The following is a 121,896-nucleotide window of genomic DNA, read 5'->3' as shown; positions in this document are numbered from 1 at the left end:
AATTTACTGTAAGACTTATCTTTTCCTACTTTTGCTGGCTTAAAACTTGGGTGCTCTTATACAAAAGATTCTGTATTTTATGTTGTTTAACATATATAGACATAAATACCAGGAAATAAAAGCTGAAAACCTAAACTCTCATCTCATATTTGTCTTTTGATTTCAAAGACATATATCTTTGGTGTATGGCAAATAATTGAATTGGCTTTTCTGTTCCAATAGTTTCAGAGGGGACTATAATCTAGCAGCTAGTTTGTCATAGTTTGTCAACAAAACCAAGATTTGTTGGTAGGCAGGAAACGTTCTTTTGAAAACAGCAGCATATTCCTAATACATAAAAAATATAGTGTCTTCTTTGCAGATGTAAGTGCAACAACCAGGATTTCCCATGATGTAAATGAGGGCGGCAATAAGCAGATGCCATTATGGGGGAAGCCATGAGGCATCAGTGATAAGTGAAAAAGTATCCATCCAAAACCTTCACTAAGTCATACTGAATGTTTAATTAATGTTAATGGTGCAATTCTATACACAGTTGATATGCTATGGCAAAAAAGTAACTTGGCTATCCAGCAGCTCTTACATTTATTCATCAGGCTTATTACCTGATAAGAATAGGGATTAGGGATACTACAACACTGAATGTTGACTAAATGAAACATAAGAACACCTCCAGAGAAGCATGGTTTTGGTAGCACCATATTGTGGAATGCTTTTCATCAACAGGGATTGGGAAACTGGTCAGCGTTCCGGGGAATATGGATGGAGCCAAATACAGGGCAGATGCTAGAAGAAAAACAAAGCCAAAGTACATCTAAACATGAGGGTTGGAATAGGTGCCAGGACTAGATGCTCTCAATTTTTATGTGTATAATTTAGCAACTCATATATCACTCCTTACCAAATATGGATTCAGGAGACTCCATTGGATCTTCCTTGGATGGACTGACCGACAGGATATATCAATTATGGACCTGCTTAAATTAAAAACGTAGTTGTTGATTGCCTCAGCTCTGCCAGTCTAGTGGAATATCAACAAAACTATTACACACCAAGTGCGCGCACACACACACACACACACACACACACACACACACACACACACACACACACACACACACACCTATCTGGCATAATTGGAAGATGGAAAGAAAAGGGAATTGTACATCTGTGTCATCTCTTCAAAAATAACACTTTCCTGTCAAGAAATAATCCAGATATAAATTAGTAGTGCCTAGTACAAGTTTAAACTCCACATAGTTTTACAAGCTTCAACTGAAATTGACTTAACTGGTATTATATGTCATGAATCTACACAAAATATCCAATAATACTGAAGTACAAAGGTTGTGATTACATTTACCATTGTTGCTGTGAAATTTCTAAATTAGGTCTGGTGCAACCAGTTGCCATCAGAAGTGACATAATTAGTTGAATGGAGTCCACATATGTAGTGTAACATGACCTCAATATACCTGTTTCAGGAAGACTAAAATAAGTCCAGGACAAAATTATGGAAAGGTATTTAAAGTATCAAGTTTGGAAAGGACTTGGTTATAAAAATATACTGAACTTTGAATTTGATATCCATTCAATTCATTACTAAAAACTGGAAAAAATGTTATGTTTTAGCCTTGGAAGTAATTACTATATTTGGAAGCCCTACACAGCTCATCACCCTGTGAGCCTCATACACACAGTGAAGAATGTTGGTGGTAGCATAGTGTTGTGCATCACACTTAGTCTTTTGGTTGCTTCTCTGACTAGTCTGCTCTTGTCATGGTTGTGCCATATGGTTTAATGCTGCTCTATGGAATGTTTAGTGTTTGGGATAAAGAAATTCTGATCGATACTTTTCCATACCTTCATCCTGGACTTGACAGCTCCTTGGTCTTCATGATTCTGTTTGTTTAGATATGTTATCTAACAAACTCTCTGACCTTTTAGAAACAGATATTGAGATCAATTGACACTTTCATTCCACACAGGTAAACGCCATACAATTGATTGTGATTTTTGATTAGCACTGAAAATAATTTATGGATTTCAAAGCAAGAGGAGTGCATACTTGTGCAATCAGAACTTTTGCGTTTTTATTTGTAAATACCTTTGCAAACTGTATTGATTCCCCTGCTCCTCACTTCAATATTATAGTCAATGTTGTGTAGATGCATGACATACACTATATGGCCAAATGTTTATGGACACCATCACACCTTAATGTGGGCCTTCCCCAAACTGTTGCCACAAAGTTGGAAGCACAGAATTGTCTAGAATTTCTTTGTATGACAAATCATTACAATTTCCGATCACTGGACCTAGGGGCTCAAACCTGTTCAAGCATGACAATGCCCCTGTACACAAAGTGAGGCCCATGAAGATATGGCTGAACTGGAAGAGCCCTGACCTCAACCACTGAACACCTTTGGGATGAACTGGAAAGCCGATGTGTCCCAGGCCTTCTTGCTTGACATCACTGCCTGACCTCACTAATACTCTTGTGGCTGAATGAGCACAAATCCCCACAGCCATGCTTCAAAATCTAATTGAAGAATTCCCAGAAGGATGGGGGTTATTATAACAATAAAGGGACACTAAATCTGGAAGGGATGTTCAAGTGCATATGTGAGGATCAGTTGTCCACAAACCTTTGGCCATACAATCCTAATTACGTCCATTTCAGTTCCAAGTTGTAGCACTACAAAAACTGAAAGAGTTCAAGGCAAATACTTATAAAGCCACTAAAGTCACCTGCTATTTTCAAATGTGGAACCTGTCGTTTACTGATTCTACTCCTTTCCTGCTCCAGTCCATAAACAATAAAAACAAAGCCTATGCTCTCCAAGCCTGTCTCTTTTGCCATCACCAGGTGTCTAGACCCCCCCCCCCCCCCCCACCCTTGTGGTGGGGGTTAGCAGCTGGTTATCCTAGTCAGGCTCCTGCTTTATTCGGTCACCAGACAAGAGAATCATCTTTCACAATTCTTTATTCACTCTAGGTATTTTTAAAGCATACTAGAAACTAAAAACCTATGACCCAGTTATATTTTAGTCTTCATACTGGCTGAGACTTATACTGTATTCACAGGTACAAAATGTATCAGATAATGTTGCTGGAAAAATATCAAGAAAACCCACCATTTTTCTAAAAGTGAAACACTAATTTAGTTCCTTTGAAACACGCTGACCAACTAATTCTTTACACTTCATCTTGTCCAGACACTCATGTACCATATATTACCAGAGTGTTTATCTTCAGATAAAAAAGGGGTGAGTATAGTTTGAATAATATCAAATTTGAGGAATAAGTACAACAAAATATCTTAATCTAGGCTTAATAGTTGAGCTGAAACTCAACTGTTATATTATATAATAATGTTTTCTTTTTATTGTTATTATTATTATTATTATTATTATTATTATTATTATTATGGTGAACCCTAATGTGTAAAGCCTACTCTTTGATCTAAATCTTTTCCCCAAAACCCAGTACAGAAAAATCCTGCAAATTCTACAATTCTGCGTGTCATTTCCGAATGCAAAAAACAAATGAATAACAGGAAAAATATAAATAGTAAAGGACATTTGAAATGCCCATATTGTTTGAACATGCATAGAGCTTGCTGAATAAACATTTTTAAATGTATACATTTCTAAGTTTATAGTATAACATTTGCTGCATACAGTTTTATCTCAGCGCACTTGTAGAGTAGCAGACAACACCCCTCCCCCATGGCATCGGATTCACCATGCTCCAAAATCCTTACCCCCTACTTCCTCATCTTACTGTTTAAGGGTATCTGAAAATATATTGTTTTTTCAGTAAAATGATTATATATATATATATATATATATATATATATATATATATATATATATATATATATATATATATATATATAAAAATCTATCACACATATTCTTGTCTTTGTATTCAATAGGGAATAATATATCATTCTACCAGTTTTATGTACATCAACTAATTATAAGCAATTATCATTTAAAAGGCAATAACAAACAGATAGATGCAAGATGAAGAATAAAATCAAAAAGGTTGAAGCAATGCATAGTGATTTTCCAAAAATAAAACTTACAGTATTCTCATCTCTTGCTTGGTCAACTGGAGCAGTTCTGCTTTTTCTCATGTCGTCTGGTGGAAGACTAGAAGATAATAGAGAGACAAAATGGGAGTGAGTTTTTGCGAGGCAACAAAATAAAAAAACTGAAAGATTTGTATGTAGGGGGAAAGGGTGACAATACAGCTGATACATACATCAATATACATCCAGGGAAGCAGTAATCACAATTATTCAGTTATATAAAGGTGTTAGTCCAAGAAGGAGTGGTGTAAATAATAGTAATCAATTTTTAAAAAGGCATGGAGTGAAATGAAATTGTATTTAGTATTTTTTGGAATCTATTATAATGAATACAATCCTAGTATATCCTAATTGTTTTTCTGATTGCACTGCACATGATGTTTATATGGAGCTGCTTGTCTAACAAAAATACTCTCTCAGCACCCTAAGATATTAACTGCTACATGTTCACTGCTACAACAGTCAGTGATTATCTGCATGCCATCACCATGCATTTTCCACACTCTGCAGCTGGTCTTTAATCTCTCCGTATCCCTCAGCTTGTGATCCTATAGGACACATCTTCGGTTTAGTTTACTTTATTTGTTATAGATTATAAAACAAAGCAAACTTTTGAATTATAAATGTGTTTCATTTTAGATCTTTCCTTATTTATCATTTATGAAGATTTTTTAAATGCAATTACAACTAGAGATTGTTGAGCTACGGTATAAGCTACATATAGTCCACTTCAAAATGGAAAAGTGTGGTGCTCTTTTCCTCTTTTTGTCCTCTTTTTCTTCTCAACATACTTCATTCCATCCTTAGTTTTTCATAATAAGAAAACAAGATGTATATTGTGTACAGTATATATTGTGTATATATAGTGTATACTGAGAAAACCATATGCATTGTACTTGCAACAGTGTTTACTGAATTTCAAACGGTTTTCTGGAAATGTATAGCTAGCATTTAGTGTACAGAAGCCATTATTTCATACTATCAATGGCAGAATAATAATTGTGATTTTAAAGGATGCAAAATTATATATTTTTTAAGAAAAGCATTTAATTGATAAGCATATTATTTCAGTAAAATGATGCATGAATTAATATATTATAGTAGGCCTACTGAAGTTGTTTATAGTACTAAATAGAACGCAAAAAATGCCAAAAATGACAAAGGAAACACGACATTTTCTGAGAACGTGTTCAATCTGCTCTGAGTCGTTACGCGTGAGCTAAAACATTGTGCGTCGCTTTCTTCCCATGCATTAACGCGTGGCTGTTGTAGAAGAGTATTGTTCCCACACAATGATTATTTTTTAAAAGAGGGGGTTTAAACGACATGTCTGCTTGATGTTCACTCATCGCACATGCTCTCCTACTAGGAAACATCCAACCTTATCATTCCCAAAGCCTGGACAAAAAAGCTCGCTCTCCAGTTGCGCATTCACAGATGGGGCACCCACGCTCAACGCGTTTCTGAGGACAAAAGAAACCCCCAACCGAACGCAATTCATGCACAAAAAAAGTTCTCGAGTTCACAATTCTGTGCCCGCGCCGAGTGGCCCGTGCGGCCGGTAATTAAGGTGCCCGCAGGGAATTGGGGCGCGTGCGGAGAGCGCATCGGTTACAAGCTATTGAGCGGGGAGCCTCTGTCGCTCCCTTGTGTTCGCTTGTGCAATCCTGATGACATTTTTTTTTTATTATTTAAAACGAAATATAAAACAGTAAATCTTCTCTTCTTTTGTTTAATGCGAATGAGCCAGATCTCTATCCGCCAGCATTTTCAACAGAATTGCGCGCAGATGCGCAAATATAGAAATGCGCACACTACATCTGGAAAAAAAAAAAACCCCAAAACAAAACAAGGAATTACATCTTACACTAAACCTAAAACTACATTTAGTGATGTTTCACAAAATTACACCTACGCTGTTGATCATTTTTACAGCAATTGTGTAAAGGATGTTTTGCATATACTACAGCATACTTAAACATTTTCTCCCCAACCAACGTGGGTTTTTTTTGTTCAGAATGAAAATGATAAACACGCGTCGCTTTGTTACAAGCCGTCGTTCATCATAAATCGCCGTAAAGTTCCCAAGCAAACAGGCAGCCAATGAGCGCGCGCAAAACTCCAAGAAACGCTTCTTCCTTTGTCTGATCATCTGTAATCCAAATCCACTGATGACAGGCATGCAGATGGGCCACTGACGCCAAATATTTTTTTTTTTCAAAAACTAAAGTGCATGCACCACACAAAGAAAAACATTCGTGGATGGAGCGTACACAGGCATGACCATTGCGCACAAGGAGGGAGGGGGTGGATAGTTATAGGAGGCCATCTGGTCTCCTCGCCATGACGCGTGCTGGACGCGTGGATCCCATGGGGATGCACGAGTTACAAACTGAAAATATTTCCGTGTGTGCACCACACAAAGCCCTCGTGTTCGCTTCAAAGACAGTGCAAACGTTTTGGTTACAAATACAACAGTTTTTAGTCGTGCGTCGTAGCCATGATACCCCAAACGCTAAGACCAGCTTTCCTTCTTGTGCGTAAAAATACAGAACATCTGTATTGTACATGTTGGATAAACATTTTCTAGACCTTTTATCGTGTGGATTAGTGGATTCTTTGAACTAAACATAAGCCAAACGTAGAGACGCCGTTCAACCCCCACCCCAACACGCACACATACACCAATCCTTGCGCACTATGGATGCAGGTGAACACTACGTCATCGCATGAACACGTCAGGGGGAAAAAAACTATTGTTGATCAAATTTTACAAGCAGATGTTACTTAAAATGGCGTGGCTTGGGGATCTGTGCTTGTAATTTAAATTATAGATACTCAACACCCCCAATCCCCCCCCCCCGCCCATTGCAAATCCATATTGTTCATCCATTCCTTGTGCTTTGTGTTCTCTCCTTTTTGTTTCACACCCTCCGCTATATAGGAAAACATATATAATTCATTACACATTATTAACAGTATGTTTATAAGTTGTATATTATATGCATTAACAGATAGTAAACGTTTATTTTTAAATTGCTAGGTCTCAGTTCACGTGGTAGTGATATGGAGTTTACTAATGTTGAGATTTCACAGATGCAGATTACATATCATTATACAAAAAAATTGTTCATGAAAATAAAATTCATCAGACAAAATCACATCACGAATGCTTTCTGGATTCCGGTGTAACCATGTATTTTTGATAGAAATGTTCGTTATTGTCGGTTAGTAGCACAGAGGCAGAATTTTATCCAAATAAGAACGTGCGTGTAGAAACAAATTAACTACAAGTGATCACGTGCACAGATTTTTAAACGTCGGCCTATTGTGCTGCGCGTCAAAACTTTAGCGTGTGCGCGCGCTTGGCTTGTGGTGGGCGTTCCCATGACGCTTCGAGCGGGGATAAATAGCGCGCGCTGAACGCTGCTCAGGCAGAAACTCGTCATAGCTAGAAAAGAAAAGAGAGCTCTCTGGCAAAGAATCAAGAATGACTCCGGCTGTGTCTTTCCCGCCTCCCGGTGTCAGCACGGTGCACGTGAGAAAAGAGATCTCGGAGCTGCGAAGAACTTTAAAACCGCTGATGGAGAAGCGCAGACGCGCGCGCATCAACGACTGCCTCAACCAGCTGAAAAGCCTCATCCTTCCTCTGATGGGAAAAGATGTAAGCAGAGGTTCATTTTTATTTACAGAACAATCCAGATCTGTTTAGAAATATAATGAGTTTAGTGCCTTTTGTAGTTTTAACTCACGTTTCTTTTGTTTTTGTTTTTCAGAAGTGTCGCTACTCGAAGCTTGAGAAAGCAGGCATCCTGGAAATGACGGTCGAATTCCTCACCGATGTCCCTAAAACTCCGATAAATGGTGCGCGCTATTTTTTCTTCTTCCTTCCTATCTATCTTCTTTAAATAAAACCTTAATCCACTATTATAAATATCTCAACTGCCAAAACTAAAGTGCACGTCTTATTTATTTTTGTCCCCAGATGCTACAGTGAGTTACAGAGAGGGCTATGAAGCGTGCCTGCAGCAGGTCTCCGCGCTCCTCCCGCGCACGAGCCTCGACGGCGAAACCTGCGCGCGCGTGCACGACTTCATAAAGCAGTCTCTGCGCTCGAGCTCTCCGGCCTGCCGCACGTGCCGCGCGCGCACCTCCAGCACGCTCTCACCGATCCAGCACGAGCGGCTTCTGAGCCAGAACTGGATCGACATCACTCGGAAAGAAAGGCGCGCGAGCGACTCGGAGCGACTCGACAACACTCGGAAAGAAAGGCGCGCGAGCCCGGAGAGAGCTCAGGATGCGCCACAGGCCGCCGCGCAGCCCATGTGGAGACCGTGGTAGCACGCGGGAAAGCGGCACACAATTCATGCTGCTTGTTAGATAATGTACATAAACAGCCTAGAGATGAGTAGTAAACATTTGCAGCTATGTACGGCGTGCTGATTTGAGGTACTAAGTCAAGTCGATTTTTTTTCCCACTCAAGTATTATATACTTCTCGTTCGCTTTGTCAAAATTCGCTCGTTTGTATCTATCGGTTCGTTTTCTTAGAGATCCTGCGCGTGACCTGTAAATAACGCGGTTATTCGGTTTGGGGTTAACGGGGTGAGGGCTTGTAGAAAACGCCTATGTAAAACCCTAAGGGTTGTCCAGTGTAAGAAATGTGCTCTTCCACTTCAGTATTCTGATTCTGTGCACATTATTTTACTCGTATGCACACTCTATTGTGTTTTAAAGTCTCATGTTTTGAGAGACGTGCTGTTTATTTCTTTATTTGTTTACTTGTAAACACGTTTGTGTGTTATACTGTCTCATTTTTGAGGGACGTGTTATTTATTTATTTGTTTGTTTACTTGTAAACACGTTGTGATGTGTTATACAGTCTCCTTTTTAGAGACGTGTTATTTGTTTATTTGTTTGTTTACTTGTAAGCACGTTGTGATGTGTTATACAGTCTCATTTTTGAGAGACGTGATATTTATCTGTTTGTTTACTTGTAAACACGTTGTGATGTGTTATACAGTCTCATTTTTGAGAGACGTGATATTTATTTTTTGTTTACTTGTAAACACGTTGTGATGTGTTATACAGTCTCATTTTTTGAGAGACGTGATATTTATTTATTTTTTGTTTACTTGTAAACACGTTGTGATGTGTTATACAGTCTCATTTTTGAGAGACGTGTTATTTATCTGTTTGTTTACTTGTAAACACGTTGTGATGTGTTATACAGTCTCATTTTAGAGAGACGTGTTATTTATTTATTTCACGTAGTATTGTTTTTCAAAGTCTCTTTTTTGACGGGATGGAGTATTTCTTTTGTTTGTTTATGTAATTATTCTGTACTTTTAAATAAAAGAAATGGGCTAACCAAATGTTTTTACCTCTTTTTTTATTTGATTTAAGCCCACTGAGGTGTCTTTAAGTCACTGACATGAGACAAATTTAACATTTGGGGTCAGTTTTACTCATCATTTGGATTGTGAACTATTGCATTACATTATGATTTCATAAGTGCACTCTAACTTAGTTACTCACTTTAACTTAGTATAAACAAAAACAACTAACCCCCTGCAAAAAAAAAAAAAAAAAAAAAATTCGTGTGGCGGTCTTTGCTACCACCGTGTGGTGAAATTTATTTACGCACATTTGTAATTGCTGACTTTTGCTTTTATCACAACAGAAAAATAAATAATAAATATCCCAATTTAAAAATAAAGAAAAAAAGCAAAAATAAAAAAACATACACAAATTATAGCCATGAAGTTCATGAAAAATTACTGTCATAGATTTGGGTTTTGAAAATACCCCTTGTAGCTTTTGTTATTCTTGCAGTGAATGTAATGGGCTTATGCAAAACTCTTTTGGACAGAGAATCAATCATGGCTTTCTACATTGTTCAGCCTAGCTGCATAAAATGGTTTTATGGAACTCTAAACGACCAAAATATTATTTTATAAATCAATGCAGCTGTTCTCATAGCTTTGCTTTTCATTCAAAATAGTAAATGTCCTGTTTTTGCCTACTTTCATGTACAATATCAACAGTATTCATCTTATCTGGGGTTTTCTACAAAGCAAGTATGCCCCTGGTATGCTTGCTGCCCCCAACATGATTGTACACTCACCAGCCATTTTAATAGGAACATCTGTACACCAGACTACTTGCCAAATACACCGGGCTACATAGTAAAGATGAGCCTATAACATGGTTCACTTAAGTGTCCAAAGACTCAACCATTACTACTGTAAAGGAGCACAAGGTCTGAAGCTATTTCTCTTACACATTGCACAACATGTAGTGAAGAACCTATTACTTCCTACCTGGTGTAATACTACAACATCTCATGTAATTATTCAATCAGCCAATTATGTAGCAGCACCGCAGCCCAGATACAGGTCTAGAGCTTCAGTTAATGTGTACATCAAACATCAATAATGGTTATTGGCTTAGTGGTCAGTATATATGCCTTGCACCTCCGGGGTTGGGGGTCCTGCCACGGCCCTGTGTTGTTGCCGGGTACTCCGGTTTCCTCCACCAGTCCAAATACAAGCAAGGTAGGCTAATTGGCATGTCCAAAGTGTCTGTAGTGTATGAATGAGTGTGTGAATATAAGTATGTGATTCTGCCCTATGATTGATTGGCACCCAGTCCTGGGTGTACCCTGTCTTGTGCCCCATGCTCCCTGGGATAGGCTCCAGGTTCCACGCGACCCTGTATGATAAGCGGTATAGAAAATGGATTGATGCATGTTTATTGGGGAGGGGTGCATGATGACGTTGTGGTCAGCATGTTTGCCTTGCACCTCCAGGGTTGGGGGTCGAATTCTGCCTCCACCCTGTCTGCATGTTCTCCCTGTGCTTTAGAAGTTTCCTCTGGGTACTCTAGTTTCCATCCTCAGTCAAAACACATGTGTTGTAGGCTGAGTGGCATTTTCAAATTGTCTGTAGTGTGCAACTGTGCAATTGCCACCACGTCCAGGGCGTCCCCCCGCCTTGTTCCCTGAGATAGTCTCCAGGCTCCCCTGTAACCCTGTGTAGGATAAGCGGTATGAAAAATGGATGGGTTTGGTGGTGCCAAGTGGGCTGGTTTGAATATTTCAGAACCTTATTGGTGAGAGAGGCCAGATAGGAATAGCCAGACTTGGTTTGAGCTGACAGGAATGTATGGTAACTCAAATAACCACTCTTTCCAACCGTGGTGAGCAGAAAAGCATCTCAGAATGCTCCAAACTTGAGAAGACCACACTCCTGTCAATCAAAAACAGGAATCTGACTCACCGAAAATGGACAGTTGAAGATTTGTCAAAAAACAAAACAAAACAAAAGCATTTTTGTCCAGTTTCTATGTTTGACGTGAACTTTAACTGAAGCTTTTGACCTGCATCTGAAAGACAGTGTACACAATGTGCTACTGATTAGATAACTGCATAAAAGTGAACGTGTACAGGTGTTCCTATTATAGTGGCCGGTGGGTGTATATAAAAAAAAAACCCAAACCCAAAACATCGAAGACACACATTTATACAAAACAATATCTCTCATTTTAAACCAGATTTCATCAAGAACCCGCTGCATTATCTGGTGTATCTGCAGTTGCCCAAGATATCCGGTGAACCGACTCCCCCCACAGCTCGTGCGCTCCGAGTCATTCAGTTTCGTTTGGAGACTGTGATGTCCGACACACCGTCCATCATGTCTGCTCCAGATTTTCAATCATCCTCACCGTCCATTCAGATATGCAGGTAAGATGAGAACAGTATGACTCTTACTAACAGGCTCGGGGGGTTTCTCTCAATGCTGTGTAAACTCCATCGCATCCTTCAGTCAACGAGATTATAACGTCGCAACACGCCGCGTGCGGCCCCGGTAATCCCTGGTGTTTAGCTATAACACACAGATCACATAACATTCCATTGACACTACTGCATTCTACTCTGTACAGGTCTGAAATAATAATAATAATCATTATTATTATTATAGCTATGACTGCGAGTGAGATTAGGCGATTGGGTCGTGTGGCTTTACTCTAGTTATCAGATGCCGGCGTATTCCGACGCCTCCTGTATACCGGATATGTAGCATGTGATGACCTCCACACATATGATGCTGAGAAATAGTCCACAAGGTTGTTCCGAGGTCGTCACGGCTTAAAACAGGACACCGAAAAGAATTGTATCCGATATAGATATTAAAACCCCTATTTCATACGAGCGTGTTGATTGATGTGGAAAAGAACAGCATGTGCACGTTCAAAGCATGGATTTTAGACATGTTCCGGTATGGTGAGCGTGTTTTATGACAGGGGGAAAAAGACACTAGACGAAATCAAATATGTATAGAGTAAAGACAATTAATATTCTCATAATTTCAGCATTAGCAACTAAGAAAGAATAAAAAAAAATGGCCTGTAGAAATTAGTTGGCGCGGTATTTATTACCGGCCATTCTCTGCTCCCTCTAGTGGCAGCCAGTTGTAAATACACTCATCATAGACGTAAGCGTAACGTCATCACGTAACTCACGGCGGAATCCCAAATAGCTTTGCATTCTTTATATAAACGCGCTACATCCGGTTTACATTGATGGCTCTTACAGCCTATGTAGTGCACATAAATAGCAAATATTGAGCCATTTCGGATTGAGCCGACGTGTTCGCGCGCATGAGAAATGCTTCGTCTGCCTTTAGGGATGATGTCGCGTTTGGCGTTGGTCACCTCTAGGTATGTAAACTTGCATGTTTAAGGTACAGAGAAAGCGGCTAATGGCTAAGGCATATACATGAACTGGTTGCTATATGGAAGTAAGCGACTTGAATGGAACCTCACGACACTGGCCCTATTAAAGATAATCTATTTTGCCTTTTATTTTTTTTTTTATTTATTTTTTTTTAATATGGGAAATAATAAACTTATACCACGTTATTGATGCTGTAAAGCAGTGTTTACATACTACATACTCTCCCTCTTTCTCTCTAAATATAATATAATATTATATATATATATATATATATATATATATATATATATATATATATATATATATATACACACACACACACACAAACACAAATAAAGTAATTGTGCATGCAGTCTAGGTGTCTCAGGTGTAGAGATATGCAGCTCTGTCTCTCCATGATGGACACACCAGTTGTGTCTTGAGTGATACTTCAGAATGGAGAGGGTCTAGAACAATCTAGAACCCAACGACAAAAGGTTTCAAACAGGCGTAACTGGACCCAAAACCCACTGAGGTGCTTTTGTTTCTTGCTCTGTTGGACCAAAGATTGTCCCAGTTCTCCATTTTTATTCTGCACACTTACTAACACGCATAACTGCGAGGCTAATCTGCACTCTTTCAGTGTTTTATTACGTGACTTTTATGAGTTTAGGAGTGGATGAGAATATGAACTACGGACTTTTATGAAGTTATGGTCTGTGAGGTCTTTAGATGCTGTGGCACACAGGCTGTCAGTTTAACACTCCTGTCATTTGTAGACTGGAGTCGACTGTTTCACTTCGGAACAACTTTTCGTCTGACCTTGCAACAAAGAGGTGGATGTGGTCTTTTGACCACCATAAAGATACATAGTGAAGTAAAGTCACGGAAATTCCCTCGCTGAATGTACTGAAGCTACTGAACATTGTACTATGTACAAACATTGTAATTGTAAACTCTAAATTTAGAAAGAAACCATGACAGATGATTTGCAACAAAGGGCTTCAAAGCTGTACAGCACATTGCCTGGCAAAGTAACCGGGGTCCTGGTCAGTTGATCTTTGCAAATTGTGCAAACAGAGAGGAAGGACAGACTAAAAATGCAAACAATTCCCTACTGCAGTGCTGTCCGATTGGTTCTCAACATGGGGGCTTTTTTTTGTTTTCAAGAAAAAAAATACAGACAGGTCATAATTTGTGTACTTGGTGTATTTTATTGCTTTTCAAATAGAATGTGCATAAATGAAAAACCCCACGTTCCCTCTCCCTCTATATTTTCTTTTTGCTGGGGAGAGGCGGAGTTTAGCCTGTCTTTTATCTAGCTGTCAGTGCAGACCAGTGTTGCCAGTTTAGCGACTTTTCAGACCCCTTTAGCGACTTTTTGGACAAACCTTAGCAACTTTTCAAATGCCTCCAGTACTGTCCTGCAAGCGTGAGGTCTTGCTCTCCTGCTGCACTCTCATCTCTCTCTGCGTCTGCTCTGTTCAGTGAGTGTCTGAGAGTTGGAGATTTAACAATGTCATGGATAACAAGACGCACCTTCATCCCAATTTACATCATTCGTATGTGAATGTTTTTAGAACACAAGACGAATATAATGCAACATGTTTTACATGTAAAATAGTCCACGTTATTACAGCCTAGTTCTCTTGTTCAAAGTAGTTATAGTGTTCATAAACATTTTATATCATTCATGTTCCACACCTGTCCATTATATAGCTTTATAAAAGTTATATAAAAAAAGAAAACTTACGAAAAGTAATTTAAAAAAAAGTACAAAAACACAAAAGCAAAAAAAAAAAATCTGCCTATCTATCTATCTATCTATCTATCTATCTATCTATCTATCTATCTATCTATCTATCTGTGTATCAAAACAGATTATATAATAGGTAACATGATAGGGGAGACTTCGGGGGGCTTTAGTTACAAAAGGTTGAGAACCTCTGGATTATAAGATTAGGTGCTTCACTTCGTACAGCAGTCATCACTGGAGAGAGAGTATACAACCTGACTATTGTTTACAACTTGGCCATGTAGTAAGGCTTTTGGAAAACTATTCCCAAAGTAGTACAAAACGTTTCAGTAATGCTGATTTTCTTTTGTACTCGCGTTCTTACGTTGATAAACGCCAAACAGTCGTGAATTACGAAGCACGTTCATGCACCCGATTTGCACTTAGTGACACCCAGTCCATTAAATTCCATTAAAACAATGACTAAAATGACTAAACGGTAAAAGAGGCCTACTAAGGGCCAGTTGTGCAGCTCAGTCGTTGTAGCGTGTTGGCTCCCATAGACAAACAATTCATCCTTTTATAGGACAGCGTAACTTTTTTCTCTCTCATTGAACGGCTAGTCTTATTTGTCTTAATGTACGGATCTGTTTTGTTTTGCCTTTTTTTTTTTTTTCAAGAAAGTTCCACAAACTTTTCATTAAACTTGTGCATGCAGTTGAAATAAATCAGCAGTTTTAAACTTTACACCATAATCTGCGTATACAGTCTCAGTAACTATGGCCAGTTATACGATATGAACCTCATCACTCAAGGTTCACATTAGTGAGTCAGCTTATACGTTTATGTACACATTTTCAGGAGTTTTCATACATATATTTCACATTTCTTGTGTAAATGCTAAAAATCATGGCCGATTTTAAAAATTGAGCCCCATTGTGCTCAACCTTTGTGTCGATCTGCTTTGGGTTTAATTCAATGCAGGTTTGATTCTAAATACTAATCAGCTACGCTGCTCATTTATTAGCCATCTGTGTTGTTTCAACATTAATCCAGGCGAATGTTCAGTATATTTACCTTATACCTGGTACAGATTGTAGGCTAAATAATGACTTCTTCCTCAAACTTTAATAGTACACAACGGAAAACTACAAAGACACACAATATGTATTTGGGTTGCAGACATTTTCTGCACCTGCAGCTGTTGCACGGATACTGAATTCACTTACTATTGTGGATAGAAGAGATGACGTCAAAAAGGTTATACTAAGTGCTTTAAATGCAGTGGTTGAGCTGGGAGCTGTGTTAGTTTTGCCCGAACTCTTCTGAAACATGCGAAATGGTCGGATTTTACTGAAAGAAATCCAGTGCTTTTTGCGTTATACTCTTCTCAGGTAGGAATATATTCAGTTGTATTCGGTAAAATGTACAGCTTATGGTCCTGTTCTTTTTTTTTTTTTATAGTACCTTGTTTTTGATTTCTTGTGCTATATGGATGCAAGACATAAAAGGTTTTAGATTCAGAAGTGTACAACCGGCATGGCTATTCAAGAGAGATTATACACTGCTTCTAGGATCATGTTCACAAAAATCAAACTAGACTTGTGTGATAAATAGACTCATACGCATCAAAGATTTCTTGTTAATGATCAACTATCTGTGGCCATCTGTTGTGAAGCAACTCGCTCCACTGGACAGATTCGAAAATGGCCTTTCCAAAAGCTTATTCAAGGTTGTGTGTTGAGGCGTGTATGAACGTGTGATCTCATGATTTCTAACCAAGAATCAGATGTATTAAACATTTGCTGGAAAAAAAAAAAAGGCAAAACGGACACAAGACCACGAGACACACCTTATGGCATCAGATCAGCATTATACGTTATATAGTTTTGAAAAATTTGCGATTACACAGTGGTGTAAGAATTTGTCTTATTATCACGACGGCACTGGAGTTGTACATTGGTGGTGAAAAGTCATTTCTCTGGACTGAACCCTTTCTAGCAGTCCCCGGGCGCTGGTTCCACCGGCGGGGTGGAAATCGACTTAACGGACATTTTCAATCAGTATGAACAAATGAATTATTTAATTGCTGCAATTCTGTTATTAGATTAGTCGGGACATGGTTGGGTTTCTGTGTGTAGAGTATCGTGACTCTAAAACGTTCAACCCGGTTCAGTCACACACCCTCATAATTTGTGGCAACAACAAAACCCACCCCAGGCAGTCTCCCCTAATATATTTAGATAATAAAGATGACTATTAATAATATTTATGACTTATTTGTAAGACTGTGCTGTCTGTAAGCAACAGGCTAGCTATTTAAATGCAAAGCCAATGATGTTTTAACTAGTTAGCACTGACTGAGAGTACAGTAGTTCTGCAGTATCAAAGAACAACATGTTCTAAATATGGAAATAGCTGTGGCTATGCTTTTAATAGTAATGCCTTACAATTTCAGCTGCTTTTTTTTATTATTACTGAGGTAAGTAAAATATCATTGAGTATGAGAAACGAGTGTTGTATAAATTATTTTGTGTGTGGTCGGGGGCGTTGAGGATGAGTCTCGCTTAGGGCACCTAATGGGCTAGGACCGGCGCTGCTTGTAGGTGAGCATCAAGGCCTTGAATTTGATCTGGGTGGCTACAGGAAGACAGTGGAGGGAGATGAAGAGGGGTGTGACGTGGGTTCTTTTGGGCTGGTTGATAATGAGGCGTGCTGCGGAATCATCTGAAGTATTTTGATGGAGCTGGCTGGGATGCCCGGGAAAAGTGCGAGTAGTTGCACTAGTCCAGTTTTGAGATAACAAGAGCCTGGACAAGTAGCTGTGGTACCTGTTCAGTGAGTTGCGGTCTTATTTTCTTGCTGTTCTACAGAATGAACCTACAGGATTGTGCAGTTGTTGGAATGTGGCCTGTAAAGGTCAAATTGTCATCGAAATGGGAACCACTACTGTGGAGTGTGACATCACCGGTAAATTCAATGCCGAACACAGGCACAAATAAAAAATTTTGGCCTCTGATAAAAATGTGAATCCCGATTCTCGTGATTTCTTGTAGAACGAGCACAGTGAGGTTTATCTCAACCATAGAGCAGCAATCAAGATTGAATACATGGACTAACCTCTTATATAATACATTCACCTATTCAAATTGAAATCTATAATGTACCGGGCTACTTGACACCTTTAATTCCTAGTTTTACTTACAAAAGTATGTTTAGTTTCACTGTATTTACTGAATTATTGATAGTAGTTACAGAATAAAATGTTTGTTCTGGTGTCAGAATGACAAAGTAGGACTTAGGTCCTTGGTAACTTGGAGTGAATTAAGGTTAAGTAGAAATCTTGGTACACAAAGAATAAAAATCACTTTGTATTTAAGTTTTAAACATATATTATTGTTTATAGCTTGTAACAGAGTTCATTTGTGTACAATATTACAAGCTGTACTGATGTTGACCCCCAGCTACAACATTATGGGCTTTTCTCTGTAGAGTCTTGACATATAATCGCAGTGAAATTAATTTCACTTCCAGGTTGTAACATTACAAAATGTTAACAAGTTCAAGTAGGGTTCTTATGCAAGCCGCATGTGTGCATTCATGTGTTATAATAATAATAAGGCCTACACATCATGCATGGTTTGACTTCAACGTCAAACATAATAGTAATACTGCACGGTCATACTTAGTACTGCATATCAAGTTGGCCGTTTTTCACTCACCTAGAGGGGTTAGGGAAGTGGAGCGTTTCTCCACTCCTGTAATAGAAAGCACAAATAGTCATACCAGTCAAGCCCTTTCCAAACATTAACTGTTTGCACTCAGAACTTCACCACGGAAGTGTCAGTCGCTGGATCGCTCTCATTGGCGCAAAAACCACATGGTTTGAGTGAGGGCAGGGCCAGTCTGGATGAGAACCATGTTAGTGGTGGAGAGATTGATGATATCATAATGTCTAGAGAAGAAGTGATGAATGAAAGGCCTGGTTTAATTCCATTTTGACACAAGCAGTCTCTCTCTGATTCGTGACTCAGGAGTTTAATTGGTCGCACTAATGGCTCTTATTCAGCTTACCAGGTAGTAACACATTGGACTTCTGTTTGTAAATTAGAGTTTATCATTATGTACTGTATTCTACTGTAATGTACGTTGTCATATGCCGTGTCTCATATCAAGTCTAAATTAAGTAGTTTTAATTTAAAAAACCTAACCATGTAATTAGCTGTAAAACGCCTAAGGATGAAGAGTAAGGCATGTGCACTCTCAGCAAAAAGGGTACTAATTTGTACCTTTAATATCTATCTTTCACCTGGAAATGTGGATATAGTTGACGTTTTAGAGAAAAAATTTAAAGATACACTTTATACATCATTCTGGGTAAAAGGTACATACTAAAAGTACAAATTGTGTCTCGCATGAGAGAAACATTTCAGTGGAAAGGAACGTTACACATTAGTAACATTTGTTCTGACAGTTTTTCCTGTTTAACTTCTACACAAACCCGTTTCCAGAAAGTTCGGTATCACCAGATTACGTAGATTCTAGGTTGCGCAACCAGGAGGCACATAGCCACCTTCATTGTTGTTTCTCTGCTTTAGTGAATTTACATTAGTTTACTTGGAGCCTATTGTAAATTTTTACAGACTGTAATAATGTGTCATAGGCACGTTTGCATAATAACCAGTACACTGATATGGATGATTAATATGTGTTTATGACACCTCTCAAACCACTGGAATGACCACAGTATACCCAGGCTTTAACAGTAGGTTTGATAGACAAACTACAGTGCACTGAGTCCTGATACTTCAAGATGTGGCATGCTGAATGTTGCTGACTCATATCCTGCTAGTACAGATGGGAATAATTGGGTTTGTTTGTGATTCTCAGAATTATGCGACCAGATGATGCCAACATCGTGGGTAACGTCCATGGTGGGACGATCCTGAAGATGATTGAGGAAGCTGGGTGCATAATAGGAACTCGCCACTGTAATACTCAAACTGGGGTGAGTTATGCTCCTATGCACATTTCGGTCATCTACACTAGATTAGTATTCTATTCAGCTCTGGTCATTTTCACTACTTGATTTTTTTTTTTAAAGAAACTGACAGGGTTTCTGGTGGTTTTTACAATGTTATTTCCTCAGTCAAATGTACACATGGCTTAATTATCAGGTGAGAGGTGATGGTTTTGTTTGAGCACGTTGCCATTTTACTTGGTCTGTGTTTGCAGTGTATGAGAATTTCTGTCTATAATATTCGACTTAAGAAAGGATTTATGACATACAGTGGATATTACAAGTTTTTGTGATGTATAAAGAATGAACCAAGATAAATCATGTCAGATCTTTTTTTTTTTACCTTTAGTGTGATATTACAACCAACACAATTCAATTGAAAAGCAAATGGAAAAGTTTTAAGGGGGGACACGTACAATAACCTGGTTGCACAACTGTGCAAGCCCTTTAACTAATATTAAAACATTCAAAACGATATGTTTGGTGAAAAAAAAAAAAAAAGACAGCTTGTCACCTAAGGAACACCATACCTTCGGTGAAGCATGGTGTTGGCAGTATCACACTATGGGGCTGCTTCTCTTCAGCTGGGACTGGGGTTATTTGGGCAATATTTTTATTTCTATATCACATTAAAGATGGAAAAATATCTGACATGTTTTATCTTGGTTTCTTTCTTTCTTTATTTTTTTTACAACACAAAATTCTTCTATTTTAATATCCACTGTACTCTTGTTCAGAGTTAAAGTCACAACTGTCTAAATTTTGTGAAATTCTAATTAAGATTAACAGGACTTGTTTTTGTCTCAGAATATTTTTTACCAAGCATCTGGATATGTGCTACACCTACTTTATACCCAATTTACATTTACATTTCTTCAGTTGGCAGACACTTTCATCCAAAAAGACTTTTGAGCTGCAAAGATGGGCTTTCATCAAGGATCCAACAATGCCAGCTTGGTGGTACTGGGAATCTACAACCTTACAATTAGTAGTCCAGAGCCTTAACCACTTTAAGGGACATATATCAGGGGCAGTATCTGTTCCTTCTTGCCTTATACCCAGTGCATGTAATGTCTAATGCATATGAAGATATTTACAGACAGGGACAAGTTAAAGGAAAAAGCGACATTTTCAGTGCGCCTTGGCATAGATTCTACAAATCCTTGTAGATGTACTGGGGGATGAACACCCGTTCTACCAAAATAAATTACCTCAATTAATGGTTTGATACAGCGCTCTGTCTAACATGTCATTCCAAAATCTCCGTTAGGTATTCATATATTTGAGATCTGGTGACCCCATCGGACATGATTTACATCATTTTCATCCTCATCAATCCATTCAGTGAGTCCTTGTGCTAAAGTCAAGCAATCAGAAGAACACTGAAAAAAATTTGATGATGAAAAAACAGGAATTACTTCACAAGTTGTATTGACGTTTACAAATTGTTGCGGTTAGGATCATTAATAGTTTTACAAGGTATAGCTTCATTTCTGACTTCCAAAAACAATCGTTGCTTGTTCCTCAGTATTACTTATGAGAGTTGGGTTAATACGGTCAAACCACGGCTAGACCAATTTACTTCTAAATGCAAACATTCCTTAGCTAAGAAGTCAAGGTTAGATTTATGCCTGTTTATTCCCAGTAAGTTTGTTTGTGGCTTTTAGGGTTGTGATGCGAGCTGTGTTTATGTTGTGTAGATCTAGAAAATGACCCGACTAGTTCTGATTTCCGGTTCCATGTAGACAAGGCACTGCTGTGTGATTCTAGATAAGAGACATGGAATGGAAATAGCCTTGCCAAAAACTAAAAATGACTAAAAGTTTAACAACAGGTCAAAATGCTTCACATGATCTATGAACTCTAAAAAGAAAAAGTAAAAAAAGGGAGGCCTGATTAATATCTAATGAAGTATTTTATACCACAGCACTGTTGAATCCTTGAATATGATTGGGAGAGGTGATTTTGATAAATTTTCTAACAGTAGTGGCGGCTGTAATTCAAATGACAGGTTTATACTAATGCTCTTGTTCTGTGTTATCATTTCTATTGTAACTATAGTGTATATATAAATAAATAAATAAATAAATAAATAAATAAATATATATATATATATATATATATATATATATATATATTGTAAAGTATCTGATTTACAGGGCTTTGTATGGTGGATGTTTCACAGATTTCTAAGGTTAATAATAATAATAAAAAAAATTTAATCACATGGTCAATATGTAATAATAATAATAATGATGATGATAATAATAATAATAGTAATAATAATAATTGTTGATATGTCTCCAGTGGATATACTAGCATCTCCAGTGTAAGCCTTTTGTTACACATCACTCTCAGACCTCAGACCATCCTGACCTTCAATAACACCATCCTGTCATTGATTATTCTCCTATAAAACGTCTAAAAAACCCTGCTTATATCATTTATTCCTCAATGACTTTGAACATGAGCGTCACTCATAAGACATGATTGAATAACTGCTTCCCCCAGTATTTGCACATGGTCAGAAACATTTGGGTGGGGTTGTGTCCTGTCCCTTAAAATGTTTTTTGTTTTTCTTAACATGTTTAAAATGTTAGTCAACTGAAATACTTCATGACAGCCTTTTAAATATTTATGCTTTTCTTATTAAATGTTAAAGGTGCTTTATAAACAGGGCTGGGCTGAAACAGAGTACATAAACGTGTTATATATTCTCAATACATAATGGAAGTATCTATATACAGTTCGTAAAAAATGTTTTCAAAAGGCAGCACTCAGAATACCGGTATATGTACTTTGTATGTTTTTTGGGCAATTCTTATAGAATAGTTCTTTACTGAATAAAATAATCTATACATGCGTATTAACACTAGTATGGTCAAATGCACAAGCATGATGTTTGTTCTGTTACTCAATTAGGAAATAAGGATGTGTTTTTGGAGTTAATAACTAGCAGCAGCTTTCAAACAAGTACCAATATAGTTACTGTTTTAATCTTCCTTTGTAGGTATGGAGTACTTATAGTTTCATGCATGGAATGTCACTTTTTGTTTGATTTTCAGAAGCACATTCTTCTTAGTTCAAAGCCTAATGCAGTGAAGTAATTGTTCATACTTTCGATACAGACGGAATTCTGTTATTTCTTTTGAATTTGGCCACACCAGCCTCAAGGAGGCTACTAGCAAAAAGTCAAAAAGGAAGTTTGTATAAACAGCTTGAGTAGTTTGGTCCACTCAAGCTCTGAGTAGACCAAACTGGTCTCACAGTTCCAGTCTGTTCACGCTGACCAGTAACACAGAGGAACAGGGTCTATAGTAAAAACAATATGTTGCTCAAACCTGTTTATAACTAGAGATCGTTACTGATAATTTTACAGTTTCCCACATGACATTTTTGGTGCACAGTACATGTTTGTTAGTTATCTACAGTATCTCACAAAAGTGAGTACACCCCTCACATTTTTGTAAATATTTGATTATATCTTTACATGTGACAACACTGCCAACATGTACTGTGACATACTGAAGCAGAGCATGATCAGTATGCAGTATTCCAGCATGATAACGACCCCAAACACACCTCCAAGATGACAACTGCCTTGCTAAAGAAGCTGAGGGTGAAGGTGATGGACTGGCCAAGCATGTCTCCAGACCTAAACCCTATTGAGCATCTGTGGGGCATCCTCAAACGGAAGGTAGAGGAGCACAAGGTCTCTAACATCCACCAGCTCCGTGATGTCGTCATGGAGGAGTGAAAGAGGACTCCAGTGGCAACCTGTGAAGCTCTGCTGAACTCCATACCTAAGAGGGTTAAGGCAGTGCTGGAAAATAATGGTGGCCACACAAAATATTGACACTTTGGGCCCAATTTGGACATTTTCACTTAGGGGTGTACTCACTTTTGTTGCCAGCGGTTTAGACATTAATGGCTGTGTGTTGAGTTATTTTGAGGGGACAGCAAATTTACACTGTTACACAAGCTGTACACTCACTACTTTACATTGTAGCAAAGTGTCATTTCTTACGTATGTAAAGATAATATAAAGACATGTAAAGATATAATCAAATATTTACAAAAATGTGAGGGTTGTACTCACTTTTGTGAGATTTTGTAAATGAGGTATTACCAAAATATTATAGAAAAAAAAGGCCTACAAAGCTTACTAACCAAAAACAAAATAAATGTGAGCAGGCATAAGTCTTTATAAATATGGGTATGAATGTTTAATTAAAAACAAAACCTCAAAGAAAAATGTTTCAAATGTTTCTAACTGCCAAATTAGGTTTATGTAATAACTTGGATCAATTTTTAATCTATGGATTCTTATTGTATCCACTAGAGGACAGCAGACAGCCATACTTTTTCTGGGACTGGCCATTAAAACCTTTTAGAAAGCTAAAAAATCATTTCTACCAATCAGCCCTTTGAGATTGACTCTATTTGAACCATATAAAGTGCTTTTTCTATATTTGTAGGCCATGTTTTCCTCTCAAAGCAGTTTTAAACAACAAAAGATACTTAGATATGAGCACAGATCCTGAACTACGTAAGGCAACTCTATTCATACATATATGTGGTCAGTGTAGAATGTTCTGGGTTGCCCATTAAAGTTAAGGATTGTTTAATGAACAAACAAACTAATTTCTCACAAAGGAACGGGTTTCTTCAAGCAACTGGTTCAAGAGAAGTCATGTGTATGTAAACAAACAAATGAAAACATAGTCACCTGAAAAGGCTGAAAAGTCAAATCCTTCTTTTCATTCGCCTTGCAGGACCGCTGCGCTGCTGCCCTGGCACGAGTGGAGCGCACCGATTTCCTGTACCCCATGTTCATTGGCGAGGTGGCCCATGTGAGCGCAGAAATCACCTACACCTCCAAACACTCTGTGGAGGTGCAGGTCAACGTGGTGTCTGAAAACATACTAACAGGTTAGTGGATATCCAGCATGATCATAAACCTGTCAGAGGTCACTGCGGCTGAAATAGGGTGTTTACTTAAAACATATACATTTTATGTATTCATTTTATTAAACTTGCGCGGGCCTTCTCCAAATTGAGACGACACATCACATTAGACATATATAATGAGCCAGTTTAACAATCATAGCTGTAAATGGCTGTAGACTATGAATAAAAGTGGGTAAAAAGATAATCATAGTTATTATTTTTGTATTTTATTTATTACACATTCATTTAGAAACAAATTCAGTTTGTATTGGAATCTTTAAATTCAATTTTCTCCCTTTTTTACTTTTGGGTGTAACCAGAATTTAAAATGCTAGAACTCAGTTTGTGGTTGAGATACATTATATGGCTAAATGTATGTGGACACCTGAATATCACACTCATATGTGGGTCTTCCCAAAACTGTTGCCACAAAGTGTGAAGCACATAATTGTATAGAATATCTTTGTATGCTGTAGCATTATAAGGAACTAAGGAGCCCAAACATGTTCCAGCATGACAATGCCCCTGTGCACAACGCGAGCTCCATGAAGACATGGTTTGCCGAGGTTGAAGTGGAAGATCTCGAGTGTCCTTGAGCCCAGACCTCAACCCCACTGAACACTTTTGGGAGGATCTGGAACACTGACTACACACCAGGCCTCTTCACCCAACATCAGCACCTGACCTCACTAATACTCTTGTGGCTGAATGGACACAAATCCCCACAGTCACTCTCCAAAATCTAGTGGAAAGCCTTCCCAGAAGAGTGAAGGCTGTTAGGGGGGACTAAATTTGGAATGGGAATGTGCAACAAGCACATGTGGGTGCGATGGACAGGTGTCCACAAACTCTCGGCTGTATAGGGTACGTGAAAAAAGAGAAACAGATTTCAGTCCAGGAAAACCGTCCTCAAATATGCTTCCCTATATATAGAAGAAAATTTAAATATTTCACCATGTGAAGGGTTTTCCCAGGTGTCCACACAAGTGTTTTTTTAAAAACATACACAGTAGGGTTCAGAAGACCACATTTTCAGAGAAAGTTTTAGAATTTAGAAAAATTTATTTTTTTATTTATTTTTTTTTTTTTAAAAAAAAGGGAAATATTGTAGATTTTGCACTATTTCTAGGTCATTATTTAAATGTGATCAAATATGTAATATCAAAAGCTCAGATTTTCCTTGCGTCTTATCCTTTCCATTGAAGCACATGTTCAGGTGATACTTTGATGAATTTGATCTAACGTGGATCATCAGGTTTTCTACAAACTTGTTGAGTGCACGCCAAATACTAAGAAATGCAGTTTCATATGCCATACTTTATAAGTGACAGGAAAATTGCTTTGTTGTACTTCTATATGCATATGTTTTTAAAGCCGATGCTCTTGGAGACTTATTTGCATAACTTTCTGAATCTGCACCACACTCACTAGATTGCAATAATCAGAGTTAAGCCAATCACTCATTGTTTGACTTTGACAGTGATGTGTTATTTGCCGTACATGGATTATGTAACAAGGAGCTGTTGAAAGAGATAATATCTGAATTTTCAGCGTGTACTAGACAATGCAGTGTTGTGGCTTGCTTTAAAGATAATCAAGATAAGTATGGTTGGAGGCAGCTGCATGTCTAAACACACTTCTCGGTTGTACAGGGCTTACAAATGTCTTTGCGTCTTTTTCTGCCGTAAGGATTTTTCCTTTTCATAAATGCAGTCAAGTCTGATCTGATTGCTTTCCTGTCAGTTGTAGGTTTGTGGAGTATTTCATAATCTTCTATGAGGTGGATGAATCATAGTTTTTGAGAACATTCCCCTCACAACAGTTGGTCATGCGGAACACCTCGTAACATAGAATAAAATGTGACATGGAATTCTAGTGGCGTCACAGAAAGTATCCAGATTTGATCTGTTTCCTTGAAAAAGATTGAAGATTTCAGTTTTTAAAATAGAAACATGTTAAGCCATCATCTTAAACCTGTACATGGTGTGATTTTCAGGCCTATTTTACTGTTGCAGCCATCATAAAAGAATTATTTGGTTGTAAGTTGTCTGACATATGCAGTCTTAGAAGAAGTGTCAGAAATTGGAGGAAATTGGAGGATGGCATAAGATCATGAGAACCTTCCAGAACAGCTAGAAAAACGGTAGTGGCGATGGCTAAATCTAAACAAAACATGATAATGGACAGAAATATGACCTCATTCTCACAAGAATGTTTCTGTTTATGCGACCCTGTTTTCTGCATGAGTCCAGATCACCCTGATTGATAATTAGGGGTGTAGTGATGCACCGTGACATGATGCATCACGACGCAAAACTTTGATCGTTGAAATGTGCGACTCACATTGTGGAAATCAGCATTCTGGTTTTGCATCAAATGCAATTACACCGTTTGAACACCGCGGGTTGCAATCTGCACAACCCATAAAATATATCGAGAGCACGCTGGTCACATGATCACGTTCATTCGAGGAGAGCCTGCACCATTGTGACGTGACTGATAGCTCAGGATCACAACAACTGACACGCATTATATAGGTTATATGGTTGCACGTTCATGCTATAATTGTTAAAAAGAGCTCTTCGGGAGCTTTCAAATGACATCAGTCTACAATGCCTGGAAAAGAGGCTGTGGAAGTCCGGAAGTTTAGCCGGTTTGAAGACTTTTTGTTTATTTAATTCAATTTTTTGGAGAATTTATAAATGTATTTCTTTATTTTTAAGATATGGTGAACCCATAGAACATTTTCTTTTACAATATTAAACCTCTGTTCGTAGTCTTTTTTTGATTTATTTAGTTTTATACAAAAATATATTGTTTGCACAGGCTGATGTGGCCATATTGTTTTGCACTGTTTATGATTTGGAAATGAACAAGGAGTTTTTTCAGTCATCATTTTTCTTGGTCAAAATTTTGTTTAAAAAATATCAAATCCAAATTGAATCAAATCACCAAGCAGGTATCGCGAATCAGTTGAAATGGAATCGTGATCCGAATGTATCGTTACACCCCTATTTATAAGGCAAGTAGAATGTTGTCATTTTCTTTTATGTTTAATGTTAGATTTGAATAGTCTGTTATAAAATTTGACCAATATTTTATTGTGATCTCATACAGTGTGACAGCAAAAACAGCTGAAAGCACACAATGTAAAACCGGCTTCGACCAGTCTATCTTGTAATATAAAAATATATTCTGCAGCTGGAGTAAATGTACTGTGATAGTGAGTTGTACAACGAACATTTGTCTCATATTCTTCTGGTTAATCTTTTGCAATGATTCAACCTCTTGAGTAGAATGAGAGGGATATTTGGTCTAACATCTGCTTATTTGAGTACAAGAGGAACTATAAATAACTGATAAAACAATGTGGACTGAAACACGATTAACACAATGACCGAACAGTTCTCATGTTGGCCCTAGCTCAAGATGGTGCTAAAGCATTATAAATATAGATTTCTCCTCAAAGCCTGATCACACGTCTTTTTCCTCTCTCTTCTCTCCATCGTGACTCTATTACTGTCCTAAACATAGCCCTTTTTAAAGCCACAAACAGCGCAAGCTGTCCCAGAAATGACAAATTCTTACCTGGAGAGATACTTCTTTAAGCGAGATAATGAATCAGTGATAAATGGCAGGAAAGAAATGGGGGAGGCAGAAAACACATCAGGACAAAACAAAAGAGGTATCCCCAAGGTGCATGGTGTTACCACAGCAACCGAGTTGTCAAGGAAGCAGGGACAAGCTAGGGAGAGGTGAGATGCCGAGTCGATGGAAGGATCTGCAGAGACAGACAGAGACATGCACGTGCCTCTGAGGGTACTTTCTGCTGCGGAAGTGACAGGAACAAGAGACCACCACAGTGTCATAAAAAATAATAATTAGGGACAGTTTGTGTGACTTAAGGCAGGGGCTCCCAAACTTTTCCAGGGCAAGGCCCCCCAAATGGCATTAACATTTGACCGAGGCCCCCCTTTTGCAAGATGTCTTTAAAACACATTAAAAATACAGACTTCTGAATATATCCTCCCCTTTTTTTTTTTTTTTTATTAATAATTACATCTTACATCTTTACATTACATTAGGAATTGATTGTGTGTGTGGTTGTCTGAGACTGACAAAGAGAAAACATACTAGTTGGAGGTATGGGCTTGGTGGCTCTGACCAAATTGTTGAGGCCCCCCGTGCGCCCCCTGGCAGCCCCCAAGGGGGCCGCATCCCCCACTTTGAAAACCACTGACTTAAGGCATTTGATGCATAGAGGCTCCTTCTAGCTTTTGTTTATTATAAGCAGGTGTTATGTATTCCTATATAAGAAAAACAGCACTGACATTTGTTTCATAAAAAAATAAATTAGCTTTATATAATGAAAATGGTAAGATGCTGGCATGCTAGCTGATGGAGTCATATGCTAACAAAAGATAAGAGAAATGACAGAAAGCTAGCTTGAGTACCTGCATAATGCTAGAAGTGCTAATATTTTGGCTCTGATACAACTTGAATAGATAAAAGAGACTGCTTATATTTAAAGATAAATATAAGATAATGCTGACGTTGTAGTTAATGTAGTCATATACAGTGATATTTTGTACATTTTGTAGTGTTACAACCTGAAGCTCAAATTGACTTAAGTGGAATTATATATCATGGATCTACACAAAATAGCCCATAATATCCCCCAAAATATCCCAAACTTTGAACATCCTTCAGAGCACCATTAAATCCATTATTAAAAATTGAATTAATAGGGCACAGCCACAACTCTGGCTAGGGTAGTGCCTAATTCAGTGAACAGTTAAAGAGGACATTATACAGAGAAGCAACCAAAAGGTCAGGGATAACACTCCACAATGCTACCACTATCATGCTTCACTATGGGGATGGTTTTCTCAGAGTAAAAGGGCAGTATTGGATTTTCTCCAAACACTTCGTACCAAGGCCACAACATTCAAATTTGACCTTATCAGAGAACATTTTTCTGCATGTTTGTGTCATGCCTTTTTTTTTTTTGGTCAAACTCCCAATGGGATTTCATATGACTTAGCACTCTTCCATGAAGCCTTGCTTTTTTAGAGTGTCCAAGCTATGGTTACAGTTTCACCCATCCGAGCTGTGGATCTCTACAGATCCTTCAGGGTGACCCCTGGCCTTTTGGCTGTTTCCATATTTACCCAGTTTTTAATAATGGAATTAATGGTACACTGGATGATTTTCAAACTTTGGTATTTGTTTTTCTAACCAAACCTTGATTGGTATTGTCCTGGACTTGTTTTGATAGCACATTGGTATTCATGATACTATTTGTTTAGGTATGTTTCCTTACAAATAGGTTGCACCAGAACTGGTTTCACATCAACAGGGGTGAACACTTACACCATCACAACTTTATTTTTTTATTAACGATTTTGCAAACTTCCGATTTTATGGGTTATTTTCTATATATCCGTGACATATAATCCCAATTAAGTTTATTTCAGTCCCAAGTTGTAGCTCTACAAAATATGGAAATGTTTGGGGGTTACTACTGTATGCAAGGCACTGCACTAACAAAATATTAAAGCAATGACAGAAAACTATAATCATTTAGCATTCTTTCGGCTGTGTAATGTGGGTGAGTCTAGACCAGTGGTATCCAATCTTATCTGGAAAGGGACGGTGTGGGTGCAGGTTTTCATTCCATCCAAGCAGAAGCCACACCCGAGTCTATTGAAAGCCAAGATCAACCGATTAAGCAGGTGGAATCAGGTGTGGCTCCTGCTTGGTTGGAATGAAAACCTGCACCCACACCAGCCATTTTCGGATAAGATTGGACACCCTTGGACTAGACTGACAAATGTTTATGGTTTTTGCAAACAGCTTTTTGACCCTGTTGATAGAATACACACCACACAGACAATACAAGTCTTGATTTCACATGTAGACCATAAAAAAGATATTGTCATGTTGGCTGATGGAGCTGTATTTTGACATCATTTGACAGCCATTTAGCAACACTGGAATAAATCTCCTATGAAAACGGATTTCCATCAGGTGCGCCAGACAGTGATTAATAGTTTTTCCACTACTTACACTACCTTAAGTCCAAAGTTTAGGATTGAGAAACACTGTATTTGGGAATTGGGGGTCCAAGTCCATTTTACATCATTTGGTTGTGCATGTAGTTCATAAACTACATGTCATTCCTATATACTGTACCTTTTAATCAAAACTGTTAGTTCACACTTGAACAGTGGCTTTGAGTCTAATGAGCCAAAGAATACGAGTGATCATTTTCTCATCGGATAGTTTTGTGTATAATGATGCACCGTGTGCATGTTTCTGTTTGAGAGTTGTAGGTCATTCGATTTTTAAACCACGCCCACATGGTCCTCTAATTGACTTGGTCAATGGATGTTTAGTATAACATTCACGTTTGGTATTATGTGACACATTTACCATTATACACTAATTTTCTGGGTCATAATGGACAACAGGTAGATATAAACAAGTTTGTTAGGAAATTTCAATTTCTTTCATTCCCTCCATATTCGAATTTATAGAGCAGAATTGCATGCACAAATGCACAATAATGATCCTAAAATTTACAACAAAAATAAGATTCCATTGAATACTATACAATTCAGTGGCAAAGCAATTACTAGTATTTTAGGGCTTTACTCAGTTCATGTCTCTGAGGTTGGCAGTATGTTCTGGAGTAGAAACATCCAGGACTGGGTACTACGCTGTTCCTGATGTCTAAATTGCGCATAACTAGGGGTGGGCCTATATGACAAAAATATCATATCAAGATTCTTGAAGACATTTCTACGATACATGATATGCATCATTATATAGGTTAACAAACTACCAAGAACAATATGCATGATAGCAACCATATCATGATATGCACACTATCTCAGAAAAGTGTATTGTGACATAATTTACCACAATATTGACATTATTTAATCATATTGCCCTATTGGTAAATCCATAATTACGTCTGGGATTAAATCGTCATTGAGACACACATGTAATGTAACTGGGTATATAGCCCAATGTTAGGAAAACCACTGTACTAGTTAAGAACAATTACCTGCTTTTGGCCTTCATGTAAATGAAACATGTAGAAATATAGTTTTCTATTGTGGCCTAGATTTCCTAATCTGAAATAACAGCATACAACTATACTGTCACTATACTATTTCGAGCGCTGTGTTACTGGGTGGTCACGGCTCATGTTGGCATTGCCCCTTAAATTTGCTTGCTGCGCCAGAGGGCGAGCGTGAGGAACGGGAGCAGACATTATGTGCCTCTGTCATGTCAGCTTAGTGTCACGCTTTGCCCCGCATGCACAGGCCACATCTACACAGGCCACAGCACCTGCATATGCCGAGGCCTGTGCTCTCTCAGGATAAAATTAATTATCTCTCATGATGTGTGTTTGAATGCGATTTTCAGTAATGTCCGAAGCTTAAGCAGAGATACAGAGGTTAGAAATGATATACAGATCTTGTACAAGTAGGAAGAGCCTTTCTGTGTTAATTCTGAGTGGAAGACCAGTCTAAAAGTAAAGCAACCATGATTGTTGGGGAAAAAAAAACTTTTAGTTCCTACAGGGTTTTGTGTGTGTGCATGAGAGAGAGAGAGAGAGAGAGAGAGAGAGAGTGAGAGAGAGAGAGAGAGAGAGAGAGAGAGAGCGAGCGAGCTGTGTTGGGGCTGGGTTTAGGGCCATCACGTGGTTTCTTACACGGTTATGGACACACACACACACACACACACACACACACACACACACACACACACACAGTCAGAGCCAATCTAGTCAGCCTCCTCACTCACACTCCTCAGGGGTCTCCTGCTTCTCAGCGCAGGGGCCGTGATGATTGGGGCCTCAGGCTAGCCTTCATCCTTATTTAAAACACACACACACACGCTTATTTTTATTCCTACACCTAACCCTAAAGTCAGTAACGAGATGAAATCTTTTTGCTTTTAGTTTTTTTGTTTGTTTTAGGTTTAGCTTTTAAATACAGGCTGCAGGTTTTGTGAAAAAAAAAAAAAAAAAAAGTTTTCTCTTGGGAGCAGAAAAATGTCCTCAGAAGGTCAAAACTGTCAGATATTCCTATCTTTGTGGTGACATTTGGATATGAAAATATAAAGATCTAAAACACACACACACACACACACACACACACACACACACGATGCATGAATGCATAATTGTAAAATGCTGTGTATATATACAAATCTGAGTAAACACTCTTCTTCTTTGTCTTTCTTTTACAAGTGCAAACAAAACTATGAAAATAGACAGATAAATAAAAAAACCCCCACAAATTTGCATTTAACATATAATTTGACAATCAGTAGCATCTGACTATTACGTATACAGTCTATTGACTAAATATATTTCATCTTTTGTGAAAACATTTTGATTGTGAGATATAGAACTACATTGGAAATAGTAAATATAGGATTAATGGTATACAGTATGATATAATACAATATACTCTTATTGTAAAATATACCATTATAAAACAATATACTGCTAAGTTACAATACACTATTATAGTGCAATATACTGTTATGGTACAATCAACCTCTATAATACAGTATACCATATACTGCTGTAGCAAAAATACTGTTATATTAAAATATACTGTTATAGTACAATATACTGTTATAGCAGAATATATTGTTATAGTACAATATACCGCTATGAATACAATAAAATATATATTAATATATATAATATACCTTTATAGTAAAATATACCATCATAGCATGGTATACCATTATAGTGCAATACACAGTTATAGTAAAATATGCAGCTATAGTACAATATGCCATTATTGCAAAATATACAATTATACAGTCATGTGAAAAAATAAGTACACCCCATGGAAACGGTTTGCTTTTTTGACATATTTGGACAAGCAACCATTTGCTCATCTTTGAAACAGTGCCTATTAATGAAGTTGATATACTTGAACAAAACAACAAGGAAAATGAGCTTTTTCAATCATTTATTCAACAGAAATATCAATAGATGTGATATTCTTCTGTGGAAAAAGTAAGTACACCCTTGGTCTCTCAGAAGCTAGCATTGCTCCCTTTAGCAGAAATAGCGTCTTGTAAGTGTTTTGCATATTTGTCCACCAGTCTCTGACATCGGCTTCCATGCAATATTCTTTCAGTTGCAAGATGTTTGAGGCTTTTCTTGCATGTACTGCATGTACATTTCTTCTTTTTGAGCCATTCCTATATGAATTGGCTAGTGTGGTTAGGATCATTATCCTGTTGAAAGGTCCACTTTCGGTTCAACTTCAACTTTTGGACAGATGGCCTCTCATTATCTGCAAGCACTCTCTGATATGATGCGAAATTCATAGTTGAATCAATGAATGCAAGCTGTCCAGTCCCTGTGGCAGCGAAGCAACCCCAAAGCATAACATTTCCACCATCGTGCTTCACAGTTGGTATAAGGTACTTCTCCTAAAAAGCATGTCTGCTGTTACTGTGGCCAGACAACTCTATCTTTGATTTGTCTGCCTAGAGCACATCATTCCAAAAGCCTGGTCTTTGTCTGTATGCTCCTTTGCAAAGTGTCTTGCTCTGATCTTCTTTTTAGACAGCAAAGGCTTTTCCCTGGCACGCCTCCCATGCAGGTCAAATTTGTGCAATCTTTTTCTGATAGTAGAAGCATGCACTTTGACACCAACAGTTACTAGCAGATCCTGTGATGAAATGTTGGCGTTCTTGGAGCCTTTTTTTTTTTTTTTTTGCATCAGATGGTCTGCTCTTGGGCTGAATTTGCTGGGATGGCCAGTCCTGGAGAAATTGCCAGTCGTTTGAAATCTGCACCACTTGTAGATGATTTTCCTTACAGTGGAAAGATGTATTTCGAATAATCTTTTAAATCCCTTGACAGACACATAGGCATCCATATTTTTTCTGAAGGCCTATAGGAACTATTTAGATCTTGGCATTATGACACCACACACTTCAATAACAAAGGGAACACCAGACACTAGATATGAGAGGTATAAATAAGACAGGTTCCACCTGCACTCCCTAAGCAGGTTCTAAACACTGGCACCCAATCCTGAACACCTGAATCTAGTTATATGGATTTTAAGGTGTGATAAATGTAGGGGTGTACTTACTGTTTCCATGTGACTGATCTGTTTTTTTGTTCATTTAAATTGTGAAAATTACTACAAATTGTCAATGATATATGTCATTTGATTGAGTGTACCTTTTTAATAGGCACTGATTCAAGGAGGATCAAATGTTTGTCTTTCCAAATATGTAAAAAAAAACAAAAAACAACAAATTCCACGGGGTGTATTTATTATTATTATTTTTTACAATATATAACAATATACTGTTACAGTACAATATACCGGTAAAGTGCAATACACTACTATAGTACGATATATTGCTATAGTGCACTATAATGTTATAGCACAATACAGTTATAGTACAATATAGTGCAATATACCATTATAGTTCGATATGCTTTTATAGTTCAGTATACTGCTGTAAGTCAGTATACTTTTATAGTACAATATACCATTATAGTGCAATGTACTGCTATAATACAATATACTGTAATAATGCAATATACTTTTATAGCAAAATATACTGTTATAGTACAATGTACTACTAAAGTACAATAATACACCCCAAATATTGATTAAGTTGGAACCGATATGTCTTCTGTCCTGAAGATTCTCCCTTGGTGGAAAATGTACTGACCATTATAAAGTGCCGATACTGGAAACTCATAAATATAAATGGGGAAAAAAAAAAAAAAAAAGTTTCGTTACAAAAAAACTTCAAATTTTCTATTCACAGTATAAACCTTTATTTTCAAATAACATATAATTATGAAAGACAGAAATATTGTGAAAATTTCTTTTTAAAATGGCTTACTTTTAACTTTGTGGTTTACCTTTAACATATTATGATGTATTCATTTTATAACTTTGAGATTGGCCAAAAATGAAAAGTGCAGAATAAATAAAAATGTATTATGATGATGATGATTATCTTTATTCACATTTACATTTATTCATTTAGCAGACACTTTTAATCAAAGCGATTTAAAAATGAGTAAATACAAGCAACGTGATATATCAAGCAGAGAACAATACAAGTAGAGCTACCATATAAGATTTTATAATTGAGTTCTAGAGAAGCAAAGTGCACAAAGTCGAGGTGTAAGAGCCAGAGTAAGTTTTTTTTTTTTTTTTTTTTTAAACATTTAAAAAAAAAATTATTATTATTTTTTTAAAGGATAATGTGGGGTTGGCATTTTAGGGGTTAGTTAAGTGATCACGGAAGAGGTGGGTCTTTAACTGTTTTTTTATATAAAGTTAGTGACAGATTCTGTGATCAGGATTGAGGTTGGAAGTTCATTCCACCACTGAGGGACAGTTAGTTTGAAGATTCTGGAAAGGGATCTTGAGCAACGCTGAGTAGGCACTACTAAGCGTCGGTCGTTAATCGATTGCAGATTGCGTGAGGGAACGTAAACCTTCAGGAGAGTGTTGAGGTAGGAGGGTTCTGTTCCAGACAAGGTCTTGTACGTGAGCATCAAGGCCTTGAATTTGATGCAGGCAGCTACAGGGTCTTTTAAAATCAACATCTTTTATTATAGAAATCAACATGTGGATAATTAAAAAAAAAAAAAAAGATATGGGTGAAAGTTCCAGTAACAGATGTGCACTTGAGGAGCTCACGGCATCTGGACAGAGCTTAAGATATGCATGAATTACGCCTTTTCAGAGGACATTTGCAAACTCTCAGACACTGTCATACAAAGCACCACAAGTCAGCTGTTCTAACTGCATTTTACACACAAACACACACACTTCCCTAATGACTAAAGAAAGATATACAGGTTCAGCAGAGCTTGTGCTAATTACTACTGTACTAAAAGCTCCACCAGTTAACTAGACACTGACACTGATTTTAGCCTTTGCTCTGTGTGCGTGTATGTGTGTGTGCATGTGTGTGTGTTCAAAGATGTGTGCAACTTCAAGCCTTAAAAAGCCAGACAATCTGTAAACAAACTGCACCCCGCTACACCATCTGAAAACATTCCAGTTGCAGAGACCCGAAGCACTGTGTTGCAAAATTGAAAGCAGTGTGCAAATAGCTGGCAAGCTTAATGGAAACTTTGAGTTGGTTATCCAATGTCCTAACATACTAAACAAGCCAACCATTGTCTCAGTCTGCTGGTAACAAATGCTTCCTGTGGGGTCACTGCTATTCAGTGTCCAGAGACATCTTGGATTTTTTTTTTTTTTTTAATCTCTAAGATGGCGTTCAAATAGACACTTAGGAAAGGATATTATAGGCATAGACTATAGACTACACACAAAATGTTACACCTGTTCTTTTCCCAAAGCTTGGAAATAAAATCATCCATCATCCAAGAAAGCAATATAGAGTATATAATATATCTACATGCACGAGAAGAATATGACACTTATGTTTAATGCAAGTCACAGATTCAATGCTAGTGTGGAATGGTTTAGATGGTTATCTAATAAATTCACTCATCCATCATGGGGGGGAAAAAAGCAAAATGTGCTACGTCTGAACCAAAATGCATGATTAGTTGCTTGGGAAATAGATATACCAGCCTAACATGAAAGAATGCGACACCTACACAGATCAAGCTTGGGTTTCGTGCCCCCACCATACTGCAAGATACTCTCGCTCTCCCCGAATCTTTAATTTCACTAAGGTCCCACCAGGAGGAAAAATAATCGCTTGCTTTAATATTTGAGAGCAACAAGCGAAAGGAGGTAATGATGTTGTGGAGGCAGCCAAAGAGAACGGCACATCCTCTCCAGTGGGTCTTCATCTCATCTAATTACGCTCTTAGTCACAGCTGCAGTGCCAGATTAATCTTTTTTTTTTCTCTCCCCCTCTCACCCTCCCCACAAGCTTCTTGAGATTCAACGAGCCATCGCAAGAAGTTTCCAGTCTTTTCAAACTTTCCCTACTCGATTGTCGACGGGAAGGAGTCTGCAGAGTTCTTCTTCTCGAGCTCATCGGAGTTCAGCAGACACAGAAAGCTCCAAACAATATCGAACCTCCATCTGTCCGGCACGCGTGCTATTTTTAGCAAGTCAACCTCTTGCTAGCTGACGCCACGTAAATACGCCTCATATGCGGAAGCTGAAGACAAGTTGCCACAGGAACCAATTAGACAAGCCGCTCTCTCACCATGGCAGCAGCAGAGTCTCGGTGCAGTTGTCAAGGCAACCGGGCTGTCTGCGTGCCTCGGACGGAGTGTAAAATGCAAATGCTATTCCCAAATGTAGTCTGTCAGGACTCATCGCTCACTTTCAGATGACTCCGCACAGTCGGAGTTAGTTAAGGCGGCAATCATTTGTGCTTAGCGTTTGCTTTGAGCGACGGTGAGATTACGACCCACGGCTTTAGTGGTGATACTGTCTGGAATACTTTTGTTAGTTGTTGCTCTGGCCTTACAATGAGCGGAAAAGTTCTCATGACGCATTACATTTTGCAAAGGTGATGCAAAGTTTAGCAGGGAGTTTATAAAAGTTAGTTTCCATCAGGGAATCCAAAAGGGCCTTTATTTTCAGAAGCATCTGATATGAATATGAACTGTGTACGGAAAAAAAATCAAAAAATGTTTTGTTTACATGAAATGTCTTAAAAGTGCACCTATTATGGTTTTGAAACCTGCCTAATTTTGTTTTAAAGGTCTCATACAATAGATTTACATGCATCCAAAGTCAAAAAACACTTTATTGTGCTCATAATTTAAACTGTAGATTTACATTTTTTCCCCCCCAGTGTCAAAAACAACTTGTTAAATGATCTGTTCTAAAGGATTCAGTCTAAACTCTTCAGTTCAGAGAGGAGTTTTCATACTCTGCTCTGATTGGTCAGATGTCTGTTGTGATTGGTCTACCGCTGTCAGCGTGTTTCAAAAAGGAAACACCCACTACCATAACGAGTTTCTGCTCCGTCTGTTTGCGAGCAGCCAATGAAGACCATAGGCTTACTTTTTTGTTACAAACCTACGTAGGTTAGTACAGGAAGTAAAGTCTGGAATCACTAACGACTCGTTTCAGCTGTTCAGAATCGGTTCTTTCTTTTGGGAGTCATTAACTCCGTTTGTCGTGCGCTTTGATTTTTGAAACTGTGCAGATTTTTTGCATTCACAAACAGCTCTATAACACACTACATGAAAGGTAATATTGGAAAAACCACAACAGGTGCACTTTAAACATTTCTACCCCAGAGCTCTTGATTTCTTCTTTTTGATTGGTGAGAAGGTGTTGATTCGTTTTCTATAACAGCAACTCTGACATTAGTGCGGGCTGTACTTCAGATCACAGGTTCATTTCAATGCGCTCGTTCTAATTTTTTTTTATTTACAACTCATTTACAGGGACATGTATGGCAGATGCTCCACATAATCTAATAGGCGAATAATAGGCTAAGGCTAATAATAAAATATATTTTAAAAAAACCATGTTGTTAATTTACAAAGAAAAGCATATGATTGTTGTTGTTATGATTAATGTTGTGCTTTGTAATAGTCAGTAAGTTTTGCACCATGGGAAGGACAGAGGACATTGCGCTTTCCAGGCTCTCAGAAACATGACAAGTTTTCTTAACTTCAAAAAAGGACAAAAGTGAGGCTGGTGAAGGGATGAGGGTTTACAACTGCCATAACGAAAGTGATGACACGAGCTGACTTGTTCTGCGGACGTTCCGCAACATTAAATGTACCCATAAATGGCTAAAAATATGCCATTTATTAATAAAAATTTTTTTTTTTTTAGTTTTGACTGGTTATAAGAGGAAGAAAACATTTCAGGATGTGCTGTGTCATTGACTATAACAGAATGCCCCCTGAGCGTTTTATTCCTTAAGTATTAAATACAGTAGAAACGTACTTATTACGGCCTACTTATGGTTGAGTTTCACTAGCCGCCTTCATGTTCCCACTACTATCATTGCTGCAGCTTGTTTTATATACAGGTATATGTATATTTACCCACAAAACCATCATTATAGGGATTGAATACGATAGTACAGGGTTGCTCGAGCAATAGCGCAATAAAGGTTTCTAGATGAGCAGAGTGTAGGATTATTGTGTTACGTTATTGCAAGTTTTTGCAAAAACGTAGACGCCAAGGTGGCTCATTCTTCTGTGGTTACTGAGTACGAGCTTGGTAACTAGCTAAACAGGAATATGAGTTGATCCTGAATGTGGTAAGAAGTGATATTTTCTTAATATACTGTATTGTACATGTAACAGTGTGAGGAATATAGAGTAGCCAATATTTGAGGTGTCTGTTCAGCCTCTGTAAGGGCAAGGGTTCCACTTTAGTCATTCTGAGCAAACGGCTTATAACAGTTCCTCACCCCTCTCACACAGCTTTTTTTTTTTTTTTTTTTTTCCTTCCCTGAAATCACTCTACTGCCTCATAAATGCAGCTGACCCAAAATAGCCTCACTTGGACTTTGGAGAGAGAGCGAAAGAGGTTCAGTGGGAGATGCTGAAGTCACCATGACAACAAAAGTAACACTAAGCAACTAGCAACCCACTTTGCTGAAAATCTATTAGAAAATGGGCTCGTTTGACAGAGAGGCTTAGGACAACATTCAGCAAAACAGAAATGACATTTATTATGTGCTCGCTATTCATTGTGAAATCATTTTGAAAACCTTTTCTTGGAAGCCAGTGTTGCTGGCTGAAATAGTAGATATTGTGGAGGAATTTGGAAAGAATACTTAAGATACTATACTGTATGTTGGCTTGAATCCTTGGCTTGGAAATGTTTTTATTTACATCAAGCCACATCTCAGATCACAGGTGACTTTCCTTTCCCAAAAGATGCATTTTGTAAACTGTGCATGTCTTTCTCAGGTGCCAAGAAGTTAACCAACAAGGCAACACTGTGGTATGTCCCCGTATCGCTTCAAAATGTGGACAAAATCATAGAAGTCCCCCCCATTGAGGTAAGACTTTACATTGTCCACATAGACCATAAAGTAACTTACACTAATTTATATCGATCGCATCCATTAAAAAACTAACTTAAACTTGCAGTTAGTGCACTGTTTGGGAATGAGCTTTCTGTATAGTGACTCCAGTGACTTGTTGAATACAAAGTAAATAGATGTAAATAAAAAAAATATTTGTTATAGTTGTGTAAAGAATAAAACACTATGGGACATGCTGTTATAGGAAAATAATCAACAATCACAACGCCCTGATGCACTGTTTTCACCCTGATTATTTTCCAATAACAGCATGTTCTGAAGGGTTTTATTCTTCTTGTACCACAGCGATTTGCCAACAATTACATATTTTTATGTAATAATGAATGAAACATCATAATTTTTATTCATTTACAGTTACATTTAATGTACATCTGAGAGTTCCACATTATCACTATAAACTATAAACAAGATAGATATTTGAACAAGATCCATAGAACATTTTTCATTATTTTTATATTTTATTTTCCCTTTTTAAAAAAAAAAAAATAATAGTGAAGTCTATAAACTATGATAGATTTATGATTATGTAGTGTCTTCAATCATCAAAGGACACTTGATGACAACTTCTTGAAATAGCCGCTAGGGATGTTCCCACATCCTTTGAACACTTGGCTGCTTTCAGAAATACTGTTTATTTCATTTTGATGTTTTGGAAATAAATTCACACTCATGACCCAATGAACGACATGAACTGGTGTTTGTTTTGGTTTCTAATATTTCTTTGGTTCAAGTTCTGTCTCCGGCCCTGTCCTGCCATTGGTTTGTTGCCTGATTGTGTTCACCTGTTCTGTGTTTGATTACTTAATCGCTGTTGTGTCTACATATCATCACAAAGTCTTATCGGGCAATTAGTTACTTTACGTCTGTGTCCTGTTTCCCGAGTTTGTGTTTTATATGTTCTGGTTTTGACCCTAGTTCCAGTTCCTTGATTCTGTTTTATGGATTTTCCTTATTTAACTTGTGTTGTTTGATGCTATATGGGCTATTATGATTCTTACATATAAGATGAAGCACATACCAGGTTTACACACCAAGCACTTGTATCCTGTCTCTCACTGCACTTTACACATTCATTCATCCTCATTAAGTGCTTTATCCTGGTCAGGGTCGCAGTGAATCTGGAGCATATCCCGGAAACACTCTACAGGAAAACAACAATCTTTAATATTGAGCACATCTGGTAGGGCGTTTTTGTTTTTGAGCTGTCAGCATTGCTCACAGTCTGACTGAAGCATGAGTACAAGGTCATATGAATCTCCAGGACACTTGCACTCAGCTTCTTAGTAACTTGGAGAGTCTGAAGGGAGTTATGATGTGGTCATGGCATTACATAATGTGTTGTGAATAATGTGCAGGGCCTTCCCCAAAGAAATTTTAACTTCATTTAATTGTCTTATTTTAGGTATATTTTAATATAAGACTTATATTATACAGAAACTGGACAGTTGAAGATTGAAAAAATTGTCTCATATTTATTTCCTATCTTTAACTGTCCAGTTTCAGTGAGACTGTGCCTACTGTAGCCTCAGATTCTTGTTCTTGGAACCTGATACGGTCTTCTGCTGTTTTAGCCAATCTGTTTCACGGTTCAATATATTGTGAGTTTTGAGATGCTTTTCCGCTCACCATGGCTGTAAAGAGTGGTTATTTGGGTTACCATGCACTTCCAGTCAGCTCGAACCAGTCTGTTTATTCTCCTCTGACCTCCTACATCACATCAAGGTTTTTCCAACCACAGAACCTCTGCTCACATGATGTTTTTTGTTTTTCACAACACTCTGTGTAAACTCTAGAGATTATTGTGCACGAAAATCCCAGGAGATTAGCAGCTACTGAAATACTTACACCAGCCCTTCTAACACCAACAACCACAGCACAGTCACAGAGATCACATTTTCCCCCATTCTGATGTTTGATGTAAACAACTGACGACGCTTTTGACCTGATTTTATGCAAGGTGCTGCTGCCACATAATTGACTGATTGAATAATTGCATGAATGTGTAGGTGCTTCTAATTAAGCTTAATTGTAATAAAGTGTATGTATATTTTTCAGTACTCCAGTCCTGACCAGGTGGAGCTGGGTAAGAAGAGGTATGAAGCTCAGAAGCTTGAACGAATTGAAACAAAAGAAAGGAATGGCGAGATCATTACACCAGTTTCTCTTCCTGGTAAAACTTATTTAAACATACGTATACATATACATCATAATAATTATGTTAATAATGCTTCTTCACAGCTGTCCTGATTATATAGAGCTGATTTGTATTTTCATAGCTAATAGCTAAGCCCACTAAGCTTGTCATTGAATTAATAACATTTATTGCCCATGGGCTTAAAAATGGTCATGTGGTGCGGCTATGATTGTTACCTACAAATAAGTTATTTCCTTAATATGCTTAAAAGCCTGTTTAAAAAAATTAAATAAATAAAATTTACCAATAAAACTGATTAAAAAGTGTTCAAGCCTAGTATTCACTTCAACATGCTGTATTAGTGAGTAATACTGAATATGTGACAGCTACATAGTTGTTTTCTAAAACTGACACAATTTTACAATTCTTCTAGATGTCTCCAAGGATCCCTGGTATTTTGCTGTATGGTGTCACTTATTATTATTATTATTATTATTATTATTATTATTATTATTATTATTATTATTTTTCATTATGAAAGCTCCGAGCTGTTCTTTTTCTAACGGTCGCACCATATGATATTTTGTAAAATGATCACATGCGTGTATTATGAAGTAACTGTAAGTGCCAATGGTTTGCATTTTTGATCAGCAGTGCAAAACACGTTTGAAATTGTGACAGATGGCAAAATAAAAATATAAAATGATTTAGAGCGATTTCAAACAGCCACACCATATGATATTGTGACTCTTCTAATAAATGAAGAATGTACTGTAATGTACTAGATATGTTTTATGTCTTATTATGCGTTTGAATTTTTTTTAAAGCCTAAAAACAAATAGTTGGACAGAAAAGTCAACCCATGTCCTTGTATACTTGTTACACTTCTGACACAGTTTGTTAGTAGTTTAATTAAAAAAGGAGTCTAATAACGGTTTTCTCTATTCTATGTCTTTTTCTGGACACATGCAGAAAGGCAGACAAAAGGTATGTATCCCCAAAAATTAAAATGCCAGACATAATTTTATACAAGGCTTTAGTTCCCCATCCTTATTTTTTTTTACTGCAAAAAGTTTGTTTGTGCTACTGTTAATGAGTTTTCAGGAGTGAACAGATTAGTCAATTTCTTTGGGAACTCGGGAGTATTCTATTTAGAGTAGTCTATTTATCTGCCGAATAGTTTCTGAAGATAAAATGTAATGATTCAGTGAGGAAAAAAATACATGTTCAAGTTGTAAATATTTTTTTTTGGTGGGCTATTCAGTAATAGAGGTGTGTGTGTGTGTGTGTGTGTGTGTGTGTGTGTGTGTGTGTGTGTGTGTGTGTGTGTTGCAGAACCATATACCATCGGATTCAGCCAGTCGAGTCTCATCCACCTGATTGGTCCTTCAGATTGCACTCTGCATGGCTTTGTACAGGGCGGTAAGGAACTCTACAGCTATGACTACACAACATTTACTGGATGTTCTTTGAACACTGGCTAAATGTTTTAAGAAATCCAAAGGATCCAGTCTCATCTGGTTCCTGTTGAGAGAAAAGTAGCTTGTTTGCTGGAATAGGAATGAAGAAACAGGGCACAACAATGTAATGCTGTGTGTGTGTGCGTGTGTGTGGAGACAGAGAAAGTATTGGAATGGGACCATCATGTCATGGTCTGTAACTTCCTCCGCAACACGTACATGTACAGAGCGAGAAATCAAAATCGCTGACCTGAACAAGTTACATAAACATGGCAACATCCACAGCGGCTCAGCTACGTACACACAGCAATCCTAAGGAGAGAGAGAGAGAGAGAGAGAGAGAGAGAGAGAGAGAGAGAGAGAGAGAGAGAGAGAGATGCTTAAATGTATCTAACGTTCAGTATTTGTCTCCTAATTGGACATATAGAAGACCTGAGACCTTTGGACATATCCTCACTGTAGATTACTGAGCTGGATCAAGAGCCAGGCATTTCACTAATCTAATTAGCGGGACCTTAGTAGGATAGGAGAACATATATATATATATATATATATATATATATATATATATATATATATATATATATATATATATATATATATATATATATATATATATATATAGAGAGAGAGAGAGAGAGAGAGAGAGAGAGAGAGAGAGAGAGAATACACAGCAGACAGAGAGGGAGAGAGAATATATATATGTATATATACAGACACAGACAGGGCATCATTTGTGTACTGGGTGTATTTTATCACTTTTCAAATAGAATGTGCATAAATGAAAAAGCCCGCGTTCCCTCTTGTTCTGTATTTTCTTTTTGCTGGGGAGAGGTGGAACTTAGTCTGCCTTTTATCTAGCTGTCAGTGCAGACCAGTGTTGCCAACTTAGCGACTTTTCAGACCCCTTTAGCGCCTTTTTTTGCCAAAAAAAAAGTGCCTAGCGACTTTTTGGACAAACCTTAGCGACTTTCCAGATGTCTCCAGCACTGTCCTGCAAGCGTGAGGTCTTGCTCTCCTGCTGCACTCTCATCTCTCTCTGTGTCTGCTCTGTTCAGTGAGTGTCTGAGAGTTGGAGATTTAACAATGTCATGGATAACAAGACGCACCTTCATCCCAATTTACATCATTATTATGCGAATGTTTTTAGAATGCAAGACGAATATAATGCAACATGTTTTACATGTAAAATAGTCCACGTTATTACAGCCTAGTTCTCTTCTTCAAAGTAGTTATAGTGTTCAGAAATATTTTTGATCATTCACGGTCCATACCTGTCCGTTATATAGCTTTATAGTCATAAAATTATTTGTAAAAATCTTAAAAGTTATGAAAAATATTTTAAAAAGTACAAAAGCGAAAAAAAAAACCTATCAAAAACAGATTACATATATATAAAAATAATTATTATTAAAATAATAGTATTTGGAGGTTTCGGAAAGGAGTCTCCGCTGTTAGTGGTTTGCGGCAGTTTAGGTGAAGGTCTGTCCTTCACCACGGAGGAACTTGTGCTTTATAGTTTCATGGTAACATATGAAGCTGTATTTTTTGTCTTATTAACCTTAAAAAAGAGAGAGAAAAGCAATTCTGCTTGTAGAATGACTGTTTATAACTGTTATAAGGTAGGTAATAATTGGATCTAACATTAAATGTAACTATAAACAGATAAAAAGTATTGGTGGACAATTGCCAGACATGCTGTTATTGGAAAATAATGAACTTCGCTGTGTGTCAAGCCACATCAATCATTTTCGATCACCACGTCGATCATTTTCCTGTCTTGTTGCTAGCCAAAGCAGCAAAGATGGAGATCGGCTACAAAGCAGCCTGTGTTTCCTCTTTTGTGTCTTCTGGGAACAAGAGCAAATTGTTGGCGCTGTTCTTCTATGCTATTCCTTTCATCAAGAAAGGATTTTCGAGGAAAAACAGCTTTTTCTAAAGGTTATACAACTATCTTATATTAAAACAAACTACATTACAGCCTAGCAACAACAGAAAAATCATTATGTCTGTCAGTCATCTGGATTTTCATCCCCTCTGAATAACAGTGAGAGAAGAAATAGGGAACTAATTATTTAGGTATTGACAGTTCCAGCTTTTTTATTTTATTTTATTTATCACAGTCTTTTGTAGTCCGCATCGACCATCTTCTTTCATATTCCTTTGTACAAAGTTTTGATTTTCATTGCATATTCAGTCAGATCCGGATCGAGTCAGGTAGAGCTGTGTGTCATTAGGGAGCAAGTAAAGTTTGCATAGTTATATTAAACGAAACAACTTACGAGTTATGGAATGCTGTAGGTCCTTGATATACACAATACCCTCCACTAATATTGGCACCCTAGGTAAATATGAGCAAAGAAGGCTGTGAAAAATTGTCTTTATTGTTTAACCTTTTGATCTTTTGTTAAATAAATCACAAAAATACTCTTCTCTCATGGATATTAAACAATTGCAAACAAAACACAGGTTTACAAAAAAAAATCTTTGTTAAATATAGGTGTGCAACAATTATTTGCACCCTTTTTTGCACCATACAGAATCTCTCCAGATCCTTCAAATTTCTACGTCCACGCTGGTGGACTCTCCTCTTCAGTTCATTCCACAGGTTTTCTATAGGTTTCGAGTCAGGGGACTGGTATGGCCATGGCAGGACCTTGATTTTGTGGTCATTGTCCTGCTGGAAGATCCAACAATGGCCCATTTTAAGCTTTCTGGCAGAGGCAGTCAGGTTTTCATTTAATATCTGTTGATATTTGATAGAGTCCATGATGCCATGTATCCTAACAAAATGTCCAGGTCCTCTGGCAGAACAACAGCCCCAAAACCTTATTTTGACTGTGTATATTTAACTGTGGACATGATGTACTTTTCCATATGGCTACCTTTCTGTGTGTGTCAAAACCACTTCTGGTGTTTTCTGCCAAAAAGCTCTATTTTGCTTTCAACTGACCATAGAACCCGATCCCATTTGAAGTTCCAGTAGTGTCTGACAAACTGAAGACTCTTGAGTTTGTTTTTGGATGAGAGTAGAGGCTTTTTTTCTTGAAACCCTTCCAAACTACTTGTGGTGATGTAAATGATTTCGGATTGTAGTTTTTGAGATTGTCTGAACCCAAGACGCAACTAACTTCTGCAATTCTCCAGCTGTGATCCTTGGAGATTTTTTGGCCACTCGAACCATCCTCTTCACAGTGCGTTGAGACAATGTAGACACATGTCCTCTTCCAGGTTGATTAATAACTTTTCCAGTTGACTAGAACTTCTTAATTATTGCCCTGATGGTGGAAATGAGCATTTTCAATGCTTGTGCTATTTTCTTATAGTCACTTCCTATTTTGTGAAGCTCAACAACATTTTGCCACACATCACAGCTATATTCCTTGGTCTTTCCCATTGTTATGAATGACTAAGGGAATTTGGCGTATGTGTTACCTCATATTTATATCCTTGTGAAACAGGAAGTCATGGTTGAACAACTTCCTTTTCCTAGTCACCCAGGTGTACTAAAAAAATGTAAAATTTCAATGGGAATATACCTCAAATATATTTTTCTCATATGAATTCATAGGGGTGCCAATTATTGTTGCACACCTATATTTAACATATATATATATATATATATATATATACACACACACACACACACACACACACACACACACACACACACACATATATATATATATTTATATTTATTTTTTGGATAAACCTGTGTTGTGTTTGCAGTTGTTTGATATTCATGAGAGCATGAGAGAGTATTTTTGTGAAATTTTTTTTTTTTTTTTTTTAAGAGCAAAAGGTTAAATAATAAAGACAATTTTTCACAGCCTTCTTTGCTCATATTTACCAAGGGTGGCAATATTAGTGGAGGGCACTATAGATGCTTATCTATAAGGAACTAGTGGTTCAGGGCCTTGCTCAAGGGTCAATATGTGTTCTCCAGCAGTCCTAGGATCTGAACAAGGGTCACATAACACAGGAATGAGCTTTTGCTTCAGTGGTTCTTTAGTGGTTATATTGTCAGTTGTTTCTTTGAGAAGTGCATTTCTTAAGAGCAGAGCTATTTAGAATCAAATTACTCCTGTAGATTAGGTAGACAATGTTTTACAAGCAATATTTGTGGAGCTTCACATATTCCACCCATTTTTGTGTGGAGTTTCTCTGGGTCTGGTTTCCTCCCACCTTTCCAACCATGCCAGGGTGCTTACCCACTGAGTCAGAGTGAAACTGAGACTTTCTGCTATTCTTTTTGGTTTACTTTCACACGCTACATAGTTAAATGCAACACATCATCGGCTGAGGGATAAAAACGTACTCCCGAAGCTCTTTCATCCATTCAGAAATACAGCGACGGAAAAAAGTAAACCAACGTTTATCAAGTGTGCGAAGAAATCAGTAAAATCACCAGAGCGCCAAGACATTGTGTCTCACATCCAGCGTTTATTTTCTCTTTATGTTCGTTGGGACAAGTATCCAGAACACGTGGCATTTCTGCATCCCTACAGCCTCTCTCCTTTTTGTGATTCAGTTCAACCCAAAATACCCAGTGTGTTTGGGTCACTTCCTGCAGTTGAGCTGATTCAGGAGCAAATTGCTTACTTGGTCCATTCACAGCATGCTAGAGTTCGATTGGAGCTGGACTGAGACCATCCTACTCAGATGCTTTCAGACTGGTTGGTCTGGTCTGCACCCGAGTGTGATTGCTGTGTTCTCACCTGCCTGAAGAACTGGAAAACACACCAGAGTTCCATTGAAACAGTGTAAACAATGCACGTGTGAAAGCACCCTAAGTGCAAATGGATGGACTGGCATCCCATCCTGGGTGTATTCCTGCCTCGCTCCGAGAGTTCCCAAGATAGACTCGGGATCTACCGCCACCCTGACCAGGATAATGAATGGATGAATGAATGTTTTCACTATATATTATGTTTAAATGGAAATGACATCCACTATGTATGAGAGCTCACCAAAACCTTTATCTTTATATACCTTCTGTAATTTGTATTTTAAGTATTTACACCTTATATATAATACACTTTATTTATTTAGATGCTGCACACAAACCATTAGCCAAAAACACTAGTCAGACAGGGTGATACTGTGGGGAAAATAAAATGCTAACAGAGTGTATTGTATCTAGTCTCCCGAAGTGCAAATTATATCAGTTAAACTTAGACACGTTCTACAGAATTCTCAATGGAAATTTCAAATGGAAAGAACATTAAAAATACTTCATGCATATTTGCTAATGCTGCAGTTTCCTTCCTGCGAGTTAACACCAATGCAGCCATGCTAACTCGTGCTAACTAGCTTTCTTTTAAACACTTTTGAGTGATGTACTGAGTGGGTTTGTTTCAGGAACACGCTCAGTCTCTCCGCTTTGGGCCGTTGTGGTGAGTGTGAAGTCTTGCTACTGTGAGACGTACATATGCTCCGACAAATGTGTGGCATTTCTGTTACAGTTTGTGCCACACATTCTCACCTTCATGTGGAGAGTCTCTCTGTTGTATTTTGAGCATAGCCTCGTTAACATCTTGCGTAAGCTCACAAAACACCAGTGCCTGCTGGAGGACAGTGATAGTGGCGCGGGTGAGGCTCAGGATTAGTGAGTTCGGATACAAGTTCGGAAAAAAGATAGTAAACTGGGGGTTTTCATGTGCATACAGTAGGTCGTCACCTTTATTTATAGAAACGTAATTAATGAAGGACATCATTAATGGTATACAAAATTGGATCCTCTGTACAGCTGCTGTATTTTTGCCGTGAAGTTTACATTCAAGGGTGGACAAATGATAAATTAATTAGCTACTCTTTTGAAAGCTTGTGTCCACATGACAAGGGAGTGAGATTGAACATGCTTTCTGGGTGAAAGGGATAGCTTACACTCTCCCCAGTCAATCACAATAACACTAGCCAATCACGAGCGTCTCTTGTATGCGGCGCTTTGCTTTAAGTGTGTTACACTGCCATGTGACGGAGCACGAGCAGCAGATCGAAAAGATGTGACGGTTGGCTTCATGCGTCTTGGAGGAAGCATGTGTTAGCTTTCACCCTTCCCGGTTGGTAGCTGTTGTATGATAGGTGAGAGCTGGCTGGTGGGTGGGAACTGGCAAGTGAGCACTCTGTAGAAAAAAAGGGAAGAAAAAAAAGTGAAAATCTTTTTTTTTTTTTTTTTTTTTTTTTTTTTTTTTTTTAATGCGAAAGAGTATTTTTTTTTCTTTTTCTGGTTGTTGAACCCAGTTTGTTCACTATAAATAAAACTAAAAAATCTGCTTGTCCTTGTCACCCAGGATACTGATTTGCTCACCCCGACATTGTTTGTACATTTATAAACAGATCTGTACAGTACCTCTTTTCTGACAGTGTAGGACTGCCAGGGAGTTGCTCAGCTGTATGCTTAAATTGAATTCTGACCTTTTTAAAAGTTGCTCTGTCAAATGGCTAAATGCAAAATGTTGCCCCTGTGAGCTGTGTGGAGAAAACAATACACTTATTTTGAAATGTTAGACTATTCACACAGAGTACATGAATTCAACTAAATAACATTGGATAATGCAAAATGAATGTACTTATATTTATTGTCTTTACTTATCTGAGCATTCCACACTAATTCTACACCATTATCGCATTCCTGAATACTGTGTGTGTGTGTGTGTGTGTGTGTGTGTGTGTGTGTGTGTCTTACTCCATTGTCTGTAAGAGCACTAGAGGAAATAAATGGCTCAATTACACCATCATATTAGTGCTGTCAGAAAAGGGGAGCATCCTTCAAAGAAGATGTCTGGATCCATCAGTTTCAACCGCTTCTTATCATCGTTCCTATTTTCCTCTCTTCCGAGTGTGTTTGGCTAAAGAAGCCTTAACGATGTCAACGCAAATCAATTATACTAATCCATTTGACCTTACTGAAGACAGGGCAGAGACAAATTGAGCTGTTTTGAGGTAATTTAATTAAAGACTGGATGGAGGGCAGAAGCGTAATTGGATTTTAAAACATTGATGAAGTGAGGATCGAAATAGAATTGTTGAAAAAGTTAATATTAGGTATATAGTCATTATTAGTTTTTAGGAACGTATTCAGGCAGGTGTAATCTATCCTGGTGTACAGTTTCAGCTGGTCAAATTAACCTAATTGTAAAAAAATAGACATATTTTTTAGATGTGATAGTAGTGCTTGATTTTGTTAATATGGCTATGAAGGGCTAGAATCTATTGTTAGAGATGCACAGATGAAAAAGTCTATTTTGCACGCTATCGGCTGATAGTTTAAAACAGTCTGATTTTCAGGGTCGATTGTATCCTGTCAATCAAAAGAGGGCGGGAAAACACATCGAGTTTGTAACATGCAGTTTGTAATCTCTGTAATCTCTGCACTGCTAAAATTTTACACCGGACGCTGCAGCAGTGAAGCGGGAGTTTCAGCGTCGAGTCTAAATTAAAGGGCCTGAATTAAAGAGTCTGAATTAAAGGGCCAGTACACCGTTGAAAGATTTAAATGAAGATGAGTTGACAAAGTATATATTGCACAGAAAAATATATTTGTAGAGTAGTGTATTTCATATCCAGTTAATGTTAATATATAAAGAAGTTGATATTATATATCACCAGTTTGATGTTCAGTGATGAAGTAGAAATGCTTTTGTTTGTGGTGAGTGAATGTGAGACTAACAGGAGTTTTTTTTTTAGAATTCAGTCAATTATTTCTGTTAATATGAATTAATAACATTACTTTAATCTTCAGAATTGAGTTCATGTGTTAATGTTTATTAGAGTAATGTTTTCTGTTTATGAGACCAGTTACTGGGACACAACTTGATGAAATGGAGAGAATAAAATTTTTATTTGCATTTCTTTCAGAATTGTGGAATTAATTATTATTAATTTAAAAGAATTCATAAAAGGCAGAACTATCGGTATCGGCCGATATCACTCTGAATAATCGGTTATCGGTATCGGCTGAGAAAGTATCGGTGCATCTCTATTTTTTCTTCCTCTTCTTCTTCTTCTTCTTCTTATTATTATTATTTTGGTTTCTTTTGTATATAAGGACTAAAACCAGATGGGTGTGGTGTGATACTTCTCCCAAAAAGTGTTTTAATCCTCTTTCAATTGCTAGCAATTTTTCTTTCTTAATGAATGACACATCATACTTTTTATCCATTTATAGTATTATTTAATGTTGTTGGACATGCATGAATCAATACGTTCCTGATCTCACTTATGTTAATCAACTACAGCATGTCCCAAACGTCTGCATACATTGGGGACTATGTTTGGCAGCACCACGTCTGTCGTGCGTTCGTCAGTGGATGTTTGTCGACGTCGACCGACTCCTCGGTTGATCCGCAACCCTTCCAGACTTTTTGAATTTGTTGATAAGTTTGGCGACAGTGTCGTGTGTGACGGGTTCGCCATGTTTCCTGTTAAAGTGCAGCACAACCTTCGACAGCTTTCCGATTCAGCCACGAAAATGATTTCAATACGTTCTTCTTTAGTCAAAGGCATTCTTAAAGGCAACCGAAAGATTTTGGAAGACATTTAGCTAAGAAATGTTCATTTTCCCTATGCATGGAGCCTTTTGGGACACGCTGTATAAACATGTGTTTGTTTGTTTGCAGAACTGCAAAGAATTTCTGGAAACTCCATCCAACAACTTTAAATCCAAAAATGTATCTCCTCACAGAAAACTTCACCATATCAGAATGACATGGAGCGTCCGCTAAACGAGGTGCTATGAACGAGCTGTTACTATAGAAACAGTCATATATTAGAACGAGCACATTAAGATAGAGCCCTGATTTGAGTTACATCCAGCAATACTGTCAGAGCTGCTGTTACAGAAAATGAATCAGCACCTTCTGATGAATCAGATTAAAGAATTGAACAGTCCTATGGTATAATGATTTTTACTGCCTTCAAACCAATTGCAATAAAAGGCACAAAAAATAATCTGCAGGTTCATGAGAATCTTCCCAAGATCTGTTGTAAACTATCACAACCCCCACTTTGAGATGAATGAGCTTTTCCGTGTGATGTGAAAGCGATGAACCGTGTGACCCTCAGTTCTGAAAAACTGGAAGATATCTAAACCTGTGACATTTAAAGACAAAGAGAAGACGTTTTTACCCTAAACGCGTGCATTAATGTAGTGTTCTGAAGAATTTGGTGACAGTTTTGATGGAATGTTGTCTTGGATTTGGTGTTATGGATGGAAAGGCAGCTCATTATACGCTATGGACAGACCAGAGCAGAAGAAATGTCACATTTTCTCCTCTAAGCCTCTTAACCACAGCTGAGTCTATAAGCAAGGACATCTGGCACACATGTAGACACACAAACACACAGTCTATTAGCTTGTTGTTGTTTTTTCGTTCTGTCCCTCACACTGTTTCTTTCCCTGCTGCACTGTAAAAGATGAAGGTGGGAAGCAGATGAATGCTTTTCTAAAGGATCAGAGAGAAGGACAGGTCTTTAGGTTTGTGTATGTGGCCCTTGACAGCCTGTTGCTGGAGACGAAACAAACATAACCACAGCACTGATTTCACACCTTACGAAAAAGGAATGATCCTGTCACCTTGTATCTCTCCAAATCATCTATCCAATTCTTTTTTTAACTCCCCCTCCCCCCCTTCATCTCGCTTCCACTGTCACCCTCTTTCTTATTTGTACTATTACATCTCTCTTTCTTCCTCCCCGTTCTCTTTCAGTGTAGCGGGGTTGGCTGGGGGTGGGGGGTGGGGGTGGGGGTTGTTTCTGTGGAAACTGAGGCTGATTGCCAGGGAGGAAAACAGCATGCGAGTGAAATTAAAGCGAACAGCGAGACGAAAATCTGTTGCCTCGCAAATGTATGCACGTGTAGGTTAAGAAAAAAAAAAAAGCATTCCGAGTGCAAATAAGACCTGTGGAAGTGATACACTGCTTTAGATTTTCATTATTTATTAGGTATGATGTGCAGCATCAGGTTTTCATGTCATTCTAAGTCAGTGGTGTAGCCAGAAATTCATTTTGGATAAGGAACGATGCTAAGTAATAGCACATTTACTGCGTGATCTGCACAGTTAAATGTAGAAGCGCGGCAGGTTCATCCATTTTGGGTGGATGCCAGACAGTAGAAGTAAAAGCATGCACCACCAACCGAATTTATCATATTAATTATGTTAACAGGTGTAGGAAATAAAATAGCTCTATAAAAGTTCTGCTCAATATGATTCAAATAACGTGCTGGTAATAGGTGGAAAATAAAATCTTATGTCCTAAAACTAGATCTATGCTCTTTTTACTCCTCCTCCATTACAGTTTCACCACCTTAATATCCCTGAACTCAAGGAGAATGATAAAATTTCTCTAAATTTTCTCTAAAATAAAATTTCTGCAAGTTTTTTCTTCTTTATCCCCCCAGTAAATGTTTATATTTGCTTTGCACTCGAATTTTGTTGGTTGCTATATCACATTAAAGGTGGAAAAATCAAAAGATGTCCATCCATCCATTTTCTGTACAGAGGGTCACAGGGAGGCTGGAGCCTATCCCAGGGAACTCGGGGTACGAGGCAGGGGACACCCTGGACAGGGGACCAGCACATCACAGGACACATTCACACACCCATTCACACACTGAGGACAATTTGAAAATCAGCTAGATGTCTTTGGACTGAGGGAGGAAACCCCCGAAACACGGGGAGAACATGCAAACTGGTAACTAAACTCGCACAGGGTGGAGGCAGAATTCGAAACCTCAACCTCTGGAGGTACGAGGCAAACGTGCTAACCACAAAAACCTGCAATTTTAACAGTGGAGATGTGTGTAGTCTTTTTATATCCACTGAACTGAAGAAACTAATGTTGGCTATTAGCATTCAAAGAAACTGTACTACGCTGCCAGCATATATTATTGTGCAAAGGTTTGAAAATCGGATGTGGTGGCAAAAATGCATATTTTTCCCCCCAAGCACTATGATTTACTCTTCAGTCACTGTGTATGCTGGGTCTTTTTGCAAAGGAGTGACAAGTCGACTGTTACATGTCTGTTACATAAACTTGTACAAACTTTACATTGCTTAAAAATGTGCTTTCTGGAATTGGGCTCTATGGATAGCGCAATAACCAGGCAATCATGTGGCAGCAGCACAATGCGTAAAATCATGCAGATACAGGTCAAGCGCTTCAGTTAATGTTCACATCAAACATCACAATGGAGAAAAATCTGATCTCAGTGACTTTGACTGTGGCATGGATGTTGGTGTCACATGGGCTGGTCTGAGTATTTCAGTGTTTCAACTGCTGGTCTTCTGGGCTTTTCACACACAACATTCTCTAGAGTTTACACAGAAAGGTGAGGGGAAAACAATAAAAACAAATAGTGAGTGGCAGTTCTGGCTGTGGGAAATGAATTGATGAAAAAGATCAGAGGAGAATAGCCTGACAGGAAGGCTCTGGTAACTCAATCACTCTTTACAACTGTGGTGAGCAGAAAAGCATCTCAAAATGTACAGTATGTTGAACCTTGAGGGAAATGGGGGTGGGGGGCAGAGCGAGTTCCATTAAGCTTTAAACAGCTGCATAAATTCTTCAGGATTTTAGGGATTTCAAGGGATATTTTTCTTTGGCTAAGCTACTCTAGAAATAATTATAGGGCACAGGCAAGTTGCATCCATCATTATTACAGATTTTGTGTGTGTGTGTGTTTGTGTCTGTGTACCTGTGTGTATGTGTGTATGCGACTCTGACTCGGAATCTGTTTGCAAATATGGCACTGCTTCTGTAATCTGAAAATAGATGCAAAGAAATCACTGCCAAAACAACACGGCGAAGTATTTTAAGACTTAACACTACTTTTTTTTTTTTTTGTCCTCTCATTTGTCCTTCCCATTTTGCCTCATGTGCAACACTACTTTTTAAAAATGTATGTATTTATTTACTTTTTTATTTATTTTTATGAGCATCTGGATCCATAAAGACAACGTGAAAATATATGTAAAGAATCTGACTCTGGGGGCATTTTGTGACAATGTTCCAGCACCTGTTGCCATGGTAACACTTCTTTATGAAGCAGCTTGGTTCGGGCTTTTTGATTATACCGCTATGATTAAAACACTGGGGGAGAGACAGAGGGAAGGAGGGAGGTGTGCTCTTTTCAAGAGCGGAAGTAGATTTTATTTACAAGCTGTGAGTACTCACTCTTTGGTCTGCACTCTGCATTAACACTGCCTGAAGTGGAGTAGGAAATATTAGACTAAATAGACGAAGAATGAGATATACCGCTGAATAACGACAGTACAGAGGAAGACTCTTTTGTTATCTTAAATGACCGCTCTCGGCTTAATGCAATGTGGGAGGAAATTTGCAACTAATCGTAATCGAGGATACGAGTGCTGCCAATGAACTCTACTGTGCTGGAGCTGGTGTTCTAATTGGGCATTTTGTGTGCAGTTCTTCCTTTCAGTCCATTGCATCACTCACATACATTTATTTATTTATTTTTTTACTGCACAGCCAAAGTCCCCTTAAGCTATCGTGGCCTTGCCCGGCCTCAGCGTGGTCCCTATTTTTCTCAAAAATACTGACCTTTATTAACTCATGCAGCAATGGTGAATAAAAATGATGGGGTTAGCTGTGGAGCATGGCAGTCAATATCCAGGTAGTTTGTAGTTGTAGTTTAATGTCATGTGCATTAGAGTGTATTAAAGTTGTCTGTTTTAAAAAGAAAATGCTTCAGTAACCAGACACTGAAGACTTATAGCCGATTTCTTTGCCATCTCCAGGCAACCGATTTCTAGAGGTTTGCTTAGAGGAGGTGATTGAACTTGTCTTGGCGCTCAGTAACAAAAATATTCTCAGGAAGTTTGCTTTATACAATAGAAGACAATATACACCGATCAGCCATAACATTAAAACCACCTGCCTATTGTGTGGGTCCCCCTTGTGCCGCCAAAACAGCTCTGACCCGTCGAGGCATGTCTTCCATAAGACCTCTGAAGGTGTGCTGTGGTATCTGGTACCAAGACATTAATGGCAGATCCTTTAAGTCCTGTAAGTTGTGAGGTGGGGCCATCATAGATTGGACTTGTTTGTCCAGAACATCCCACAGATGCTCGATCAAATTGAGATCTGGGGAATTTGGAGGCCAAGTCAACAACATTTTGTCATGTTCCTCAAACCATGCCTGAACAATTTTTGCAGTGTGGCAGGGCACATTACCCTGCTGAAAAAGGACACTGCTATTAGGGAATGCCACCACAATTTGGCCCTTGTCAAAGTTGCTCAGATCCTTAAACTTGCCAATTTCTCCTGCTTCCAAAACATCAACTTTGAGAACTGACTGTTCACTTGCTGCCTAATATATCCCACCCCTTGACAGGTGCCACTGTAGCGAGATTATCAATGTTATTCACTTCGCTTGTCAGTTATGAATGTAACGGTAATACCAAATAGCTTATTGAAGTAAGGGGTCAAACACAATTGGGCACGCAGAAAATAATCAACAACAGGGTGGTGTGATTTCTGATTGCTGATTATTTTCCTCTAACAGCATATCCTAAAGTGTTTTATTCCTTATAGACTACAGCAGTTTGCCAACGCTAACAATTTTTTTTGGGAAAAACATTTCCTGGTCTTTTTCCAATCTTCAGCTGAGCCTGTGCCCACTGTAGTCTCAGATTCCTGTTCTTGGATGACAGGAGTGGAACCTGATGTGTTCTTCTGCTGTTGTAGCCAATCTGCCGGAATGTTCGATGTGTTGTGTATTCTGAGATGCTTTTCTGCTCACCATAGTTGTGAAGAGTGGTTATTCAAGTTACCATAGCCTTCCTGTCAGCTCAAACCACACTGGCCTTGTCCGCTGATCTCTCTCATCAACAAGGTGTTTCTCCCAGCAGAACTGCTGCTTACTGGATGTTTTTTACAACATTCTCTGTGAACTTTATAACTGATGTGTGTCAAAATCCCAGGAGATAAGCAGTTTTTTACAAACACAAATCAGCCCATCTGGCAACAAAAGCCATGGCACAATCAAAATCACTGAGATCCCATTCTAATGTTTCATGTGAATATTAACTGAAGCTTTGAGCTGTATCTCCATGATGTTATACATTGCTCTGCTGTCACATGACTGGCGGATTAGATAATTGCATGAATGAGAAGGAATACAGATGTTCCTTTTAAAGTGGCCAGTGAATGTAGATACTATAACATACAGTGCCCTCCACTAATATTGGCACCCTTAGTAAATATGAGCAAAGAAGGCTGTAAAAAATTGTCTTTGTTGTTTAACCTTTTGATCTTTTGTTCAAAAATTTTACAAAAATACTCTGCTCTCAGGGATATCAAACATTTGCAAACACAACACAGGTTTATAACAAAAAGTCTTTGTTAAATATATGTGTGCCACAATTATTGGTACCCCATGAATTCATATGACAAAAATATGTTTGAAGTATATTCCCATTGATATTTTTATTTTCTAGTACACCTGGCTGACTAGGAACAGGAAATGGCTCAGTGATGACTTCCTGTTTCATAGGGGTAACACTTCATATGAGGTAACACACAGGCGAAGTTCACTTAGTCATTCATCACAATGGGTAAGACCAAGGAATATAGCTGTGATGTGCGGCAAAAGGTTGTTGAGCTTCACAAAATAGGAAGTGGCTATAAGAAAATAGCACAAGCATTGAAAATGCTCATTTCCACCATCAGGGCAATAATTCCAGTCAGGACATCAGGGCAAAAGTTCCAGTCAACTGGAAATGTTATGAATCAACCTGGAAAAGGACTTAATGCACTGTGAAGAGGATGGTTCGAGTGGCCAAAAAATCTCCAAGGATCACAGCTGGAGAACTGCAGAAGTTAGTTGCGTCTTGGGTTCAGACAATCTCAAAAACTACAATCCGAAATCATTTACATCACCACAAGTAGTTTGGAAGGGTTTCAAGAAAAAAAGCCTCTACTCTCATCCAAAATCAACACAAAAATGATTTACTGACCACAAAATCCTGCCATGGCTATCCTAGTCCCCTGACTTGAAACCCATAGAAAACCTGTGGGGTGAACTGAAGAGGAGAGTCCACCAGCATGGACCTCGAAATCTGAAGGATCTGGAGAGATTCTGTATGGAGGAATGGTCTCAGATTCCTTGCCATGTATTCTCCAACCTCATCAGGCATTACAGGAGAAGACTCAGAGCTGTTATCTTGCAACAGAAAGTAATTGTTGCACACATATTTAACAAGATCATTTAAACATTTGATTTGAATTACACCTGGCAATACTGTCAGAGCAACTGTTAGAAGCTACTACTGTTACACCATCTGACCAATCAGAATCGAGAATTCAATAGTGGACTGATCTTAAGAAAAACGAAAACTTAATTTTACATTCAAAAAGTGACAGACTTGAGTGACAGTCAGCATGCGCTGAAATGATAAAAATGAAATGATAAAAAAACAACGACAAAAATACCCTGTAACCGTCATCAGAGTGAGTCACCGAGAGACTTTACTTTAGGCAGGCGGAGGAAGATTGAAGGAGCTTTTATAAATTTAATAACAATGTTCAACACCTGACCATGTCATCTCTCCTGACCATGCCATCTTTATGAGACGGCAAATGAGAGTGTTTGGTTGGTTCTTTTTTTAGCTTGAGACAGAACATGTCAGACCATTACAGCATATGCAGGAGCATAACTTCTTCATAATGCAATGCTTCATGGAGCAAATCACCTTAAAAAGAATTTGACCATACCGGTAAACTAATTACAGGTCAGTTTCAATTTACTTTACTGCATTATAGGAATCCATAATGGATAAGTTTGGAGCAGTTAGTGTTGTGTACCTGCTAAATGGTGCTTGCAGGCTTTTATTAATGTTAAGCAAATTAGCAATTTTGAATGCGTAATGAGCAAGAGAAGCAGTAATGCTAGATACGGTGTGAAAATATTTAAATTGCTTCAGTTCCTGCTAAATATCTTTTACAAAAAAGGTTCATAATTACAGAAATGTAATATGGAAGTCAAACTGAGATAACAACTAATATAACTCTAATCAATGCAGCACAATACAACATGATGATGTTTATTCAGCACTATATCGAGGTAACACTGGTATTTAACATTGTCTAATACAAATATACAAAAAGTTGAGTTTAGGGTTTAACCTGATTCAGAATGCAGCAGCATGCCTCGTAGTCAACCAGCCCAAGAGAACCCATGTCACACCTCTTCATCTCCCTCCACTGGCTTCCTGTAGCCACCCGTATTAAATTCAAGGCCTTGATGCTCACGTACAAGACCTTGTCTGGAACAGCACCCTCCTACCTCAACACTCTTCTGAAGGGTTACGTTCCCTAACGCAATCTGCGATCAATCAACGACCGACGCTTAGTAGTGCCTACTCAGCGTGGCTCAAGGTCCCTTTCAAGAACCTTCACACTAACTGTCCCTCAGAGGTGGAATGAACTTCCAACCTCAATCCGGACGCAGAATCTGTCACCATCTTCAAGAAACAGCTAAAGACCCACCTCTTCCATGAACACCTAACCAATCCCTAAAAAAAAAACAAACGACAACTTACTCTGGCACTTACACCTCTTCTCTGCACACTTTGCTTCTTCTAGAACTCAATTAATGGATCTTGTATAGTTGCCCTACTTGCATTGTTCTCTGCTTGATATATCGCTTCGCTTGTATTTTCTCATTTATAAGTCACTTAAAAGCGTCTGCTAAATGAATAAATGTAAATGTAAACCTAAACTTGAATAATCAAGTATGTAGTATGTATGGTAGGGAAGAAGTTTATTGGTTTTGTTTTCAAACTCTGCTCAATGCTTAGGGGAGGAGCAAAGGACAGGGCAGTTATTGACATTTCATTATGGGATGCAAGGGTTGTTCAACAAAGTGGAAGTGGACACACATAGGTTGGTTGACTACTTGGGTTGGAAAATCTGATGCAACCTGGCAAACAAAGAAAAATCCCTCAAAATGAGCTGTGTGACTGTATGTTCTTGACTCCCAATTGTCTATTACAGGGTTAAAATGCACCAGATACAGTATATGGCCAAAAGTTTGTGGACACCTTTTCATACCAAGAATATGTGCTTTTTGAACATCCCATTACAGATTTAGTCTCCCTTTGCTGTTATAATAACCTACAATCTTCTTGGAAGGTTTTCCACTATATGTTGGAGCATGGGTGTGGGGATTTGCTTATTCAACCACAAGAACATTAGTCAGGTCAGGCACTGATGTCCGGCGTGGAGGCCTGGGGCATTCCAGTTCATCCCAAAGTTGTTCAGTGAGGTTGAGGCCAGTGCTCTGTACAGACCTCTCAAGTTCTTCCACTTTAATCTTGGCAAACCATGCTGGATCATCTTTGAGCTCCTTAGTTCCAGTGAAGGGAAATTGTAATGCTACAACATACAAAGACATCCTATACAATTGTGTGCTTCTAACTTTGTTGCAACAATTTGCGGAAGACCCACTTATGGGTGAGATGGTCAGGTGTCCACAAACATTTGGCCATATAGTGTAGTAGCCTATAGCATAAGCCAAGTGGGCTAGCCTGTGGACTTAAATTTGTTTAAGGTGATGTCATTATTAAGGTCATCTTGCCCCACCGAAAATCTGTGGTCATGAGTCGCTGCTTTGCAAGAGACTACCATCCATATGGTGTAGCCACATTGACACAGCAGTGAGTGAGTCATTCAATTAATTGGTGAGTGTAGTAAGTAATTGTGACTTGTTTTGCAATTTACTTGCCATATGTCTACCCAGTGTTAAACTGTACATGTTGCAAGGACTGCAGCTATATAAATATGTGATATAAATATATGATATAAATATCATAAACAATAAACTTTAATCAGCTGTGCAATTCAAATATGACAGGATGAAATGATGAGAAACTGAAAGGGAATATTTGCTTAAAATTCTATGACAGCTTTTTAAAACAATCCACGGAAATGACATTTTTTGAGTGACTATAAGACAAATTCTGTAAATCCCCTCATTTGATTCACTACTTTAGACACCAATCTAACCGGAAACATCTAATCCATATTGATTTTAGGCCAAGAAGTTATTAGTAAGCCTGTAGTGGTGGTATAAGGCAACTGCTAGAAACAGACCTTGCTTGAGTTCCTGCAGAATTTTGGCTGTGTGTAAATGTAAAAAAAAAAAAAAAAAAAATGTAACCAACACTTCACTAGTCCATGGCATGGGCTTGGCATTTGCGTAGTATGTGTGTGACTAAAGTACTAAATCTCTTCCAGCTCCATTTCGGAATGGACTCTTTGGTGAATCATGCGAGTGCAAACATGACGGATGAGTTCTAAAAGAACGCAGGTGGAAACTTCACAGTCTCTCTGTTTCAATTTCAAAGTGTCCTCATCCGTCTTTTTACAAGGCCTTCTCACCTTCCATTTGCTCGTTCCCATTTTTCACCCAACAGCATTTTCCAGCGTGCTGCCTGTGAGTCGCAGGAAAACTTTTGCCAGAAATTGTCAAGAGACACTTTGGGAGGTGGCGTTTGGGATTTTTTTTTGGGTGGCACATCTAAATTGAGGGGATCTCACTTCGAGATGAGACTCCTTGGGTACAACACACACTCACACTAGAATGCCAGCATGTCTATACTTGTAGAGGATTGGGAGCTTTACAAAACGAACAGCCACGAATCTGCAAAACGAAGGGCATTTGTGTATGAAAACACTCTGGCTGTAGTGAAATTATGACACATGAGCATAATTATCTTGCACAGAAAGTGAATGTTTAGTCTAATTGCTTCCTATTAATGCACTTCAACCCAATGTTATCCCTCGTTTGGCATTTAAAACATGAGATCTCTGCTCTTCACAGTTTTAAGATGTCAGAAGTAAAGGATTGTGTTTTAATCTTTACCCGTGTATGCCCACAGAGGTATTTTTGAAAGCGATTCCCACAAAATGTTTAGGACAATTAAAGTGCAAGAGTGTGGTTATACTGAATATCAATACAGCTGTGATTTGGCCACAGGTAAATATAGCCATGCCATTATTTGGTATAATCGCATGATTGTGATGAGTGTAATATTGCTTTTACATAACAGTTCTATAAACTAGAAATTAATATCAAGTTAGGGACATTTCGGACACAATATGTGTCCAAATTATGTGTTTATTTTTACCCTGCTAAACAGGAAACAGATCCCGAAGAAGCTGCCTCGCTAACTTTGATTGATTTGTACATTCCTGTTAAAGGTGCTTCCGGTAAAATTGGCATTCCCTCCATTAAGTCAAAAGTTAATATGTATGGTAGCGAACAAGTTTATTTGATTTTGTTTTCAAACTCTGCCCCATGCTTGGGGGAGGAGCAAAGGACAGGACTGTTAATGACATTTCGTTGTGGGTTGTAAGGGTCATGGTTTTTACACCAAATTGACCTAGTTTAAAAATATCCGCAGCCCCCAAGATCTTATTTTATACCAAATAATTCAAAATACAGCTGCAACAACTAATCGATAATATGAAGATCGTTGTCAATGAATGTCATTGATTATTTGGTCTGTGCATGGCCAAAAACACCCTTTGGAGAGTAAATGCTAAAGTTGTGTCCCAAATTGACGTACTATACACTTACACTATGCGCTATGTACTCTAACATCTAGTGTCTCAAATGGAACACTAGTGGTTCTTTTACTACCTGGAAGTAGAAGCTGTTTCCCAGTCGATGGCACATGACGTCAAACGCACGTAATGCATCTTTGCTAGCTTTTGAGTTAACGAAAATCAATTTCTTTGGTTTACTGTTTATGTCAGCGTTACCTTTTATGGCCAACAAGACCTCGGTCACCATCAGACGGAGGTGTAATCGTCCAGTGACAGCGGAAAAAAGTGTGCGACCTCCAAGTCCTCTAAGGCAGGGGGACATTTTATGTTAACACCATGAACAAGACTGTAACCTGCGAACTTTACAAAGCGGAGTTTGTGTAGCACGGAAGCACGACAGTGATGCGCAAGCATGAGCTTATGTTTATATCGAAAATGCTCCACTGTGTGCAAAGGGTTGGGGAAACTGGTGCGAGTTGCTTAAAAGTCTGTTTAATTCAAGTTTATTGCCATTATTTGCTGTATTTGCATGCTTGCAGTGCACCCTCTGTTGTTTATTATAACTGGAGAGATCTGTAAGTGATCTCCTCACTTGCAGTGCAGCATGAGTACGATCTGTAATGTCTAATTAAAACTTTACAATCAAAGTAAACATAAGTAAAACAGTATGTCTACAGGCAGTGAGTAAGAGAAACCATATGGTGCAGTGAAAGTGATATTTTATTATTAGTATAATTATCCATGTTTTCTTTTGGCATCCATAAAAACATTGCATAAATACTTATATATATATATATATATATATATATATATATATATATATATATATATATATATATATATATATATATAATATTATAACCACTTATATTATAAGTTATAATATAATTATTTATTATAATATTTATTATAACTTATTTATTATAACTTATATATATATATATATATATATATATATATATATATATATATATATATATATATATATATATATGAGTGTATATATGTATGTGTGTATGTGTGTGTGTGTGTGTGTGTATGTATGTATATATATATATATATATATATATATAATATAAATTGTGTTAATATAATATTTCTCTGAAGTTTATATTTTAATATAATATATCTTATATAATATTTTATATAAGTTTATTTTCGAGTTTGCCGAAAATATTATATTAACACAATTTATATTATATATATATATATATATATATATATGTATATATGTGTATATATATATATATATATATATATATATATATATATATATATATATATATATATATATATATATATATATATAATATAAATTGTGTTAATATAATATTTTCTCTGAAGTTTATATTTGTAACACTCAGTTTGTGGATTTATTGTAATTAAACTAAAAAATGGTACTGAAAGTTAGCCCCGCCCCTATCCGATTAATCACAGAAAAAATATAATTAATCGGCCGAGTAATCGGTTATGTTAATAATCGTTAGTAGCAGCCCTTATCAAAAAAGTGTTCCACAAAGTGTAGGGGTGTTACGCCACGGCGAACTGCAGTTCTCAGCTTTTAGTGCCGCCCATGGACATGGCGGACGAGGACTACACTTCCCAGCCATGCCCGCGCTCGAGTTTGCCGGAGTTTTGATTACGAACATCCTGCGCTACATCAAAAGTTATAAAAGGGCCTCGTTAACTTCAGCTTCTTGCGAAGCAGCATCGTCTCTGTTTGTGTACCAAGCCATAGTTTTCGTATCCGTTAACCTGGTTTCGATATTCGCTTGTTATTTGACTACGATTTGGCCTACGCCCCGTATTACCCGTTTGCCCGATTATCTGACCTCGATTTCGTTCCGTGGTCCATCTTTTGTCTGGCCCACATACTCCAGATTGCTCGTCCGCCAAGGAATCGTAACAATCGTAACGGGACACATTGCACTATGAGCTACAGAGCCACATTTACTGTCATATATCTATAAATAAAAAGTATACATCAAAAAAGTATCAATTGCCATGAAATATTGCTAGCACTACTCCAATAACCATTTCCGAATCGGAGGAGTGGAATGATGCACACAGTAAAACGTCCCAGTTCTGTTATAAGCACTCTTGGAACATCTCTTGACCAATCAAATTAGTGGATCAGAACTGACTGATGTATAAAATGAACTCAAAGACCTCTCAAGTCTTTATGGATATTATGGCCATGTGGAGCACATCCGTCGCATGCTGAAGATAGAGAGAGTAAAAGTTCCACAAATACAAACAAGCTGACACTCTATAGGAATCTCTTTTTGAGTTCCTGACTTCTTGCAGAGGTTTGGCTCAGACGTCTTCCCGTGGCTGTGTCAAACCCGCCAGCTGATTTCAGCACAGAATCTGATGAGCTCTCTGGGTTGTCCTCTGTCTGTAATGAGAACACTGCTGTGTCTGATATTCTCAAGTCTCTGGCAGAACAGTTACTGCTGTTCCTAAGTCTACTGGAGGGACTTTATTTATTTATTTATTTTCGGCTGAGCTAAATCTGGGGAAATGTGGACCTGCAAGATCCAAGCTGTATTCTGGGAACCGCGGGGGGGGAAAAAATTCAAAATTAAGTTCTGGAGTTGCTGTAGAGGGCTGCTGCGGTGGAAATGTACAGTATGTAGGCACATAATGTACTAATTTTTCAACTGTTTAATACGAGTCTGATTACTGTCTGGGACCAATTAAATGGAGATTATAATGTATTATATGAGGAGACCTATAAATAGAATGAATGTCTAAGAGTTAAGCTGGCATAGTTCCCATTAAAAAGGGATAGTGAAGACTGTTCTCTATGGTCTCATGTCTATAGGACAGATACAGTATGTCATCTCTCCACTTCGATTGTAATGTCAAAAAAGGTCAAATTTGAGATTCATGCATTATGCTTTTCGAATAATATATTCCATAACATATGGTATAACACGTTCAAACAGAATTTATGACTGTGTCCTAAACCGCGTAATGCATACTAATTAGTATGCCTAAATTGACATCAAAGGTGCACTGACTAACTATATGGCGACTTAACATGCAGTTAGGGATACAGCACAAGTGTTCAGGACTTAAAGAGGATATAAGTAAATGGTGAAGTTTCCTCAGTATTATAGAAGCATCATGAGAACGAAACTTTATTGTGCAAAACACTGACTGTCATAGTTACTGGTAAAAGTGCAGAACCTCTTAGTTGCTCTACTGTAATCTCTCTGCTGTGTAGACTTCTCTGAGGCCATTAGATGTCAACTAGCTGAATAACTGGCTAGCTGGTGAAAATACAGTATAGAGAACAAAACTATCATTGCGTATTGCTCTCAATGTGTGTAGTTCCAAAACACAGAGGAAGCAGGGCAAGCAGGCACCCCAGATGACTCGCTCTCGATGTAACCAAGTTTGAAATACAAAATTCAGAGATATACACAAACGCCTTCCGTTTGTCACTAGAACGTTATCACGAGTTGTCTAGCTAAACAGCCGGACAACTGGTTGAGCATACAAATTCCATAACCACAATAAATCAGCTGACTATCACTCACGGACTTCCAGCCAAATTAGAGAGCAAAGAAATGGGGTACCTGATTAGCAAGAAATAAAAATAAACAAATAAATAAATAATAGAATCCTTTTTCCTCTTATAGTGGATTATTGGACTCCTTATAAGTTCTTTATGAGCTCTCTTTGCCTGTCACCCTGTAATAGGACATCTTTTGTGCCTAAAATTGAGGCCTTGATACCTTTTGATGTATCTGAGCTGGCTTGTGATGTGTGCATGCAAATTTCTGACACTCTTGAGACAGTGCAGCACTGACAGAAGTACCATTACAGGATTGTCTTTGTCGTCTCTTCATATTTAGAAGGCGAGCAAAAGATTGACGCCTTGTTCTCACCAAGAAGGCCACTAAGGTGGTTTTCACACCGGGCACGTTTGCTGCGATCTGAAGTGCGATTGTTCCCGGCGCAGCAACGTTAGTCTGGTTTCAGACTCGCTGGATTCTATCAAACACCGGTGCATTTTCGTTCATTTTACGTCATCACAAACTCACATGGAGAACACAACGCCTCACCATATTTTTGTTCTTTTTATTTGTTATTATGTGCATCAGATATAATGCGCAGCAGTGGACCTCTTCTGGGTCCCACAACGTTCCCCTGCTACTCATGGTACACGTGTTGTAGAAACTAATGATATCGTCAACGTTTAAAACACACGTGCAGCTTACTTCCTGAACAAGTGTGGACTTCATGGACTTCACATTCACGGGGATCACGGCACAGTTTCAGTGCAACTGAAATCAGACCACCTCCTAAAGGTGGTCTACAGGCTTCCCAGTCCACATGACCACTTTCACATGACATTTTTCATGCAAACCGTTCTGTTTTGGACTAAACCACCAGTGTGAAAGCCCCCTAAGGTGATTTGCCAGTCCCTTGCCATTTTGAGACTTGAATACTGGACCTCATTCCCATCTGATGTCCCTGTTTGTGCCGTTATGTCTATGAAAATGGTTAAGGATGCATCTTTCAGTTTAATTTCAATCTTTTGAAGATACGTTCACCCATGGTACACCACTGCTGTGTTATCTCTCTCTATTGGTTCCCTGTAGATACTTGCAATAGATTTAAAAATTCTGATGCTAGCTCACAAATCCAAACATGAACCATCTCTGCACTGTACCTCAAGTCATTCAAGCCATAAGAATATCTCAGCTTGACCTGCCACTTTTATAGGACACAAAGAAGACAACCAGCAATCAATCAGGAAATCCCTTGTTGTCTTCTAACATAGATAGGATATTATATTACAAAATATAGGTAAAGGTTACATAAAAATAACTCTTGCTCTAGATATAAATGCTTTCGGGCAAATTGCACCAGGTGTCACTATAAAAGACAAATTGCTTGGGAAGGTTTCACACAACCAGTAGAAATCATGATGAAGGTGAAGGAGCTTACTAAAGTTCTCATTATGAAACAACACTCAAATGAATATCACTAACTAGCAACACCACTTTCAGTACAACTGGTTCAATAATATGTAGGTGGAAATTTCATGGAAGCTTCCCCAAACAGATGTGTCACTTAAGATTTCATAACACACTCTCAGACTAACGATAAGGAAGTTAAGGGGGAGCCAGCAGTCACTCGAAAAGAGTTGCAGGATGACCTGAAAGCAGCAGGAACAACAGTTAAACAGAGAACAATAAGCAAGGAACTTCACCGCAGTCATCTCCATTCCTACACTCCCCTGCTTAACCCTTTACTGCATGGTGCAGTAAGCTTAAATGACTGCAATTCATTTACCTCAATTTCTTGATAGGCAATAATACAAAACTACTATTTTCCTATGTAACTGGAAAATGGGACTTTGACATAACAAAAAAATGGCATGTTCAAGGAGGGCTCACAAATCACATGGCATCATCGGAGGGCTCACAAAATTTTATTACATTTTTAAGTACTTAAAGGAAAACATCACAACAATATTTGAGATAACATGTATTTTTTTGTAATTTGAAACAAGTTTATATATTTTGAGTATTTTATTAAATGGTAAAATGTAATTGTTGCCATATGGCAACAATAACATGCGGTAATGGAACTGTGGTATGTGCAATCATGAATGGAAACAGTCCTACATAGAAAAAAAAAAAAAGCACTAGGCTTCTTTACTAGTAAGTAAGAAAAACTATTCTAATTTCAGATATTTTGCAATTGCACCTTATTTTGTCAATTTTATGTTTCAAGAGACAGAATTAAGAATTCAAGAGAAAGAACTAAAAAGATACTTCACCCAAAACATGTTTGGATCTAATATATGTATGTATTTTGAGTGAGTGAATCCATCAACGTACTGTAATTCCTTTCTAGAAGATATAACTTTGACATGCTTACTCGGTGTCAAAAAAAAATCGTATTCCAGAATTTTGTGTTATTTTTGACTATATAATACTTTCCACCATATGGCAACAATTTACAAACTACCTGCTTCTCTGCAAACAGGGCATTACACATCATAAAAGGAAACTTGAATGGAGTGATGTAGGGGTACATATCAGAGGAAAGTTTGATCTTATTGGCCAAGAAGCTGAACTCTGAAGGAAAGACTGCTATGTGGCCTGAAAGTGCTTGTGTGGCCTAGCCAATCTCCTGTTTTTACATATAGAGGATTTTGAATTCGTGAGTCCATCAAAGGGACCCTTGTGACCTTGGGGAACTGAAGATTACAATAAGAACAATCAAATCAATCAAAAAGCAAATTACTTCTTAAATTTGAAGTAGATATACAATGCAAAGGAAGTATATTAAATATCAGTATCGTCAACTAAACAAAAACCAAAGTGCCCGAGTACTTATCTCCTCTCACAGTGTTTACTTATGTATCAGCACTATCTCCTGCTTTTGGATAGGTGCTTTCCAAATAGACAAGCAAGCACTTGTGTAAGTCACTCTAAATAAGAGAGTCTGCCAAATACTGTATGTGCAAATGTGAATGTAATGTCTAGAGCAGAGATAAATATTTACATAAGACAAACCTTCTTACATATGTAATTCACAGGAGGCAGATTGCAACAGTGTGGGTATTGATTTGTTTAAGCCTAATGTATGCAATGGTCTAAATGTGCAAGGCATGAGCAAATGAACTCCGTTTGTAATCTGTATTCAGTAGAGAAGACCAATGCAAAGCAGATGGTGAGGATGGTGCAATCCTACTGTGCTGGTCCACTTTGTGTGACAAACAAAACATGCAGAGACTTGAAACATCTGCCACTGTTTTCTTAAGGTTCAGAAAAGGACCCCAGTTTTCCACTTGGCCCCATGGGTGAAGGTTCAAAGGTTTGTTGGTTTTCTAGATCATGTTATCCATAATTTAGCATCTAAATCCTAATTCTTAAGACATTTGAATGAATTTGGCCAACATTACATGAACTGTATTCAGAGCTGGAGACTTGGTTCAAAAGTTCAAAGTTACGTCAGTATTTCCAAAGCTGCCAGTTTTTTTCTTGTGTATAGCTCTCAGGACAGGAGTTTTTCCACACCAAGGCCTGGAAAACAGATAGGATAGGAAACTACATAGTAACAAAGTAGATTGCATTTTTTCCTTTTCTATTAACTGCAATAAGATGTCATGTAAAAACAGAAGACAATAATAATATGATAATATACCTTCAGATTGGTCTTTGTTTGTCATGTCCAGGACTTTTTGTGCCATTTTGCTTTCATTTACGTAACCACTGCCCGGAATTCCCTCTCAGTGTGCGAGGTGCATCCTGGGTCAATGAACTCTGCTTATTTGTTTTGTATTTTACGGCCTTTGGCTGTTTCTCAATTCTAAGAAAGCAAAGAACAGACCTGCGTTCTTGTGAAGACCGGTCTTGCCAGGCTACCTTGGAAGAACAAACTCGAAAGGACAGGAAGACATACAAAGCATCTTGGTGAAAATTGCGATGTGCTGCGATCTTCCTGTTGCGCAATGGACCCAGCAGATTTTTAGTAGTGGGACAGGACCACAGAAAGGACAATAAATTCAACACACCAGCATTCAAAAAATGACAAACATAACATTATTTATTATTTAACATCACATTCTTAGTATTATTTACATGTATTTATTTACTGGATAAGTGTCCTTGTCTCTTTAGTGCTCCCCAAGTAATATGTTTCAGCTGGTTAATAGATTTACTGTTAACTGGCTGATTATCCGAAAGTTAATTAAGCATGTTTTAGTGTTGTAAGCTCACTGTTTACAACCACAGCCTCACGTTAACTAAAACCTAAGCTAACGAGTTTACCTTTACCTCAGGATTTAATTTAGCGTACTTCTTACTATTCTACTTTATTACACATAACTTGATTTATGCCTTTAATGGTGTGAATTCTTTATATTTCTGGATTTCTTGAGTTAATACTGATGTCTGGTGAAAATTTCATGTGAATAGCCTCATTGGAAATATATTTACTAAAAAAAATGTTGACGTGTTCAATACTTATCCCCCTTCCCCCCCACTGTAGAACTAGTACACAAGAACGCAAGATCGCATACGAACGCATATTGAGAAATGTCTTTTGTTTTAGCTTCAGTCCTGTCTACGCCCCTGTCTTTTCATTGGTCTGTTACCCTAATGTGTACACATGTCCTTGATTAGTTTGGTTATTTATACCCTGTTGTTTCTGTCCCTCTTCATGAAATGTTGTTGAGTGTATTTGTGGATTACTGAGCCTTATTTTCTACTCCTATCTATTCCGGTTTTCTGACTCTTGCCTGTTTTTTGTTCTTAATTATGGATTTCCCTCATTTGTTGTAGCCTTCCTGTTTTTTGACCTACGCTGATAATGATTTCCGGATTGCCCATAACAAATACCATGCTGAGTTTGCGCACTTGGATCCGGCCTTCAAGAACCGCATGTTACAGTCACATTTTCCTGGAAAAGATATTTAACTAAGAAGACTCACTCCATGCCTACTGCATTAGTCATTGTTTAGTTGTTTATCTTACTAGCTTAGGACAATCAATATGTAAAAAGTATCTCTTTTTCCTTTGGCATGGTCTTTTTATTTATTTTATTTTTTTTAAACCTCAAAACACCATCTCTCAGCAGGTAATTCTACCCTCATTCACTATCTGACTGACCTGCTGCTACTGGACACGTAACTCTTTGTCTGTATTATGCCACTAAGACATTCAAACAAAACAGTAATTACTGTAATTGCAGTAGTCCAGTGTAGATAGCCTGTAATTCTTGTTGTCTTAAGACTTACAGCAGTACCAGTCTCATTGTGAAGAGACTTTCTTCCCTTGAAACATCCTATAAGATGGAAAAATACTGCTTCTAGTGCATAGTGTAGTCATAAAATATACATTTCCTTCTTATTTTCCCCTCTCAAAGTACCTGGAGACCTGTATTTCACAGATATGGGAATGCCACATGTCAGGGAGCTCATTCCGAAAGCAATGTAAAGGCATAATGCTCCATATGAGGTGTAGCGTTGTCATGATTTTCCTTTTTTGCCACCGGTTGTTTTGTTCCACAAGGTCATTACTCCTATGTTGCGAATACAGATTCATTCATCTTGCCTAAATCCTGCATTGGTTCCTGTCGCAGCTGTTTTCACTAGAGCGTAAATTAGTTCATTTGTGCCACGTATTTGGCTGCAGTAATCTAATGCACTCCTATTAGCCAGAACAATGTGCTTGAGATGATACAGTTACCTGCAATTTAGGAAACACACACTGCGCTCAGGTACAGGCTTTTTTCTTTTGAAAAGAGGTTTCGTCTCTTGGACAAACGTTTTGGGAGACTGTAAAACCTGCTGTATATTGAAAATATAAGAAATGCAGGCGCAAAAGAAACCCCTCCCACCTCAAATTTAATATGAGGACATGCCGTAAACAAGAATTAACATACATACTAGGGATGTAATGGAATACATTATTAATCTGTTCTAAACAGATACAAATGAAGATGCGAATTGGAGGCGCATTCTTAATTTGTTTTTTTTGTCTAGAAAGCTTGCCAAAGAGGGCATCTGGCTAAGACTGGCATGCATCAGGACAAGGATCCTGGTGGACGCAATAAAAAATGTAGGAGCTTTTTACTTTCATATTGGCTCAAGTAAGCTGTCATATTTGAAGCTTGTGGGACCAACAAAGACCATGTTCATTAATATGCATGTGCAGCATTGAGTGATGAATTCATGAAAACATCATGAGTGGCAAAAACAGACCTGTGCACATCTTTCGTCAAAACTAGTTATGAGCTTATGTGATGTATTCACATGCGGGTATGCCTGGCATTTCTACCTGTGGGTTTTTCCCTGTGTTTTCGGGGACATAGTAGTTGGTTTCATCTTTAATTAAAAAACAGAACTAAACAACAAACAAAATTCTGGCATAGGCCACACCCACTTTGGGTTTTATTCCGAATACAGATACAGATATGGATATTTGGTGCACTAAACCGATACAGATAGTGTCATTGCGGTGCACCCCTAGAACATACAGTATGTATCAGTTACAGTTAATAATTGTAATGCAGTGCAACACACAATCATGCACACACTAGTCCACGTGTGTATCTGCAGACTGTCTCTGGACACACTGGGTTGCAGGGATAATGTGTCTTTATAAGTCTGGAGAATTCCATTTCTCCTTGTTGATGTACTCATGAAAATGCATTTACTTATCTATGGATCCACACTCGAATGGTACTGAATATTGATATGTGAAATGTGGCATGTTATTTGCACTTACTGGGCAAGCCGAGTCCCTTTTTTTAGACGGCTCTGTTTACTCGTGTCTTACATCACCTAAGCTCTGTCATGAAGGAGCATTCCCTGTGGGTTTGCAAATCCCCATGTCAACTTGTGCACCATGATGCATTTATATGATACATGAATGAGGGTATGAAAAAAAGCACTGCACTGCAGAGTCTCGGAAAAGGTGAAACACGGGGATGTGTAGTCAATGATTTGGTTTTGGTGAGGTGCTTCTGGGAAACAATGTGATGACATTTGCAGTTCAACTAAGATTTTATTTTGTGCTAAGGACAATAAAATAGCCAAACAAGTAAGGTGTATATATAAAATTATTTTTCTGGATAAAGGGCAACTTAGGTGTCATATCTGTCGAGTGATTTCTGTGTATGTGTGTATATATATATATATATATATATATATATATATATATATATATATATATATATATATATATATATATATATATATATATAAAACAATATCTGGTGTTTTTTACTTTCTAATTCCTAATGTGTACATTCTAGACTGTTATTAACATGTTAAGTTTACATGTGATTTGTGGAATTTAACACAAGCGTAGGCTTTTTCTTTTCTCCGATTGACAACCAAATCACTAACTGACAGCTATGGAAAGATTTTGGTGGAGTTCTTGTTGAAAGAAGGCTTTGTCCCTAATAATGATGGAGTTATATGTTAATAATTAATGTCGAGCATTTTCTCAGTAGACGTTTTCTGTAACCGTAGCCGTATCTTTTTGGCAGTATTATCCACTACCAACACTTCTAGGTGTTGGGCCTTTATGTGATGCTGTAAAGACTTGAACTCGGTGGGATAGAAAATGCGGACTGATGATTTGTTTTTGCTGTCAACTGTGGTATGATGTAATATAAAAGCAAGGAACAGTTAAAAAAGTGAGTTAACACTGGTTTAACAGTTTGGTTTCAACAGCATCTAAAATACACTATATGGATATATGTTTGCGGACACCTGACCATCATACCCACATGTGGTTGTTGAACATTCCATTCCAAAGTTCCACTCTTCTGGGAAGGCTCTCCATAGAGTGTGGCTCTGGGGATTTGTTCATTAGTGAGGTCAGTTGCGGAAGCCTGGTGTGCAGTTGGTGTTCCAGTTCATCCCAAAGGTGTTCAGTGGGGTTGAGGTCAGGGTTCTGTGCAGGACACTCGAGTTCTTCCACTCCAGCCTTGGCAAACCGTGTCTTCATGGAGCTCACTTTTCACACAGACGCTGGAACATATTTGGGATTTCCAGTGAAGAGAAATGATAAAGCTACAGAAAACAAAGACATCCTATATAACTCATGCTTCCAACTTTGTGCCAACAGTTTGGAGAAGAACCACATATGAGTGTGATGGTCAGGTGTCCACAAACTTTTTGCCATATAGTGTAGCACTTGCTCAAGAAATAAATAACTAGAACTACAATGGCAGGATGTGTGACCACGTGTAGAAGAACGTCTACTACTGTGGAGAGGTGTTGTGACTGGAATTTAATCAAGTCTGACGAAAGAGAGATCCAGCATGAAACACAAGGTGGTCAACATGACGTTGTGCAAAGATTCACAGTAAAAGACAGCATGAATGAAGGAGCAATGAAGGGCACAGCTGCCATGTTCTGCTTCATGATGTCATTTCATGGAGGAACTGTGGTCCAAGTCATTCAAAGTAGTTATATAATGTGGTGTTTAAAAAAAAAAAAAAATTGTGCCAGTTTTTAAATGGTAAAAGAACATCCGAGTCCTCTGTAATCTTTACAGTGGGAAGAAGAAAGGCCAGTGGGTTGAAAGCTCTACGGGCCGATTTCTCTTATCACTGTCCTCATATGTGTCCATGAAAGCAATGCTACTTTGATTCAAGAAATGAAGAAGCAGCTTGGATCAAGCAAGCCTTGAACAGATTACTCCTCCACATTGTGGAACATGGCTCTATACTGAACGATAGTATCGACAGCCATTTTCTTGTCGCTTGAACACTATCATCAAGCGGTAGAGCCTACAGGCAGGTGTTCAACACCATAAATCGAGCACTGAGCTATGAAATTGGTAACATTATCCCTGTGTTTAAAAATAAATACAAAAACGCAACAACAAAACCTAAAACGCAGCACGTTCCAAAACACGGCAATGTTTACTCGAAACAGAAAGGTTAGGTTCTTATTGATCGCATGCTTGTTGTTATTTTTCAGTCTGCTATCTATTTAGCCTAACCAAAATGATTTCATATGAAGTGACTTATTATATTAGAAATGAGGAGGAATTCTTTCTTCCTATAGGTAGTCAGCATTCACACACTCATATCAGTGCAGTGCAATGTTAACAGTATACAGTGCCCTCCACTAATATTGGCACCCTTGGTGAAGAAGGCTGTGAAAAATGGTATTTATTGTTTAACCTTTTTATCTTTTGTTCATAAAAATTGACAAAAATAATCTGCTCTCATGGATATCGAACAATTACAAACACAACACAGATTTATTTTTAAAAAAAAATCTTTGTTAAATATAGGTGTGCCACAATCATTGAATTCATATGAGAAAAATACATTTGAAGCATATTCCTATATATATATATATATATATATATATATATATATATATATATATATATATATTTTTTTTAGTACGCCTGGGTGATTAGGAACAGGAAATTGTTCAACCATGACTTCCTGTTTCACAGGGATTTAAGTGTCACGTAACACATAGGCCAGATTCCCTTAGTCATTCATAACAATGGGTAAGACCAAGGAATATAGCTGTGTTGTGCAGGAAAAGGTTGTTGAGCTTCACAAAATGGGAAGTTAGTTGCGTCTTGGGGTCAGAAAGCCTCCAAAACTACAATCTGAAATCATCTACATCACCACAAGTTGTTTGGAAGGGTTTCAAGAAAAAAGCCTCTACTCTCATCCAAAAACAAACTCAAACGTCTTCAGTTTGTCAGACACTACTGGAACTTCAAATGGGATCGGGTTCTATGGTCAGATGAAACCAAAATAGAGCTTTTTGGCAATAAACACCAGAGGTGGTTTAAATCAAGATCCTGCCATGGCCATCCCAGTCCCCTGACTTGAAACCCATAGAAAACCTGTTGGGTGAACTGAAGAGGAGAGTCCACCAGCATGGACCTTGAAAGCTGAAGGATCTGGAGAGATTCTCTATGGAGGAATGGTCTCAGATCCCTTGCCATGTATTCTCCAACCTCATCAGGCATTATAGGAGAAGACTCAGAGCTGTTATCTTGGCAAAGTGAGGTAGCACAAAGTATTGATTAAAAGGGTGCCAATAATTGTGGCAAACCCATGTTTAACAAAGTTATATATTTTTTAATAAACCTGTGTTTTGTTTGCAATTGTTTGATATCCATGAGAGCAGTTTGTTAATTTTTTTTAACAAAATATCAAAAGTTGAAACATATATATATATATATATATATATATATATATATATATATATATATATATATATATATAATATTTTCTTTTTCTTTCTGATAAACCTGTTTTTTGTTTGCAATTTTTTGATGTCCATGAGAGCAGAGTATTTTTGTGAATTATTTTAACAAAAAATCAAAACAATAAAGACACATGTTTCACAGCCTTCTTTGCTCATATTTACCAAGGGTACCAATATTAGTGGAGGGCTCTATATCTAAAATACCTTCATTTGAATACCCTTGATAAAATAATCTATTCCTCATATTTCGTCTTACTCTATACAGCCCCCAGCTATCACTTTTCCCTCATCTCAGACTGGTACATGCTACAGTCAATCAGCAGAGAGCATGTGATGTTCAACAAGGACCACCGCTTTGCTGCTGTCATGTTTTCAGTTTTGTTGCAGTGTATCCAATTTTGCCATTGTGTTTATGTTAATGTTTTAAAGTAAATGTTAATGTGTTTTGCATTTACCACCGCAGACCTTTAATTCGAGACAAATCCATTCGTTTCAGACAGATCCATTCTACTCGGTTTCTTTAGTCCCTTTATTTAGTTACACTGACTATCAATAACATTTTATTTATTTGCAGGTGTCACCATGAAGCTAATGGACGAGGTGGCAGGAATCGTGGCCGCTCGTCACTGCAAGACCAACATTGTGACCGCATCCGTGGACGCCATCAATTTTCACCGCAAGATTAAGAAAGGTAAACAGGATGCGAGATATGAATGATTTAATGGACCCAACAAAAAGGGGTTGATTTTGAAATTCTGTTAGCTTTTTTGGACACACACATATGCTCACACACAATACACATCTGCCATTAGAGGTCTCGCACATATCATCTTTTACACAGAAAACCTATTTTCGGATCCAAATTACCTCTAGGCAGCGAAGTTCTCGTACCTAGATGCCAGCTTTGATAAAAAGTTTTTCCTGTGCGTTTGTTGCCGCACGACAGCAGCCACTGAAATAAGCAGCTCGACTAACACGGAACAGGCATTGGTTATTTTTATATCTCAGACACCCAAACAGTATCGTCCTTTACAATTTCCAAATTACAGTATCACGTCTCTTGAAACAATATCTATCATGCTTCCAGGGCTGTTTTGATGGGTAACAGTACACACAAAGCACACGTCTAGCAGAGCCTCTGAATATATTAGGTAAGCAAAGCAGATGAGGTAGTGGAAAATTAAATAGATATAAATTACTGCACACGCTGCTGTTTTTTGCCACCTGTTTCACAAGGAGATTGTTATCAGATTGCTCGCTGCACAGGCAGACCACAGAAAAAAAAGATTTTTTTTAACTCTTTGGTGGTAGTAGTTTTCATAGTATTCATTATAAACCAAGGGCACATGTCAATATTCTCAGACTAGATCAAATTTCTTTCCTGTTATCGTTGAAAAACTATCCATACCATTCTAGAAAAGACTGTTACCTAGGGGTGTGCATGGTGGCTTAGTGGTTAGCACGTTCGCTTCACACCTCCAGGGTTGTTCGATTCGCACGGCGACCCTGTGTGTGCGGAGTTTACGCCAGTTTCCTCTCCCAGTCAAAAGACATGCATGATAGGCATTAGACATGCATGTCCAAAGTGTCCGTAGTGTATGAATGGGTGTGTGATTGTGCCCTGCGATGGATTGGCATGCCTTGTGCCCCATTCTCCCTGGGATAGACTCCAGGTTCCCCGCGACCCTGTAGGATAAGCGGTATGGAAAATGGATGGATGGACTATTAGTTAGGTAGTAATGTGTGTATCATTATGTTGGGTTATAGTGTATACAATGCTGTATATTAGGATACATGGTTGAGGTGGAGGCAAAGAACACCACAACATGGTGATGTTGTGATGTTTTTTTGTACAGTCTGTTTTTTTCCCCCATAAACACTAAAGTATTCTAAAACATATATATATATATGTGTGTGTGTGTGTGTGTGTGTGTGTATATATACACACACTTTGCTTCCTTTCTAGTTCCCCTCCCCTACAGGTTATTATTATATGATTGTTGCTATGGTTACATATCAGAGGGCATTGGCTGTATCTCAATTCTAAGAACGGACTTTCTTGTGACGACTGGTCTTACCAGGCTACCTTGAAAGAACGTACTCGGAAGGACAACACATTTCTATCATCTATCATCATATACCATCGTCTCTTCAGTAATATGTTTCAGCTGGTTAATTAAGTACATTTTAATGTAATATGCTCACGGTTTGCTAGTGCAACCTCACCATAACTAATAACTAAGCGAAGGAGTTTACCGTTGCCTCAGGATGGAAGCTAGCGTAGTTTAATTAAAAACACTTCTGAGGGACAAATTCGACTTTAGGTTATTGTTCTTAAAAAGACGCTCAAATTTATTTATGGGTCAGGTGTGCTCAAGTCTGCATTTGATGCATCTGATGCATCCTTGATTTCAAGAACATATCCGGTTAATTTCATGCGTCCTCTGTGCTTGCGTTCTTGAGTATTGAAATTGAACTTTGGTGGTGGATGATGACGTAGAACGAGTACACAAGGACGCAAGATCACATAAGAACGCATAATGAGAAGCGTCTAATATCTTGCTCTGTTGTTAGCCTGGTTAATTTAACAAGTCCATGCAGTGTAGTATATATAAATACTCTTTTTTACTCTTTGTGTAATTAAAATCCTTACTTTCTGCCTATAACAGAAAATATATTAACTGATGAACTGGGGATTATTAACAATAACATGATTATAAAATAATATCAAATTAAATATAGCTGTTCTCGTTGACCACTGAGTCGGAAGTCCAAGGCATTATAAGCGTCCTGATATAAGAAAATAATACACAGCCAATCTCCCACCCAATTACAAAGAAGTATTTTCCATTATCATGATATAATGATATAATAAACAAATCTTTGTCATAAACAGTGCAGTAACTAAAGCGATATTACACCTGCAGTTGACAAATTGTATGAATTATCCTTTAACAACCACACTTTGTCATCTTTAAGACAGAGATTCCCCAAACTAGGGGTGGGTGCACGACGTTTCCAAACGGGGTTGTGGGAGAATCTCACAAGCTCCTCTTTTGTTCTACTCAGTGGAGCAGAAGTCAAGAAATCAAACACAATATGCCAAAATTTTGTATGGTTTTACAAGTATGGTGGTTATTTTTTGGGGGAAAAAACAACAAAATGCCAAGGCTTGGGGTTGTTTGCCAAAAAAGATCTCCATTTTTTTTTTACTCTCAAAGCCTTTTTCCTGAACCCAGCTCTACTTTCATACAGAACAAGTGAGTGTAGATGAATAATAATTGAGTCTTATGTTGACTAATATTCCATTGCTTTTGTCTAAAGTTGTCTATAAGGTAGTCACATTTGTTCACATGATTAATATACCAATTGTTTGGCATGTGCCCAGAAGCACTGACATTCATTTTATTGAACATAAAAAGAAGAAGGTAAGGATTTTTATTTTAAATTTAAAAAATGCCCATGTAATAATAGCATGGACATGTAATGAACATGAAATATAGACGCTCCTCAGAAATCTTCACTCTGTGTACAGTGTTTCCAAAAAAGTCTCGGTGTCCATTATCGTCAGATGCACGCACACACGCACGCACACACACACACACACACACACACACAGTACAACACAGATGTCATACTGTTTATGTTCTGTTAAACATGTTGGCAGAAATAGCCATTTATCCTGAACATTGCTTGGAAGGGGAGATTGCTGTATACATTAGTTTGAGAGAAGTGTTTCTGAAAAGCAGGAAAGATCGATTGGGTGACAGTGCTGTTTAATTTGCGTTTCTCGAAGGCCTCGTTGAAGCATATAGTTTTAGGGTGCATTATTTCAAGCGAAATGTGTTATGACACTCTGTTTGCCATCATCCAACAACGTTGCAGCAGTAAGAGCTCATGCAGGGTATACGCCACTGCTGAAAACTCAAATGTAGTTTAGTTTTAAGCATATTAAATGTGTTTAACTTAGTCATGCAAGTAAGAAAATGTGCATTAAATATGGAATAAAACACGATACAGTAAGGTGTGCTGTTATAGGAAAACAGTTCACAATGGGGGTTTATTCCTTCTATACCTCAGCAATTTTTTAAAAAGATTCTCAATGAGCATAGTCCGTTTTCAGGTTTGTAAAAGGTTTTTAAAGTAAATTCCTATTATCACTTAAGTTATAGGCGCTTTAAAGTGTCATTCCTTCACTAGCCTGACTTTTTTTTTTCTCTCTCATGAAGAAATAAACAAACCACAGCATCTCACATGTTAACCAGAAAGCACAGCCTACTGTACTTCAACCAGAAGAGCTTCTGTAGTGGAAAACGTACGGACTGTTCCAAAACTCTGACTCTGGAGTGAAGTGGTTGAAAACGTTGGACTACTGATAGGAAGGTAGTGAGTTCAAATCCCAGCACTGCCACTGTTGGGCCCTTGAGCAAGGCCCTTCACCCTCAACTGCTCAGTTGTATAAATAAGATAATTGTAAGTCGCTCTGGATAAGGGTGTCTGCCAAATGTTGTAATGTAATGTCCTCCCAAAAAGTGTAAATACACATGTCCTTACATTAAGCTTCACCATATCAACAAGTAGATATATTTCTATGTTAAATAAAAACATGTTTCCCTAATCTGTTTTTATTAGGCCTACATTATGTAGATTATCCTCCATACAAGTCCCTGTAAATTAGTTATTACTATAGAAACGATATTGGAATGAGCGCATTAAAAGAAATGTACCTTTTGAAATACAGCTGTAATTTTATACACTGTAAGACATTTCAGGTGGTTAAACTTAGTAACGAAAGTTCACCAAGTTCAACTTGAAGATAACCTTCATTTCAACTCAAAAAGTTACCTTGTACAAGTTTTACAAACCAAGACAAGGGGTTACTTTAAGTTTCATTTTTGAAAACTTATACACTCGTTCAATTTCCAAAGCTTGTCATGACAATTGGAGTTAAAGAGAAGAAATAAGTTCACATAGCTTAACGGGGCTTTCACGTTTTACAGTGTAGCGTCCGAGCTGCTGTTCAACAGCTGCTAATCAACACCCTCAGATTGGAGAATTCAACCGCACTGCGGTATAAATAGTTTTACGCCTCAGCCGTAAAATGCGGAGTGCAATGGCCCATAATGAATGGAAAGTGCTTATTTTTTTTTTTTTTTTACATTACTGCAGTAATGGTCTATACTACTCACCATGTTTTAACAATGTCATACCACAAAGCAAGAATACTAAAATCCCCATAGCTAAAAGATTCATATCAAGATCAGTTATTTACCTCTGGCAAAGGCCTATGGCAATACAAACTAAGAGAGACACTTGATGTTGATCATGTTCTATATAAGAGTTGCTCTTTATTCAAGTAATCAAACTGACACAACTGAACTGAATTAGTGTAAGAAATCTCCAGGTTCCCTGGTGAGTCCAATTCATTATGTGATCTCAACTAATAAGAAGCTCTCTCGCGCCGCAGATCTGCTCTCCAGACCTATTTTTGCTTAATTGGTGAAACATGAGGTAGTAGTTATGAAAGCAAAACTGAGAGACAAGGTGGAGAAAGGACAGTATATTGTAACTTTAGTAATTGGAGAATTTAGTTTGGGAACCTAGGCACGTCACCCCGAGAGAACAGGAATGGTCTACAGCAGCGTTTCTCAAAGTGAGGTTCATGAAGCATTTCCCATATGTTTTTGAAATAAAGTTAAATTGCTGGAAATCTCAGTTCTCCATTATCCAACTTATTACATTTATTATTGAATTCTGAATGGTAGTTATATGTTAATAGTTTTTAACATGTTTGAGTGATGACTTGTTGGTGGAAAAACCTCTAGGGGTCCAATAAATAACCAAAGTACTATTATTCAGGTTAGAATAATAATGAGCTAAATATCTGAATACTTGGATTTGATTGATTGTATTAATTAAATCAAATCTGTGCTGAAGGGGGCCGTGGAATTTATTTTACAGAACCCTAGTCATATATATATATATATATATATATATATATATATATATATATATATATATATATATATATATATATATATATATATAGTGTGTGTGTGTGTGTGTGTGTGAATATATATATATATATATATATATATATATATATATATATATATATATATATATATATATATATATATATATATATATGTGTGTGTGTGTGTATATATATATATATATATATATATATATATATGTGTGTGTGTGTGTGTGTGTGTATATGTATATGTATTCAGATACAGTATTCAGATTCAGATGCGATGGACTTTAACAGGAAACACGGTGAGCACATCACAAACGCCACTGTTTCTAAACTTATTAATAAATTCAAAAAGACTGGAAGTGTTGCGGACCAACCGAGAAGTGGACGTCCATGAACATCAACTGAAAAGGCACATCCGGCATGGTGCTGGTAAACATATGTAGTCCCCTATGTATGGAGACTTTTAGGACACCTTGTAGACTACATGATATATAGGCTATAGATATAAAACATCTCCCTTCCAAGTTTCCATGGAAATAAATATTGAGACATACTTTACACCATATTCCATCATGTTCCTTATATCAAAGATATAAGAGTTTTACTCTCCTAAATGACATTATTGAAATTCTTTGAAATAGCCTCTTTTAGGCACTATAAGTAGTGATTCTGAATCTTAAGCTATAATTTGGCTAATGCACTACTCTATACAGCACTCCACTAAATGAATATTTTTATATTTATGTGAGTCAGCATCCATTATAAGTGCAATACAGTAATGAAGTGTCTTCACAGATACAGAGATGTGTTTCACAGAGCAGGTACTGACGCAGGGCAGTTAGTTCCGGGGCCTGTGTAATGGAAAAATAAAAGAGCCAAAGTGATGCTTTGGGAAAAAGGACGGGGGGAAAAAACCCTTGGATGATAAGATCAAAGTGGGCAGCCGTGAAGCTACAAACAGTAATTGGGCGTTTTGGAAGGGGCTGCTTTTTCCTGGTAGTGAACACAGTGTTGTCAGGATACACACGCGCGCTCCCACACATGCTCTCTCCTTTGAGAGCGCATACATGACGTCGCAATCCAGCTGCACAAAATCACTGGTTCTCCATGCTGAAGGCTATAACATTTTATCAGTAAGACCATGTGTTTATGTTTGAAGCAAGTCTGCTGCTTTACAAAGTCTCCAGGCTGCACATGTTGGCATGAAAAGGCTGTGTTCCGCTGTGGTCCTCACCTTATTGTACATTGCCAGTTATTACACCACAGAGCTGTTGAGTTCACGAATCTGATTGGTCAGAAGGTGTTGCTCGGACAGTAGTGCAGCCTGCAAGACAAATCACAGGTTTGTATAATGGCGTTCGTTCTAATACGTTATTGTTTCTATTGTAACAACTTGCATCAGGACTTGTATCATGGATACGTCACACAAATGTAATCGTGGATATGGTGACGTTTTCTGTGATTAGCATTTTTGGAAGAATCCACTGGCAGCACTTTGTAATAATCAAACTGTACGTTTTTATGACACATGACAGTCTTTTAGATGGAGGATGGAGGCTGTCATTTGTTTGCCTCATTACTTTCATGAGAGAGAAAAAAAAAGAGTAGTTTACAGCTGCTATAGTGTAAGTGATAACATGAACTAGCTTGTTTTGCAGATGTTGCACAACAAGGATTAAAAAGTATAACGTGTCATTCTTTAATAAATAAAAAAAATAATGCTAGCATTGGCAAATTGCTATGGTATAATAGGAAGAAAACATATTGAGACATGCAGTTATTGTAAAATAATCACACCACCCTTTCGTTGATTGATTTCCTATAACAGCATGTCCGGTCGTGTTTTTTTCCTTACATAACAGATTTCCCGGAAACAGACACTGCCATGCAACAAACATACACATTTCACTCTCAATAATCAATGGCCATGAAGATAAATTGGCCTAATGCTTGACTCTGTGGCACCCCTGCAGGTTGTGTGATCACAGTATCCGGGAGAATGACTTTTACTAGTAACAAGTCAATGGAGATCGAGGTGTTTGTGGATGCTGATCAGTTGGCGGACACGGAGGAGGGGAAATATCGGGCTGTCACTGCCTTCTTCACCTACATTTCCCTGGACAAACAAAACAAGCCACTGCCTGTGCCTCCCCTGAAGGTAGGATATGAGAATTCTTTATTACCCAGTGGTCACTTGATTAAGTAGTCACTTAATCAAGTGCCTGGTGTGACACACTGATGAAAAATAGTGACTCGAACCTACTTTATTATACGCTTTGACCCTTTTGGCTTTAGTGCTGCATTCCTATGAGGATTAAAGCACAGTTGCTTATTCATTTCTTTCAAAAACCCCATTAATAACAATTTCCTCTGGCTCTATGATTCCATTAATCCATTAACGGTTTGCTAGTGATTTGCTGGTTCTCCGCAGACTGTAGAATGGATTGCGAGGATATGCTTGGGCACTTAATCAACTTTGGGGAGATATGGATACTGCAAATTTTCCAAGACCATTTTCTAGCCCTTAACTGTAGACACATCTTTACTTATGCTGTCTAGCCCTTTTGTGTGGCTAACCTTTTTTTCTGACGACTATTTCTATTTTTTTCTACCAAATTTAGCTTTCTATTCTGATTAATAAATTGCTACTCCTCAATATATCTTTAATTATTACATTGTAAACTTAGCATACAGTATTCTGCAGACAAGGTTGCCTCAGAGGCTACGAGAAAGCATAGCCACCTGATGACCGTGTTAATTTTCAGTCCTTTTTTTTGCCACCTACCGAGTTCCAAGCTTGTCTATTCTTTTCACATAACCTGATGTCATATGAAAGTAATCAGGGTTATTACTATCTCTTGCTGGATTTCATAGGAACCCATCACTCATTTTCAACTTATCCACTGTTATGTTTGGTTGGTTTGGGTTTAATGGGTGCAAACTGACATTATAGCTCATTGTGCTAAAAAAAAAAGAAAAGAACAGAAATACAGTTAATCGGAGACCAAATAAAGTTTCCCAAAGTTCTGATATGACATATATTAATATTTCTGATGATGGCCTACACATATTTAGACAGTAAATGTTCACTGTTACTTTACTTTGGTAAGAAATATTTGCATATTATTAAGGCATAATTAAAAGCAACGATCTACCATAACATTAAAACCGCTGGCAGGTAAAGTAAATAACATTGTTTATCTTGTTACAATGGCACCTATCAAGCAGTGGGATATATTAGGCAGTTATTGTCTAAGTCAGTTCTTGAAGTTGATGTGTTGGAAGCAGTGAAAATGGGCAAGCGTAAGGATCTGAGCGACTTTGACAAGGACCAAATTGTGATGGCTAGATGACTGGGTCAGTGTACCTCCAGAACAGCAGTTCTTGTGGGGTGTTCCTGGTATGCAGTGGTTAGTACCTACTAAATGTATTCCAATGAAGGACAACCAGTGAACCGGCGACAGGGTCATGGGCACCAAAGCTCATTGATGCGCTTAGGGAGCGAAGGCTAGCCCGGCTGGTCCAGTCCCACAGAAGAGCTACTGTAACACAAATTGCTGAAAACATTAATGCTGGCCATTATAGAAAGGTGTCAGAACACAGTGCATTGCAGCTTGCTGCATATGGGGCTGTGTAGCTGCAGACCAGTCAGAGTGACCATGCTGACCCCTGTCCACCACCGAAAATGCCTACAATGAGCACATGAGCATCAGAACTGGACCATGGAGCAATGGAAGAAGGTGGTCTGGTCTGATGAATCATGTTTTTTTCAAGGTGTTGACTTTGGTGCCTCCAAATTCCGCAGATCTCAATCCAATCGAGCATCTGTGGGATGTGCTGGGTAAACAAGTCTGATCCATGGAGGCCCCACCTCGCAACTTACAAGACTTAAAGGATCTGCTGCTAACGTCTTGGTGCCAAATACCACAGCACACCTTCAGAGCTCTTGTGGGATCCATGTCTCGACAGGTCAGAGCTATTTTGGCGGCACAAGGGGGACCTACACAGTATTCGGCAGGTGGTTTTAATGTTATGGCTGATCAGTGTATATACTTTTGGCCAATAACAGATTTATCATATTTTGTTAGAAAATGTGAATAGCAACATCTTATACTTTTTGACAGATTGTTAGAGATATATTGTAACACTAGGCCAACTGTGTGTCTATTTTAAGGCCAATATTACTGCAACCTAAGACTATTTTATCATTGGACTACTGGTGAAAACTCTTGGTTTCAAGAGCTAATGCAAGTCGGTTTTCCATCATGTGCAATGCCCTCCACTAATATTGGTACCCTTGGTAAATATCAGCAAAGAATTCTGTGAAAAATTGTTTCAACTTTTCACAAAAAAAATTCACAAACTGCTCTCATGGATATCAAACAATTGCAAACAAAACACAGATTTATTTAAAAAATATATCTTTGTTAAATATCGGTGTGCAACAATTATTGACACCCTTTAATCAATACTTTGTGCTACCTCCCTTTGCCAAGATAACAGCTCTGAGTCTTCTCCTATAATGCCTGATGAGGTAGGAGAATACATGAAAAGGGATCTGAGACCGTTCCTCCATACAGAATCTCTCCAGATCCTTCACATTTCGAGGTCCACGCTGGTGGACTCTCCTCTTCAGTTCACCCCACAGGTTTTCTATGTGTTTATAGTCAGGGGACTGGGATGGCGATGGCACGACCTTGATTTTGTGGTCAGTAAATCATTTTTTTGTTGATTTTGATGTATGTTTTGGATCATTGTCCTGCTGGAAGATCCAACCACGGCCCATTTGAAGCTTTCTGGCAGAGGCAGTCAGGTTTTCATTTAATATCTGTTGATATTTGATAGAGACCATTACGCCATGTATCCTAACAAAATGTCCAGGTCCTCTGGCAGAACAACAGCCCCAAAACAATATAGAGCCACCACCATATTAAACTGTGGGCATGAGGTACTTTTCCATATGGTTACCTCTCTGTGTGTGCCAAAACCACCTCTGGTGTTTATAATCAAAAAGCTCTATTTTGGTTTCATCTGACCATAGAACCCGATCCCATTTGAAGTTCCAGTAGTGTCTGGCAAACTGAAGATCCTTGAGTTTGTTTTTTGATGAGAGTAGAGGCTTTTTTCTTGAAACTCTTCCAAACAACTTGTGGTGATATAGGTGACTTCAGATTGTAGTTTTGGAGACGTTCTGACCCCAAGACACAACTAACTTCTGCAGTTCTCTATCTGTGATCCTTGGAGAGTTTTTGGCCACTCGCACCATCCTCTTCACAGTGCGTTGAGACAATAAAGACACATGTCCAATTCCAGGTTGATTCATAACATTTCCAGTTAGCTGGAACTGGAGCATTTTCAATGCTTGTGCTATTTTCTTATAGCCACTCCCCTTTTTGTGAAGCTCAACAACATTTTGCCACACATCACAGTTATATTCCTTGGTCTTACCAATTGTTATGAATGACTAAGGGAATTTGGCGTATGTGTTACTTCATATTTATACCCCTGTGAAACAGGAAGTCATGGTTGAACAATTTCCTGTTCCTAGTCACCCAGGTGTACTAAAAAAATGTAAAATTTCAATGGGAATATACTTCAAATATATTTTTCTCATATGAATTCATAGGGATGCCAATAATTGTTGCACACCTATAATTAACAAAGTTTTTTTTTTTTTTTTATAAACCTGTGTTGTGTTTGCAAATGTTTGATATCCATGAGATCAGAGTATTTTTTTGATTTTTTTTTTTTTTTTAACAAAATATCAAAAGGTTAAACAATAGACAATTTTTTCACAGCCTTCTTTGCTCATATTTACCAAGTGTGCCAATATTACTGGAGCGTATTGTACCTCTCATAAAGAATTGAAGTCATTTTAATGTTAGAGGTAGCCAAATTTCTGATCTTTTTTATACCAAGTACTGAACCATTATGTCGGTAGGCTTTGTAGTTGTGTGTCTCATCCCTGCCCTGATCCAAATCAAGAGTGACCACAATGTGCAATATTAAAACAGCACATGAAACACTGCTCGGCGATGCATGTGCAGATTGAGTTCTAAACACACAATTGGTATAAAAATAGATGTGCAACACTGCATCTAAAAGCATATTCCCTAGAGGCCTTTATACTTCAGAGTGGAAACTGGCTGAGCACCCTTCCTTTGATTGAGCTTGTCATATCGTGGCCATTGGTAAGTGTGCTCCAGATTATAAATAGTACATGTACGAGGCTGCAGCAGCTATTTTTTGACTTCAGGTGCTTTTCAACCCTCGCAAGTGAAAGATCCAGGTTTATTTTTAGCCTTTCCCGTTTTAGCGCTTCACAGAGGGAGACTGTGGGATGAGTGGAAGGGAGGGGGATGGGTACAAGGATGGATCGCAGTGCAGCCCTCTGGGTAGAAAAGGATAGAGTAATAGAGGGAGGTCACGGCAACCCAGCTAACCTCAAATGCCACATGCACACAATGGTTAGAGCACAGAAACACAGTAGGGATCACTCAGAAGGGCTGCGCTTGTGCCTTTTTACAGCCAGCATTATAATCAAGCTCTCCTCGGGACAGCATTTTAACAACAAGACATGATGGAGAAATGAGAACGAGGAAGAAAAAAAGCAGAAAACTTCTTCTTGTTCTTCCTTTTAGTCAGCATGTTTTCAGGACCCATTACCGATTGGCATATCTGGTCCCTTGTGCACGGAACAAGTTGCGTTACCGTAGCAACCTCTGGGCCGCGAAGTGAAATTCATGTTTATTTTTAGGCACAGCTCATGCGGTGTGTATGTACTATGAGGTTAAAGTGTGCGCTGATTCCCTACATTATGTATCGCGGTGCTGCTGCTATGACATTTTATAATCAGAGAGGCAATTTTAGTTCTTTCTGTGCACATATAAAGCTATATTGTAGTATATTTGCCATTAAATAATTTTCATATTTTTAATCATCTTAATTATGTCATTCGAGAACATGTTATGAAAGAAAGCATGCATATGGACAGATTATTGGTATTGGAAATACACATTACATCATGAGATTAGGAACAAGCCTGCCACCATCACTGGAAAAGTTCATTTAACTTAGTAAAATTTGCTTCAAAAACACTGTTTCTGCTTACGTTTCAACAACAGAAGCTGCAAGTCCTGCTTTTATAAGACCATATTAAAATTTATATCCAGGTACCCTTTTTTTTTTTTTTTTTATTCCACCCTGCCTTTCATTATTTAGTGCTACTGTGCCAGTATTGATATTTGGCAGGCGAGAAAGGCTTCAGCAGTGGGAATGCTGAGACAGTCCAGAGCATTTGGCATTTCTCCATCACTGTGCAAGTTATCACCTTACTGTAAGCAGATCGTCATTACATGAAACTACTATACTCCCATAAAGGGACACAGACGCGTGGAAGAACGTCTTTATAATGTGACCGAGGCAGCCTTGTGTGAGAATATCTTTATGGAATAAACCAGCTAAGTCTCAAAATCTGTTATACTTCTGTCCAGAGAAGAAATAGATAAATTGATGTGGAAGTTTAAAAATCATCCACATGAACGTGAACATTCTGGGCTGTATGTGATACGTACAGTCAATGGAGACATAGGGAAAGTTACTCGTGTTCAGAGTTGGGTTACACACACTCTTAAGTCAATTTTCTTGCCGCCACATTCAGATTATGCAAATCACCTGCGTGCTTGCGAGATTTTTCTTTAGTAGAATTGTCCAAAACAGGGAATTTCAATAGCATCAAGACCACTGTCTTTAAACCCAAGCACTTGATTTCAAACCCAGCAGCAACTGGGGTAGAAAATGCAGACTAAAGAAGCCTATCTATTCTTTTCCCTGTAATGCCAAATGTAATTTGAGCTTGTTATATTACATTTGATATTACATAATGTACATATTACATTGTACATACAGTCGTGTGAAAAAAATAAGTGCACCCCATGGAAATTGTTGGCTTTTTTGACATATTTGGACAAACAACCATTTGCTCATCTTTGAAACAGTGCCTATTAATGAAGTTGCTATACTTGAACAAAACAACAAGGAAAATGAGCTTTTTCAATCATTTATTCAACAGAAATATCAATAGATGTGATATTCTTCTGTGGAAAAAGTAAGTACACCCTTGGCCACAGAAGCTAGTATTGCCCCCTTTAACAGAATTAACTTCTTGTTTTGCATAATTGTCCACCAGTCTCTGACATCGGCTTGCTGGAATTATTGACCACTCTTCCATGTAATATTCTTTCAGTTGCAAGATGTTTCTTGCATATACTGCCCTTTTCAAATCCCCCCACAACATTTCAATGAGATTCAAATCTGGGCTTTGTCTAGGCCATTCCATAACCCTCCATTTCTTCTTTCTGACCCATTCCTCTGTGGATTTGCTAGTGTGTTTAGGATTATCATCCTGTTGAAAGGTCCACTTTCAGTACAACTTCAACTTTTGTACAGTTGGCCTCTCATTATCTTCAAGCACTCTTTGATATGATGCAGAATTCATAGTTGAATCAATGACTGTCCAGTCCCTGAAACAGCAAAGCAACCCCAAAGCATAACATTTCCACCACCGTGCTTCACAGTTCTTATGAGGTGCTTCTCCTGAAAAGCTGTCTTTGCTCAGCGCCAAACAGGTCGGCTGTTACTGTGGCCAAAAACAACTGTATCTTTGATTCATCTGTCCAGAGCACTTTGTTCCAAAAGGTCTGGTCTTTGGCTACATGTTCATTTTGCAAACTGTAGTCTTGTTCTAATGTTCTTTTTAGACAGCAAAGCCTTTTTCCTGGCACGTCTCCCATGCAGGTCAAATTTGTGCAATCTTTTTCTGATTGTAGAAGCATGCACTTTGACACCAACAGTTGCAAGACTTAATAGCAGATCCTGTGATGAAATTTTGGGGTTCTTGGAGACTTCTTTTTGCATCCGACGGTCTACTCTTGGACTGAATTTGCTGGTATGGCCAGTCCTGGACACAATGCCAGCCATTTGAAATCTGCATCATTTGTAGATGATTTTCCTTACAGTGGAATGATTTATTTCATATAATTTGGAGATCTTTGTAAATCCCTTGCTAGACTCATAGGCATCCACAACCTTGTGTCTGAAGGCCTTACAGAGCTCTTTAGATCTTGGCATGATGACACCACGCACATTAATAACAAAAGGAACACCAGACACTAGATATGACAGTTTAAAATAAGACAGGTTCCACCTGCACTCCCTAAGCAGGTTCTGATCACTGATACCCAATCGTGTACTTACTTTTTCCATGTGACTGATCTGTATTTTTTGTTCATTTAAATTGTGAAAATGACTACAAAATGTCAATTTTCTGTGTCATTCGATTGTGTCCGAGTGTAACGCCTTTATTAATAGACACTGTTTCAAAGAGGATCAAATGTTTGCTTTTCCAAATATGTCAAAAAACTACTTGACATGGGGTGTACTTATTTTTTCACATGACTGTATTACATATTACATGTACACATTACATATTTCACTTGATATTACTTGCTGTAACATAAAAGCAGGAGACAATTTTAAACTGAACCATTAAAAAGACTAAAATCCAGATATATGAGTGACAAGATGGCAAGCATTGAAAGAAACATCTAATAGCAGTCTAGCCTATTGTCAATATTTTGCTGCATGAATAGTCCTAATTGTAATTAATTAGTGCAAATTTGTTTTAACAATATGGCTTTTACCATAATTATTCAGAAGATGATAAAATTGCACTTGATCCAGCACACGCATTATTTTGCATTTTATTTTTTCTATGTTGTGCTCCAACAGTTACTTGCACTTAGATACAAAATCGAGGTCATGAAATCATAACGTGTGCATGGACGTAGGCTATTTATGAGGCGCTATTCTCTAATTTGAGTCTTAATTAATAAAATGATGTTTTTCATATGGCCCTATTATCCTGTCACTCTGAATACGGTCCCTAATTTGGATTTCCTGTGCTTAATAGTGAAAAAGAAAACAATTGTTATGACATTTACAAATGTCAGGACAAGCTGGAAAGACCAGCAAGAGAGAAAAATGAAGACGTTTAACACTAGTAGATCTGCCTGAATGAAATATTCTGGTGTAACCAAGACCATGTGCAGCAAGATGATGTGTTTTAATTTGTGTGACACTTTCAGTAGCTCTAAGAAAAAGAGTGCATTGCATTGAGAATGTTACTTATTATGTGGTTGCAGTGGCAGATGGGGAAACTTTGAATGCATCGTCTGGGGCGTTCAAGTAACATATCCATTGATCATATGACACCATATATATGGCATGCTTTTTTCGTACGGATTATACCAGATGCACTAGATTTGAAAGCCCTGTACATGTTCTCGTTGGATTCGTGGTTTTCAACAGCACTGAATACGATATTCATAAGCATGTATTAGACAGTGCATTGATTTCAGATACAACAGCACTTGTGGTTCTTTTTTTGACTATTCATTAAATGTGATTTAAAAATGTCTTTCTTATTTTAATTAGACTAATTAGTCACCCTTGGCATAAAAGCCTTTTTTTCCCGGCAAGAGCTGATCCAGAAATTCCTCTGAGGGTTTTAATGGCTTAGTTAGACTGCTTTCTCTGTGTGATTGTGTACGTGACTAAATAATATTCCTTTTTTCAGGCATTCGGAATTGTGATGCACATGCACTTTTATTCAGAACCTGATCTATCCTACAAGGGTCAAACAGACAGGATTGTAACACATGGAAGCCAGAAGCAGTAGGGTATAAACATGGCATATTTTACGTAGGCTATTCCAGTAATTATAGTGAAGTAGCATGGGTTAGATGACATAGCAGTCAATGCTTGAAGTATAGGAACTAAAACCAGCAATAGACAACACATTCGATGGATTATTTGAGTAAAGTTTGGTGCATTTCCATCAGGTATTCCAAAGATACAACACCTAGAACTCAAAATGTAAAAGGTAGGACAAATGGAGCACAAACATCCGTTCCATGAACATGACAAGACATGCATGGTAGGCTGATTGGCGTGTCTAAAGTGTCTGTAGTGTATGAATGGGTGTGTGAGTGTGTATGTGATTGTGCCCTGCGATGGACTGGTACCCTGTCCAGGGTGTACCCCACCCTGTGCCCGATGCTCCCTGGGATAGGCTCCAGGCTCCCCCGTGACCCTGAAGAAGGAGTAAGCAGTAGAAGATGGATGGATGGATGGATGGATGGAGGATCAAGAATAGTGATCAAGGAGTGTAGACAAAATGTAGAAATCTGAAGAAGAGTAGGAAAGATTCAATGACAGTACGGTTCTATGATAAAGGTACAGTATAAAAAAAAATAATAATAATAAAAAAGAGAGAAAAGCCCAAATAAATATTCTGAATCCAGGTCAATCATCAGGAATCCTAAACCCCTGGTTCTCAAAAATGGGTTCCAGGAACCCATTCAGTTAAGCATAGTCACAGGTTCCTTTTTTCTTTCTTTGTTTGTTTGTTTGTTTATTGTGGTCCGTTACAGATTATAATGATCGGCTTGGTTACGATAGCTTGCTCACCTCTTTCTCTACATTTGCTGTGTGTACTTATTACCTTTATAAAAGCGTAATAATCATCAAATTGCATTCCAGGAATCTCTGCAAATCAGTGTTGTATTAAATGCCTCTGTGACTGAATAAAGCTGCCACTTTGGGGCTTTTGGTTCATTTGAAGCGGCTTCCTTCGTTAATTTGTGTAATTAAGGAGCCAAAAGGCTCAGGGGCTTTGCGGCAAGAGATGATTATGTCCTCCACAGGACCCCTCCCAGAACCACATCCATTGCCCTAATTAATAGTCAGGGCTATTCGGCGTCAGTTCTATCTGGTGTGAATTTGTATGCGGCACCGGGTCAGGTGGCCCTCGCTGATTCCAAACCTGTTCCGTGCAACAGAAAACAAGCCGTCCTGCTGTGAGGCCACACGGCATCTATCTGCGCTTCGGGGACTCTTCGGCTGCAGAAAAAGCTCTGTGTGTTGGTATGCTTCTCAACCACACCCATTGGTCTTAGCACTGCTCACTAACAATGTCAGTCCATACAGGGTTTCGTGGTGTTTTTTTGATTGTGTTGCAGCTTTTTAAAAAATTTGCCATGCAATTTGCAGAGGGTTTTTTTTTTGTGTTTTTTTATTTATTTATTTATTTTTTTTACAGAAAATGACTTTAATTGGCGAAATTGCAATTGCACAAAATTGTCACATTGATATTTGTTGGTAAATGAGACCTTTTAGCTGTACACATGTTCGACGTGGAAGGGGGCTTTGGCTGTGTTGTGATGATGTCACATGTCTTGGGCATAATCTGTGGAAAATCTGCATTAATTTTGAAAAATTGCAAGCTCCTGCGAATATTTCTGCGATCGCAAAATCACAAATTCCTGTGTTGACTGTATGTTACACCACAAAGCAAGATCATGTAGAGAAATCAGTAAAGGAAATAATCTGAAGCCGAGGCCACGGTTACTCTTAACGTTCAGTAACCAGTATGAAACAGTGTTGTGGCATCACCTGACGCTGAGCACCAAAATCTCATTAAGTGTACAATTGGATAATATGGGCTTGCTTGTGTGAAGCTTGTGGGTTATTACAAATCAAATTTTTTCATGCTTTGCAGTTTCTCACAGCAGATCCGATCATATCATTTAATCTGATATAGAGATAGAGTATATAAACCCACCGGCCACTTTATTAGGAACACCGGTACCCCTGCTTGTTCATGCAGTTATCCAACTGTGGTTTAAGAGGAATAAATCAATTTGGGATGTGCTGCTCTAGGAAAACAAACTTCAAGGTGGTAACAGTAACTCTTCTTTATATCAGGTTGTACCACACCAGCCCACCAAAGTGTTTATTTACACTTTTATCAGCCTCATTTACCAGCCCAGTTATTTAATTTCCATTTTGATTTTAATCAGAATTTTAACAGATGATATTTTCCCTTTCCTATCAACTGTCATAAGGGATAGTGTCTCTCTCTCTCTCTCTCTCACTCACTCACTCACTCACTCACACACACACACACACACACACACACACACACACACACACACACACACACACACACACACACACACAGCCTCTGAAGAATGCCAGGCATTTCCCCTGTCTAAAGTGCACTGTGCGCCAACTGAATTCAATTTGTTCAAGACAATCATGGCTGACCTGCATTTCCCAAGCAGCAGTGTAGCCTGTAGCCCCAGATGAATTTCCTTCAAGGTCAGATGATGCTCTGTACAAGGCGAGAGAGCATGGGATAAAGAGGAGACTTTTCTCTTTTTGGCAAATGACTGTCACACGTATGCAGCTTGACTCTAAAGATAGGATGAGAGGACAAGTACTTTGTCACAGAAGCTGTGTTCTTTACTCATCCTGCTCACTAAATGGTCTAAGTAACTATTAAAGAATATAACTGTATTTATATTCTTAAAGTCATTTCACCACCTTCACCACTGGGTTCAGTATTTTCGTCGATGACATTAAGGATTAATTACCCTGTACTTGTAAGCATTTCAACCCTTGTGATTGTAAGCTTTGGTACTGCGCATGGAATAAAACCTCTGTCTTAAATGGTACTTCTGTCAGAGCTTCTGTTATAGAAAATTAATCAACATCAGGTTACTTCAAGTAGCAAACCACAACCTGCCAAGCCTGTGTTTGAAATGTGCATTAGTAGGCTATGTATGTATCTTAAGGTAAAATAAATCTACTGATCTATAGGGTATTCCAGTTTTTGCGATCTTTAACTGTCCAGTTTTGGTGAGGCTGTGCCCACTGTACTGTACAGTAGTTGCCTTGATGTTCGGTGTACTGTGTGGTATGAGATGCTTTTCCGCTCACCGTGGTCGAAAAGAGTGCTTATTTGAGTTACTGTAGCCTTCATGTCAGCTCAAACCAATTCAATTCAATTTTATTTGTATAGCGCTTTTAACAATGGACATTGTCTCAAAGCAGCTTTACAGAAACATATAAATAAAGGATACAGATTTTAAGTGTGTGAATTTATCCCTGTTGAGCGAGACGGTGGCAAGGAAAAACTCCCTAAGATGATATGAGGACGAAACCTTGAGAGGAACCAGACTCGGAAGGGAACCCGTCCTCGTCTGGGTAACAACGGATAGTGTGAAAGTAAAAGAAAGTTCATTATGCTTTTTATATGAAGTCTGTTTGTTGAGCTAGTCCACTGTTCACCGAAGGAGACCTGAGTGCAGTCTGTCCATTCTCTTCTGACCTCTCTCAACAAGACATTTTCATTTTGTTTTTCTGTTTTTGCGCAATTCTGGGTAAACACTAGAGACTGTTATGCGTGACAATCCCAGGAGATCAGCAGTTTCTGTAATACTCAAACTAGCCTGTCTGGCAGCAACAACCATGTCACGGTCAAAGTCACTGAGATCACATTGTTTTTTTCTCCAATCTGATGTACGTCTCATTCAAGTTTTTTTTGTTGTTGTTGTTGTTTACTGCTGCAGTAGCGTGGGATGGAGAGTTTTTTTCCGATGAGCTTTGATATTAAAGGGGAGTTCACCTATGTTCTGCTCCAGGCAACCAGCTTGGCAACAGCTAATCTCCTTTTGTTTAAAGCAGAAGTGCTTCTAGCAGTAATGCCCAGACTCGTATTCGGCTGTACAGCATAGGCTTTTGGTGTTAATTTGTTTTATTGTTAACATACAGTGATAAAAATGGCCAAATATGTCAATCTTTTATCTTGTGTATTTATGGTTTCTGAGTTGGCATAAACTGCTTATCACACATACTTATCATCTGTGTCTGTTCTGTATATATTTAATAACACTTTCACTTATGCATTCAAAATAGAGATTCGTTTAGCAAGAGATTCATATAGGCCACTGTCCTCATGCAAAAGGCTGCTTGATATGTCATTGCACAGCTCTTTCCTGGAGGTTTCCTGCCATCTGCCACTGCTGCGCATGACTGCCTAGTGACCTATAGCCAATGATGAGAATATCCATGCTTCAGAGGGCAGCTATGAAAAACTACTGTCCAGAATTAAGCAGCATTGTTTCATCGTTTAGATTGTGGAATTTCACATTCCCTTAAGTGAGGGTGATTATGAATGACACTCAAATCATTTATAAACAGGTAAGAAACATGTGGGATTAATTCAGCTCCAAAACTGATGTTATAGACCTTATAAATGTCCATGGTAGAACTCCTTTAAATGAGAAAGAAGAGACATGGCATGATTTCTCACTGAAGTCCAGATTAGGGATTATGTTATAGGACAGGACATTCATAGCACATGGCATACAGTGTTTTATCACTTTGGGTCTTGATAAAAAAAAAAATCATGTAAAAATCATGATTTATACGAGTGCACAAATAAAAAATAAAAAAATAAGTCCCATGGTGCCTTTCCTCCATTAAATTTAATGTTAGAATATACACTCACTGGCTAATTTATTCAGAAAACCTGTGCATTCGTGCAATTTTTCAATCATCCAATCATGAGGAAGCAGCATAATGCATAAAATCATGCAGAGCTTCAGTCAAAGTTCACATCAATCATCAGAATGAAAAGAAAAAAGTGATCTCTCTGACTTTGACTGTGGCATGGTCATTGGTGCCAGATGGTCTTGTTTGAGTATTTCAGAAACTGATGATCCTGGGATTTTCACACAACAGCCTCAAGAGTTTACACAGAATGCTGTGAAAAACAAAAAAAAAATCATGTCAGCCTCAGTTCTGCAGATGAAAATGCCTTGTTGAAGAAAGAGGTCAGAGGAGAACGACCAGACTGGTTTGAGCTGACAAGGAGGCTACGGTAACTCAAATAACCACTCTTTTCCACTGTGGTGAGCAGAAAAGCATCTCTGAACTCAGGACATGTCAAATGTTGTGCAGATGGGCTACAAAACTAGAAAACCGAGGGTTAGAGTTAGGGTTCCAATCTTCAAGTGACAAGTGTGGGTTCCTCCTGAGTTGAAATCTTGTTTCAGCACAACTCCAGATGCATAATGCACAGCTTAGTGGAACAACATGAAAAGTATCACTGTGCATAATGTAGTGTGGATGTTGGAATAATCATCCCTATTTGGTGGGAATGATCATAATGTACATAAAACATCCATGCTGGCTTTGTTTTTCAAAGTGAGATCCAAACCACTATGCAAAACACAAAAAATTCTTGAAATGGATTAGTGGTATAATGATATACTGGTATGTCAGTTTGTCATCGGGAGGAAATCTGAAATATTTATACCACTAACAATTCACCAAAATAGAAAATTGACGCACATGACACTGACCTTTCAGCGCTTTGCATACAAAGATGCTATACACCGATCAGCCATAACATTAAAACCACTGCCAGGTGACGTGAATAGCATTCATTGTCTCATTACAATGGCACTTGTCCAGGGTTGGGATATATTAGGTAGCAAGTGAATAGTCAGTTCTTGAAGTTGATGTGTTGGAAGCAGGATCTGAGCGACTTTGACAAGGAAGAAATTGTTATGGCTAGACGACTGGGTCAGAGCATCTCCAAAACTTCAGGTTCTCATGAGCATCAAAACTAGACCATGGAGCAATGAAACAATGTGGCCTGGTCTGATGTATCATGTTTTCTTTTACATCATGTGGGCAGCCAGGTGCATGTGCATCGCTTTCCTGGGGAAGAGATGGCACCAGGATGCACTATGGGAAGAAGACAAGCCAGCAGAGGCAGTGTGATGCTCTGGGCAATGTCCTGCTGGGAAACTTTAGGTCCTGGCATTCATGTGGATGTTACTTTGACACATACCACCTACCTAAACATTGTTCCAGACCAAGTACACGCCTTCATGGCAACGGAATTCCCTAATGGCAGTGGCCTCTTTCAGCAGCATCGATAATGCGCTCTGCCACACTACAAAAATTGTTCAGGAACGGTTTGAGGAACAAGACAAAGAGTTCAAGGTGTTGACTTGTCCTCCAAATTCCCCAGATCTCAATCCGATCAAGCATCTGTGGGATGTGCTGGACAGACAAGTCTGATCCATGGAGGCCCCACCTCGAAACTTACAGAACTTAAAGGATCTGCTGCTAACGTCTTGGTGCCAGATACCACCGCACACCTTCAGAGCTCTTGTGGAGTCCATGTCTCGACGGGTCAGAGCTGTTTTGGTGGCACAAAGGCAGGTGGTTTTAATGTTATGGCTCATCATTGTAGAGTTACAATCAAAATTATTCAGCCCTCATTGCAAATCAGGTTTATTGTCAAAGTTTACAGACTTTCAGCTGTTTGCAATGAACAAAAGCAATAGAAATAGTTCAACACAACAGATTCTTCAAGTGGTTTCCCTAAATTCAACTGAAAATGCAACTTATAATGATTTCTCCAGTCTCAAAATTATTCAGCCCCTTCATGGCAAGCATCTTTAGCACTTAGTAGAGCGCCCTTTTGCTGTTATGACCTGCTGCAAACGAGATGCATGGCTTCTGGCAGTGTTACTGAGGAACCCATTCCTAAAGAGCAATGGCCTGCAGTTCAGTAATAGTCTTGGGTTTGCATGCTGCAACCAAACCTTGGTGAAATTTGAGCTATGCTTGGGATCATTGTCCTGTTGGAAGGTCCAATGACACCCAAGCTTCAGCTTCCTCACAGATGGCATGAAGTTTTCTCCTAGGATTTCCTGATACTTCACTGAATCCATCTCGCCTTCCACACACCGAAGGTTTTCAGTGCCAGAGGATGCAAACCAGCCCCAGAGCATCACTGAGTCACCACCATGCTTGACTGTAGCCAGTGTTCTTTCTTCATTCTTCTTTCTCCAGACATACCGCTGATCCATCGTGCCGAAAAGTTCCAGTTTTGTTTCATCGCTCCACAGAACAGAATCCCAAAACATCTGTGGCTTATTTATATGACTTGGAGCCGACTTTTCTCGTGCTTTTGGGTCAGTAGTGGTATGCGTCTTGGAGTTCTGGCATGGAAAACTTCAGCGTTTAGTACGTGCCTTACTGTGCTCACTCGAGTGTTTTTCCACAACCTGCCTTCTCAGAAATCTGCTTGATAGCCGTTGATAGCATCATTTTTCTGCCCCGTCCAGGTATTTCATACATTTTCTGCCCCTAGACAGTTCAGGTATTTCATATGTTCCAGCTCAAGCATGCCTGGTGCAACTAACGAAGCCCTTGATTAGTTGCATCAGGTGTGCTTCAGACAACAACTGTTTTGCATATTTGTGCTGTTGTGAAGGTTTCTATTAGGGGGGTTGAATAATTTTGAAACTGGAGAAATTTGGGGAAACCACTTGAAGCATTCGTTGTGTTGAACTATTTCAGTTGCTTTTGTTTGATTTGTTCGTTGCAAATTTTTTTTGCAATCAATAAACCTGATTTGTAGTGGGGGTTGAATCATTTTGATTGCAACTGTATGTATAGTTGTGTTTTATATATATATATATATATATATATATATATATATAGTTGTAATGTTATCAGGGGTTGTTTATACACTTCAACTCCTGATATGAAAGATGTGTATATATCTTTCTTTTAGCTTTTATTGGCAAAACGCCAGTGCTGTTTTATTTTGGGCTGCAATATTTCCTTAGTGCCTCCGGGCTTTCCGTGTCTGAGTCCTAGAAAAGTGCAGAACTTCGCCCGCATCACCATAAAGGTGACATTTCTGACAGGTTTCTTTCAATTTCTTGCGGTTTTCATAGCAGTGTTGACATTTTCAACACATTCTCATACATTCACTGTCTATGTGTGCCTAAGTCCAAGTGTGCTGAACTTTTAATTTGAGGTTGTTTTAAAGACATTGGATTTGTTAGTCTGAATTTGTGTGTCAACCCTTCCACGTTTAAAGCATAATCATATATTACATGCAGCTTTTAAAGTTTCATCCTGATTATAATTGCAAGCAGCACATCATCCATCAGCTTGATTTAGAAATATCATAAGCTGACCTTCAAATGAAGTGTTACCGGAAACCTCACTGTCTCACATCTGTGTGCATGTACTATAAGTAGTAATCTCTCTCTCTCTCTCTCTCTCTCTCTCTCTCTCTCTCTCTCTCTCTCTATGTCTCTCTCTCTCTGTCTCTCTGCAGTTGGAAGGTGAAGTGGAGCAGAAGCGTTTTGAAGAAGGAAAACTTCGGTACCTTCAAAACAAGGCGAAGAGAGTGGCGGAGAAGGAACAGAAACAATGATGCCCCTCAGTACCTGAGCATAATATGATAGTGTAGCAGAATATTCCAGTAGAACATTGTCCAAAGTCTCAGTCTCAGTTAAAAAATACAAGCCTCTCTTATCTTATGTAGCTGACTGGATGAACAGGGGGAAAATATTTTACGTACGTCGTACTTTCCACTAATGCTTTCCATTTGTTGTTTCGCTGCTGCATACCAAAGCACCTTGTGTATGTAGATATTCGTTGGAACAGAGTATATTATATTATATAAATCTTATGTCTGAAGAGATCTATTTATGAAGTGCTTCGATCATTCTGTGTAATAATAAAAATGATGCACTAATAAAAAAAACTTGCGCATGTCTATCTGTAATACAATTTGTAGTGATGGTAATGGCCAGCCAACAATTTATACAACATCAGTAAATAAGGGATAAAACATATCAAGGTGCTCTGTTACAGGAAAATAATCAACGACTGGGTGGTGTGATGTGGCCTGAGTGTTTTTATACAACTTCAATTTGACAACAATTCCATTTTATATTTATTAAGGTAAATATTTCACGGGATAATGCTCTGGTATGTAAGCGAGACATAAGTTCCTGTTATCGCTTATGTTATAGGAGCTATAAGCAGTCGTTCTCTCAACAGCCTCTCGTTCAATATTTCTTTATATAGAGACAATAATATACTAGAACTAATATAAACCTCTGGCAGCCAGCATTAGTGTCCCAGGTGCTTTTGTGCTAGCATTTCATGTAATGCCATGCTGTATAGTAACTGCCGTTTTGAAGACAGAATAGGGGACTGACTACATTAAAGAGAGGTGTTTCATTTGCTGTGCATATTGGTTGCAATAACTGTAAAGGGATTAACGTTTCATTTTAATAAGTGGATTGTCACCACAAAGAGTGATCACAGGACCCCTACAGGATGCTTCTGACTGTGTAATGAGTGCTTAAGTTCAGGTCAAGATGCTAGCAAGTTAATGCTGTCCTGCATATATGTTGTGTTAAAAGATTATGCTAAAGCAAAATGATTTCTGAATCATGTGAAATTTTGTCTTACCTATAACCTATAATATTCACATGTTCAAATATTCACAAACTGATGAGTTTACCTAGTTATCCATCCATCCATTTTCCATGCCACTTATCCTGTACAGGGTTGCAAGGAAGCCTGGAGCCTATCCCAGGGAACTCGGGGCACAAGGCAGGGGAAACCCTGGACGATGAGCCAATCCATCACAGGGCACAATTGCACACACATTCACACACTACGGACAATTTGGAAATGCCAATCAATCTACAATGTGTGTGTGTGTATATATATATATATATATATATATATATATATATATATATATATATATATGATTTCTGCCAGGTTAAGTGGAATCAGCAGTTACCTTTATCTAGGTGAGGAATCTATCACCTAAATATGGCAACCACAAGGGAATAATCATGATTCGACACATACTGACCGGGGCTAGGGTTGGGGATTCGATTCCCACTGCTGCCCTGTATGTACGGAGTTTGCTTGTTGAAACCCCTGTGCTGTATGATATAAGATGTTGGCTTGGATTTTATCATTTGAATAGCTTCTTCTTTCTTCTTCTTCTTTTTTTTTTTTTTAAACTTACTCAGTGATCCTTTTTCATTATTACAATGTTCTGTCATTCTTAATCGATATCGTAATCAACACTGATGGTGCTAAAACATTGTCAAAACAAGTTTTAAAATAGCAAATAGCTCTCACACTCTTATTGGGAGATGGCGAGTTTAAATCCTGAAGACGCCACAGCTATCCATGTTCCAGGGTAGTGAGAATTGGCAAGTGATTAAATTGGGAGAAAATGGGAACAAATTTTCCCCACAGAAAAGTTAAAAATGGAATATTGACAAGTTAGCAACTAATTTGAGGTACATCACAGATATCTTCACTTTGTTTCACATGACATGGTATTTTCCAAATAGTTTATTTTTCCTCGTGCAGAGAAAGCGAAGCTCGGTGACTTCTTGTTGAAATCTTTTCATTCTCAATGAAAGGTTTTGAAACCCACGTTCACTACCCACTCTCACACCACCAGAAGAACACAATTCATAATCAATAATGAGTAAGAAGAGCTGGAGCTCTGTAACAAATGGAATAAAATGTAGTTAAATCCCTGCCGGTCAATAAATGTAATCACTGGAGCCATTCATGTCCTTCCCATACACCTCTCTTGATGGTAATATAATAACACACAGCACCACTAACTCATCCTTCTACCTCAGCTGATGATTGATGAATCCCATGTTCTTATATAATCAGATCTAAACACACATGGAGGTTAGAAATATAAAAGAGATTTATATTGTAGTCATTATTCGTCACTGCATAGTACATTAAAAACGCTTTTTAGATCAATTCTGTAAAAATAAAATGGCCGTAAGACTCTGCAGCAGGGGTTAAATTACAATAATTATGGTAATTAAACTTCTGGGGAAATACCCATGAACATAAAGGCCATTCAAAAAAAAACAACAAAAAAACAGAGGCACATGGAATCAGAAGTGAAGCACATGTATGAAAATGATTTGGAAGGAGATAGGAGGACATAGATATCTAATAGATAGTCTATTTTCCTGACTATTTTTATTCCAACTGACACCAATGTATCTGTAAGCAGATGCTAATACTAATATGCTAATAATATACCTTGACACTGTTATGCGTAGTCAAGTAATGCAGTAATTATGCTTCCCTAAAAAGCCGCATCTGTCCACAAGGGACAAATTAACTAAATCATTTATTACCTGCATAAATGTGAGCAAGTGAACTCCCACGTAGCAATTAACTCAGATTGAGACAGTTCTGGTGAAAGAGCCCAGCTGACAAAGGCTTCATCAGCTGCTGCCTTTTATGATGAGTACAGAAGAATGTTCCCGATGAAGGACTAAAAGCTACATAGTTACAATTTTTTTTTTTTTTTTACTTTCTAACACCACAAACTTTAGTATTTGTTGATGTGTACAAGCTAGACAAGATTAGCAACCTAACCAACAAGCTATCCTAACCAGCTAGCGCTTAGACAGTGTTACTCAATTTACTAACTTCAGTTACTAATATTATATACACAGTGCAAAAGTTTTAGGCACATGCAAAAAAAATGCTGTAGAGCAAAGATAATAATAAAAAATAAAGAGATTAAATCTTTGTGTATTATATATATATATATATATATATATATATATATATATATATATATATATATATATATATATATATATATACACCATAAAGAGCAGTAAACAGTAGTAAATGAAACAAAGTCAATATTTGTTGTGACAAATTTTTTTTAAAATAAAAATAGTAGTCTCAGGTAGAATTAGTGCAGTTTTATAAGGAAATGAGGTGTGATTTTTATTTAGCATTTTGCAGAACGGTTCTTCTGGAGACTTCTTGACTGTCGCACTTGCTTCTTATTTTTGCAGAAAATCCAGCAGCCTTCATTATGTTTTATTGTCTGAAAAGTGTCTCTTACCACTTAATACGCTGCTTTCTTTACTGGCATACAAACATTTTTCTGTAACATTTCATTTTGTGCTAGAAAACTAATGTTTGGAAATCTAAAATGTTTTTGTACTGACTCTATAATGTAGAAGTCATCAAATAAAAAATCTATAACAAAGTTTGTACAAAAAAAAATAGGGTGTCTAAAACTTTTGCATAGTACTGTGTATATATATATATATATATATATATATATATATATATATATATATATATATATATATATATATATATATATATATTAGTAATATTAATAATATCCAAAGGTTCAGATCGTCACCTATCGTCAGTGAATAAATGGATTAATATTACGCCATTCATTTGACCCTTGTGGGCGCAGGACCAGTGCCCCAGGCCCGAGCCACCCAGAACATGTACTAGTATTACAGTGGGATTTGAAGAGAAATGATGGAGAATGACATAAAACAGGTGGAAATTGGTGTTTATTATTAGTACGTGTTCTATGTTGGATTATATAAACAATTTGAAATTATGCATGTTTAATTCACATTCTTTCTTATAGAGCGTGTTTGATTTAGTTTACCCCTACGTGTTAATTAATACATTATCTAACAAACATAGTTAAGGTAAGCTCTTCATTCGTTCGTGATTAGTACATGCCTTAACTCATCCTTAATTCATATTTAAATAAGTATTAATTCAGGTATTAGTGCATGATTATTCCTGTAATTGTACAGTGTTACCCTTTTTTTTTAAATGATTCTTGAAAACCTAATCTCATAATTGAAACAAATTGAAATTAGTCAGGTTTGTTAAATACTGCAGATGTTATACATATTCATGTGCAAATCTGTTTTTTTTTTTTTTTTACAATGATTGATAATTACCATTCATTTAAAGTCTAGTTGTTCACTGAATTATTTGCAGTGTAATTATACTACTATAAAACTGATTCTTTTAAAAACAATGAAATTTTTCTCTGTTTTTTTCTTTTTTGCTTTTCTCTTTTTTGTTGTAACTCAAAAACACATGTCTACTCCTTAGCCAATTTTGCCCACAGATGACATCAATTACATATAATAATGTAATTATAGTATTTTCAGTGATACTGAAACCCATGATCTGAACCATTTGTGTCATTGCTGATAGGCATGTATTTTGCCATGTCTTTAAATAGAGCATCTCTAATGGTAAGAGGGGGAAAAAGACGGATTTATCCTGGAGTGAACTTTAAAATACTGTTACAAGATTGGACAAGAGGGATGATAATAAACTATTTGAGACACACTGGGTCGACAAGCTTAATACAAAAGGCAGCATTGTGTTTATAGTAAAATGAAGCACGCTGCAATAATCATTTCTGTAGCAGCACTTTTGAATTGAATGCAAAGTCTGAATGTGCTTCACATACAAATGATTAGAAGAGCAAAATAGGGTGTTCATAATAAAGTGTGTTAGAGAACCATCCATCCATCCATTTTCTGCACTGCTTATCCTATGCAGGGTTGCAGCTAGCCTTGAGCCTATACCAGAGGACTTGGGGCACGACATGGAGGACACACTGAAATGGGTGCCAATCCATTACAGGGCACAATCACACACTACACATAATTTGGAAATGCCAATCAGCCTGATTGGCATTTGACTGACAATGCATGTCTTTGGACAGTGGGAGGAAACCCTTGAGGGGCGGAAGTGGGAATTGAACTCCCAACCCTGAAGGTGCGAGACAAGCGTGCTCACCACTAAGCCGGCGTGCCCTCATTAGAGAACCAGTGTAAATCAATTAACTATGTATTTTTCAAATTAAGTCAAAGGCTAAATAGTTATCCTTTGACCTTTGTAAAGCCTTTGGCCTTTGTGCTTTTAAAAAGTTATATCATGAGCATTTCAAATCTTAGGACTCCATACAGGATTTCACGGAGGTTTTTTTGTGATTGTTGTGGCCAAAAATGCTCGATTTTGCTGCAGTTCTTTTTAAAACTTTGTGGAATGCAGTTTGTGGAAAACTATTTGAATTGGAAAAATTTCAACTGCAAAAAATTGTTTTGCACTTGATGTTTGTTGGTACATGACGTGTCTTGGCCCAAATCTGTGGAAAATCTGCGTTCATTTTGAAAAAAATTGCAAGCTCCTCAGAATATTGCAGACTTTTCCTTGATTTTGTGTTCTAGAGGGACTGAAACGTCTTCTACTGGCTGAACTACGATCCTTGAGACTGATACTAGGTGTGCAAAGTGAGCAGAGTGCTTGTCATGGGCTATACTGCTTCAAGAGATCAGCAAAAATATGCTGGACCAAAGCTGAACCATGTCATAAGCAGGACTTTGTAGTCAATGCAGAACTTATAGGCGGCCAGTGTAGCTTGAATAACACTGGGGGAACACTCTCTGTTTTATTCTTATTGAGTGTTCTCTGTTCCTATTTGCAGAGACAATTTCATTTGTACGTCATGTCAGTAAGAAGCGTAAAAATAATTATTTATCATGTTCTGTGTACTGATGCTCAAATCAATAATAATAATAATAATAATAATAATAATAATAATAAAAACAGTTAATCATAAGTGAAGATTTTTCACTGCAGTTGCAGACAGTTTATCAACATCTGACGACCTGGATTGCAGACGCACCATATACTTGTTTTCGTTTGAAATAAACTGTTGTATCCAGTACACTAACATGCTCATTTGGTTGTTTTGTAGACTGCAGCTAAATATCAGCTCAACCAAAGAATGTATGCTGTAAGCATCGAGCCTGCTGTCCAACAACATACAGTATGCTGGGGGTTTTTATGGTAAAAATTCTGGTTTTCTGCTCTACCTGCTTTTCTTGCTAGCTCTGCATAATGGATTGCTGTCGAATTTTTAGCCCTTATGCTCTGTTTTCTTATTGGAAAAAAAGTACAAAAATAAAAAATAAAAAAAGAGAAAGAAATCATTGGTGTGAAGACCTGGACTAATTTGAGAATATCTTCAAAAATAGCCATATGAAGGACATCTATAGCTTCTCAAAGTTATAAACGTCCCCTAGAAATCAATCTTCAACCTTGTATTTTAGTTCTGAAGACCTACTGGCCAGGTCTGCAGTATCCCAAAGCCCTAAACGTGATTGATGTTCACTGGTATGTAGAATACCACAATAATATGGACTGGCTGAGGATCAGTGAGGACTGATTTTAGAGCTCCACATGAGATTAATTGGAGAGTCCTTAGACATGATCATCGCTGTTCCTTCCAAAACACCCAATTCATCAATGTTAATCATGTTTGCTGAACAAATCCTTTACTACACACAGATTTTTGATTATTGCATATTCTCTGCTGTCTATAGGATTAAAAAAAAAAAAAAAAACACTTTCCTTGAACCCTAAATATTAACCTTGCTTATAAATAATAAATTGGAAGATAATGAAGATCGATTAACAGTCTAATTTGCATAAAGCTCATATGAATATGAACTTGTTGGTTAAGATATTCCTTTCTCATACAGTTATGTACTGTATACCATGAAACATTCACACATACATGTGCCTTACTATCCTTGTGAATGGCCTTCCATTGACATTATTATTAATGCAACTAATCAATGCTACACCTAATTCTAACCCCAATCTTAACCTCAGTAAAAGGAAACTTTGTAGGGACCAGCCAAATGAGGACCAGGTAAATGTCCCCACATGGTCAAATCTGTCAAATACTCATATCTGTGTGAAAACATTTGGTCCCAACCAAGACATACACTCATTGTCCACTTTAATAGGTACACCTGCTCATTTATATCGTTATCCAACCAGCCGATCATGTGGCAGCAGCACAATGCATAAAAGCAAGGTCAAGATCTTCATTCACATGTGTTATCTCTGTGACTTTAACCGTAGCATGGTTATTAATCCCTGATGGGCTGGTTGGAGTATTTCAGAAACTGCTGATCTCCTGGGATTTTCAAGCACAACAGTCTGTAGAGTATACACAGAATGGTGTGAAAAACAAAAAAAACATCCTGTAAGCAGAGGGTCTGCAGGCTGATGCACCTTGTTGATGAGAGAGATCAGAGGAGAATGACCAGACTGATCTGAGCTCACAGGAAGTTTTTAGTAACTCAAATAAGCAGTCTTTATATCCGTGGTGAGCAGAAAAGCATCTCAGAACACACAACACATCAAACATTGAGGGCTACAACAGCAGAAGACCCATCAGGTTCCACTCCTTTCAGCCAAGAACAGGAATCTGAGGCTATCATGGGCACAGACTCACCTAAACTGGACAGTTGAAGACTGAAACAAATACAGATTTTCTAATCTTCAACTGCCCAGTTTGGGAGTCTGTGCCCACTGTAGTCTCAGATTCCTGTTCTTGGCTGACAGGAGTGGAACCTGATGTGGCCTTCTGCTGTTGTAGCTCACCCACCTCAAGGTTTGATGTTTTGTGCATGCTGAGATGATTTTCTGCTCACCCTGGTTGTAAAGAGTGATTATTATATGAGTTTCTATATCCTACCTGGCAGCTCGAACCAAACTGCCCATTTTCCTCTGACCTCTCTTATCAACAAGGTGTTTCTACCCACAGAACTTTCACTTACTCAACTTTTTATGTTCTTCACACCATTCTGTGTAAACTCTAGAGAGTTTTGTGTGTGAAAATAACAGGAGATCAGCAGTTTCTGAAATACTCGAACCAGCCCATCTGGCACCAACAACCATGCCACGGTGAAAGTCACTGAGATCACGTTCCCCTTCCCCATTCTGATGTTTGATGTGCACATTGACTGAAGCTCTGGACCTGTATCTGCATGATTTTTTTTTTTGCATTGTGATGCTGCCATATCATTGGTTAAGTGAACAACTGCAAGGATTAGCAGGTGTAGAGGTGTTCCTATTACAGTGGACAGCAGGTGGTACATACACATCCATACACACACACCATGCTGATCGCTTCCTTCTGTGTCAGTTTTTTTTTTTTTTTTTTTTTAGCTTTGAGACAAAATGATGAGAAACTTATGACTCCAAGTAGAAAATGTCAGCGTGAAATCAAATCTAGGTGAGAGGACATCCTTGGGTTCTCTGCAGGGTGTGTGTGTGTGTGTGTGTGTGTGTGAGAGAGAGAGAGAGAGAGAGAGAGAGAGAGAGAGTTTTTGTGTGTGTGTGTCAACATCCTGTCCTTCTGCGAAGCTTCCGGAAAGTTCCCAAGAGCACCTGGCTTGGATATGGAGGTGGCTGTCTTTTTTCAAATTTCATTTCCAGGTCATCTGGCTTTGTGCAAGATTGGAGCAATTCATCATTTTCACACAGTCTGTGATATATATCTGAACGCTTTGTCTCCGTGGTAGTCAATGCAATATCGGTGTCATCTCCAGCATGTTCTGTATTTAATGAGAAGCAATTTAATGAACAGTGCAATACTTAACGACACGCCTACAGTTCACTAGATGAGATGAACTGTGACGCAAAGGTCACCTTTAATGCTTTTCACAGTGGTACTGCCGGATGTAAATGCCCATCATTACCACCTCTCAGTGACATTGATAGCCCTGAAATTATGCATAAGCTGCCATAAGCTAAAGATTTCGCTGTAATTCCATCCAGCCAAATCATTACAGCATTAATGGCTTCTTGTTTTTCCTCTTCTGTGTTCTCAGTTGTTCTGAAACTGCACTGTTAGCATTTCTCCCTAGTGCACTAACATTTACCATTTAACATTGCTAATGATTTACCTTATGTAGAAGGTTGGGGGTTTAAAATAGACACTGATGCTTGCTCTAAGCAGATAATTATTTGACTTTCTTGGAAGTTCTGAGGTTTATGCAGGAATTCATTCATTCTTGATTTTGATTTGTCAGGAAGTTGATTCATATTCTATAACAGCAGCTCGGACAGGAGTTCCATCTACAAGGCAAATCGCAGGTTTATATTAAAGCATTCATGTTAATAGGTTATCAGTTACTATAGTATACTATAGTTATAGTTAGGATAGTAACTGATACGTCTTTCGGATGAGACAGTAAACCGATGGTCCTGACTCTCTGTGGTCATTAAAAATCCCAGAACGCTTCTCGTAAAGAGTAGGGGTATAACCCTGGTGTCCTGGCGAAATTCCCCCATTGGCCCTTCTCTATCATGGCCCCTTAATAATCCCAATCCAAATAACTAGTAACAACTTATAGAGGGACTTATATGGTGGACACATAAACAGATTAAAAACACATGCAGTTGTTGCTGCTGTAACTTCGGAAATGAGGGCCTTGTGGTTTCTCTGTAACATGACAAACTGCATTTTATTATTTTTTATTAAATCAAGAGAGTGAATGTATGATGTTTTCTTGGTAAACTTCCGCCTTGGTTTGATATGGGGTAAGACGTTTGGGGTAGGATCATTCTGTATATTTAGCCACCTTTTATTGAACAACCAGTGTTTATAGATAGTTCTGGGTACTTTCAAGTCATAAGTTTAATACAATGTCTGCTCAAAATGCCTCCTAAAGCTAGCAAAAGTGGAAACGCATAGGCTACGTCACAAAGCCCTGCTTCTCCTGCTGTGACCTCATCATCTTACAACTCTTCGGAACGTGGTACTGTCGGTGGTGAATTGATGTTTATCATCGCAGATTTTAAGACTGAGTTACATAAACACGTGTTACATAGGACTGAGTTGCAATCCGTGCTGGGAGATGAGCTGTCATCTATAAAGTCTGAAATACAGGCTCTGAAAGTGGAGTTCGCCAGTAGTATGTAACAGTACAAACAGATATGATGGATGCTTTGTTGGATAATCAAAAAAAATTGTTAACATTGGCAAATTGCTGTGGTATAAGAGGAATAAACCACTCTGGTCATGTAATATGGTTAGTAATATCAATGGTCAAACCCAGTCTGGTTCCCAAACACTATATAATAGTATTTATATACTACTTATATAAACACAATATTTTACTCCCAAATCATGACAAACTGTATTTACCTCGTAGAGGTGTTAGCATAATCCAAGAGAGGGTTCAGTTGTTCATGATTCAAGCATCTTCAGTTTGCCAGACACTACTGGAACTTCAAATGGGATCGGGATCTATGGTCAGATGAAACCAAAATAGAGCTTTTTGGCAATAAACACCAGAGATGATTTTGGAACACGCAGAGAGGTAGCCATATGGAAAAGTACCATATGCTCACGGTTAAATATGGTGGTAGCTCTTAAATGTTTTGGGGCTGTTTTTCTGCCAGAGGACCTGGACATTTTGTTAGGATACATGGGATCATGGACATCAACAGATATTAAATGAAAACCTGACTGCCTCTGCCAAAAAGCTTAAAATGGGCTGTGGTTGGATCTTCCAGCAGGACAATGATCCAAAACATACATCAACATCAACACAAAAATGGTTTACTGACCACAAAATCAAGGTCCTGCCATCACCATCCCAGTCCCCTGACTTGAAACCCATAGAAAACCTGTGGGGTGAACTGAAGAGGAGAGTCCACCAGCATGGACCTCGAAATTTGAAGGATCTGGAGAGAGTCTGTATGGAGGAATGGTCTCAGATCCCTTGTCATGTATTCTCCAACCTCATCAGGCTTTATAGGAGAAGACTCAGAGCTGTTATCTTGGCAAAGGGAGGTAGCACAAAGTATGGACTAAAAGGGCGTGAATATTTGTGCCATACATATTTTTAACATGCATATCTATTTTTTTATATATATATATATAAACCTGTGTTGTGTTTGCAATTGTTTGATATCCATGAGAGCAGAGTATATTTGTAATTTTTTTTTTTTTTTTAAAACCCAAAAGATCAAAAGGTTAAACAGCAAAGATAATTTTTCAGCCTTTCTTGCTCATATTTACCAAGGGTGCCCATATTAGTGGAGGGCACTGCACTTAATGTATTGGTTTTTCCAATCTTCAACTGCCCAGTTTAGGTGAGCCCGTACCTACTGCACCCTCAGAGTCCTGTTCCTGGCTGGCAGGAGTTGAACCGGATGTGGTCTTCTGCTGTGGTAGCCCATCTGCCTCAAGATTCAGCATTCTGGGATGCTTTTCTGCTCACCGTGGTTGTAAAGAGTGGTTATTTGAGTTACTGTAGCTGCATGATTTTATACATCGTGGTGCAGCCACATATTTGGCTTATTGGATAATTGTATGAATGAGCAGCGGTCTTTATATGAATGATGTAGAAGCCATTAATACAAGTGGTCCATATCTTGTTTGAATCACGGTGGACTGGCTGCTCTTATGTAACATCCTCCTTGTGCAAGCACACTTCAGGAGCTGTTGCCATCCACAGTCCTGACTTTCATTCTTACATATTTGATCTAAGGAATTTAAGTAAGAAATAAAACCTGATGGTGTGTGCATTTATTTGAAAATAATCAACCATGAGGTGAAGCACTGCACAAAGCAGAATCACTGTAATCAGCTGAAGCTAATCATTTTAGTATAAAAGCACATCCTGAAGTGTTTTATTAATCTGACACTACAGCAATTTGCCAATGATTTTTTTTTTTCCATTTAATAATAAAAGACACGCCATACTTGCAACCATTTATATTTATATTTCATGTCATGGAACATTATTCAAGTCATAACTTTCTGACCAATCAGATTTGATCATTCAACAAAACTGCGATATAAATAATAATAATAATAATAATAATAATAATAATAATAATAATAATAATAATAATAATAATAATAATAATAGTGCTCTTAGTCTTTTTGCCACTTTGAAAGGTCATCAATATCTAGCCATATTATTCAAAACACACTGGGTGCTGAAACACTGTAACACTAAACATGATCTTCTGAGCATTGCCTTAAGATGCTTTAAGTACACTCTGATCCTCTTTATGTAGCATACTCTGATATCGCTCTTCAGAACTGGGGATGCAGATGCAAGACCTCATTCATATGTTGCTAAATATTGATGTGAAGTTGAGTGCTAATCCATGTTCCTCAGTGCACTTCAAATTTAATAAAATGGGACAGGTCCAACACCCCTCCCCCTCATCCCATTTAGACACTCACACTCTCTAAAAGAATTTTTTTTTGGTGTATATTCATACTCATAAACCTAAATGACCTGCATTCATGACATTTCACATGTTCCTTATATTTAGTAGAGTTTATTATGTTCGATTTCATATATTTTTTTTTAACAGCTGTGAAATATGTGATCTTCAACTGTGCAAAAAAATATTTTAAATTTAAATTCAAAGTTGACTTCTTTCACTGACATGTTGGTCTATTTTCTTTGACTTTGTCTAATAGTTGACTGACTGAATGAGAGAACTGTCGCCAACTTCGCTAGAGTTCGGGACTTTTCAGATCTCTTTAGCAACTTTTTTTTTTCCCCTCAAAAAATCACCCAGTGATAAATCTATCGAATTCTTGGACAAACCTTAGCTACATTCTGTAGAAAAGATGAAGGCTGTGTGCTGCATGTCAGTCACTATTTCCTACTTGCTCCATTGTCTGGCAACAGAAACAGAAAAATATGTAAATGAGAACAGCTTTATTGGGAATTCTGTCTTAAAATACTGTATGCAGTTCATACAGGATTTCGCTGAGTTTTTTTTGTGATTGCTCCGGGCAAAAATGCTTGATCTAGCAGATTCTTTCAAAATTTGCAATCTGTTTGCTGAGTGTTTTGTGTTTTTTTTGCGGAAAACTACTTGAATTGGTGAAATTGCAATTGCACTAAATTGTTTTGCACTGTCTTTCACAGATGTTTGTTGGTAAATGAGACCTTTTAGCTGTACTCACGTTCGAGGGCTTTGTCTGAATGATCATTGTAATGACGTCACATGGCACATATTGGCCCAAATCTGTGGAAAATCTGTGATCATTTTGAAAATTGCAAGCTCCTTTGAATAATGCGGAGCTTGCTCGATTTTGCGCTAATTTCTGCAATCGCAAAATCCTGGAGGGACTGAAGTATGTGAGCACAGAGTCTAGGAGAGAAGCAAACAGATGTAAAGGTCTGATACTATAGGCAGAATGCAAATATGACACGATGACATCATGAATATGCTCAGTTGTGCATGACGTCAATCGGACACTTCCACACTAAAACCTGTACTGCTCGGCGCTACACTGTCACTTACTGTGCCTATTGTCCTGTTTTAGTAGTACTGTACTGTCTTGTGTTGTTAGCGCACGTTTGCACGTACGCTTTATATAAAAATGCGTAGATCTTATATATAGTTATTTATCTTATATCTTATATATCTCATATATAGTTCTGTGTCATCTCATGTGGTTAGTGTCTTGTTTCATGTAGCACTATGGTCCTGGAGTAACGTTGTTTCGTTTCAGCGTGTACTGTACCAGCTGTATATGGTTGAAATGACAATAAAGCCACTTGAACTTGAACCTGAAACGTCATCTAGCGATATTTTCGAGCAGGCTTTAGCTACTTTCCATTGAAAGTAGTTGGCAACAGTGCATGAGAGTGATGCAGCAGTGCTTTATTCCTTTTATTCCACAGCAAACAACACACTGCCACCTTCTCACTACAATGGCAAAAATACAGTAACCAACCAACAATATTTGCAATGAAAACATGTTTAATGTGTTTCAGGGTGGAGTTTTCCTTTGAAATAAGTACATTGATCTTTTATGTATGTCTGTGAAAAAATGTTTTTCCCAACTTGTATTTTTGGTTTGCATGTTCTCCCTGTGCTTTGGGGGTTTCCTCAAGGTACTCCCCCAGTACATGCATGGTAGGCTGACTGACATCTCCAAATTGTCTGCAGCGTGTGAGTGTGTATATGATTGTGCCCTGCCATGGGTTGGAACCCCGGTGTCCCCCACCTTGTGCCCCTAGTTCCTTGGGATAGGCTCCAGGCACCCCTGTGTAGGATAAGCAGTATGGGAAATAGATGGGTGCATTTACATCATCAATCAACTTGCAAAGACTGGCTGTGATACGTATTGTTGTTGTTGTTGTTGTTTAAATTACCCTATTCACCTGTGATGTTTTGCTTAAAGACTTAAAAACAACTTCAGAAGAACTTTCTGAGAGTCTTCTGTTGGTAATCTAGAGGAAAATGCTAAAACGTGAAAAAGAATCCGGGGTGAAAAAAAATGAAAAAGAAATGTGCAAAATGTCAGTTTAGGAAGTCTGCTCATCAAAACGGAAGCGTGGTGGAGGATTCAGCAGCATCTGTTCCTGCTTCATTCATTCCCTCCTCCTAGTGCTGATCCTCAATGGGCGGCGTGAGGAGGCTGCGCGCGCGCCCGACCATCACCACCACCACCACCACGTCGACACTTTTAACTTCGCCCATGCGTGGCTTTACATGCACACCATTTCCACTCTTGTTTCTGATGAGAATGAGTCTAATCCTCTCCGATGATGGTAGGATAAAGGGCGCGCCATGTTTCTTTATTAGCGCTCTTTATTTCACGGTTTTATCCGTGCATTCACAATCGCACGCGCCAACTCTGTGGACATATTGATAACAACACGACACGACACCCTGGAGGAGCTTTCGGGTATATCGACGAGATTTATTCAAGGTATGTTCTAGATGCACAGTTCACACACTCACACTCACGACCACCAGTATGTTTTTTTTTTTTTTTTGGGTGATGCTGTATATGATGATGGTCGTGGACTATAATAATAAGGAGATTACTCTGTCTCTTATCATGACTTATTTTAGATAACTGTAAAACGGTAAATATGGTAAAAATGGTAATATTTCCTCTGCATTCAGCATATTCACCAAAGGAAGCCATTAATATATATAGGCTGGTTAGACTGGAGTGAGCTTGTGAATGAGAGTGATGTGAATGTGGGCAGAATACAGGCTAACCGGGGGCTGCGTCCCAAACGGCATACTCCTGTACTAAATAGCATACTATTATAATAGTACGCCGCATACGGTAACTATGGTAACCTAAGTAACACTATGTAGTACGCGGTTTCGGATGTAGCCAAAACCTTGTCAAAAGTAGAGCTCGCGCTTGTACTGAAGCCCAGAATCGTTCAGAATCGCTCATTTATCTTTAATGTCACCTCAAAATGTTCTTTATTCCTCATAATACCTGAGAAAATGTTGTTTTATGACTTATCTAACAACAACAACAACAAAAAATATATATATATTTTTTACACCAAACTACTGATGGGCAGCTACACATTAACCGTCCATCGAATAAGAAACCAAGTGTGAAAACAGTTTGAGACACTAGCCTACTTCATGATGTTATCAGACTAGCTATTAATAATAACAATAGTAATAATAGTAGTATTAATAATAATAATAATAGCTTAACTATAGAACCTACACCGACATTAACCAGCAAAGCTCTCAAGCTACCAGAGCTCCATTTTTAACGGATGCACCATAAGCTGAACTGAATAACCGCTACAGAACGAATCGTTTGTTTATGAACGACTCTTTTAAACGATTCAATCACGCGAATCGGTTCGCAAGCATAAACGTGCATTAAAAGTGCATTAGGTAAGATTTGTGTGGGTGAAAAAAAGGTTTTTAATGCTTAAAAAAGTGGAGTTGAATAAGATTTGAATGTTTTTTTTGTTGTTTTTTTTAAATCATTGAGTAATGAGTACCTGCCCCCATTTCCACCCATGTACACAAAGCTTCGCCCCAATGGTCCAAATAGATTTAACTAGAAGACTGACAAAAGGTCAATCAAATATAATATTCCGGCCCGAAAGGTAAGTGTCCAGACTTTTTTTTATTTCTGAAACAATGGTTTAGAATTATTATTATTTAAAAAAAAAAAATTCTACAAAATTTTACAGATTCCTTGTACTAGCAAGAAATATTGAAATATTGACTATTGTACCGTTAAGTTGTAGGGTATGGAGTTACTTTTTTATGGAGTTTTAAACAAACTTAAGATCTGCAAGCAAGATCTAAGGTATTAAGAATTCAATCAAAACAAAACATAGGATAATAAGTGTTCCTTTATACCACTTCTGTCATTTTTTTGCTAATGCTCTTTTGCTTCTGGAATTCTAACATGTATGTACTGGCAGAAATGTATTGTAAGAAAGCAATAAATTCCTATTGGTCAATTTGAAATTTAAAGTAGCAAATTCTCTTACCCATAACCACATCCACGCTGAACTGGGGCATTAGAATTTATCCTGATTTATGCGCATGCAAGGAGCAGCTTAGTGTAAAGAGAGATCAACTTAGATTTAGTGTAAACAATATGGGGCTTACCGTGCTGAGTGTTGGCTTGACGTAGGTCTGAAGCACTGCTCTGTGTCTCTAGAATTTAACAAATTTTCTGAGCAGATCCACTGACATATTTTATGCTGTGACCATGTATGATGTTGACTGACATGACACAGCCCTTGTAATAAACATAGTACACACACTGACCTTATCATGCCATGAATTTTTACATGACATACTAACATAAGCTAGATGAATCTCTAGACATGGATGTGACTACTGAATCAGTATTGGTTATCTGATGCTCATCGGATTGTTTTGTCAGTGCTGAACTGTAAATGAATCTATCCATCCCTAGTTACCATGGCAATGACAGGTAACTAAGGATGGTACAGTAACTAGGGATCGAGTTTTGACAGAATGTCACTAACATTCCTTCATATAGGAAACCTAAATGCCACATTAGACAAAATTACACATCAACATTGTTAATCCATTGGTGGGGGAAATGACAACAATTGGAGAATGTGTGCTTTTATTTAATGTGGCACTTTAATGTGGCTGGTGAGGTAAATTTACTGTTTATTACCGTTTACAATGGTTTAACTTCAGCCATGATTCTTATTGTTTGCTAGGTCACAGAGGTTTGGTAAGATTACATTCAGGATTTAATTTGTATTTAGCTTTGTGATTGACGCCCCTATATAATGAAGTTATCTTAATGCATCTGTCACATTAGCTTTGTGATGAATATGTTGTTGTAAAGGTATTTTTACATGAAGCATATACTTTGGTATTCCTGTTATATGAATTGAAAACTATCTCTTGGAATATCTAGTTTGATTTATTATTATGATGATGTTGTTATTGTTTTTAATAAGTGTTAGTAGATGTTTAATAGCAGTAAAATGCTGTCTCTAGACTGACGGGTTGGTTTATGCTCATTTTTGAACTTTTACATTCCAGGAGTTAGACTCAATCAGATTATGTATATACAGAGTATGTACACTCACCATGCACTTTATTAGGAACACTTGTATACCTGCTTATATATGCAGTTATCCAGTCAGCCAATCATGTGGCAGCAGCACAATGCATAAAATCATGCAGATACAGGTCAAGAGCTTCAGTTAATGTTCACTTCAAACATCACAATGGGGGAAAATTCTGATCTCTGTGACTTCAACCGTGGCATGGATGTTAGTGCCAGATGCGCTGGTTTGAGGATTTCAGAAATTCCTGATCTCCTGGGATTTTCACACATAACAGTCTCTAGAGTTTAAATAGAATGGTGCGAAAAACAAAAAAAACATCCTGTGAGTGGAGGCTTTTGAGGCTGAAACACCTTGATGATGAGAGAGATCAGAGGAGAATGACCAGACTGATCTGAGCTGACAGGAACTCAAAAAAGCACTCTTTACAACCATGGTGAGCGGAAAAGTATCTCAGAACACACAACTTATGAAACTACGAGGTGGATGGGCTACAACAGTGGAATACCACATCAGGTTCCACTCCTGTCAGCCAAGAACAAGAATCTGAGGCTATCATTTTCACAGACTCACCCAAACCAAACAGTTGAACACCAGAAAAAGACTAGGTGATTTTTATTTCTAATCTTCAACTGCCCAGTTTGGATGAGCTTGTGCCTTTGATAGCCTTAGAGTCCTGTTCTTGGCTGACAGACATGGAACCCAATGTGGTCTTCTGTGTTTGTCGAGCATCCACCTCAGGTTTCGATGTTTTACGCATGCTGAGATGCCTTTCTGTGCATCATGGTTGTAAAGTGTGATTATATAAGTTACTAAATCCTTCCTGGCAGCTCGAACCAATCTGGCCATTTTCCTCTGACCTCTCTATGAACAACGTGTTTCCACCCACAGAACTGTCTCTCACTCACTGTTATTTTTTTTCATACCAGTCGGTGTAAACTCTAGAGAATGTTGTGTGTGACAATCCCAAGAGATAAGCAGTTTCTGAAATACTCAAACCAGCCCATCTGGTACCAACATCCATGCCACGGGTTAAGTCACAAAGATCACACTTGTTCTTCTTTTATTCATTTGATGGGAACATTAACTGAAGCTTTTGACCTGCATGGCATTTTGCATTGCGCTGCTGCCACATGATTGGCTGATTAGATGACTGCATGAATGTGCAGTTGTACTTGTTCCTAATAAAGAGGCGATGAGTGCATGTTTACATCTACATCACGTTCAATATGTAGAAATGTGATCCCTGTAACAGAACAATTTTTTGTAAAAATCAGCTGAACATAAGAGTTAAAGATGATTGTATTTTTTCACAGAATAGACCCGGATCTCTTTATAGAGTTGTATTGCCTTACCAGCGATTTTCACTCCTAATATGGCAGAGATGTTAACGTATGCAGGTAATTAGCCAGAGTGGATAATGCAGCATCTAATTTTCTCCTTTTCTAAGCTAACATTTGTTTATTTAACAAGACCTAAATTCTATCAGTCTCTCAGCATTCTAGAGGTGTGCACAGAACTGTTTTTAATCCCAATCTTGCCTGCTCTAGAAGGAATTTACATCAGGCATGGTGCTCAAACCTGTCTCCAAAACTGTCATCTTTCAAGTGTCCGTCAAAGTGGCCTTTCTTTGTCCCACAAGCTTCATA

The 121,896-nt window shown here is 38.0% G+C and overlaps 3 protein-coding genes across 7 annotated transcripts in view; all 3 read left to right on the top strand.

The window, feature by feature from the left end:
- Window positions 1-7,412: 7,412 nt before the first annotated feature.
- On the top strand, window positions 7,413-9,524 carry hes2.2 (hes family bHLH transcription factor 2, tandem duplicate 2). Its single transcript, XM_017467148.3, has 3 exons — window positions 7,413-7,763; window positions 7,876-7,963; window positions 8,085-9,524. Exons 1-3 carry the CDS (start codon window positions 7,590-7,592, stop codon window positions 8,438-8,440), a joined length of 618 nt encoding a protein of 205 aa, XP_017322637.1. The 5' UTR covers window positions 7,413-7,589; the 3' UTR covers window positions 8,441-9,524.
- A 2,179-nt stretch (window positions 9,525-11,703) lies between these two features.
- Window positions 11,704-102,686, top strand: acot7 (acyl-CoA thioesterase 7). 3 transcript variants are annotated; one of them, XM_017467144.3, is made up of 10 exons: window positions 11,704-11,842; window positions 19,440-19,557; window positions 24,345-24,501; window positions 40,430-40,521; window positions 42,622-42,736; window positions 43,673-43,687; window positions 44,036-44,122; window positions 78,045-78,161; window positions 85,427-85,611; window positions 102,514-102,686. In XM_017467144.3, the coding sequence occupies exons 1-10, from the start codon at window positions 11,772-11,774 to the stop codon at window positions 102,610-102,612; spliced, it is 1,056 nt and encodes a 351-aa protein (XP_017322633.1). In that variant the 5' UTR covers window positions 11,704-11,771; the 3' UTR covers window positions 102,613-102,686. The 3 variants fall into 3 exon arrangements, with proteins under 3 accessions (XP_017322633.1, XP_017322634.1, XP_017322635.1); XM_017467145.3 differs by lacking the exon at window positions 11,704-11,842 and adding an exon at window positions 12,654-12,819; XM_017467146.3 differs by lacking the exon at window positions 11,704-11,842 and adding an exon at window positions 18,472-18,626.
- Window positions 102,687-117,312: 14,626 nt separating this feature from the next.
- Window positions 117,313-121,896, top strand: part of LOC108265049 (probable G-protein coupled receptor 153) — a 49,599-nt gene continuing 45,015 nt past the window's right edge. For all 3 annotated transcript variants that reach the window (XM_017467135.3, XM_017467134.3, XM_053680156.1), the window contains exon 1: window positions 117,313-117,618. The gene's annotated coding sequence lies outside the window, so the exon portion shown is untranslated. The remainder of the gene's footprint in view (window positions 117,619-121,896) is intronic.

Source organism: Ictalurus punctatus, chromosome 5 (genome assembly GCF_001660625.3).
Source record: "Ictalurus punctatus breed USDA103 chromosome 5, Coco_2.0, whole genome shotgun sequence".
In the NCBI taxonomy this organism is placed as follows: domain Eukaryota; kingdom Metazoa; phylum Chordata; class Actinopteri; order Siluriformes; family Ictaluridae; genus Ictalurus; species Ictalurus punctatus.
This window is presented reverse-complemented; position numbering and strand designations above follow the sequence as displayed.

What these genes read in the sequence shown, in the direction of transcription:
- hes2.2 (XM_017467148.3), top strand. Translation starts at nt 7,590, where the DNA reads ATGACTCCGGCTGTGTCTTTCCCGCCTCCCGGTGTCAGCACGGTGCAC. An exon ending in TTCCTCTGATGGGAAAAGAT is followed by an intron (nt 7,764 to 7,875) that starts GTAAGCAGAGGT and finishes TTTGTTTTTCAG; the next exon opens with AAGTGTCGCTACTCGAAGCT. An exon ending in CCCTAAAACTCCGATAAATG is followed by an intron (nt 7,964 to 8,084) that starts GTGCGCGCTATT and finishes TTTTGTCCCCAG; the next exon opens with ATGCTACAGTGAGTTACAGA.
- acot7 (XM_017467144.3), top strand. Translation starts at nt 11,772, where the DNA reads ATGTCCGACACACCGTCCATCATGTCTGCTCCAGATTTTCAATCATCC. An exon ending in CCGTCCATTCAGATATGCAG is followed by an intron (nt 11,843 to 19,439) that starts GTAAGATGAGAA and finishes TGTGATTCTCAG; the next exon opens with AATTATGCGACCAGATGATG. An exon ending in GCATGGCTTTGTACAGGGCG is followed by an intron (nt 44,123 to 78,044) that starts GTAAGGAACTCT and finishes ATTTATTTGCAG; the next exon opens with GTGTCACCATGAAGCTAATG.